Genomic DNA, 117,831 nt, shown 5'->3' with positions numbered 1-117,831 from the left:
AGTCCCAGGTCCCATACTCTCAAATACATTACTTAACATAAACAGTATATTCCACAAATTACAGCATGCAGAAAGGTACACTCTAAGATTCAGAATATCAGACGTTCTAAATTTACTTGTTATTTTGGCATCCAAAGTTGTGTCTTGCATATTCCAGATACTTAAAAGATATATGAACCTTAATTTGATTTTACTCTCGCGGGTCTTGGGGCCAGGATTGACACTTCGCTGGAATATAGCAGTTGTATTCCAAGCAGGACCATACAAAATTAGTCTCAGTTCTCATGAGAACTACAGAGACTAATGTTTGACATCCAGCTCACTTAAGGATGACTGCAAGGGACTTTCAGATTCACAGTGTGAATGTATACTTCCTTTCAAGAGTTTCTCTTGCTTTCTTTTCCAAGAAATGTTTTGTGGTTTCTGAAATCCATTTCTGACACCGATAATAACAGTGTTGAGAAACAAAGTACTACAGTTTAACAAAACAAAACAAAACCCATAACCATTGGTTTTTCGCTGTGTTTAACATGCGAGTCTCTCACTCATTTCTTAGAAGCTAAAGTAAATTGGTGTTAAATTATAGGTTTTCAAAAGTGTAAAGTTCTTTCAAATATTATTTAGTGTACTCTCAGAGAAAATTCTTGAATCTTCTTGAATTACTATGTTACTCTATTTGCACTAAAGGCTGAACTTCTGAGCAATGGCCTCTCAGAACAGAGCCGGCTATAAAGGGCTGGACAATCTTCAATAGACCCAGAACTAGAACCACCCATTGCTCCAGAGGTGGTAAGGGTGGGTGTCCGGGCACTAGACTCAAATCAGGGGCTGGGAGGAAATTCAGGCTGGTGGGCCGCAGCTGGACTCTAATAGTCATGGAAACCTGGAATAAGTACAGAAGGATCGTCTTATCTGGGAGATCTGTGATCGGGGGGGACACAGTGGTGGCATCCCCAGGAGGTGGTGTTTAGAGACACAAGCTGACAGGATAATAGGTGAGGATGCAGCTCAGTCTGTAATGAGTTTCTGGGGCAGGATCATAAACCTCATACCCTGGTCTGTAAAGCCCCTAAACCTGACCTTCCACCTGCAGCTCTGCCCTCGTGATGCACCACCTTCCTTCTCACTCTCAATGCTCTCGTCACTCTGGCTGTCTTTCTAACCGCAGAATACTAAGCTCCTTTACACCCAGAGCCTTTGTCATTCGCATTTCTGCTTAAATGTCCTCTCCTCATAGAGGCTTTCTCAGGACACTCTGTACCACATGATTGCATTTTAATTATCTGCGTAACCTGCAGACGTTCCCCCTCATCATCTATATCCTCTCCACTAGAACATCAGCTCAATGAAAGCAGGGCATCTCTTGGTCTTGTTCCTTGTTGTACCCAATAACACCAGGCACTTTTATAGGTACCTGGCATATTCTGGGTGCTTATTAAACCTTTAAATGAATGACTGAATGAACAAATGAACTAATTAATAAATTGGTTAACAAATGAATTACTCTAGTCAGGATAGTAACTAAAAATAAATGAAACCAAATCCTTGACAGAGGCGAGGAAGAAGAGGAAGGCTGTCGCCAGATGCAAACGTCTTAATAAACGAAGGGAATGAAAACAGATTGCAGGACTGAGGTGACGGAGGAGGTCATGCTAAACAGCTTGAGCCCTGATGGAGAATAAACTATTAGAAGTGATGGGAAAAGCCCAGGTGTGGATGTAGTAGTGGGGGAATGCCAGCCCTCCCTCTTGTTCTGAGAAATGTGGGAGAATAAATAAATCTCACTCAAGAGAATGGAAGGGTATGTTTGAGTTAGGTTACAATTAAGGGAGATTTGGATAAAGCCATCTGCACAAAGGTTGTGATATAGTGGAATTGGTTCAGGATGGTATGTGGAAAGCGTGGGAAAGGAGGCAACATCTCAGAGGAGTAGTGTGGCAGTGAAGAGAGGAGAAGGGTCACCCACAGGAAAAGGGAAGGAAGAGTTTTTGCATATGTGGGCTTACAGAGATGATAGTCATAGCAGAAGTGATTTGCCTCAAACATGCAACTTTGATGCAAGTTTACAGGAAGCCTGGCAGTACCTGGTCCAACTCCAGAGAAGAGGGCCCCAACTGTCCAGCATGACGGAAAGGACCTTGATCTGGGGACAGCTTCTGAACACTCACACAGAGAGAGTAGCTATTCATCCCAGTGCCAGGTGGTTCTGTGCCAGGAACTGGTGCTGGGAGGGAGCTCAGGAGGCAAGTTGAACTAAGAAAAGAGTAACATGTTCCTGCCCCGTCTCTAACAGTTCAGTAGGCTCTGTGGGCTACCTGTTCTTCCCAGATAAATAAGGCAAACCTAGGGGATGGGCTTGAGCAGCAACCAGTTCACTGCGACCTGCCCCGCCAGACTCTGTATCCAGACACCCTCCTTGAAGTGAAATGGACAGCTCAGGGCACACTGATCCTCTGAAGGTCGTGGAGGATCATTGAGTCACTGAATACAATCCTTGATCTAAAATAGAGCATTCATTTGGATTCTTAAATAATGTACAACACAGTTGTCTGTTGTCTCTTCCTGACGTTGCAAGGTGAGAGGTAATCCCTCACACTGAGCATTCACTAATAGGCACACCCTGTGTGTAAAAGTGCTTTACAGATGCTACGCAATTTACTTGTCTCAACAATCTTGAAAAGTGAGCACTGTATTCTGCTTTTACAAATGAGCATGATGAGTCTATTAAACACACACATACACACACACAATGCACCTGACTTCACAGCCCATGTCCTTTCAAGTACACCTCACCTCACTCTAGAGCTGCTCAGAGTAAGGCTCAGTTTCACAGAAGTGGTTTTAGCCTGTGTCAGAGAAATGCTGCTTTGAGAAAACTGAAAGTGGAGGAAATAATGTTAGTTAGATGTGGCTGCAGATCGAAATTTTTTGGTTCAACTAGTGTTTTTTGAGCAACCATGTACCGCTCTCCTCTGCTGATCAACTTGGTGGTCACTGAGTAAGGATTTGACACTTGTCCACATACTACCAGTGTTAGGACCCACCTGAGGGGGAAAAAAAGAGGCAGAAGTCAATACTGTCTATTCAGGCTAATGTCCTGCAGGAGACCAGGCGGAGGAGAGGACAGTGGTAGTTCTGTCCAGAAGGGGGACAGAAAGGAGACAGACATCATGGACATACTGGAATTTGAGCGGGGCTTTGCTGCGATTTAGTTTATGAAAGAGAAACTGGAAATTTGCCCTTGAATAATGTTTCCTTTAAATGATCAGTTTTGTTTGATTTCTTTGTTTTGTTTTGTTTCTTGCAATTGTTTGGTCTGACTGGGAGTGGGTTTAGGAGCCAGGGTGGCTGCCATCGAGGAAAAGCTGGTGTTTTTCCCAGTTTATCCAAGTAAAAAGTATTCATTTGGTGACTGCATAGGGTCATTAAGGGTAAGGAAAGTCCCCTTGTCAGGAGGAAACAAAACTCACAGTGGAACAGGGCCTATCTTCCCTCAGAGTTCCGGAATTGAGGGATAAAGGTCACCAGTACCTCCCTTTCTGGAAAGGCATGAGTACTAGGGAGGTCAATGGTGTGTGTGTTTGAGTCTGCCGCACCTGGTCTGGTTGAAATAAGAAAGCGAAAGCTCAGGAAACCCAGAGAAGACCCTTTCTTTTTTGGAAGGCTTGGCTTAGCAGAGCAGGGAAAACCCCAGACCCCAAACCCTCCCCCAAATCATTCGAGGAGCTGGGCAGCGAAGAGGCAGAAGCACACGGGCACATCCACGGCGCCCTGGGGTAGGAGACCAATGGAGAAGTTTAGGGCGGTGCTGGACCTGCACCTCAAGCACCGCAATACGCTGGGTTACGTCCTGGTGAGCTTGCTGACGGTGGGTGGGGAGCGCATCTTCTCCACCGCGGTGTTCCAGTGCCCGTGCAGCGACGCCTGGAACCTGCCCTACGGCCTGGTCTTCCTGCTGGTGCCCGCGCTGGCGCTCTTCCTCCTGGGCTACGTGCTGAGCGCGCGCACCTGGCGCCTGCTGACCGGCTGCTGCGCGCCGGGCGCGCGCACTGGCTGCGGCGCAGCGTTGCGGGGGGCCCTGGTGTGCGCGCAGCTCAGCGCTGTCGCTGCGGTCGCGCCGCTCACCTGGGTGGCCGTGGCGCTGCTCGGGGGCTCCTTCTACGAGTGCGCCGCCAGCGGGAGCGCCTTCGTGGCGCGGCGCCTGTGCTTCGGCCGCAGCCCCGGCTGCGCGGACCAGCTGCCGCTGGTGCCGTGCCATCAGGTCCAGGCTCCCGACGTGCAGGACCTGCAGAAGGAGCTCAAGGCCCAGTCGCAGGTCGGGCGCCCGCGCTGGAGGCGCTGGGGGGATCGGAGAGGGACGGGTTTCTACGGGGATGGACGGGGGAGGTAGAAATGCGTGCCCTTTCTCCAGACATACGACATCCGAAGACTAACTAGAATGGTTGTTGGCTTCTCGTGAGCCGATAGGCATTCCTTCCTTCTTTCCTCCCTCCCTCTCTCTTTCTTTCTTTCTTCTCTCCCTCCTTCCTTTCTTTCTTTCTTTCTTCTTCCTTTCCCCTAACTCCCTTCTTTCCTTCCTTTCTATCTCGGTGCTTTTTCTTTTCTTTTTTAAATTGAAGTACAGTTGATTTACAATATCGTGTTAGTTTCAGGTGTACAGCACAGAGATTCAGTTATATGTGTGTGTGTATCCTTCTTCAGAGTCTCTTCCCTTACAGGTTATTACAAAATATTGAGGATAACTAATTAACGGGAGAAAGGCACTTGGGCACTCATATAGTGTCAGGCATCCACTCTGTACCAGTCACTGTGCTGGGCCCTTTACTTCCTTTATTATTCTCTTCTGTCTTTACAGTGAATACACTGAGTCCAGGTCAAGTTGCTTGTCCAGTCAGAATTGTTACAGTAAAATGAGTCTGCCTGACTCTAAAGCCATCACCCCACACTACTTCTTGGAAATGAATGTTTGTTTCATTGGATTTTCTGAAATTCCACGTTTTGAGTTCCAGGGATTCGACATATAAACTCCTCCTTGGGCCCTTGACATGCCTTGGAAAATGACTGTCTTGTCAAGTGAGCACTTGTACTGAGGGGTTCGAGAGGTTACTGCCACTTCTTTCTCGTAAGGGATTAAGACCTAAAGCTGTTGCTTGTTCATCATCATAACTCTAAGTAGTTCACACTTTATCTGAGGATTTAAAAATTTCTAAAAAAAAATGTGACTAAATTGCTATTTTGTTGTGTTTTCTGAAGGTGTTGGGCTGGGTCCTGATAGCAGTTGTTATCATCGTCCTCCTGATTTTTACATCCATCACCCGATGCCTATCTCCAGTTAGCTTCCTGCAGCTGAAATTTTGGAAAATCTATTTGGAACAGGAGCAGCAGATCCTTAAAAGTCAAGCCACAGAACATGCAACCAAACTGGCAAAAGAAAATATCAAGTGTTTCTTTGAGTGTTCACATCCAAAGGAATACAACACTCCAAGCATAAAAGACTGGCAGCAAATTTCATCACTATATACTTTCAATCCAAAGGAACAGTACTACAGCATTTTGCACAAATATGTGAACAGAAAAGAGAAGAATCAAAGTATCAGATCTTCCAAAGAAGATGTGGTGGTTCCTGTTCTTGGCTTTGTAGATTCATCTGATATGAACAGCACTCCAGACTTATGACCTTATGAATAGGAAAAAAGTTCTTTTGAGTTATTGATTCATTAAAAAAAATAAACATTGGTATTGTTTATGACTTTTTTTTTGGTCTTCCAAATTATGGAAACATAGCGTATTAAATCAAATAAAAATTCAGAACTTTATCTCTTTATTATATTATAAGAAAAAAAGGAAGCAAAGGTAAATGGTTCACTCAAAGTGACAACCTGGAACTAAATCAGAATTTTTATATCCCTAGCCTAGGGTATTTTTCACTGAAAAATAATGCTGCTTTCAAATAAAAGAATTTAGTAGCAAAAACAGCAAAATAACAATTGAACTTCAGACCTTTCTTTTAGGGTATCTGATTTCAAATTCACTTTCATGCAGACAGCACATTGTTTGGTACTTTAAAATACTGGCATTTTATGGCTACTAAAACAAAATACAAAAACAAATCATCATGAAAAGGGAAGTAAATTTTTTTAAAAACAAAATTTGAAAAACTATGATAATTGCAGGCATAACCTGTATTTAGTTTGTAGGATCAGAAGGAAATTTTTAAAGCTGTTTGTTGTGGTAAATTTCAAATATACACAAAGGTAGAAAGGATAGTATTATGAACCCTCACATGGTCATTACACAGCTTCAATGGAGTGGGGAAGTCAGCTAAAGCCTACACCATACAAATAAATATAGAAATACAAATTGTGAGCTGGTTTAGATTGAGGAGGAGGGGATTGAGGAGGTCTATGAGAAACTGAAATCTGTAGAGTCAGAGAAGAGCATTTCAGTTTGCAGAACAGTATGTACAAAGGTGGAGGTAAGGAAGATCTTAGTACAGTCAGAAGCCTTAAAGGCGACTAGAGAAAATGTGCAAGGGACAGCTCGTGCAGCCCCTCGAAATCATGCAAAGGATTTTGGTTTTCATCCTATGAACATCTCAGGAAGATTGATCTGCTTTTCTTTTTATTTATTTATTATTATTTTTTTTTGTGGTACGCGGGCCTCTCACTGTTGTGTTGAGGTGGACTCTCAACCACTGCGCCACCAGGGAAGCCCTGATCTGCTTTTCTTGTGGGAAAAGGAATGGCAGGGGGAAGAGGGAGAGCCAGGGTGGAAATGGAGAGATTAATCAGGAGGCTACTGCAGGGGAAATAGGTGGGAGTGAACTTGAACCTGGTTGATGGTGATGAAGACAGAAAAAGAAGATAGATTCAAGGTAAACTTTGACAGCATTTGTTGATGGAAAGGATGCAAGGATGTTTTTGAGAGCAAAAATATCTATAGATAAAATTCTGTTGCTTGATAATGCCAGGACTTTCCAGGGGATCTTAGACTGTCATTCCTGTCCATCTCCCAAATTTATGGCTGTTCTGTGCGTTTAAAAAAATGACTTATGAAAACTTTGCAAAACAACTAAGCACAGATCATATTTAGCCCTTCTTCCTCTTTTGGCAGATCCTTGCTCCTGCTTCTATTTGCCCTTTGTTGCATAGGGGCCATTAAAAAGTACTGGTCAGTAGAGCTGAATATCCTGTTATTGAGAGTCATATATCGCAAGAAAGTTGGCAGAGAAACTGCATGATCAGTTCTTTTCTATTCCCTAATGAATAGTTTTGAAAATCATATCATGACTACTTTCATTTTTGCTTCCCTTATTTTAAAATTTCTTTAGTATATTCTTCTCTTCAACATTTTTTTTCTGGCCTACGATTTATACTTATGTATAATACTGTCTTCAATAGTCTCATGTTCCATTTTATTGACTTATGCTACACTTTCTCTTGCACGGTCTTTAATATTGTTGTGAAAGTATATATGCTTAAGATAAAAAATGATGATGGAGAAATGTGTGAAAGAAAAAGTGAAATCACCTCATTCCTTTGCAATATGTTCTTCCCAGAGGAAGCTGTATACTCCATGTCTAGATAAACATTATCTCATACTATAAATGTGGCTTTGCACATTTTTCATATAAAATATCATAGTTCCATGTATATATACATAACAATTTACCTCCTGAAAAATTACTGCATAGTATTCTACTGATTAGTAGGATATGATTCCTTTTTTGTTAAAAAAAAATACACACACATGCACACATATATATGCACACATTCATAGAGTATATAAAGATAGGCACAAAATTGTCAGATTTGGTCAATTCTGAGGAATAATAATGGGTCAGGGGATTCTTTTGAACCTCATGCACTTTTTTTTTTTTTTTTGTGGTACACGGGCCTCTCACTGTTGTGGCCTCTCCTGTTGCAGAGCACAGGCTCCGGATGCGCAGGCCCAGTGGCCATGGCTCACGGGTCCAGCCGCTCCGCGGCATGTGGGATCTTCCCGGACCGGGGCACGAACCCGTGTCCCCTGCATCGGCAGGCGGACTCTCAACCACTGCGCCACCAGGGAAGCCCAAACAATATGCACTTTTGATCTTTGGATTTTAAAATAATAAATATTAAGAGTATAATTAGAAACGATTAAAAAGAACCTTACTACTGGTGTAGGGCTTTACAGTCAATAAAGAGGTTTTGCATCTTTCACTTCATTTTATTTTCAGGAGTTTGTGGGATACCCATGAAACATATCACTCACACTTACAAGTAAGGAATCGAAGGTTAGAGAAGTCACATTGCTAGGCCAAGGTCACATGGTAGAACCGAAGCTAAGGGACTGCTCCTCTCTGGATCATGTAGTTCAAAGTGGCCACTTGGCTGTTTTTATTACTGGGTTAGATTTTTTTCCCCTTTTAAATCCATGTGCCCTTGTGAGCGGAAAAGATACAGATGTCCTTAGTGACCCCCAGGAATTTTCATGTCCTTCAGAAACTTGGCGACTACTGATAGCTAAGACCACTTTGAACAAACACAGTGAGATCAGGACACAGCACAGTTATTTCATGGTGGGAACACGGTCACCACTATTTCGCAGGATACATCACTCTTCTGACCCTGGCCCCAAACAGGCCATGTTGTGGGCTCAAGAAGCATTTTTATACTCAACGTATAGTCTTTATAATATCGCAATTAAGAGCTCAGTCACTGGAGACAAATGGGTGGTATATGAGCAATTGAAACTTATTTTTCACAGTTCTGGAGGCTGGGAAATCCAAGGTCAAGGCACCAGCACATTAAGTGTCTGGTGACAGCCCACTTCCTGGTTCACAGATGGTTATCTTCTCACTGTGTCCTACATGGTGGAAGGGGCACTAATCCCATTCATGAGGGCTCTGCTCTCATGACCTAATCACCTCCCAAAGGCCCAACCTCCAAACACCATCACATTGGGGATTAGATTTCAACATATGGATTTTGGAGGGACACATTCAGTCTACAGTACTGGGTTGTTGTTCTGGCTCAGCCTCTACTAAGGATATGAGCTTAATCATCTCTCCAAATCTTGGTTTCAGCAGTTGTAAAATGTAAAGTAATCATATTATTTACCCAGATGATTTTTGCTCACAACTGAGATAATGCCAGGAAAATGCTCAATAAACATAATATATTTTTATTATTGTAAGGCAGTAGGCTAACTGGATTGGAGAAAAAGAGAGAAATAAGATAACACTCTTAAGGAACTCTCAAGGAATTGATAGGCAAATAAATAAACAGTTAACCATTATAGGAAGGGGAATAGAATATACGATAATTAGAAACATAAGCAAGGTGTTTTGAGAAAAGAGAAAATAAATTCTGCCTAGGAATATTTGGAGGAATTTTCACAAAAGAGGAAATAGTTTAAGGCTTCCTAGTGAGTTGGATCCCACTCATCAGGGAGGGACTGAAAAGTCAGCCTACCAAAACTGTAATAAACTCCCAAGCTACCCAGAGCCTCCCAACGAAGGTCGCTTGAGTTACATTCCTGTTGAACATTGCTGCTCTAGAACATGGTAATCAGCGTTAAGTCTTAAAGAATTCTCCCTGCCCCACCCCGATGTGCCATTTCAGAGTTTCTCCACAATAGCTTCTTCCTCAGGAGAGTTCTTTCTTGAATTCAACTTCTTTTGTGGGCGTGGTGATTGTAGATTTCAATGTAATGTTTCATTCGGTGTGTGTAGAATTTTTTTAATTTATTTTTTAACAGTGGCAGCTTAAGAATCTATCTAATTCAAACCAATACTGCTATGGAGACTAACTTCTTCAGAACTCTTCCCAGTATGTTCACAGTGTCTGGTCACCTTTTCTCATATATTAAACAGTGATTGTCACAAGGAGCTCAATAACCACAAATTTTGACATTCATTGCGAATCAAGACAAACCAATTCAACATATGAATTTTGAAAAGTCACAGATATTCAGTCCATAGCATCGTCATTTAAAGCTTTTAAAACCTACCTGTCCTCTACTCCATCCCACCTGTCTACCCTTACTTTTTAATATTATCCAATATAAATATAATCTCTGAGTTAATCAGGCTTTTGATGTCCTACCACACCCATTAAACAGCATGAAAGGCTCAGTCTTACCTCTTCACTCAACTGGTTCTCTTTTCAGTCATTGTTCCAATGTCTTGACTGGGATTTGATTTTATCCTACTTACAAGCTAATAGTTAGCCTGTTACTGTAACATGGAGGCTGGCAGGAGAGATGAAATTTCTGGGCCAATGACCAAAATCTATATTAATCACAGCAGCACAGACAGCATGAGCATTGTGTTTGCACTCATTCCCCTTGCCCCCAAGTCCTAGGGGGAACAACACAGAAAGCTAAGATGGATACCTGCACACAGTGTGCGTTGTGTTGCTGGAGAGAACACTGAGCTTAGGGCACCACCATTTTATAGCAAGTAGTAATGAAGCCTGCTTTCTGTCTAAGAGAGACATTGTTTCTCTCAAGGCAGGTTGCTGCAAACACAACCCTGAGAAATGACCTGGTAAAAAACAGTCAGAGCCTTGCATTCCTAGCATACTAGTAAGACGTGCAAAAGCATGAGAGACCAAGGGAGGACTATCTCCCATCACACAATATCTTCCAACTTTCAAGCCCCATTTCCAATCATACTTCCCCCCAATGCATCCCCCAACTGCATCAGTCCACAGCAACTTCTTCCTTCTCTGAACTCATGACTTCACCTCTCAAACTCACTGTAGCACTTGATCAGATACCTGCTTGTATCATATTAAAATTTTGTGTTTTCTCTTCCCAGAATGATTTTATGACTTCTGAAGACTTAAAAAAAATTATCTTGTAAATGCCACAAAACAACAACAAAACTGATAAAAACAAGTGAGAAAGATTAAATATATTTATTATTTCATTAAGAAGAAAAAAGAGTTTAAGTATCACAAATACTTCTTGAAGTTTTAAGACACAGGGTACATGACCATGATAATATATCAGTAACCAGAGACTGTGTTTTGGTAAATACACTATCATTTCTAGACTTGAAAACCACTTGTTTGTCAATCACGTGATTATTTATGTTATTTGTTCATCTTTTGTGTATGGCACTCCATTTCTTAAAGGCAGTTTATAGCATAAGAAAAACAGTTATATAAATATATTTAATATTTTGCTTGCATATCATAGAGAAACAAAATTTAATAGCCAAAAGTTTTTTTTCATGGCGTATCCACTAGCAACTTGAGTTACTGATGTTCCACAGAATGCAGTTTGGGAACCAGTACCTCAGATAATCAGAGGCAGATGGAAAATCCACTGCTGTTTGGCTTGCTTCACGGTATTCTCAAATCACATAGTCTATTCAAAAATAGCAACTTGAATGAACTCAAGTCTGAGACATGGTCAAGCTGTGGGGCAACATTTCAATGGCCAAGCAAGTAAATGGATACATAGGGGATTCATTAAACTATAGTTTATTTCATGGAGACCAGATCATCATGTGTCTAGGCATCTTTAAAGATACTTAAAAGCACTTGGAAAGAGGGCAGTGCATAAAATAAAAACCAGATGTTTCTCCTCTTAAAAAATCAAAACAATCCTAACCCCTTGCTCAGCTCCCAGCTCTGCTCAAGAACTCTTGATGAGACAACTGCTTTTTATTCAATTCCTATGCAATCTAAGAAGACTAACTTTGAGTCCACATGCTTTAACTTTAAATCTGCTTGCCACTGTACATACCAACAAAATTCCACAACCCTTCCAGCCTCATAGGCACATTTACCCCAGCTAGAAGCTGCCTAACTCTCCCTGCAGATGTGTGCTGAATCTCTGTCTATAAAATAGGCATTTTATTTTCTAAAAATGTAAACGTTTACTGCACATCCTCTATATCCCCCCTCCAATTTGAGATTCAATAATTTATACTTGCTTAAGGAGTGCTTGATAAATGTGATCATTGGCAGTGAAAGGCTACCCAAAGAGGTACTTCTGGCTTAAATTGTTGGTTTGAAAGTATATATTCAGCCACAAGCAAACAAAATAAAAGGATTTCTTTCATGTCATAAAGCAACCAGAGAACAGGAGAGGAAAAGGCAACACTTTTTCTGGAAGTTGGAAAGCAGGTGGTAAGTGGTGACTGTACTACCAGGCCTGAGAAATCTGAATCCCAAGCCAGAACTGGAGAAAGATAAGAAGCAATATGATTTGTACCGTACAATCTGTACAAAAGGATCAGGATTCAGCAGCAGCAGCCACCTCTGGAAATGGGTCTGGCAGCAGAGTTATACGCAGGATTGGTTGAAAGCTTGTTTAAGAAGAACTGGTCCCTCAGATCTCTGCTGCCATTCCAAGCAGCTGGACAGCTGCTTCTCCCTACCTTAGCAAAAATGGGGGTTTTAATCTCTAGATAGAGTTTTTCAAAAAATTTCTGAACTGAGACAACAGGATAGTTGAAGACAGGGATACTATATTGAACAAAGTGAAATAAAAGTTAAAATATACATACTGAATTTTATTTTCTCCAACCTGGCTCCCAGAATGCTGGCATTCAGGCTCACATTCTTCAAGCAGTAGGTCAGGAGTCATATCTAGCACATTTGACTGCCCAAGAGAAGAGACCTCAACAAAATGACACATTTTGAGGGTCACATTTAAATTCCCCAACTTGCCATACTGCTCGGGGGTGGCAGGCAGCTGGGGCAACTAACATCACATCTGCCCTCTCCATGGTCTGAGTGGCAATCCTGACCTCCTGGGGTGCTTACAGTGCACCAGTTTAAGATGCAAAATTAACAACTGTTTTCTCTCTCCTTCTGCCTTGCCTTCCTTCTAAAGAAGAGCTGTTTGTCTCAATTATCATTCCTGCCCCTCTCTGAGCCCTGAGTTTTAGTGCCAGGGCTCTCACACAAATCTAGCTTCACATCCTGAGTGAAATATTTCACAAGAATGTAATTCTGGAATGATCTCACTGAAAAAGCACAGCCAGAAAAGGCCATAAGCATTCACACCCATTGCCCGTTCACACCCAAGGCCAAGGAGATCGCAGACCCCTTTCCCTTAAACAGAGAATGTGCTTGGGGCCCAAAGCAAAGCCCACCAGCTGCCCATGGATATTATCCTGCCCACTGCCAGACCCCCTGCTTGCAGACTGAAGCCTGGGTGCAGAACAGCCACCACCACAAAACATTCTGCACTGTACAAGGACAGACTCAGGAGAGAATCCAAGCAAACAGGCCCCCTTTGCAGATGCTCCCTATGTTTCACGGGAGATATCTGGCTCCAGGAAAGACTGGAAGAAACTATTGACACTCCCCTGTCACAGCCCCATAAGACAGAAGAATGTCAGAAGCCAAGCTGTTAAGGATCCTTCCCATAGCTGCCTGCTTTTCCCAACTCTCTAACTCAGTTGCTATCCAACTCTTGAGAGAGTCAGAAAGTAGGGTATTTAACTCTGAAACTAGATGTCAAAGCCAGGTCTAGATCAGTCCAGCAGGGCTGAGACCAAGTGAAACTGGAGAAGAAATAATGTACTTTGATGGACTTTCAAAAATCCTAGCTGAAAAATCACCAAGTTGGAATCTTTGGAAAAAAATTCCTTACTCCAATCTGTACCCCACTCCCAATGAATCCTCATAAAATGATCCAGAAGAGGAGAAAACAAATTAATGGTTTGCCGGGTCTATAAATCTAAAGCTATTCTAAAGTAAAATGTTTATTAAGATAAAAAATAATATAATAAGTCCCTCAATTTATTATTCTATGTTGAAGCCCATAATCTACAAGCTCCACTAAAGTTCATATTTTATCCAATATGGGTGGATAACCAAGGAGCTCCAGAGATTTGAAAAAAGTATGAGAGGCAGAAGCCAAAACAAATGGAAAAAGTTACTTGGAGGAAACAGACACTATGTACTCCTAAGAAAACTTTAAAAAGACGACCAATAATGATTTTAGAGATGTAACAGGAGACATGACATGTATGAAATGAGAATAGAATTGTATTTAAAAACATTTGAAGGACAAAAGAGTTCTTGAAAATTAACATGATAGCAGAAATTTAAAATGCAATAGGGCTTCCCTGGTGGCAAAGTGGTTGAGAGTCCGCCTGCCGATGCAGGGGACACGGGTTCATGCCCTGGTCCGGGAGGATCCCACATGCCACAGAGTGGCTGGGTCTGTGAGCCATGGCCGCTGAGCCAGCGTGTCCGGAGCCTGTGCTCCACAATGGGAGAGGCCACAACAGTGAGAGGCCCGTGTACCACACAAAAACAAAAAAATGCAATAGAAGGTTTGGAAAATAAACTTGAGGAAATCTCCCAGGATGTAAAATATTAATATAAAGAGATGGAAAAGAGAGAAAAGTTAAAAAAAAAAAGAGAGAGAGAACTAGTCTAGGAGATCTAACATCCTACTAATAAGAGCCTAGCAGAAAGCAGGGAAAATGGATAGAATAGGATAAGAAATCATCACAGAAATAATTCAATGTTTTCACCAAATGGAAGATGGATTTCTAGATTGAAGAGTTCATCAGGTGATCAGCACAGTAGAAGGACACAGAGCCACAGTGAGATGCATCATGGTGCAATTTTGGAACAATGGGGATAAGAAGATCCTAAAGTTTTCCAGAGAGAAATAATAGACCAAGAATCCAAAATCAAACGGCACTGAACTTCTGAAAAATATCTGGAAGCTAGATGATCATGTTTTCACAAACCTTATCCCCTATTCGCTCTTTATCATGAAACTACTAAGGTATGCACTCTTTCAGAAGAGGGAGGACACCGAGAAAGGAAAGTCATAGGATCAAGGAAACAAAGGATCCCATAGAAGATAGAGGAGAAGAGAATCTCTAAGAGGATAGTGAGAGAAGACAAGAATGACAGTAAAATTAACCCCTGATGATAAGATTAACCCTATCTGGGTTAGTCAAGGGTTAGAAAGGAAGAAAGTTAAACACAAAAAAATTATGCATTCTTAATATTTTACTGGAAAATCACTGTGACATCTTTCAAATAGCATGTGGTGTTTATAAAACATGGTCCACAGATTCTTTGAAACTCCTTCCTTCAAGAGATAGAGATGAATTCCCTTACTTGATTGTGAGCTGGACTTAGTGACCCATTTCTAATGAATGAGAAAAAAGTGGAAGTGATGATATCAAGTGTCTTTAGAACCTAGGTCATAAAAGATGTTGCAGCCTCCTTTCTCTCTCTCTCCTGGATTTCTCTCTCTGGTGGAATTCAGTTGCTGGGTTGTGAGGGTGATAGAGCAGCCTCAGGAGAAGCCAATGTTGTGAGAAATTGAAATTTCCTGTCAATAGCCATGTGAATGGCCTGTCTCGAAATCAAATCCTCCAGCTCTAGTCAAGTCTTCAGATGGCTACAGACTCTGCTGACATCCTGATGGCAGCCTTGAGAGAAACCCTGAACCAGAATGACCCAGCTAAGCTGCTCCTGAATTCTTGACCCCCAGAGACTGTGAGATAATTATTGTTGTTAGATCATTAATTATTTTAAAATTATGGGGTGGTTTGTTACACAGCAAAGGGTAACTAATTCACTGCCTTTTGAAGTAACTTATGTCTCTAAGGTCCATTCTCCCACCTGTTGTTTTATGACATTATATCTCATTTGCTCTTAGCTGAGAGTCACAGGTTGACACTCTTGTTGACCATGAGGCAATTTTTGGAGAGAGTTTTACACTGTACTCGTGTGTAAAATAACTGTGGTTTTGATGGGTTAAGGAACCTGGATTTGTAAATGCCCAACTACTGGCTGGTAATCACCACTTCTTCATTCCTGAATTGCAGCTCTCAGCATCATCAAAATCTTATTTTAAATTTTGAGTACGTTTTTTTCCCACTGCAGTAGGTAAGCAACAAGACAACATCAAAAGGCTTGAGAGAGACTATCTCTAAGAAGATAAATTGATAGAGAACTTAATGTATTTGAAAATATTAAGAGGAGATTTATGCACATGGGGGAAGAATTTAAGGATTACTGATAAGAATAGGGAAAGTTAAGAAAATGTAAAGACTCTTCTATTATTAACTCTAGGGAAAAGTTGTAGAGGAAAGGAAACCTACTCTTAGTGTGCTGCATGGTCCAGTGGTCAATAGTGTTTACACAGTCTTGGTAATGTAACCACTGAATATTGATCTAACCCCGATTACGCCCTAGTAGGAGGGATGGCAGTCAGGAAGTTTGCCTATGTGTGTGGTTAGGATGGAGACTGTGTGTGAGAAAGCCTTACATTTCTTGTGTGGAAATAAAAAAATAATATCTCAGACTGAAAAAATAAAGAGCTATGTAAGCATTTTATGCATAAAGGTGAAGTAAATGACAGAAGAATCAGTCACAAGAGTAGAGAGGAGATGCTGAGGTGAAGCAGGAAACGGTAAAAGGTAAAAGTGATGGAGGTCAGGGAGGAGAGGCAGGCAGATGATTCACACTCTCATCTGATGCTTTAGATTGTTTGCACAAATACATTTTTTTAAGTAAATTTTAAAAGAAAAGAGAAATAAGATAATTACTAAACTAATCACTAAAATGTATGGAAAGAGTCTGTAAATGTCACCAATGTTACCAACAGGTGCTTTATGTCTTTTGCAATGTCAAATCCTTTTCCAGGGGCCCCTCAGATATGGTCCTTACAGGTACAGAGAGGAATACTTGCTTGATATTAACTTTCACTTAAGATCTTCCAGTGTTTTCTGAACTGATGAAAAATAATCCTATGACTGGAGCCATAATAATCTGCTCTTTGAGAAGAACATCTTTGTGTTTTGAGATGAAACAAATTTCTAGTGACAACTTTAATCAGTTCTGGTGACTATTTTGTTGATTACTGATTTAAAGTATGAAAAACAATATTCCAGTTATTGAATAGATTTTCTTCATTTTAGCCTTTCCTTCTCTTTGCAATGTCACTCCAAAAACTTTTGAAACGGGAGACAGATTGATTTAATTAATATTTATTAAGCATTCATTACATGATCATAGTCTAGCAGGGGATGGGCAGCCCTGGAATCAAATAATTAAAATGTAATGGGACTTGTGCAAAGATTAATGTGTGTACATGTCAGAGAAATAGTAGAGAGATAATTTCTCTGAGAGTTGCCCCAGGTATTTATGGAAGCGGGCAAGATATAAATTGACTAAGGAGTTGGAGAGAGGTGATAAGGGAAGGTTTTAGAGAACACGAGACCAGTAGAGGTTTTCTGTGTAAGGGTTCTACTATCCAGGGGAAATATCTACCTTGAGAAAAGTGCCAACCATGGAGCCTGCATATATCAGAATTTGGGGAAGAAAGAGGAACTGGAGGAGAATGAAGGAGACTTAGGATTAATAGCCAGCTAAAATAGAGGAGAAGAATCAGGATAGAGAAATTTTAAGACAAATATTTTAACATAGAATTGTCCAGTTTCAAAGCTGGCACTCTGTCTTTGTTTGGGCTGCTATAACAAAATTCCATAGACTTGGTGGCTTAAACAACAAAACACATTTATCCCTCACAGTTCTGGAGGCTGGGAAGTTCAGTATCAAGGTGCCTGCAGATTCAGTTCCTGGTTTGCAGATGGCTGCCCTGTTGTATCCTCAGAAGGCCAGGAGAGAGGGATCTTATGTCTCTCTTCTTGTAAGAGAATTAATCCCATCATGAGGGCCTTACTCTCAAGACCTAATCTAACCTTAATTGCCTCCCAAAGTTCCTACCTCCAAATATTATCACATTGGGGTTAGGGCTTCAACATATGACATTTCGGGAGAGACAAACATTCAGTCCATAAAACACTCTTTCTGCTACATCACATTTTCTTAAAATTTGCCAGTGAAAGGATGAAGGAGGCATCAATTGTCTGTTAACTAAGCAGTGTCGAGAATGTTGTTTGTTTGTTTGTTTTTTTGCGGTACGCGGACCTGTCACTGCTGTGGCCCCTCCCGCTGCGGAGCACAGGCTCCTGACGCGCAGGCCCAGCGGCCATGGCCCACAGGCCCAGCCGCTCCGCGGCACGCGGGATCCTCCTGGACTGGAGCATGAACCCGCGTCCCCTGCATCGGCAGGCGGACTCTCAACCACTGCACCACCAGGGAAGCCCTCGAGAATGTTTTTTTTAGGATGGTGGAGACTTGAGCATACTTTTAGGCTTATGAGAAAGAGCCAAGTGAAAGGTGAAGGTGGATAAGTGACTAAGGTTCCTGAGGATGTAGTGGGAGCTAGAGCATGCCTGTGTCTCTATAAGCAAATCCATAGACTAGTAATTATTTAATTTGCTCTGGGGTCTTCCTCCTGACACCATTATCAACCTTTCAGGTCTCAGTAACTTTATTAATTTTTTTAAAAGCAGGATACTTTAGATAATCCCCAAGACCATGTTTGGTACTAAACTTTTATCTTTGTAGCTTTTTCTATAAAATCCACCATCCCAGAGCTGGAAAAAACTCTCTGAGTTATTGTATGGTCTATCTTCCTGCTGCCAAGCCAGATTTGCTGCAAATATTTTTATCTCTAAAAGGTAGCTACCAGGCATATCATCGTGTTCAAGTACATTTAACTTTCAGTTATAGAGTATCACAAATCTTTGCCCAGTCCGTGCATAGAAACTATTGGACCTGGAGAAGTTGAATTCTTGGCAAAGAATTGTCCCCAGAGCTGTGTAAACTCAAGCAACTAGTTTTGGCCTCCTTTTCCCCCCAGTTCATTCATTTTGATTTGACATCCTCATGAAGGACTCCACCCGGTGGCTGTTTAGAAAAGTTTAAAGAGGCAATTTCCCACCTCTCAAGGGGGTTGAAAAGCACATTGTTTAGACCTGGAGAGCTTCCAAACTGTCTGAAATGTCTTAGGTAGTCACAGGGCAGACACAGGTTATAGTTTTTAGGGACTGCTGACATTCAGGAGGGGGATTTGTTTCTTTCTGTTAGTTTTTTTTTTTTTTTTTTCCGGTATGTGGGCCTCTCACTGTTGTGGCCTCTCCTGTTGCGGAGCACAGGCTCCAGACGCGCAGGCCCAACGGCCATGGCTCCCGGGCCCAGCCGCTCCGTGGCACGCGGGATCCTCCCGGACCAGGTCACGAACCCGCGTCCCCTGCATCGACAGGCGGACTCTCAACCACTGCGCCACCAGGGAAGCCCCTTTCTGTTAGTTTTTAAGTGTCTCTGCAGCAGTAAAAATTATGTCCATGGACACTTTTTACTTTTCAGCTCCAGCTTTTGTGCTGCTTTTCCTGTATTTTTTTTTTTCAATAGTGGCATTTGTCAGCTTTTTGCAGGATTCTGTGTGAACCCTTGAAAAATCTTTCCCAAAGAGGAACAGTGCCATTTCTTTTACATCTTTGGGAAAATCGCCTTACAAGGCTTTCCAGTTATGTGGCTTTCTATGGCTTTCCTTAGTGGTCAGTTTTCTGTGTACACCATCAGCAGTTTCAGAATGCAGGAGTCCCTGGGGCAACTTTGTAACCACAAATCTAGTGCCCGCTGCAGGGAAGAGCTCCTTAAAAAAGCTGAATTTCCCAATCTCCTTCTGAGACACAGGGAATCCCGCTTTTGATCCAGGTGGAGTCTCAGGTCAGAGCGTGCAGTGAGGCTGTTATCCCCTTTGTGTTGGTGCGAGGGTGGAGAATGGTTCATTAGAGCACAGGGGAAGTAAAGGTGATCTGTATTTTCTCCCCAGGCATGTGTACAGTTATTCAAGCTGAAGGTTGGGGTATTTTCTACTTCCGGGTGTGCTTGCTGAGAGGATGGGTGGTGACCTGCCCCAAGAGGTGTCCTTATCCAGCCTCCACCCCCACTCCATCTCCACAAAGACCATGAACCTTGCTTCACAGTGAAGATTGAGGCCAGTGGTCACGAGCTCTAAGCTCTTCCCCTAACACCTCCAATCCCATTCCTATTTATGCCCATTCTCACCACCATCACTTTTTCTCAGGGGAAGGGGTGGTCTTTCTGCTGTTCAGAGTCAAACTTTTCTCTTATGATCTGGATCTTGTCCCCTTCTACCTTCTGACAACCTTGCCTTGTCAATCATTCTCTCTCTCTATTTTTCTATGCCTGCATTCTTAAAAAATAAAAATAAAAGAGCAAACAGCCCAACTTTATACCAGTATCCTACTTCTCTTTCCATTTACAGTCAAGTTCCAAGAATCATTTATACTAGTATCTCACCTGCCACTGACCCTTCAATCCACTGCAATGAGGCTGCTGTCTCCATCTTGCCCTGTTGATCTGAGGCAAAGACCTCCTCATCAAGTCCAATGTCCCTTTTCTGGACTAACTTTCTTGACTGTCCTGTGGCATCTAACACCTCTGACCACTCTACTCTCCTTGAAACTCTCTTGGCCTCAGTGTCACCAGTTTCTCCCATCTCCATCTTTGGCTAGAAGTCCAGCCTCCCTCGTGCTCTTCTTCTCTTGCTGCCTCTTGAGCGGTGGTATTTCTCAAGATTCTATCTTCGCTCCTTGTATTTTCGGAAGTCCACCCAGCCTCCCAAGCTAGACACTCGGGAGACATTGCCAACTCCCTGGACTTCCGGTCCCACGAATAATACACTTAAGGCAGGCAAATTTAAGCCCTTTGTAGTTTCATATCCAACTCCTTTTCTCTCCCCGTTACCAACTTAATGCCCACAGATTATTATGAAAATTAAGTGACATACCACATAATTAACGTGCCTAGCACCTGATAAAAATCTTAATTGAATCCCAAACCAAGAAAGCAGCATTTCCAAATGCTTCTATTGTTTGGCAAATACGGACCACTGGGAATTAGCACTTCCTCTTTTAAGTCATTAAAATCTATGTGATTCACAAGCTACAAGGAAATAGCAAGTCACTAAGTACAGTCTGCTGGCTTGAAAGATTCAGGCCACTTGGGAGGCTCCAGAAATCAAAAGGATTCCGAGTTGGAAATCCTCAAGTGACTCTGGATGTGACTTAAGTTTCCAGTAGAAATAGTTGAAGGAAGAACCTGAAATGTATGAGTTTTTTGTTTTTTTTAGGAGCTACCACTGATTGAAAATGTCTTTTTTCTATGAAATCTACTTTTTCTGGAACCTGTGCTCTGTGGATGCACACCATAATGCTCGTTCTATTCTCTCTGTCCTGTAACCTTTTCCTCTCTGTGAGGAAAAGAGCTATTGTCAATGCAAATTTTATTTCATTGAGCATTCAACCATGTGAAAAATGTAATAATAAGCAGTTTATTCTCTTTGGTACTCCAATATGTTGCAAATTATCTGACCTATCACATAGTTATCATGCAATGAACCTTGTTGCATTACTGTAACAGAAACCCAACTCTACTACTTAAGGAATATAGTAAATTTATTGCCTCATGTAACAGGCAGGTTTTTCTTCTCTTCAGTCCATTCAGCCTTATCCCCCTCCCTATGTCAGCAGCAATGACTGTGGTCTGGGGAATGCCGTGTCACGATTGGCTTAGATCTGACTGGCAAGATTTTAAACTGGGAAAGAGCCACTGTACCTAGGTAATAGCAATGAAGCTGGGTGTATGGATGACTTCCTCTGAAGTAGATGGGTTGCGTTGCCTAATAAAATGCTGGGCACCTGAACAGAAACATGTCATTCCATTGGGACAGGGAAACATACAGGCAGCCAACAATTGTCCATACATGAAGAATAATTAAAATAAAGGAACTGAAACGGAGAATAAAAAAGGAAGTAAAGGAGCTGCAGGGAGACTTCTTTGGAAGAAAGAGAAGTGTATGTAGTGGAAACAGAGCTCCTAGAAGAAAAAATGGAAGACAAAAGAAACTGAAGGAAGAAAAGCAAAGAAAGATTTAATTGGGAAAAACAGAGTCTGAGTTTAAGGGAGAACAAGGAATTATCCTAGGACATTTATTTCTTAATTGTTTTTAGTGAAGGATTTCCAATGGTTGATGCGTTTTGTTTGTCTTCTGTCAGTGAAACACTTGAAAAATAAAATTTTGCCAATGATTATTGTGGCTATGGCTTGTTTTCAATTTTAGGGTAACTATTACTGATTGAATAAGAACGGTTTCCTTTTCAGATCATTCGAGGTGTGCATTATACTGGCTGCATCCCTTTTCTGTCAGCTGATTATTTGCCATAGCCACTGTAGGTTGACCATTGGTCATGTCCAGTTAAAGTTCTGGAAGGTTTACCAGAATGAAGAAGTGCAGCAACTGGACAGATTTTTTTTTTAAGGAATAGGCAACCAAGCCATGTAAAGAAAACTTGGTTCATTTTTTAAAAAGGGAGTCTTTTGTTGTCCCAGGTTTCTAGGACTGGGAGGGTGCCCTCGTCAGGGACTCCTTCAGTGTTACTGAGAAGAAATGAATTAGCCTCCATAGCTGGTGGACGAAGCTGTGAACTCTCACCACCACCCAGAGTCTACAGTCCCAACTCCAGAGACTCTTAACAATGAATAACATTATATCTTTCAGCATTTTCTGTGCTACTCAACACTTAGCAGGTCTTGGTTAAAGGGACCTCTTTGGTTACAAAAGTTTTAATGTTATATTTGCACTTCAAGTGTCTGGTTTTCCAAATTTCTGCTTTGGTCCTTCATAAACAAGGAGAAGAGGGAATTTTCCACTTATTCATAATAGTCCATTCCAACTGCTAAAGAGATCCAGGCTTCCAATAACTAATGGATGAAACTGAGAGATTTGAGAAGACAATAATTAAATGTGCAGGCTGCTGAGGGAAGTATGTCTGATTCCTGGCATCTTTAAACAGTGAACAGGCAACCAAGGCAGGTCTCCTCAGAAAATAGCTCGAGGAACCATCTGGTGATGTCATTTGAATAGCACGAAACTATCCCCCTGTCCCAAACTTTTCTTCCCTTTGGCTGTGCCAAGATGACAGAAATCTCTGCATCGGTTAAGGTTTGGGGTTCAGAGTGAAGGCTTTTATGAAATAAAAATAGTATATAACTCTGTAGTTACACTGTGCAATTTCCACAAGTTCTTTGTGTAAAGACTCAACTTTACACAAAGGCAATGAAAATACACTTGGAGCCCAGGGGGTGGTGTGCAACCTTTCTTTACTATGAAGCATTTTTGTTTTTATGAATCCTCATTCAGTTTGTGAAGAGATAGAATTTCATGCATCTCTGATGTTCTCTTTCTCTTTACCTTTTATCTTTTCTATTCATCTCCTCTTTCCCTCTCCATGAACCTGGATCCTCCCCACTTATTCTTTGTGTCCAAGGTCAAGGAGATCCAATAGATCTTTGACTGGGAATTCTAGACCTGTGTACATATTACAGTAGCTGCAGCCACATATGGCTATTGCACACTTACAATGTGACTAGTGTGACCGAGGAAATGAATTTTTATTTTAGTTTAATTTTAATTAATTTAGATTTAAAAACTGAAGCTACTAAACAACACTAAACACAGTTTGATTGTTTTGGTAGGCCTGCATTTTACTGTAAACTTTGAAAACTTAGCATTGAATTGAGATGTGCTAAAAGTGTAAAATACACACTAGAGTTCAAAGATTTAGTATAAAAAAGAATGTAAAATGTCTATAATCATTTTTATGTTAGCTAAAAGTTGAAATACTATTTTGGATAATTAGTCTAAATAAAATATGTTGTTAAAATTTACGTTACCTGTTTCTTTTTACTTTTTTAATGTGGTTATTAGAAAATTTATATATGTGTCTCTCATAATTCTAATGAACAGCACTTTCTAGATTCTTGCATTCTTCAAGATGGAGCAATTCAAGATTGAATACAAACGAGCCATTCTCTTGGTTATATAGATCATCTTTCATAGCATAAATTCAATGCCAAGAGACTTGCCTCCCTCTCCAGGGTGAGGAAAACAAAAAAGTATGGAGAACAAACCCCATCTTGAAGCAATCACCAGTTCCAACACTCAGCACCACGGAGAGTATCAGATTAGCTGCCTTCGGGGGTGGGTAATAAAAGGACCGGGAGAAGCAAATTTTGATGGCTGGGTTGGGAAAGAAAGGAGATGAAGGTGTAGAAAAGTAGGAGAATATTCCAAGTCATGGAACATTTTCAAGACAGCTTGTTGAGGGCTAACTTCAGAGGGAGACCCTTAGACATGAATATCTTGGGTTTCTGGAGGGGTGAGTGTACTATAGAGGAGAAAGAGGAAACTGAGCAGAAGATGGAAACATCCCAAAATAAGTTTTGGGGTGGATTGTCGACAAACATCCTTGAAGGCATCCGTTTAAAATCCATGGCTTACGATATCACTTCTGATATCAGATAACATTCTTCTTCCAGATTCTACTCCTGGTCTTCTGTGGCTTTGGTTTGAAAGTCCTTCCATTGATGCTGCAGCTGCCCCAGTGACCTTATTTTGTCCTTAGTACCTACCTCAATGTCCTTTTGAAGAGATAGTTGAGTAGGTGGGAAACAAACAATTTCCCCATAGCCTTCTAAAGTCCAAAAATGTAGAATTTCAGTGGTGGTTGTTTATGTCATTTCAACTTACTGATATAATTTTAGATTTTTTTTTTTTTTGGCATACGTGGGCCTCTCACTGTTGCAGCCTCTCCCGTTGCAGAGCACAGGCTCTGGACGCGCAGGCTCAGCGGCCATGGCTTACGGGCCCACCCGCTCTGCAGCATGTGGGATCTTCCCGGACTGGGGCACGAACTTGTGTCCCCTGCATCGGCAGGTGGACTCTCAACCACTGCGCCAACAGGGAAGCCCAATTTTAGATATTTACTACATCCAATCCTCTCATTTTACAGATAAGTGAGAGAGAGACAGACAGAGACAGAGACAGAGACACAGACTGACAGAGAGACAGAGATGGAGAGAGGCTGAGAGATGATGTGCCTTGCCCAGGATTAGCCACTAGTCAGGATCAGCTGAAGCCACTAGAAACAGAACTGGGACTGTATCTTCAGGATCCTTGAGACCTAGTTGAGGTCTACCACTACCTTATTACTTACACCAGTTTTAACTGATGGTGCCACCCTAATTGGTACTTTTACTTATAATTTGAGTTCTCTGCAGAGCCTAGTAGATTCTGGACTGCTATATGCTTATGGTCTGGTAAAGATGATCATTTATTTAATCCAGTACATTTTGAATTTTAAAAATATTCTGGTCACAAACAAAATACACTTTGTACAATTTTTAGGAGATAAAAATGATACTAAAGTTTCTAACTGAATAAGCTTTGGGATAAGAAAGTATTCTCAAAGAACATTCTTTACCTTTCATTTTATTTCCTGGCCTGACCATCAGTAATATTTCCTGAGAAAAGGAAGGAATTTGGTTATTACCAGCTATCTAAAAATTAAATGAATTAAAATTAAATGCTATTTTAAAATATTTCAGAATTAGCATTCAAATAAATAGCTTGCCTTGATGATTACAAGTCAAGAGTAGCTTCAGGAGGCCGAAGCTATAAGCCAAGCCTATATACGAGAAAAGTCATATCTACAGCTTCTCAAAAATATGGAAAATTGTTACAAATGGTACTGTTCCTATAGAGAATGCAATATACAGTATCTAGAAACTGTCTTTATATAGTGACATTGGTATTGTATAATTTCATCCCATTTTTCCAGTAAGAAGGGATAAATACACCAACTGTGTAGGTCATATACTTTTTTTTCATTACCATAAGAAAATGAAAAAAAACAGACTCTCTTAGGATGGATCATGTAATATGTAGAATTCATGCTTACTATTTTACAAGGAGTTATTTGTATATGAAATCTTGCAGACTCGAGATTGAAAATGTGTGATTTACAAGCAAAGAAAAAAACAGCTTTAAATCTTAGTGCCCTGCATTTCAAATTTCTGGCTGATTTATAAGTCTTTTAAACCCCATGCTATTAAACAATGCAAAACTTCTGTGGCTCTATATGTGCAGCTAATATTAACTGCTCAGCCAGCCAGCCTGTGGCATTTTGCATGCTATTCTTCATTTTTTCCGTCTGTCTTTTTCCTCATCCAGCATTTTCAGAAATGTCATTCCTATTTCTGTCACACTGTCACCTTTTAGTCTGTTTTGCAAGAATGTAACATCAGCAGCTAAATGAACCTAGGAAAGACAAAAAGAAAAAACAAAGCAAAACAGGCCTGAGTCATTCAGGTTTAAAAAAAAACAACCTCTAATTTTTTCTGTCTTTATTTTCAGTTTGATTTACCCCATAAAGAGCTGACTTTCTTTACAAAATGATAAAAAAAGAGCTTTTTCTGTGGATGAAGGGCCCTTTACTGTGCGTCCTCCATTGATGATCTGGCTGTGGTCAGCTCTGTGTGTGAGTCTGCAAAGAGAGGGGTGGTCCAGGACAGGCTCAACCTGCTTGATTCTGGGGCAAGCCCAGGATGTGGGCCCCTTTTTGTTCACAGTGTGGGTCTAAACTAAGGCTCCATCTCAGGAAGAACACAAATTCCCAACTCAAAGATAGCCTTGACTCAATGTGCCTTGCCAAGCAGAACTTCCAAGGATAAATGGCTTCTTAAAATGATTTTTCTCCAATTGACTTGCTATAAATCACTCTGTCATTAGCTCAATAACATAATCACTTGTCCTAACAACATTTAGCAATTACTTATGGCTTTGAGAGCTGTGAAAAAACACCAACTAAATAAATTATAAGTATAAAATTAAAAATTGAAATTATAGACATGGATATTTGATACCCAGGCCTTCATTTCCACAATAAAGCATTTCTCATTTCCCAGACACTGAAGTAAGGGCTTGCTTCTCTATTCATTAAAATATACTCACATTGGGCTTCTCTGGTGGCGCTGTGGTTGAGAGTCCGCCTGCCGGTACAGGGAACACGGGTTCATGCCCCGGTCTGGGAGGATCCCACGTGCTGCGGAGCGGCTAGGCCCGTGAGCCGTGACCACTAAGCCTGCGCGTCCAGAGCCTGTGCCCCGCAATGGGAGAGGTCACAACAATGAGAGGCCCGTGTACTGCAAAAAAAAAAAAAAAGAAAGAAAGAAAAAGAAATATATATGTGTATATATATATATATATATACTCACAAAAGAGCAGCATATTGCTGACCTACCCTCAATAGAGTACCTGTTCAGCTATTTTAAGTCATTGGGATAGATAAGATATAAGCAAAATTACCTAGTAAAAAATACCTAGTAGTTAAATTATGACAAAGACAAAAACGATCTTATGGGGAAAAAATGAGAGTGAATTTAGCTTCTATATTTCAAAGTGCACTGTACATATGAACTACCATATGACCCAGCAATCCCACTATTGGGCATATACACTGAGAAAACCATAATTCAAAAAGAGTCATGTACCACAATGTTCATTGCAGCTCTATTTACAATAGCCAGGACATGGAGGCAACCTAAGTGTCCATCAAAAGACGAATGGATAAAAAAGATGTGACACATATATAAAATGGAATATTACTCAGCCATAAAAAGAAATGAAATTTGAGTTATTTGTAGTGAGGTGATGGACCTGGAGTCTGTCATACAGAGTGAAGTAAGTCAGAAAGAGAAAAACAAATACAGTATGCTAACATATATATATGGAATCTAAAAAAAAAAAAAAAAGGTTCCAAAGAACCTAGGGGCAGGACAGGAATAGAGACGCAGACGTAGAGAATGGACTTGAGGACGTGGGGAGGGGGAAGGGTAAGCTGGGACAAAGTGAGAGAGTGGCATGGACATATATACACTGCCAAAGGTAAAATAGATAGCTAGTGGGAAGCAGCCACATAGCACAGGGAGATCAGCTCAGTGCTTTGGGACCACCTAGAGGGGTGGGATAGGGAGGGTGGGAGGGAGATGCAAGAGGAGGGGATATGGGGATATATGTATATGTATAGCTGATTATACAGCAGCAACTAACACAACAATGTAAAGCAATTATACTCCAATAAAAATGTTTTTAAAAATACCTAGTAAAAGCAAATAATAAGTGAAAAAACCTGGGTCTAGTAGGCAGTTAATTAATATTTATTGAGTCTTATCTGACTCACTCCCCTCTCTCACTAAGAATTCCCTGGCCAACCAGCCTGCATTTGTTAAACCATAGACTTTGGTGTACCAACTTATCTGCTCCTGTAGCGTGCAAAAACCATGCTTTTGTGATTCTCACCATCCAATAGAAGGATGTACAACACACTTTGAAATATGGAAGCTAAATTCACTCTCATTTCTTCCCCATAAGATCTTTTTTGTCTTTGTCATACTTTAACTGAAAATCAGTTAAAATATCAAAAAGACTACATTGAAATTGTTTGGATATTTGGGACCATATGATGTCTGATACATATTTGTCATTCAGCACATATAATCAACTGCTACCCATGAAAGCTGGAGACTTCTTTATCCTATTTCAGACCTGATTTTTTTCCCCAATCTATGTGTGAATCACACTGAACTAGTTCAACTTCCTTGTCCCTTGAACAAAATATTATTTTTGTGCCTTTGGGCAAGGTCCTCCTTTTACCTGGAATATTATTTTCCTCTTACCCCAAGACCTTCACCTAACTGCTTTTGTCTTTCAGATGTCAGCTCAGAGATTCCGTAGGAAAGCTTCCCTGCCCACCTCCCACCCCACTCCACCCCACCCCATCCCAGGTCCTCCCGTGGCCCTAAGTCATTTGACTTCTCTACTGGACAGAAGATTCTTGAAGGGCAATAACTGTGTTTTGTTCATCTGTGTATGCTCCGTGCCTCTTCACAGATGCTGATCACTGTCTTGGTTAAATCAATGAATAATTCAGGTGTGGAAGCCAGCCTCCAAGATGGCCCACAATGACCCCGCCTCCTATCATTCAGGTAGTTCCCTCCAACGTTGTCCCAGAGTTGACAGCACCTGTTGTGATTAGAGCTACAAAGAGACCTATGTGACAAAGAACTTCATGAAGCCTCTAACCGACTGCGAGAAAGGCACTGAAGCCACGTGACTGAGCTTGGAAGTAGATTCCCAGCCTTAGTCAAGCCTTCAGAGACTGCAGCCCTGACCAACCGCTTGACTGCATGTGCATTAAGCTGTGAAAGGCTTTGAATCACAGCCACCTAGCAAAGCTGCTACCAGATTCCTGATCCTCAGAAACTGTGTGAGGTAATAAATATTTGTTGTTTTAAGAGGCTGCATTTGGGGGTAGTTACACTGCACTAGATAATGAATATACCTGGCAAAGTAGGGTCTGTGCCTTACCATTTCCAGGGCCCCTCTGATAATCCCACAGAGTAAACTGCAGTAGCACAGAGAAGATCGCCCAGCAGGGAGCTCTTCCACAAACTCCACCAGAGGATTCTTTTCTGGAATCAGCGAAAATTCATTTCTGCTTGAATTGTTACAGGTCACACTTGGTGTAGTTCCCAAGTACATCTTGAAGGCAACCTAGTAAACAGGAAAAAATTTACAAAACTTGGTCTAGAACAAAGAACTGTTAGTTAGGCACCCAAATACCCTTTTCCAGGCACAATGGTTAAGCTCGTGGCGTGTGTAGTCAGAAAGCTTGGGTTCACGCTCAGCTTTGAAATTTACTGACCCTCTGACTTGGACAACCCTTCAACCCTTTTATTTTCATGGAGTATCCTAAAGGACAAGTTTTCTATGGAAATAATATGGTTTATGAAACTTAGAGTTAAGGCATCATTTTTGAAAAAATCTTTTTCAAAAGTGAATATCCTTTAGGAGGGTAAGAAATTAAAATATTACCAATCATCAGCATACTAGCATAATGTTTGTCACATGTGCCTAGTAAAGGATAAGATCCTGAATTAGAAGGGACCCAAGACACACCTGCCACAACAGGAAGGCGACAGAGCAGAGGGCAGAGGGTGCCATGGGAAGATTAAACCCAAGGGTGTGTTTTGGGAAGTGGAGGGAGTCGTAACACCAAGGATGACAGGCCTCTGAGAAGGAACAAGGGTTAGTGGTGGGAGGCACATAAGTGAGTCATAACGCAGCTTCTCAAAAAAGTCTGCTGTTTTAAAGCTGAAAGAATTCTACAATGTAGAGATAGAGGAAGCCTTGGAGACTATTTCTTGCATACCTCCAGTTTCTCAAATGAGTAAACTGGGACTCAGAGAAGTAAAATGACGTGGCTAAGTTTACATTGTAACTTAGTTCCCTGGCTTCCAGTCCAAGGGACTTCCTTGTCACAAAATATACAGGCCTGGAATCTGAAGTTCATTAATGGAAATTTTCAGCTTGACTGTTGTCTTTCAAGTGCCTTAATTAATTTAATTTTAAAATTAAAAGCAGTGTAGGACAGATATGGGGACAATTTCCTTAAATTATTTATAATTAGAAGTACTAGAAGTTTCACCATTCATTCATTCATTCAATAGTACTCATTGAGTACTGTGCCTGTCTAGCACAGTGCCTGGCACACTGTGTAGTGGAGTGTGGAGTTCGATAACTATTTGAAAAACGAATTATTGAGTAAGCATCCATTCTGTGTTTGACATCATATTTATGCCCAGAATACAAAATGTAATAAGATGTAGTTCCTGTTTTATAAGAGCTCACAGTTAAAGAGGAGCTATAGATATTAAAAAAATAACTGCAATACTATAAGCTCTGCAAGAACAATGTTATATATTTGGTAGCAACCCTTGAAATATTCACAGAATAAGAAGCTTCTACCCTGTTTATGAATATTGAGTGAAAGTTTGCCAGGTGGACAAGGTCAGGTGTGTGTGTGTTGTGTGTGGGGGGGGGGGGATATTCCAGATAGAAGGAACATGTCAAGGGCATGAAATACCATGATGAGGTTCAGGGGAAGTTGGCATCTATCAATTTGTGGGCAACAGGGAGCCCCAAAGGTGTGAGTAGGCTAGGGAGGAACTGGTTTTCTGTTTTAGAGGGATCTCCTTTATGTCAGCATAGAGGATGGATTTAGGGTTGAGAATGGGGGTGGTCATGAGGTCAAAGGCAGAGATACCAATCAAGAGGTTACTATGAAAGTCTAGGAAAGAAATGATTAGGACCCTTCTCACTTTGTCTTTCATTCAAAACTCAAACTCTCCCTGAACTTTTCCATATAAGTTTCAAATAGCCCAACTCCTAAAATTTGGTTTAAGTCACTAGTCAGTTAAAGAGGATGTAAAATGAATCTTCCAGATCTTAAGTCAAAGTGCAAAAGTCTTAAGCAACAAAAGAAAAATACCATCATGAAACTCTAGGCTAGGAGGCTTGATTCAGTGGCTCTCAATCAATTGGCTGAAACCCTATTTCTGCTAATGTTGATTCCTCTGGTTGGAAAATTCCTAGACTATTACTATCTGCAGAGTCGCAATTTCCTTCTGATTCTCAATCCAAGCCACATGGAAATAACACAAAAATGGAGGCTGTTCACTTTGAATTTACTCTAATTCTCAGTGTTTTGGCTCTAGTTTCATGGCCTAATATCCACCAGTAGGAGGCATTAACTGAACACTGTTGGGAAATATTCATTCCTAGGGAATGACATTGTTTCCTTATCTGGCTGAATTCAGTCTGAGAAGGACTGTTGCTTCTAACGAAGAAAGAGCTCCACCCTCGGCCACTGCCACAGCTGCTCTGCCAATAAGTAAGAGCAAAGCGTTTTCCCTTTGTGTATCTCCATCATGGATGCTTTTCAGGGGATTTTAAGATTCATCCTCAACCGGAAAACTGTTATTGGCTACAGCTTTTTGGCTCTGCTGACTGTGGGAGGTGAGCGTCTCTTTTCACTCGTGGCTTTTAAGTGTCCCTGCAGCACTGAGAATGTGGTGTACGGATTGGTTTTCCTTTTTGCTCCTGCCTGGGTGTTACTGATCCTGGGATTCTTTCTGAACAACAGGTCATGGAGACTCTTCACAGGCTGCTGTGTGAATCCCAGGAAAATCTTCCCCAGGGGCCACAGCTGCCGCTTCTTCTATGTCCTCGGTCAGATCACTCTGAGTTCATTGGTGGCTCCAGTAATGTGGCTTTCTGTGGCTTTGCTCAATGGGACGTTTTATGAATGTGCCATGAGTGGGACCAAAAATTCCAGACTCCTGGGGCTGATTTGCAAGGGCAAGCCCAAAGAGTGCTGGGACGAACTTCACAAGGTACCTTGCGGCAAAATCAGCATGACCCATACAGACAACGAAGAACTGAAACTGTCCCTGCAAGCCCAGTCTCAGGTAAGAGAGGACAAACATGACTTTTTTCTTTTTTTCCCCAGAGTGAGCTTGAAGTATTCTCTCTGTACTCTGTTGAGCCAGGGCTGAGTCTGAATCCTCCTAAAACATTTTGAAACTAAATGGAAATTGGAACACGGGGCAGCATTAAGACAATCTGAGGAAAAGCTTTTCAGTGGTTGCTTGGCTAGACATATTGCTGATTGGATTGTTTTTTCCATTTCTGAAAAGAAATCTCCTCTGAGTTATACATATGTAAATACTTATGTATTTTAAGACAATCCCTCTGGGTTGATTTTGTAAATAATGCATGACACTAACTCACAATAGAGTGCTAATGGCAGAGTAATTAGAAGTTACTGGCTTCTATTAATTATTTTTAAACTGGTTTCTCAGAAAAACACACGTATCTATTAAAATACAGCTGAACGAAATGAGATAATACTTTCCAAAGCCGCACATAATACAATGAGTGTAGAGATTCCCTTGCATGATTTCTGGCAACTGCTACCTCTATGTATAAATATTGTCGAGATGGAGGAGAACTTCCTGTATAAAGTGGGGGTTGGCAGTCTCTAAATAGCCTTCAGTGAAACGGGACCATATTCTCCAGGGAGGTTTCGTCCTGTGCTCTGTGCTCTACAGCTAAAAAAGTTCTTACATTATTTTAGAAGCTCAAGATTTGGGGCACTGTTTTATTTAACAGCAGGAAATTGTAGCTTTACCTAATTGACACAAGGAAGTAGCTTGTCATCCTTCCAGGTACGTGAGCACAAATCCAGATGTGAGCCTGGCCCTGGCCTCAGGAAAAGACTGAATTCCTACTTGTGAGGAGTAGGAATGACATTCCCCAAATCAAAACAAGCAATAAGAGTAGATAAATAGATCCACAGTTTGTCAGGAATGCTATTTGTTCAAGAATAAATGTGCTGAAAATAGTGTAATTTTACTTTTTTTCAGCATAGACTTGCCTTTTCAACAACACATCAAGGCAAAATCTTTTTCTAAAATCATACTTTCCAAAACTGGTTGGCGATATAGTCATACTCTCTTCATAAACTGCTAAGCCTAAAAATGCTCCCCAAACAAAATCTTTTGTTTCATGCATAAAGCGCATCTTAGATAAAAACATGCCGGGCTCCCTTCTTTGGTTGAAGGAAGGTGTTAATTACAAATGTTACGATACAATGAGTGATGTATGATTTGTGTCCTCGGGCACCAGGCTCCATTCAGATAGATCCAAACACTTGTCACTGTGTGAACTTTTCTTCTCTAAACAGAGACATAAGGAAATCATGCACATCCTCCCATAGCTTAGCCTGGGCGCGCTGACCTGTTTACTTTTCAGAGGAATGAGAAGGGCCTGGGGCTGATTCCTAGGAGAGGCATAAGAGATGTGGACAAAGGGAGCTGTGTCACAGCAGGTGCTGACTACAGTGCTTCCCACAGGCAGGAGCGACAAAGAGTCCAGACCAACAGCTGGGTGTGCGGCTGGGGGTAAAAGGTGCCGCGTCCATGGGTGGAGCAGAGAAATGAATCCAGCTGGGTGGCTTGCTATTCCTCAGGAAGGTAGGGTAGAGCAGTGGCAAGAACTCCGTCTTGGAGTTCGCTCTCCTTGGGTTTGAATACTGATTCTACCACTTACCAGCTATGTGGCCCAGAGCTACTTGTTTGACCCCCTCAGGGTCCCAGTTTCCTCATAGTTTCCTCCTACCTGGGAGGGGTGCCAGAAGGTATAGTAGATGATGGACATAAATGGATATAAAGCTGCTGGCAAGGAGTAAGTGTTCTAAACTGACGAGAAAAACGCCAGGGTTTCAGGGAGAAGACTCGTGCAGAACGGGACACTCTTGAGGGCTGGGGTGGGAGCATCCACCATGTCTAGGTAGACCCTGGGTACCATGAATTTGGGAAGAACAGAGGGCTCAGTGCTCAGTGCTCAGCGCTCAGGTGAGAGCGAGTCGAAGGTAAGGTCATGCAATGGGGGGAGGGGGAGTCTGAAGCTGATCAAACAGTTGACGACACAGCAGCATTGGTTCAGATACTGAGGTGGGATGGCCTACTGGCCTACAGGAGAACCTGTGTGGAAAAAGAAAGGTAGAGGTTAAAGAAAAGAGGAAGATCCGAGGGAGCTAAGCACAAGTGACTAAAGTAAGTGCGAGGACTTTTCACACGATGGAAGCTGTGCTTCATTTGTTAAATCACATCAGAAAGATATCCTGTGTTCAGTAATGCTTTTACATAGACATGAATACATTTGAAAAGTAGCAGCACATGACAATGGCGGATACTTACTGAGTCACGTGTATGTCTACATCATCTCATTTTAATGCCCCAAATTACCCTCTGAGGTAGATAAGCCCCACTTTACAATTGAGAATCCTGAGGCATGGAGAATAGCCACAGAAAGGAGAAAGTTGAGATTTAAACCCAACTAGTGGCAACCCAGAATTAACATTCATGTGGGGTCTGGGACCCTGTACAATGACCTCCATAGTCTGGAGTTGGAGTTTGGGAAACACTTGTTTAAAGCATTGGAGCATATTTGTGGTTCTGTTACGGTCTGAATGGGTTCATTTGCAGATTGTTTCTGTGTTCAGATAGGCCCATCTGCTGAGAAATACTAAGGGCCATCTAACTAAAATGTCAAGAGAAACTTTGAAAGAGCTTTGTTAGCTGTCCACATATGAAATTAATTCCAATTGTGAAAAATATAATTAGAACAACAAAAAGTTTAGAAGATAAGTTGAGCTGCTTAGACTTCTGCTTTTAAAGTTCAGAAAAACCCCCCAGCAGAACCATTTCGTATTCAAAGAGGAATTTGTTTTTTCCAATTACCCAAATTCAGAACCAGCAAATCCTGAAGGTTTGCAATGACTCTATTTTTTTTTTCTTGGCTTTTATGCAGGCTTCCAATTCTTATAGCTTCAGTTTCCTTATTGTGTTACGTTTGTCTCACTTTATCCTGGATAATGAGTGATGATACTTCTGTCAGGGAGGGTCTGCTGTTCTCTGCAAACAATGTAACATGGGAAAAATCAGTCACGGGTCCTGAATATGCACGTATCAACGCCTGAAAGCACTCCGCTAAGGAACTGGTCATTTGCTCAAATGAGCGCATTTACTCATGCACAGAATTCTTCCCTCTAATAGCTAGTACTATTTGAGGGCTTGGTTTTCCCAGTTCTTGGATAATCTATATTTTTGCTCATTTCCATTTGCCTACCTTCTGGGTCTTTCTTTGCATACCAGCAATGGTGGGTAGGATGGAGAATAGAGGTTAGGTAAACCCCAACTTTATTTGACTGTAAAAAAAACCTGTCGTTAGTAATTAAGAGGAAGGATTTCAACCGAGGTCTGATATTAAATTAGCCATACACTTCCCAATAACACTACCCTGGCTCCCGGAGAAGTGGCTTTGCTTTGGAGGTCCTCAGTATTTCTTTCTTTCTAAGATTCTAGGCTGGTTCCTGATTTGTTCAGCAGCTTTCTTCTCTCTGCTCACTGCTTGTTATGCTCGCTGCCGATCAAAAGTTAGCTACCTTCAGCTGAGTTTTTGGAAGACGTATGCACAAACGGAGAAGGAGTACTTGGAAAATACGTTCCTGGACTATGCCAAAAAGCTGAGTGAGAGGAACCTGAAATGCTTCTTCGAAAACAAGAGGCCAGAGGTCTTCTCCATGCCTACCCTTGCGGCCTGGGAGTCTGCTTCAGAGCTGCATTCTTTCCACCCAAACCAGCAGCATTACAGCGCCCTCCACAGGGTGGTGGAAGATGGTCTGGAACTTCGCCCTGAGGATGATGAGACTACAATGGTGCTTGTGGATGCTTCTCAAAATGTGCAGCTCACCGACCATCACTGACTCGTGGTGTCTAGACATCTTCCTACTGCGTCAACAGCTACCCGAGCATCTCTGCGTTTTCTCACATTTAGCGTTTCTTTATAAGACAATAACGCAAAGGCAAGCAGCTTTGCAGCTCCCAGCTGCAGACAGTGTCATGTGCTCAAACTGATGCTGAGTGACCGGCCAAGGATGGTGACAGAGGTGCTGCCGCATTTGTCGGGGGTTGGGCTCAGGGGCTTCAAGTTCTAAGATTTTATGATTGACAGTGAGACTCATGCAAGAAGGTCTGCCACTCTGTGTAAATATGGTCATGGCATCCGGGGGTAGCAGTGGTGACTTGGGAGTGAGTGTGGTACTCTTAACAGACTTCTGTACAGTGGGATCTGCAGTGTAGTTGGTAGAAATCCTCACTCAGTAAATCTATCCTACTGCCTTTCAAGGATGTGTGAAATTCTATCATTTGAAATTCATTTCCTTGGAATCTGAAGACACCGGTTCTCAAAATAACACATTAAAAGAATATGATGCATAAAATTCAGAGCTTTTCACATGTCTCCACTATGCACTGAAAGTAGACCCCTACGGTCCGGGCTGTATTATGACTTTTGTGGGCTCTAGGTACTTTTGCCTTCATGAAACCATTTCTACATTAAAAAATACACATACACACAAGCACAAATATACATATATATATTTATGACTATTGATATAGACACATATTACTATTACACGTTAAAACTTTTTTTCAACCTTGAAGTTCATTTATTTCCTGTGACTTTATAAGAAACTAAAAACACTTTGGTGGGCACTTACAGAATGCAAATTTTGCATTCTATTATGTAATATATCCACATTAGTTTAACTATACAGATATATTAATTCCCTCTAAATCTCTGAGTGGGATTGATATTTAAGGGAGAGGCACCATGTTCTATGCTGTGGCTCACATCTTATACCACAGAGAGTCCTTGCCTCCTAGTTGGAGAATCCTGCGGATGAACTCCTTATTACTATGGAACATTATCCCAAATTGGGGAAAGGATCCTATAGGTATAAGACCTGAAACAACATATCCTTGGGAACTTGGAGGTGCAGAGTCAGGTTGTGTGTGTGTGTGTGTGTGTGTGTGTGTGTGTGTGTGTGTAGGTGGGAGAGTGGGAGGTGGGGGCTGTGATGTTGCAATATTTGAAATATTGTTTGGGTTTTAAACATGGTATGTGATAAATGTTTAACAACTGGCTCTCAAAAAAAAAAACAACAACAACCCTGATTTGAAGTGTTTGCCAATTTCTATGATGTAATTTCAAGTTACCAAGGTGATGTCACTGAAAGCAGAGTTAGGAAGAGATGCTAACAATGGGCTCTATGAGCCAGAACTTTCTAAGAAGTTTTTTATAGCTAGTATTTTTTTTTTTTTGCATTTACTTTGATTCTAGCCAGACCATCTCCCGTGCAACTTTGGTGCATCTGAGTTTCACTGTAATAAAACCTAACCATGGGAAATTAAACTTGACTCAGTGGCTCCAATTGAGAGATGGAGTCTCTTTCTCTTCTTGATTCTGACCTTAATGAACCAATAGAATGTAGCAGAAGTGAATCTAGATTGCAGAATTGTTGCAGCTTATGCCTTGGTCTCTGGCAATGCTCAGCCTGGTAAAAGCCAGCCACCATGTAAGAAGTCCAATTACCCTGAGAGCGCCAAGCTCAGAAGAAAGCCAAGCTAGCCAAATGGAGAGAGAGAGAGATTAAAAAGAGTTAGTTGGCTAACTCCAACACTTTGAGTCATTCTATTGATAGGTTAGGTAAAGTACCAGGAATCTGAGTGAAGAAGTCATTTTGGACATTCCAGCCTCAGCAGACAAGACATGGAGAAGAACCAGGGGACCCAACCGACAGCCAGAAAAAAGGTCCCAGGTCTATGGTCTGAGTGAAGTCATTCCAGCCATCAGACTTTCGAGCCACACCATCTGAGGCTGCAGACATTACAAAGGGGTCCCCACTATGTCCTGTCCAAATCCCTGATCCAGAAAATCATGAGCTTAAAAAAATATTTGTTGTTTTAAGCCATCAGATTTGGGGGCGCTATGAAGTAAGATAGCCTGAACACTAATATGTGAAAATCAGAATTTATTAAAAGAGAGAAATTAGAGGCAAATTGAATTTATACATAGATTTATACCAAAATTCTCCCTATGCATAGGTGTTTCCTTAATAATTTTTTCCTCTTGATTTCAGGAAGCAGTATATCCTCTATGGAATGATTTGATAGATGCTGAATAGGTACCTCTCCAAACTAGCTGCACCAAAGCCTGAAATTCATTTTTAATGATTTTGGTTTGAAAGGAACACACTGATGTGAGTTAATTCAGTTTAAAATAAATAACTGAGAGGAGAAACATACTATTATCATTAATACCTAGAAGAAAATGGCAGTAGAAGGCACAGGATAGGTTGGCCTTGAGTAAAAGCTAGAAACAGATTGGTCTTCTAGGCTTGCTCCTCAAAGTGTTGCCTTCAAACCACAGCATCAGTAAACGAGGGAGCTGTTAGAAATGCAGAACCAGACCCCATCCTAGACCTGTTGAATCAAGCCTGCTGTTAAACGAGATCTTAGGTGATTCCTACGCAACTTAAATTTTAGAAGTGCTGGAGTGGTGGTTCTCAAACTTCAACGCATGCCAAAATCATCTGGAGGGCTTGTTAACATGTAGATTGCTGAGCCCAAGTGTCTGATTTGGTAGGTTTGGGGGGAGAATTTGCATTTCTAACAAGTTATCAGGTGCTGCTGCTGCTGTTCTAGGGATCACATCTTGAGAACAACTGCTCTAAAGCAGGGGTCCCCAACTGCCGGTCCGTGCCTTGTTAGGAACCAGGCCGCATAGCAGGAGGTGAGCAGCGGGCAAGCGAGCGAAGCTTCACCTGCCGCTCCCCATCGCCCCCCATCACTCACATCACCGCCTGAACCATCCCTTCCAAACCCCGGTCTGTGGAAAAATTGTCTTCCACAAAACCGGTCCCTGGTGCCGAAAAGGTTGGAGACCACTGCTCTAAAGCACAAAGCAGGCCACACCAAGGAAGGAAGCCTAGAAGAACTTCAGAATCTTGGGCCCCACCCCAGACCTACTGAATTAGACTTTATGCTGTTATCAACCTGAGAACATGGGGTAACTTTCCATGTATTTTCTGTTTATTCAAGGTGACCTTTTATCCCTTAATGATATTTTAAAGTTTTCCTCACGTAAGTTTTGCAAGCACTGTGCATTTGTAGGTAACTTCTTTGCTGCTAGTCTAATGGTTTCTTTTTCCTGTGATATTTTCTAAGTGATGGTTATTTGAGTACATGAAAAAGCTATTACTTTATGCATATTAGTTTTATACCACTATACCTTACTGATTTTTAAATTATCTTATTCTTCGTAGAGCTTTTCAGAATTAGAAAATAAATATTTTGCAACCCCTAATGACATAATGGATCTGGACAACAAATAATGAATTCTGAACTACCAGGTGAAGGCGGGATGGGTGAGGAACATGCAACTTGAAGCCACTCCTCTGTCTTAGCATCCCTAAAAATGGGACAACCACACATTATGTGACTCCTTATGTTATGCAGTGCAAGAGTAAGTACACAGTACAACTTGTGAAATAGTGTTTCCTAAAATAACTAAATCTGACTCTAATCAAGATCTTACTCTTAGTTTATAGGAAATGTAGGCAAGAGAAAACAAGTTAATTAACACCATAAGGAAGCAACCAAGTAAATATAGAATATAGGACATGCTATCGGATGTATGACCCAGCTTTCCGTAGACCAATGGCATTAAAAAAAGGAGAATAAAAGACTTAAGAGATGTAATGACCAGAAACAACAGGTGGGCCTCATTTGTATCCTGTTTCAAACAACCACTGACATAGGATATCTTTGAGATATTTAGGGAAATATGAATGGGTATTAAATGGGTATTAGATAATTTCAAGGAATTGTTCATTTTGATGTGTATGATAATAGCACATTGGTTTATGCTTTACCAGTTTGAGATGCACATTGAAATATTTATATGTGAATTACCAGAATGTCTAGAGTTTTCTTTAAAATATTTCAGCACAAAAAAAAGGGTGGGCTGATAGTTGAAACAAGAAGGGCAAAATACTGACACTTATTGAAGCTGGATAGCAGGTACTTGGGACTTATTACATATTCTCTTTATATTTGTATAGGTTTGAAATTTTTCATAATAGTTGTATAATGAAATAAACAATGTGCTCACCTCAGTTCTTTTTGCTGAAGTTCTGTCAATCAACTCCTGCTTGCCTGGAGTTTACCCTCCAGTATTATTCTCAGAAAAAGTTCTCAGGAATCCTATTCCCTGAATTTTTACATATTCAAGTTATTGACCTATTCTATACTTGAAGGACAGTTTAGCTGGTTCACACTTTCTCTACTTGAGTATATTTTAAGTGTTACTCCACTGTCTTTTGTCATTGAATTCTGTTAAGGAAACATCTGATGCCATCTTAATTTATTACTCACATGATGTTTTTAACCTATATTCTCACAAAATTCTTTCTTTATCTTTAAAGTCCAAAAACAGTACCAAATATGCTTTCAGATAGGTCTTTTGGATCAATTTTCCCTGCTACAAGTTACACTCTTTCATTACAGAGAAATATTTTCTCTTGTTTCAAGAAAATGGAGTTGGCGAGTTTCCCATTATTCTCCTTGTTGCTCTATATGATTTTTAAGAAACCTTATGGTTTTAGATTCAGAACTAAGCCACTGCTATGTTCCTATTGGAATCTCATTAATTTAATAATAATTTTAAAAAGCTAAGTTATCTTGTGGTCTTGATTCTTGTTTAACCCATTCCTACCCTCTCCTTCTCCTTTGCCCGTTCATGCAACCAGCATAAAGTCAATACTTGCAGCCCCTCACCTATGAGATGAATAGCAAGGAGCAGTGGGTCCGCACATGTACCTTTTATATGGCAGCTGCAAGGATGAAGACTTTTCTCGTTTGTGTGGTTGCTGCCTTGATTGTTGTCCTGTATTCAAACAATCCCATCATTGCCCAAAGTTCCCAGGGGAACCTAGATTGCCCTGAGGAGCTGACACAAGGAAGGATCTGGCTCCAGTTCTAATCATTTATAGCAGTGGTTTCTGACTAAACCTAAATGAAGCCCCAAATGTGTACTGGGACATAATGAGACTTAAGGAGAGGTAGAAGGGGAAGCTGAGCTACTGAGGCTGGACTTGCATGGAGCGTAACTCCAGAAGGAGGCCTGGCGTTGCTTGTAGGCAAGGGAAGTGTCAGTGGCTTTGTACTTATACCTATTGGAGTAGGGTTTTGGTCAAGAGCATTAGGTTAGTTTAATCCCTTTTGGAGATTGGAAGATTCTTTTTTTTTTTAACTTAAAAAAAATTATATTTATTTATTTATTTTTGGCTGCATTGGGTCTTCATTGCTGCATGCAGGCTGTATCTAGTTGCAGTGAGCAGGGGGCTACCCTTCATTATGGTGCGTGGGCTTCTCATTGTGGTGGCTTCTCTTGTTGTGAGTCTAGGCACGCGGGCTTCAGTAGTTGTGGCTCACGGGCTCAGTAGTTGTGGCTCGTGGGGTCTAGAGCACAGGCTCAGTAGTTGTGGCTCATGGGCTTAGTTGCTCCATGACATGTGGGATCTTCCTGGACCAGGGCTCAAACCCGTGTGCCCTGCAATGGCAGGTGGATTCTTAACCACTGCGCCACCAGGGAGCTCAGAAGATTCTTATTACAAACATAAAATGTCATATTTGAGTCTGGAAGAAAACTGCTTTTAGGTTGCTTCAAATAATATTTTCAAAGTTCAGTAGTTTGTTAAAATTGAGTTATGCAGAAAGAATATTTGCCCAGCTGTAAGAGAGATCATATTCTAAATTTTGCTATTCCACCGAAGAGGAAAGGCAGAATTAAAATTTATTAACAAACTATTATGTGCTGGATACTTTACATAAGATTTATATTTAAAATTTCACAAGCATACTGGGAAGGATTATTGTTTCCATTTTTTACGAATAATGCTAAATTTCAAAAAGGTTAAGTTTAAGCCGCAGGTAAGAGATAGAGCTTAAATTTGGATCTGAATTAGTCTGATTCCTAACTTCCATCACACAAATGCTGCCTCATGTTGGTTTATTCTCAAGTGTTTATTTAATCTTTTGAAGCAAGTTTTTCACTTGTAATATTAGAGTGTTGGATTAATACATCAGAATTTCTTTCAATTCTGTCGTCCTAAATCTTAAGGCCAGTAGCACATGAATTCCAGTCAGTTGGCTTCTTGATATACTCCTGGGAATTGATGCCTATCTCCAAGTTTCTTGGCCTCTGTCTGGGTCCCTGGCCCCTTTCCCTTTCAGCACAGCTTTTCCACCTTGGGTTTCTAGATATTTGAGACAGTTATGCTCTAACTATACTTCTAGTTCTCTATATTGATAAGGTCAACTTCCCATTTTATTTCCTTAGGTAAAAATGACAATTGAGGGCTTCCCTGGTGGCGCAGTGGTTGAGAGTCTGCCTGCCAATGCAGGGGACACGAGTTCTTGCCCCGGTCCGGGAAGATCCCACATGCCACGGCGCGGCTAGGCCCGTGAGCCATGGCCGCTGAGCCTGCGCGTCCGGAGCCTGTGCTCCGCAATGGGAGAGGCCACAACAGTGAGAGGCCCACATACCGAAAAAAAAAAAAAAAAAAAAAGACAATTGATAAAGAAGGAATTTTCAGCAAGGGAAAGTTCATAAAAGATTTAGAATAGTCCCCAAACTTTAACTTTTAGAGCACAACTTTCTGTCTGTCTGTGTGAACAGCTCTCTCTTCACAGTTTCAAATTTCCTGACCCTACAGCTACACCAATGCCAGAGAAAAATCTTTAAACGTTTTAAATTGTAATGAAAACTGAGATTAAATTGGGAAAAATGAATTAATCAATTCACTTAATCACATTCTCTAGATCATTTCAAGGAATAGGATAAAGTAAGAAAAGTTATCAACTCAGGTGAATATTGAATAATTTTGCTTTAGAAAATACCTCAGAATATATGCATCCTTTGGCAGAATACATAACCTATAAAATGATTACTAGTTGCATTGTAACAACGTTTTATTCCTACATTTTAACATAAAAGGATGTGCTTCTGCAATAATAATAATTGCTGATGATATCAACAGATCAAGATGATTCTCCCAGGAGTTTTGTCGGTATTTGTGCCATGAGAGGAAACACAAGGGATAGTGCTTTTAAAACGCTTGCTCCCTTAAACAACTGGCTATGAGTGAGTTTCACTGACCCTATATGGGAAGTAAAGTGGTTAAAGAAATATGCAGACAAATATAGAGTTACAGACTAGTGTTTGATCAATATCCATCTTCTTTGGAGTGAAGGACCTGGGAGACAAAACTTCTCTCCCTACCTCCTCTGCGAGAGATAAGCTAGTTATCTCTAGTTATCTCTAGGTGGGCTTTGTTTTAATCGAGACTATCCTTGATTACATCTCTCTAATGTTTTCCACTTTTTTTCCAATGACATTTTATTTTATTTGAAACACTTAAAGGAGACAAAATGAGTGGTAACTCTGGAAGAATTTGGACTGAGGGACGGGAGGGTAGCAGTCATCACATGCCGCCTTGCCTCTGCAGTGATCACCCTAGAGGACCAAGGAACGCAGTTTGAAAACCCCTGCTCTAGGGCACTGGATGCCCATTAAGATCACCTGGGGAGCATTAAAAAAGTTCTGATCCCTGAGTCTTTTTCCCAGAGAGTGTGATTTAATTGGTCAAAATTAGGGCCTGGGCATCAGGATTTTGGGGGGGAAAGTTCCAGGAGATTCTATGGGGGAGTCAGGATTCATAACCATTACCCTGGAGCCTCACTGAGAGGTCAGGGTAAGTCTGGACAAAATCTTACTTCTGACACAAACTAAGAGTCACACCAAGCAGGGCTGACCAAGGGTGTGGCTGGCCTTCCATGTGTCTCTGAGTGTGGCTGGCCTTCCCCATGCGTTCCTGAACCTTTAGGCTCAGATAAAGGTTGCTTGAGCCTTGGGGGTTTTGTTTCCCAGAGTATTTCCTCAACTGTTTTCATCTCTCGGTAAGGAGTTTCATTGTAAATAGTTACATTAATGAAACGTTCCCCATGCGATTGCTATTTTCAATCCACACACTTAGATTTGTTTCATAAGTCAGTCTCTCATGAGTTTCTTCCAAATAAGTTAAGCAATAGGAATAAAAACAAGAATCTCCAATGGAAACTTAGGACAGCCTAGATTTTCATGGACTGAGATATCTGGAAGATTGAAAACTTCCTTCTGGAACATCTTTGGTAATAGTGTTAAGGAGACAAGATGCCTAGAGAAAGCCAGTTTGCTTGTAAGACTGGGTCATGAACAGGAGTGGAAGATGGACGTTCATGAGTAAGGGGAGATAACTTGCAGAATTTACTGAGAATTGAGCCTTAAGAGATACTTTTCTGGGACTAAAAGAAAAATAATGTTACACAAACGTAGTAACAATAAAAGTTTAAGCGTAATTTTCCTGCAGATGCCTTGCCTTCATATCGGGAATCTGCCTTAAGTAATTGATGCAGTTTTCTGGGTTAGACCTAATCAGTCTGCAGAACCCACAGATCTTGTGGTTATGCACACAAGCTTGTCCACAAATGAAAACTTTCTACGTTTTTCTTCTTTCTCCCCTCCCAGAAGTACAAAGGGGAACAGAGCAAGTGCGTGGGTGTTTATATAAGGCAGTTCTTGCTTACTCAGAGGGGAAAATTAAGCCTAAATGGTTATGTTTGTTTAAACAAGTTTCTCATTTTTAATAATTCCTCCGCCATATTTCTGGACCAAATGGTAAGAATTTTCAAAATATTTTGTGCGTTCCTTTTGCTGTTAATATTCACCATTCTTAAATACTGAGAATTTTATGACTATAAAGGGTTTTTCTATCCTTTTAATTTTTTCCACTCCCGTCTTCCTTGCTCAAAAATGTTACTAAGAAGGAAAATGGCCTGACATTCAGCTAACTGTGAGGCCTTCCTTCTCTGGAATGCTGTCTGGTGCCGTGCTGTGACTTCTATGGAATTCAATCCCTGTTTACCAAGGGTTTCCACTTATTTTAATATCATATGTTGGAAAAAGTAAAGTAATTCAATAGACCTCTACCACTAAATTGTGAGTTAGCTTTGAAAAATAGTAAGTAGTAGCAAAGAAAGATGTTCTATTTAGGCCTAATCTGATTAGCTTCCATTGCTTGGTGGAGGGAAGAAAGGAAGCAGTAATCCTAGGAAGGGGGTTGGGAATTAGGCACACACTGTGCCTTAACCCTGGGACCCACCTCTGCCTGCACTGTGCTAAGAACTGCCCTCTGACCTGGTCTCCAGTCCACCCTGTTGGTTGTGAATCTGACCCTCCAGGGCTGCCCAGACCCTTCTGATGAGTGACCGAGTCTGTCACTTGGCTTCTTCCCACCCTTCAGCTCCCTGCATGAGTCACAGGTAAGGAATGCCTGGCTCCCGAATGCAACGTAGACTCTGAGGACCTCAGTTTCCCACTTCAATCTTTTGGGTGGGGTTAGAGGCCCATACCATCATGGCTAAATACTCAATCTTCTATTTACAAATGATTCTAGTATAAAACAGTGGCAAGATACCTAAATATTTTAGGATTGGGGAATCTTTGTGACAGAGTCACAATGCTTGGCTGTGTGATGGAGGTGAAATTAGTGGTAGCCACGCTGCCCCTTCTCCCCCTTCCCACACTGCACTGTTGGGATTCCTGGCAGGTTATCTTTGAGTTGCCTGATGTGGATAGATTTGAGCTGAGTGGAAGTTGGCCTCCAGTAGTATGTGTGTGGGGAGCACATGTTCCAGAAGAAGGAAGGCTGGGCCAGGGCATGTCATCATCTGGTGGTGCTGACCACTAGGCAGAGGCAATGACACGCTCCCAGCCCTGATGCGGTAAAAGCAAGACACATCACGGCAAAATACAGTCCTCCGCATCAGTGAGAGATTTCAACAAAGGGCAAGCATTGCCCAGCAATAAAAATGTTCCAAGTCTCCCTCTATTTCATGCCATTCAGGCTGCATTTCTTCGTCTATGCCTTTGAGTAAGTTGTGTGTAAAAGGAAGGGGTATGTGTCTGTCTATGTGTGTCTGCGTGTTGGGTGGGAGGGTGGTGTGGGAATGGAGGCAACTTTAAAATTAAGATTTAAATTTTCATCCTGGTAAAGGAAAAAAAAAAAAAACGTTCAAAGCACTGAAAACAGCCTCTCCATTTTGTGCACAGAGTTATGATGTCAACACAATCCTGCGTGTTGTGCCTGGTACTGGGTGCATTCCATTTAGGCTTATACTCAGAATTGTGAAATATGGTAATTTTCAGGGAAAGTACTTCTTTTAAAAATGTACATTGTTTAGAAAATGAAAGGAGCCAAATATCGGGGGGGAAAAAAGGAGAGAAAGTAAAATACAGAAACATAAGGAACAAAACTGTTTGTTTTGTTTTTAAGAGAAAAACAATATCCTAAGATATGCTGATGTCTCTGACTTGAATGGCCTGGTTCAAGTTCACTTCACCTGGGCAGTTTTTCTATTCACATAAAAAAATCAGGTCATCTCTGGTAACATTCTCTGAAAAAACACAGACTGCCAAGAGAAAGGACTGCAAGAGATTTAGAAAAAGAGAAACAAAAGCAAAAGCCCCATAGGATTAGAGGACCAGAACTTTTATGATTGGTTCCTTTATAAGAAATTCAAAAGAAAAAACTAATACTATCTACTGTAGTACAAAATCATTTTTCTTAGGAGAACTTGGTTGTCTCCCTTCCACCAAAGCATCCCTCTGAGTTTACTGTTCTAAGAAATGTCTGCCCCACTCTTGCTAATGGTCTAAAATATTTACTTTCAACTAACAATGTAGTTTCACTTGGACTGCCTCATGGGGGAAGTTTTTTTTTTTTTGGCGAAAGGTTTGCTTACTTGATTATTATCTCCAAAATGCATAACAATGACAATTCCCTACTTCAATACGTTATAGTTAGCATGCTAAATGGAGCCTGCTACACTATTCTCTACAGGACTTCTAGCTTCTGGAACAAAGGAAAACAAACAACAGCATCAAGATGAACAGTAAGATGAAGAAAGTGAGCAGAGCATTCACAGGTGAAGTAAGACTCATAAATTACTGCTACTAATTTCCTAGACAGGAAGAACAAGGTCTTTGCCAGTTACTTTTCCCCATTTGGGGAAAACTCAGGATGTTTTTCATAACCAAATGCGCTTCCTGAGGGGTTCCCTACGATGGCCATGCTTTGTGTCTCATTACCCTATTGTTTTGGCCACAGATAATGGACAAGGATGGGCATTTGAGAACCCGGACTGTCAGTCCATAGTTTGGCTGTAGGCCTGAAAGTGGCTTAGCATGAAAACTCTACCCAGCAGAGGGCTAGTGATTGGCTGCACAGGCTAGAGACTCTTTTTGGGACTTTGAATGTGAGACACACAGAGAGAGTCACAGTTTGGATGATTGGGCAGAAGACAAAAAATGCCTGGGGAAAAGAGAGTAAGCAGAAACCAAGAGGCAGCAGAATCACGGAGATGGAGAGAAGATATAGAAGAATAGAATGATATTAATATGTAGCTGCAAGAGCATAATAACCAGAGAGTAGTTGAGTCACCAAAATGGCAGAAGACTGAAGTAGGGAACCATAAATGCCTGCTACTGAGATGACAAGACAGACTGAATTTCTGTTCTTCCATGAGGCTTAGCTGTCGTGTCCCAGAATATCCTCACAATAAACCCCTATGACCTGACAACCCAAATGCCAGCAACATAAAGAAGCCCACCTAACACAATTTGGCTGCATGATGAGTTTTAGGATACATTTCAAATATTTTCCACAATAAATGAGAATGATTTATTTAAATGATCATTTTTGTCTCTAGCATCTCCTGATAATAAAACTGACCATAAGTATGTTTGGAAAGCATGAGATATATTTTTGTGTAACTAAAGAGATGTTTTCTAGATCTTAGACCAGAGAAAGGTACAATTGTATTTTCTATTTGCGCTTGTAATAAACTGGAAGAGATATGAGCCCATTAAGTAAGTTAAGTGATATAAAATATCTAGTGATTTGATTACCTCTTTAATGTTTGCATTTTGTAATTACAATTGACATCAATGTAGCAAGAATGAATCTTGCCCCGAAACTTTCTACACTCATATAAATCATGGAAAAAATAAACGTTTCTATAAAATTATCAAGATGAGTTTACTGTCTATTATTTAATGACAGTTATTTTCCTGTCCAGGATCCTATTGTAATTCAAATTTTGTTATTGCTGTTTTGTTATTGTGAGCAACCAGAAATTTCTGGAGCATTGAATTTTCACCGTAGTAAATATTGCTTGAAATAAGGGGGCTTTTGCCAGTAGTGAGAGTTAGGGTAAGGGATAGGAAAGAGTCTTTAATTTGGAGATGAATGTTGCCCACTGCCCTCTTCTGGACAGAATAGGAGGAGCAACAGTGTGTAGATGTGTGAAAAAAAAAAATCTTCAAATATTTTGTAAATTCACTTCTATATTTAATGAATGTCTACAATGTACTGGTTTGCCATGGCATGGTGGTCCAAACCCCAAGAATGTCTGAAATTTCCCTTCCTTTGGAAAAGCTTACAGACGTGATGGGGAAATGAAATTTCCCAGAAATGAACTATAACTTCACTGGATAATCTAAGAAAGTATCAAGTCAAATTGTATGTCTATTAACATAACTCGAGAAAACTTCATATGATTTTCGTTCTTTGTAAAACATTTTTGCTCTAGTTGGATGGAGAATAGGAATATATACAAAAGAAGCTGGCCAGCAGCAAGTTCTTAGAAGATCAACAGGCACAAAATACAGTAAAACTGTGTGTCACATACTGATTAAAACATTAAACTAAAGGGCAGATTTATACAGCTCTATGTTCATAATAAAGATGCTCTCAGTAAAGTTGATCATGAGTTCCCTTACCTTTCCAAGGTTTCAATTTATACTATTCAAAGTAAAAGATCTCATTTTTGCTTTCCAGAATTTCTAACAAGCACAATATATGGAGTTCCAATTTTTCAACCTAAGGATCAGAATTTCAAGTTTTATAAGTCTGTTTCTATTTTTTATATATTTTATATCATATTTTTCTCTATTTAAAAATTTCATCTTATTGTGACACCACCAATGATGTGATGTTTTTACTGAAAAATCATACATTCCCCCTATACCCCTCACAACAACCATCATAATGACATTGACCTGACAGTAAAAAGCTTTCCCAGCTTTGATGAACAGAGTTTGCACCAGGCCAAGTATTTGTAAACACTATCTGTAACTAGAAGGCCCGGATGCCCTAAGGGGGGCTTTGGAAGCTACAATCAACACACTCATCTATTTATGATCTAGTCTGTGTCCAGAGTTTAGCTAGGGAAAGCAATACCTGAAAATCAGGAGAACTAAGGCTGGAAGAGGTCTCACCTGACAGATGCGGAAAACGAGGTCTGGACAGGCTAAATGACTTGCTCAGGGTCACACAGTGGGAATGTGGCGGAGCAGGATATGTACTCTTTTTTTTTTTTTTTTTTTCGTACGCTGGCCTCTCACTGTTGTGGCCTCTCCCGTTGCGGAGCACAGGCTCCGGACGCGCAGGCTCAGCGGCCATGGCTCACGTGCCTAGCTACTCCGCGGCATGTGGGATCTTCCTGGACTGGGGCACGAACCCATGTCCCCCGCATCGGCAGGCGGACTCTCAACCACTGCGCCACCAGGGAAGCCCTGTACTCATATTTAATCTCCATTACATTGGACTTGGTTAGACTACTGCTCTGAATCTGAGGAGGATCAGAGCTCTTCTTGTTTAACTCGTAACGGCAACATCATATTTCTTGTCAAACCTATCCTTTACGATGATCTTGATTTAAATGATCAAGTTTATCTCTGATTAGCTTCTCCTAATAATAAAACTTTTATCATAAATGTGTTTGGAAACCATGAAATATATTTTTGTGTATCTAAGGAGCTTTCTTTTAGACCTTAGACAGGAGAGAAGTACAACTTTATTTTCGGCTTGCTCTTATAATAAACACAGGGATTTATGCCTGTTAAGTTAAACCCTCTAATATTTCATTACTACAACTAAAATCAACTATGGTAACTCTACTGCAAATTCCACATTTTCATTTTTCTCAGAATGATGATCATAATAGGAGAAAATCTTCAAAGCTATATTTTATATATATATTTTTTATTGAAGTATAGTTGATTTCCAATGTTGTGTTAGTTTAAAGTGTACAGCAAAGTGATTCAGTTGTACATATATATATTCTATTCAAAGTTATATTTTAAAGAAACAATTAATTTTTGGAAAAAGCACTAGAATAAAGTCAGAAGAATTAAATTCTAAGCTGGCTTTTTTTTCTCTGAAAATTATACATTTTTAAAATTGAAGTATAGTTGACTTACAATACTGTATTTGTTTTAGGTGTATAACACAGTGATTTGATATTTTTATAGATTATACACCACACAAAGTTATTAAAAATATTGTCTATATTCCTTGTGCTGTACATTATATCCCTGTTACTTGTTTATTTTATAACTGGTAGTTTGTACCTCTTAATCCCCTTCAACTATTTCACCCCTCCTCCCATCCCTGCTCTGGCAACCACTAGTTTGTTCTCTGTATCTGTGAGTCTGTTTCTGTTTTGTTATGTCTGTTCATTTGTTTTGCTTTTTAGATTCCACATATAAGTAAAGTCATATAGTATTTGTCTTTCTCTGTCTGACTTATCTCACTTAGCGTAATACCCTCTAGGTCCATCCATGTTATTGCAAATGGCAAGATTTTGTTCTTTTTTTAAATGGCTGAGTAGTATTCCATTATATATATATATATATATATATATATATATATATATATATATATATATAATGGAATATATATTTATATATATATTCCATTATATATGTATATGTATTCCACATCTTCTTTATCCATCTATTAAGGGGCACTTAGATTGCTTCCATATCTTGACTATTGTAAACAATGCTGCAATGAACATAGGGGTGCATATATCTTTTCTTTAATTACTGTTTTTGTTTTCTTCAAGTAAATACCCAGGAGTGGAATTGCTGGATCTTATGATAGTTCTACTTTTAATTTTTTTTTAGGAATCTCCATACTGTTTTCCATAGTGGCTGTACCAATTTACATTCCTACAAAAAGTTAAACTGGCTTTTCTTACTATGTTCGTGGTGACATCACCTAAGTCTTAATTACAGCATCAGTAAAATGAGGCTAATGACAGATGTAAAATGAGGCTAATGGCAGATGCCCTTTTTACTTCACAAGGCTCTTGTAATGGAAAAACAGATAATAGGTGGGAATTACTTTGAGCTTTTCTGAAGAAACGCTCTGTATTATTCATGTTTTAAAATATCAGGACTTCTCTGGTGGCGCAGTGGTTAAGAATCTGCCTGCCAGTGCAGGGGACACGGGTTCGAGCCCTGGTCCAGGAAGATCCCACATGCCGCGGAGCAACTAAGCCTGTGAGCCACAACTACTGAGCCCGCGTGCCACAGCTACTGAAGCCCGCTTGCCTAGAGCCTGTGCTCCGCAACAAGAGAAGCCACTGCAACGAGAAGCCCGCGCACCGCAAGGAAGAGTAGCCCCTGCTCACCACAACTAGAGAAAGCCCGTGCACAGCTACGAAGACCCAACGCAGCCAAAAATTAAAAAAAAAAAAAATAATATTTATAAAAAAATAAAATATCATGTGCTGCTGTATATCATATGTTACAATGCTGCTGACAATTTTCATAAATAATGCCTTATTTAAATTTTGTAGTTGTATTTTGAGTCAATAACCACAAAAAGTACACTTGTATATGATAAAATCACATTTAAAGTGGGTATATTTTAATGTTGCAGGAAGTTGACATTAGAAGTAACCTATCTCCTTTTTATTTAAAATGTAAGGCTGACTACCCTCCTACACTGTTGGTGGGAATGTAAACTGGTGCAGCCACTATGGAGAATAGTATGGAGGTTCCTTAACAAACTAAAAATTGAGCTACCATATGATCCTGCAATCCCACTCCTGGGCATACATCTGGAGAAAAACATGGTCCGAAAAGATACATGCACCCCACTGTTTACTGCAACAAGACAATAGCCAAGACATGGAAGCAACCTAAATGTCTATAGACAGAGGAATGGATAAAGAAGATGTGGTATATATATACAATGGAATATTACTCAGCCATTAAAAAGAATGAAATAATGCCATTTGCAGCAACATGGATGAACCTAGAGATTAGCATACTGAGTGAAATAAGTCAGACAGAGAAAGAGAAGTATCGTATAATATGGCTTATATGCGGAATCTAAAAAAAGGAAGTGTTTTAATGGCCTGGAATGTGGTATATTTTGGTGAATGTTGCATGTAATTTTGAGAAAAATGTATATTCTGTTATTGAATAAAATTTTCTGTACATGTCAAAAATGATTTGGTCTCCAGCATGAGATTTCTTTTCACATCGCTAGATGGCGCAATTTAAGGTTAAAGCCTGTCATAAGAATTTGTCAGAAGCCTAGTGATAGAGTGACAATCTGCCCTGTAGAAAAGGCAAAATGAGGAAAACAAGAGAGAGGAGAATGTAATTAGTACCCTAAGTCACATAGTTGTCTCCTCTCAGAGACAAAGGAGTGTCGAGTAGGGCATAAAGTCAGGAGACCTGTTCCTATGTGCAGCCTTTCACTAATCAGCTCTGTAAGAATCACTTAACTCATATGGGTATAGATTTCTTCATCTAGTCAATTCCCTTCAAATGCATCCTCTTTCTCTCTTTCCTTCTCTGGAGTCAGGAAACAGTCATGAGTTCTGTGGAAGCCACGGTATGTAGGTATACAGTAGGTACTTGGGAAGAATGATGATGGTTTTCTGTACAAGTGCATGGTCTGAGAGGGCAGCCAAACGAAAGGCACACCATTAGGTTCTGTTCCTGATTCTTCTGTGCTCCACGGGCAGCATGTGACTATGTGGACTTCCTCTAACCTTGCCCCACTTCTCTATAACACCAGCTATAGAACATTTTACACTTGCCTAATGAGATAACGCTGCTGAAGGCCAAACCTTTTAACAAAAGCTACTAATTATAAGCAAAGCATCAGAGGGTGAGTATAAAGTCTGACCCTTCATTTGTGTTAAAAAGCTCTTGAATTGGGTGACATCATTCCCACATGTAAAAGAACACTTTGCTGGTGAAGTGAAATTGATCAAGAGGGAGGAAATCAGGTCTTTGAAGGAAAATGCAAAGGCCAAGAGACAGCCCCTTTGCACAAGAGAAGGGTGAGGGTGACAGAATATTCTCTTCATTAATAAGAAGGAATTTTGTATAGGAGTGGAAGTGGATCTTTTCCCAGTTCATTGAGGACAGGAGGGGCAGACAAGAATTTACATGACATCAGAAAGGTCAGAAAGACATAAAGTTTAGAGAAGAGATATTTGGAAAGTGGATGTTGTATACATTCTTAGTTTTATAACAAACAGACCTGTTTCTTTTAAGTTTTTTTTTTTATTGTGGTAAGAACACTTTAGCGTGAGACCTACCCTTTAACACATTTTTTAAGTGTACATTTTTGTTAATGTACATAGGTACAATGTTGTACAGCAGACCTCTGGAGCTCATTCTTTTTTTTGGCCACGAGGCATGTGTGATCTTAGTTCCCCAACCAGGGATTGAACCCGCCCCCTTACATTGGAAGGGCAGAGTCTTAACCACTGGACCGCCAGGGAAGTCCCCTAGAGCTCATTCATCTTGCTTGACTGAAACTTTGTGCCCTTTGATTAGTAACTCCCCATTTCTCCCTCCCCCCAGCTGCTAGCAACCATCATTCCACTCTTTGATTCAACAAATTTGCCTATTTTAGATACCTCATATAAGTGAAATCATGCCGTATTTGTCATTCTGTAACTGGCTTCAACCATGTTGTTGCATATTGCAGAATTTCCTTCTTTTTAAAGACTGGATAGTATGCTATCATTATGTATTGACCACATTTTCTTTATCCATTCATCTGTTGATCGAATTTTAGGTTGCTTCCACATCTTGAATAGTGCTGCAATGAATATAGGCATGCTAATATCTTTCAATTCTTTTGGATAAATATCTCCAAAGTATGCAAGCAGCTCATGCAGCTCAATATCAAAAAAACAAACAACCCAATACAAAAGTGGACAGAAGACCTAAACAGACATTTCTCCAAAGAAGATATACAGATTGCCAACAAACACATCAAAGGATGCTCAACATCACTAATAATTAGCAAAATGAAATCAAAACTACAATGAGGTATCACCTCACACCGCTCAGAATGGCCATCATCAAAACGTCTACAAACAATAAATGCTGGAGAGGGTGTGGAGAAAAGGGAACACTCTTGCACTGTTGGTGGGAATGTCAATTGATACAGCCACTATGGAGAACAGTATGGAGGTTCCTTAAAAAACTATGACCCAGCAATCCCACTACTGGGCATATACCCTGAGAAAACCATAATTCAAAAAGAGACATGTACCACAATGTTCATTGCAGCTATATTTACAATAGCCAGGTCATGGAAGCAACCTAAGTGTCCATCATCAGATGGATGGATAAAGAAGATGTGGCACATATATACAATGGAATATTACTCAGCCATAAAAAGAAACGAAATTGAGTTATTTGTAGTGAGGTGGATGGACCTAGAGTCTGTCATACAGAGTGAAGTAAGTCAGAAAGAGAAAAACAAATACCGTATGCTAACACATATATATGGAATCAAAAAAAAGTTGGTTATGAAGAAACTAGGGGGCAGGACAGTAGTAAAGACGCAGACTAGAGAATGGACTTGAGGACACGGGGAGGGGGAAGGGAAAGCTGGGACGAAGTGAGAGAGTCACATGGACATATATACACTACCAAATGTAAAATAGATAGCTAGTGGGAAGCAGCCGCATAGCACAGGGAGATCAGCTCGGTGCTTTATGACCACCTAGAGGGGTGGGATAGGGAGGGTGGGAGGGAGATGCAACAGGGAGGGGATATGGGGATATATGTATATGTATAGCTGATTCACTTTGTTATACAGCAGAAACTAACACACCATTGTAAAGCAATTATACTCCAGCAAAGATGTTAAAAAAAAAAGGCAAAAAAAAGAAAAAAAGTTGGGACAGAAGATTTTCAATAGGAGGAAATCAGAGGGCCTAGAATTTGTTACAGATAGAGGAAATGGTGGACTTCAATGTTAGAAGACAAATAATCAATAGAAATCATGTAATAACAATTTCCAGATGAAATTAGTGCATGTACTCTTTAGAAACAAGTTCAATACCCACTGAGAAGTTGATGAGTCTGCTCAGAGAAGATAGGGAATTTTATTTGTATTGCATACATATTATAAAACCTGTAGCTTGTTTTCAGGAATCACAATATAATTGGCCTCACTTTGGGAGAAATTCCACAAATAAAGAAATACTAATCGAATAAAAAAAAATGGAGATGAGGGAGTAGGCCATTTGGGCATGGGAGAAAGAGCATTCCAGAAGGAGGGAACAGCAAGTCCCTCCTTAGGAGGAGAACCTGCCTTGTGGGTTTGAGGAACAGCAAGGAGTCTAGTGTGGCTGAAGCACAGAATAAGTGGCAGAGTAATAGGAGATAAGGTTAGAGAGGTCCCAAGAGCTGCAGGTGATGGCCAGGGAGCCAGATTCTATAGAGTTTACGCTGTAAATACATGGGCCTCTAATCTGAGATGGGGAGGGGGCAGCTATGAGCAAAGGAGTAACATGACCTAATTTACATTGTAGCAGGATCAATCTGGCTGCTGTGTTGAGTCAGTCAGGGAGATCAGTTAGGCTAGAAGAAGTGATACTGAAATTCACTACCCTTCAAAGGAACTCACAGAATTAGAATTTCATATGGCTGTATTTGTGACTGGTGATGAGTTCTTGAGACACCTGACTAAATAAAAATTAGCCACATGAACTGTGCTTGAGGAAATTAACCTTTAAATAGGGAATTCTCAATTCTGCACCTCTGAGAGAGGCGAGATTGCCTAGAAAACTCATAAGGACAGAAAAGCAAAAATAAACGTCAAAACACACTTTAAAGACTGCTAATATTAGGAAGCAGCAACTGTGACTTTGCGTTCTTTGCAGAAAAAAACTTAAATACAAATGAGTAAGATGAATCTCTCAGGGACATTTTTCTTTAGCAATGAAGATGAACAGAGAAGAGGGAGAACAGAACTGCTTCAGAGGAATATATATATGTGTATGTATATATATTACTAATTACTAATAACACTGATATCCTATTTGAGAATTTGCAGTGTGTTTTCACATACATTATTTCATGTTATTCGAATGATCTTGTAAGTTTACATAACCTGTAAATGGCTAAGGCTGGGCTTCTCATTTTTGGCTCCAGATCCCATGATGGTTATTCCCACCAAATCATTTACATCCCTGCAGAGCTTGAAACACACTTATCCGATAACATCTGTAACTACAAATTAAAAATGAGACACTGAAAGCAAGCCAATCTGCCTCATAAAAATTCTCCATTTTCAGGAAGTTAAGGACTTCCCTGTGTTTGCTGAAGTGTCTCTGTGTCAAAATGAAATTAGAGATCAACGAAAAATGCTTAATGATGCCCATGTAGGTGTGACAAAGATTTGGAGGTATGTTCTCTTCCTTACATTAGCATTGGAAGTCTCTTAGAAAGTTCTCCCTAGTAGTAAAAAACTAAAGAACAACTCTTGAGCATTCTGAAATATGAAGGCTTTTTACAGTGGATAAACAACAGGTTTGAAAAGGACGTTTTAACAAAAACTCTGTTAATAAAAGAGTAAAGCAAATAAAGGGGCACTCCATTTACCTAAACTTGTAACCAGTATTAACCTTCTCTTTCTAATATAAACCTTAAATTGGTTGCTTTGCTGCACCTATTTTGATAAGTTGTGTTTTTATTATCAGTTAGGAAATTAAAAAAAAATTTTACTTGATGTTTTTCTTTGATCCATGGATTAAAGGTGCATCAGCTTCCTTGCCATACTCATTCTGTCTTCCTCACCTGTCACTGTGGTCAAAAGAACTTCATCTTTCCAGTTGTTCCAGCCAAAAATCACCCCTTACTTCTCCCTTTCGTACAACACATATCGAATCCTGACAGCTTCAAAGTATATCCAGAATTCGTTCAGTCCTATAGCTTTGGTGCAAGTCATCGCTATTTTTTGCCTAGGTTACTGCCATGGACTAATTGGTCTCCATGCTTTCAGACTTTGTCCCTCTAAAATTGTCACTCTTCCACCTAAACCCTCCAATGATCCCACATGATCTGGATTCCCACACCAGTTCACTGTGCACCAGCCACACTGGCTTCCAAAATATCAAGTGGGCTCTCACCTTAGGACCTCAGCACTGGCTGTTCCCTCTGCACAGAAGCTCCTTCTCCAATAACAAATCATTGATTTCTCTAAGCTGCGGATATCCAGAATAAGAAGCACCTTGTATTTGCAAAGTTACTTCCTGTATTTTATTTGATTCTTACCATCATCAGAAGAGTTTCCACATTTTTCCTGAAAGTTTAAAAGAATGTCCCAAATCAACCCTTAATACTGAAGACATGGAATCAGTACCAAAGTGTACCTGAATATGTTTGCTTTAACGTATCCTTCTGCTATAAGTAGGCAACAATTCCCAACAAAAGATCAAGACGCCTTCTGGTCCATGGGACCATCATTTTAACAAGAGAAAACTTTAGAGCCTTTATCGTTAGGGAACTTCCTATTTAAAAACTGTTTCCCCCACTACACAAGTGAAACCAGCTTTAATACAAAAAACAAAACAAAGGAAAACACAAATGAATGTGAAAAATCTTTTAATGTTTGAATATTTTCTTACATTTTTTCTGCATTAAAAACAACATAAGCATCTTCCTTTATTATAAACATAAATGGTACTTCAGCATTCATTTCATAAAAGTACCATGTTTATCCATTTTCTTAGCTTGTTGCCACATATGGCAACAAGGTTATATACTTGTTGCCATTATATCTCTTTGTAACTGCTGCGATGAACTTGAAGATAACAGATGTATATATATATACGTTAAGTACTATTATTTCCTCAGTTTCACTCTCCCAAATCAAAAATTCTGAATATTTTTCGGAGTATTTATACTTACTTTCACATTACTTATCAAAACTGTTACCCAAATTTACACACCCTTCATCAGTTCATAAATTGCTATCACAGAAATATTTAGATCTGCATCCTGCCGCGTTCATTTTACAAATTCAAAAGTGAAGCCTGGAATCCGAATCTAGAACCCAGATCTCAGGCCTTCCAGTTGACTTCTCCCCCGGATTCACTCTGGCTATTCTGCAGTTGGGCCGATCCTTCTGGACTCGCCCGATGCACTAACAGAGCTTCTGCATCTCTGCCCACTGGATCTTTTGTTTGTTGTTTTTTTTTTTTTTTTGCGGTACGCGGGTCTCCCACTGCTGTGGTCTCTCCCGTTGCGGAGCACAGGCTCCGGACGCGCAGGCTCAGCGGCCATGGCCCACGGGCCCAGCCGCTCCGCGGCATGTGGGATCCTCCCGGACCGGGACACGAACCCGCATGCCCTGCATCGGCAGGCAGACTCCCAACCACTGCGCCGCCAGGGAAGCCCTGCCCACTGGATCTTACACTCTCGTGGGATGCCAAGAACTTGGAGGTTCCAGGAACGTAGAAATCACCTGTGACCCGCCACTAGCCATCACCAGGACATGCCTTTGCCCAGTCTCCCGCTGCCACAGCGTCCTAACCCGGAAACCTGGTCCCGCCTCCGGTCCCGACTCCCCCAGAGTCCCGCCTCCAGCTACATAGTCACGCCCCCGCACGCCAGGCCGGCCTTAAGCCCAGACAAGTCGGGCAAGGATGCGCCGCTGAGAGTGGCTTCTCAGGCTCAGGCCCTGCAAAGCCCAGGAACCAATCCTTAGGTGTCCATGGCAAATGCCAGACCGGGTGTCTTCACTATCCCTGCAAATCCCGAGCGGGCGTGGGACAGGCGGCCCACCGGCCAGGCCCAACGAGTCGAACGCGGAACTAGGGAGCAGGCGGAGGCAGGCGCTGGGCTGTGGCTCAGCAGGCCTAGCCTGGCTTTGGGCCTCCGGCCTCTCAGCCGGGGACTCTGCGCCTGCGCCCGCCCGGCAGCTGCCTGCTCTCCCAGTGCGCCGCGGTCCCGGCTGCCGCGCGCCGCCTGGGTGTCTGGGCGATCCATGGGCTGCAGCGAGGGCCGCGATGACAGATTACGGCGAGGAGCAGCGCAACGAGCTGGAGGCTCTGGAGTCCATCTACCCTGACTCCTTCACAGGTGACTTACGCGGCCGCGGGCCCGCAGCTACTCGGGGTGGAGTGGGACCGGCCGCCACCGCCACGGCCCTCGGCATCCTGGGCCAGGATGGAGAAGGGAACGGAGAGGCCGTGTGGCCACCGCGCCCTCTTCTCTACTTCTCTTCAAGGGTTCAGGCATCTACGAGTAACTCTACGGCTGTTTTCTCTTCTTCGCTTGTTTCCTGAAATCTGAAAGTCCGGGCGAGGCTGGCGAGGTCCCTGGAGTCTCGGGCCTGGAATTCAGTCGGGGGCAAAACCAGAGAGTTCCATTGTGACTTAACAGCAGCCCGAGGTTTAGTGAAATACACGAATATAGATACTCCAAGTGGGAGTAGTCTTTCCAGTGCCGCACGAGTGTCAGTTTTCACATTTTCACCTCTATTCAGGTAGAAGCTGTTTTTCAGACGATGGCGTTTTAAAGTTTGTGGGATTCAGAATTCTCAGTTACCCAGAATCCGTTTTGAGAGTAGTGTTGTCCCAGAAGTTTGTCGTTTTTCTTTTCTCTTCTTTCTTTCTTTCGTTCTTCTTCTTTTTTTACATTCTCATATTCTGCAGAATGCCCCATGAATGAGGTGGCCCAAATTTCAGGTCCACTGTAAGATCACAGGTAATTAGACCAATAGTAGGATATCATCAGGCCTGGCTTCCTGTTACTAGAAGCAAGGTAGTGGAGGCTCAGGAGAGGTAAGTGCTTGCTCTGGGTTGGCCAGAAAGTTAGTGGCAGGACTGGTAATAAGAGTAAGGTCTGGGGCTTGGGATCCAGCTCCAGCTGGGATGAGGGGGAGCAGAAGATTACTTGGGAAGTTGGGCTAATGTGAAATATTAATGAGAAGTTCATTTGGTATATTTTAAAGGAAGAGAATTCTTCAGTATTAAGCCTTCAGATGATTCTGAAAATGCTGCAAGATAACCATATCAATATGGCTTCTCTCACTTTACACTCAGTTTTTGAGAGGTGATCTAATAAAGCGAACATGAGCGAGTATAGCCTAGGTTTGTGGGATTTACCTTCCCTATCCCTTCCTTTGAGTGTTGTCCATCACTGATTGTCAGAATTCAGAGTGTAAGGTAATGTTATTTTAACTCATAAACTCCCTTTTCATTGTTTAGCTTAGTTTTCTTAGCTCTACCCTTTGATCACTGCTTGCAATGGTAGCAAATTTTGTTCTGCTTTGCCAACAGGCAGATGTCTCTCAGCTATCCCTGTATAGCTCCAGTCCTGTTCATGTTCTCTGTCAACAGCAGTACAGCTGTGCTGTGAGGATGTTAAGGGGATGAGTGAAGAGGGGTTTGAGAGTGTCATTAACTGGGTGAGTGTGTATGGAGTCTGGCTCCCTTATCTATCCTTGCTTATATATCAATGTCTAAATAAAATAGAATATAGGGTCAGTTGTTGGATATATTCTTAATCATGACGTTTGGTCATTTCTAGTATATTGGAAACGTAACAGGCATGAACACAGTGTAGGCAGAGTTAAGAAAGCATAAGATGTGCTGTTGTTTTCATTTCTTTGGGCATAAGGTGTCACTCATTAAGTACTGTGCACATAAGCATTTATGACAGTGATACATTTTTAACCCTAGAATAATTGGATGGTTCTTTCAAATTGTACTAAGCTCTGATGTAGTTCAGTATGTGAAATTCTTGTCAGATGCAAAAGTGCTTGAGGATTCCGAGCCAGGGTAATGAAGGACAATATGTGAATCTTTGACGCATCAAGTATTCTGCAGTGCCAGCTGAGCCCACCTGTCTCTAATTCCTATCAGCAGTCCTACAATTGCATTAAATAAATTAAAATGAGATGTCTTGATTTATAGTTCTTTAGGAACTTTGATCAAGTTCTGTATGATGCCTCAAGGAAAAGGCAGAGGGCTTTGGAATCATATATTTCCATGTTTGGTCTTTTGAAATTTTGAGGATTTGCAAGGTTTACTGTTTTACAGCTTTCTTTCGTGTTGATGATTTCATACTTTAATATTTTCATACCAGGTTTCAGAAAGAGACCTTGTTTGTGTCAGTTTGCCAAGGAACACTAATTGGTAGTTTTCAAACGTCACTTTGAATCACATTGAATATTAGATTTGGTAAATACTTTTTTTTAAGTACATGGTAGAGTGCTGACAGAGAAGCCTTTGTTAAGTACATCATGACCCCCTTGTGGATGCTGAAGAGGCACAGTTCAGCCAGCCATAGTCCTAGGCACATAGACCTAACCTGACTTTAGAATTGTTGCTTGACTATTTGCAGAGAACTTTTGGCCTGATGTTGCATTTGTTGTGAAATATGACAGATCATAATACAGTTTCTTCTCTGTGCCTATTCTGTAGCTTGACTGCACATTGATCCAATTCTCCTAACAACTAGTCTCCCAAAATGTAAATGGACTTTCCTGATACCACATTCTCCTTCAGTGCTTCACTTGACAAGGTCCTGCTAAGGTAGTTGAATTTGGTTATTTCCATTTCTGTGTCAAAATCCTGGCTATCGGGTGTTTTGTTGGAACAAATTGGTTAGCTTTAGGCTAATCAAAAGTTAGGTTCCCTTAATTCTCTTTGATCTTACAGAGAGGGGTACGTAATCCTGTATTTGCTTATATTAGTACCTCTAAGTAACACCCATGAGCTTAACAGTTAAAATTGCATCTTAGAGATGGGGCAGAAGTCATCTTGTGAAAGCAGTTTTTCTAGGACAGTCACTTTGTAAGATCCAAAGAGACTTATTTTATCATGAGCTGATCTGGTTCTTTGTGAAAACCTTAGTGTCATTTGTGTGTCCTGTTAGTGTACCTTTCAGCTACTACCTCCGTTTTCTCTGCTCTTTACAAAATCCTAAATTCTGTCTAGTTTACCATCATCTGCCCCTATATCACCTAACACTTATGCTCCTCCGCTGGTTCCTTCCGCAATGCCCACCAACCTTATTCTTTTTCTGAAAAGTATTTTGATCCACTCACAGTGGTGGAAGTCTGGTCTCTAGTGAAAGTTAATCTTTCCTCAACTCGCCCCAACTCACAGTGTGTAATGCATTGGGATAGGATTATTGCTTCATGAGAACTCAGGAATAATTCATCTTTTCAAGTTCAATTCAGTAAGTTTCCCTATTTTAGTAACCTCCAAGCTTTGGAATATAATCCCTTTTCCATTTTTTTTTAATTAGATTAAGCTATGATACGAACCCCCAAATAACTGGTTTTAAAAAGGTAAAAGTTTATTGCTCTTGCACATAAATGATAGATGTGTAGCTCTGGTGCAAGAATTCTTCAGGGACCCAGGCTTCTTCTTAGTTCTTTGTCATTGCTAAGATGTAGTCTCATGCTCATGGTGAAGATGGCAGCATTCCTTTTCCAGGCAATAGGATAGATAAAGGAAGGAAGGGAAAAAAAGAAGAAGAAGAAGAAGTAAAAGACAGCAGTTTCTTAAGAAATTTCTTAAATATTTCTTAAATTTCCTTAAGGAAATTTCCTCAAAACTATAAAAGGGCTTATTTCTTTCTATCCCATTAGCTGGAACTCGGTCATTTGGTGAGACCTAACTGGAAGGGATGCTGGGAAAGATAGTCTTCATCCTGGGTGGGCAATACGCTCAGTTAAAAATGGTATAACTGGAAGAAGGGGAGAGTGGATATTAGCAGTGTTCTCCAATATTTTTTTTTGTTTGTTCCTGGTTCACAATTTTCTCTCTGTAATGGCAGTTTGGTGGAATGCGTATCAGCTCTTTGTCCTTGGACAAATCATATAACCTCTCCAAGCCTCAGTTTACATATCTATTTAATAAGGAATAATGTAAGTGTAAAAACTTTATAACTGTTAAACAAATATAAGATACTCTTTACTAGAAATTTACCATCTTAGTTGTGGATTCTTCTAATAACATGGCTTCATAACTCCCGTCTTTATCAACGAACAGTTTTTTTCCTCCAACTGCAGGGGCCATAGCCACAGCTTGGATGGGCCATCTTTAAAATTTTGGCCTCTGAAATTCCTCTTTCTGTCTATAAGCTTTGTAGCCCTACGGTTTTTCATTCCCATGCTTTTAGTGAACATGCCTCTCATCATGAATTCTCATGGTTTGTTAGTTTATCAGCTTCTTTCTTGTTCATCTTGCCTCCCTCTCCTGTCTAGCTCCCAAGGTCAGGCAGTTCAGGGATGTTCTTGCTAGCATTCCCATGTCCTCATTTACCACATGGGGTCCTCATTTACCATATATTTAGTATACTTATTGTTAGAAGCTCAATCTCTTGGGAAAAGACATCAGGTAAATAATTTACAACACAATGTGATGATTCTTTCATGGAGGTTCATATAGAATGCAGCCACAGCAAAGGGAGAGGGGACGGTCTGAGTTGTTTTGGAGAGCTGAGGGGTGATGAGTTATGTGAATGAGACTGGGGGATGGGGCATATGTGCAGAAGCATGACTCTGTGAGAGCCAAATGTGTTCAAAGGACAAGTAGCTGGGTATGGCTAGAAAGTAAAGTTGAGAGTCACGGAAAATGAGACTGACAAGTACACAGGGGCCAGATCACGAAGGGCCTTGTTAGGGATTTAGATATGATCTTACAGGCCAATGGTTCATTCCCCCGTTCCCCCTACCAACAGCTGCTCAGACACATACAGCAGCACATAGAGACTGCCATGTCAGAGCTGGATCTCTCGGTACTTAGGTGGATTCACAAATAAAATAGGCTTCTCTTGAGTTTGTTTTTACCTGTCATGGCTGCTACTTTTCTTTTAACCTTTGGCACTTTTTCCTCCTCTTACTTTTGTTCTGCAAATTTAGGATCCCTTACATAGCTGACATTGGCCCTTATTTTTCTCTCTGTATTCTCTCTGGCGATTTCATTTAGTCGAATGGCTTTAGCTGTCACCTCTGTGGATGATCCCAAATTAAATTCAGGCCCAACTCTCTTTAGCCCCATTTGCCCATTTCTAATTGCATACTTGATACCTCCAACTGAAATTCTGTGTTCTTCAAATACATCTGGTTTTTCTTTTCTATTTCTGGTTTTTGTTATTGGCACTGCCTACAAATTCAAGTTGTCACACATCACCATCTTAGATTTGTCCCTGTTCTCTGCTGTTCCCATTGCTCCCAGCCTAGTTCAGAACCTCATTAACTTTGCTGAAACGATTTCAGTAACTATCAAGTTTCATCCTGCATCTAGTCTTGTTTTTCCCCTTCCACTTTATGCACTGTTGCTAGATTTATCTTCTATGCTTAGAAATAGAATTCTGACCTTATTACTTCTGCTAAAGAAAGCTATCACTGTCCACACTAAACTTTCAGCTGTATATTTTCAACTTGTTTTATTCACCGCATGTACATTCTCTAGTGGAATAATTTCTAATTCCTTGCATAGTCCTTAAGCTTTCACACCATTATACCCTTTGCCGTGTTACTCTATTCTGCATTCCTTTTCTCCATCTCTATTTACCAGTATGCCTTTATTCACAGCCTAGCTCAAATGACTTCCCTGGAATTTCTCAGCTGGAAAAATTTTTTTTAAAGAGAATGAAACTCTATACAGTTTATATTCAGTCCTGCCAGTTACTGGCTATATAACTCTTTTATCTCAGTTTCCACATCTCTAAAATTGGGATGATACTATATTTAACTGATTCAAAGACATAGTTTTACATGTAAACATTTCTGAAATATGAATTTGTCTTATAATTGATTACATATCATAGTTTAATTGGTAGTTTCTTAGTGGTACATAAAGTAAGGTGCATCACATAATTGATGGCATCTTAAACTTGGTGAAATGTGGTAACAGTATAAAAGCAGGATTTTGGTGTGAGAAGTAAAGGATCTTTGTGTAAATGCATAGAACAGCACAGGTGCAAAGTAATGCTCAATAAATGTTAGCTGTTGTTACTGGTTATAGGTAACCCCTAAATTACAGCCTCATGGAGCCCTAGAAAATGATAATAAGTTGGAATGTCATTGAGTTGAACCCTTATTTATATAGTTGCAATGTTTATATTTCATGACATGTAAATGCTAAGGTTGGTCATGAAAAGAAATAGGAATGAAGTACATCAAACATATTTTACACACGTTTGTTAGAAAAAAGGTAGGGCCAATCATATTATAAAAGCTTTATTATAATTACCTTTTAGGGACTTTTTCTGCATAGGCTGGACTGCCTGAGGCCTATTAAAATATGAGTCCAGTGAGTCTCTTATCTTCCTGACAAACACCTTTGTACTAACCATAGATGTTCATCATTGCTTCAAGTACTTTCAAACTTCAATTAAAATGAGGGAATATGTCTTGATTTTTTTTTTTTTTTTAACATTTTGGCCGTGCCACTGGGCATGTGGGATCTTAGTTCCCCCACCAGGGATCGAACCTGTGCCCCCTGTGGTGGAAGCACCGGAGTCTTAACCACTGGACTGCCAGGGAAGTCCCCTGAAACTTTTATTGATAATTCATTTTATTGATAATTCATTTATTTATGAAGACTTCAGAAGTTCTCGAATAGGAAAAGCTGAGTAGTTTTTGTGGTGACTTCTTCAGAGATCCCCTTACTCTTTCATGTCCGAAAGAGGCTGCTGAGCTGCACAGGGGTCAGGGCTTCCCAGGCCTGAAGTGAAGCACAGACTTTTCTTTTGGACTCAGCAGCAATCAAGGGTGACTTGAATTTTCCTTGTTTAATCATCTAATGGTTCTGAATATTAGTTCAGCTCTTTCATTGAGCCAAACTTTATTGAGTTTCTAGATACTGCCAGGCACTGATGTAGGAGTTCTCAGAGTTTTTACAGTATTCTTGTAGGGGAATAGATCATAAACAGGTAAATAGTATCAGATAGACATCAGGCTTCAAAATAGCATATAAAACTTTCTTATTTATGTAAATGTTGATTGACATGTCTTGCTTAACAAATTATAAGTAATTTGATACTTGGATTCATGGATAATTTTGTAATTCCATGGAAGATGGTAGATTTTCAATAATTTCTGAAAGAATAAAGCTTGGTTCTAGAGATGATATAGAAGAATGAGAGAGCTAGAAGACACAAACTCTAACAAATTAATATTTACTGTTTGTCATGGAGATTCTGAATTATATTTCAGAATATATAAGTATAAAAATTAGTGATAATACTGAGTATTTATGAGGGTAGGTTCTGATGAGAAACATCAATTTTTTTTTTTTGCCGTTTCATTTGGAAATTTTTTAGAATGTAATTTTCCATGTATAGGTGGAAATTTTGAATTAAAAAGTAAATTACTTATTTTAATTGATTTGATAAAACTCAAAGAGGGTATCTATTATAGGTATTTTTTTCCCCAGATTAAAGAAAACCCTAGATTTAAATAGAAATTGATGGATGTTTTATCGTTTGAATTGTTCTATTCAGTCTGTATTTATGGAAATGGAAATACAGGCTAGGAATCAGTTTCCAGGACTGGATATTGATATTTTACTAATAAGGAAAAGCATGTGCCGTAGGAAGCATCTTAATAACTTAATCTCTGTGTATAATTTCTTGCAGTATTATCAGAAAATCCACCCAGCTTCACCATTACTGTGACATCTGAGGCTGGAGAAAATGATGAAAGTAAGTCTAATCAAAAATACTTTAGGTTTTTCTAAGCCCTTCTCTCGGGAATTTTATTCATTCTGCAGCCATTGTGTTGGGCATTGCATGTGTGGAGGTGCTAAGGTGCTGTTAAGAATTTAGTATGAATGTTACATATTTCTTGTCAGTATTTACTATGGAATAATGACTTCTAGAGAAACAGAGAGGAAGTCAAGGAGATGTATTCTGACAGTAAGCTTAATTCTTAAAAGTGAAACAGAAACATTAACAATACAGCAGATAAGAAAAGGGTAGGACATATTTGTCAAGAACACTTGGCATGCACACGTAATTTAGTGGTTGTGTGGTATTCCTTGGCATAGCAAGGACTTTTTCCTTTTCGGATATTTAGATTGTTTACTGGACATTTGCTGTTATAAATTGGGCTGGATAAATACCTCTCTGCATTTTTCCCCTCTCTCTTTAGAATGGATATTGTACTGTTATTTAAGTATGTGTATACATAAAACCAAATAAAAACCAATATTATACAAGTGTAGAACTAAGACAAATATACAAATTGAAATAAAGGAGCTATAAAACTAATAAATTAAAATTAATTTAAATTTGATACATGTTGGGGGAAGAGTGTCTTAAGTTCTTTTCTGCTTTTAGTCCAGTTCAGTTAATATTGTAATTTGATAAGAATGTTGTATAAGTTGGTGTTAACCCCAAGGATTTTTTTTTTTTCCTGTCAACTAAAATTCTGTCATGGGTATTCAGTAATACCGTTTTAGTGGTGTCATTTGATAACTCTAAATCTGTCTTGTAGAATTGAAAATGAGGTTAGTATTGATATTACTGAAATCTGAATTAAAAAGCTGTTGAATACAGTTATTTACATATATTTATATAGATAGATATTTATATATATTTATATATAATTATATAAACTTCTTTGTTAACGTCATACATAAAAATTAAAACAAAATATCAAGCCAGCACATTTTGAGGTGTTTTTTTTTCCATTCCCATGGAGAGAAATCTAGATTTCAATTAAAATCATCAATATCAGGAAGTTTTAATAATTAAAATGTGAGTTACAGGAAAGGCAAAATCTAGACAAAGGGTCATTTTGATGAGTAAGTTTTAACAGAAAATGTTTAGCCCTACTGCTTAGTTGGCGAAATTGAGAATTCATCATGCTAGGTAGCAGAGAGATACTTTGCACTAATGCGCCTGTAAGAATCTCACACCTATACCAGTGTCAGATCTGTGAATTGGCACAGGCCAAAAGACTGGGGGAGCATGTATGGATGAGTCAGGTTAAAAGTTTCTCAGATAGCCTCTCAAACTGTCCAGTTCACAGCTGTGTACTCTAGCAACCCCTTAGCAGTGCCCTGCTGGCATTGTGCAGATAGCAGTATGGACTCCTGCACTGGAGCTGGCTCTGGTAGAGGCCTGAAAATGAGCCTAAGGTAGTACTTTTTCTGTATGTCATATTCAGTGCATTTTGTTCATCTTAAGGAGAGTTTTAAAAAGAATGTGTTCTTCATCCTCTTTCTCTGATGTGCAACATGATAAAATACTCATAAGTAGTAGATGTGTTAGAAGTGATCTTTGGTATTCCTGTGATTTGTTTTCACTTATATTTGTGGTACATGTTGTTTATGTTAGTAGTAATTATCTATCTGGTCTCATGGTAACCTTGTTTCTCTTTGTAGGAAAATCTGTTATGCTACTTTTCATTGACACATTGTAAATTAATTAATGATTCAACAAAGATGTTGACCTCTCTGTACTTTACATTTTAAGGTGTTCATATCAATCTCTTATCTTGTGTCTTTAGCTGTCCAGACTACCCTCAAGTTTACATACAGTGAAAAATACCCAGATGAAGCTCCCCTTTATGAAATATTCTCTCAGTTAAATCTAGATGATAATGATGTCTCAGACATTTTAAAATTATTAGCATTACAGGTAAGGAAGTAACAAGTTTTGTAATGGCATTATTTTATTGGCCTTAAATATTATACAGTAATGTTAAGGGTCAGAAAATGCTATTAAATATGTATAACCAGTGTTTTGAACAAGCAAAATTCATGATGTGTGTGTGTGTATATATATTCACAAAGCATCTTTATTTTTGTTTCCCACTGTACCTTTAAAATTTGAGTAAGAGAAGTTCTTCCTATACCCTTGTTTAAAACTCAGTTAACCCTGTGACTTGTAGGCGATAAAAATGTGATTAGGGACTCTAAGTTATAAACACAGTTAAAATTTGGTTCTCAGAATGCCTAGTCCCATGTAAACTTAAAAATTCCAACTTAAAAAACATTAAAACTCCTAACCCCCCTGACCTGTTGCAGGCTAGTTGCCTATAATTTGGTAAGAGAAGTGGTGGAAAATGGATATCAGAAAGTTCTTACCTGGCTATTTCTGTGATGGGATGGGCTACTCACAGTCTGGGCATGGGGGATATTTAAAGCTCTCTCTTGCTTGGGTAGAGAGTTTTCATGGGATCTTCAGAGTAGGGAGTAGGGAGGGCAAGTAAAATCTTACTCCACCAGCTTAAAACAGAAGTCCTGATTTTGTTTGTTTTCTAAGAAGAACTGACATAAAACATGTCTCCATCATAAATGTGACTTGTATATTTCAAAGACTATAGATGCTCTAAATGCTGACATTTTAAAAATATCTGGAGCTATTAGAGAATGAAGAGGGAAGGGATATATCAAACATTAATTGATGCTGATCTGGGCCCTGTTCACTCTGTTACCCAGTGTGAAGTTATATTAATTCTCTATATTTGGTTTAACATTCTTCTTGTAAAAACATTGCAGAGAGCCTGGAACAATATACTGTATTCAGTCAGTCATATATTAATGTAAGTTATTTGATCTGAGTGATTTTGTTAATATGCATTTTATATTTCATTTATACTCAAACTCCTTTCTTTCAAAAAGAAAGTTTTGATTTCTTTCTGATACTTAACCTGAGATCAGAGATAGAGCACATATTTGTATTTTTTCCCCTAAAAGTAGTTATATTAATTTTTAGTTATCAAAATAATGAATTTATATTATAGAAAACTCAGAAAATACAGAAAATAATGAAGAAGAAAATAAAGATTACCCTTAATCTCACCAGTCAGGTATAAATGCCTAATAACATTTTGGTACGAATTCAGAAAACTTTTTCCTACAGTAGCTAGCACTATCAGTTCTCCAGTATGTTATCATTATTTTAGTTCTTTGAGGGTATCTTAAGAGCTCTGACAATGGACTGAATTTTGAGGGCAAAGTGATTTTCTAATATAATACAACAATAAAGAATGTAGGTACTTTTATGATTTATCTTTATGTATCCTTTTTTCTTTCTATTTGTAATGGTTTAAAACTAAAATCATGAAAACACGCTGGAGAACTGATGTTGCTAGCTACTGCAGAAAAACGTTTTCTGAATTCTACGTATATTTATGATTATTACATAGAATTTATTGAAATTTCTTTTTTTCTCTGTTTTAGGTTGAATATGGCAAATTACAAGACTTTTAAAATGTTATTTTTATATATATGCTTAATTCTTAAGTGATCCAAGAGTCCAAACTTATGGTGTAACTGAATTAGTGATCATGTTATAAATGTATGAAGTGTAGTGATTACGCTGAAACACCTTTTTTCCCCCCACTGGTTAGTTAGTTGTTTTTATTTTTCTGAGAATTGTGTTTCTCACTACAACCGTTTTTTCTTTTTTGGTTACATAGACAGAAGAAAACCTTGGTATGGTGATGATCTTTACTTTAGTGACAGCCGTGCAAGAAAAATTAAATGAAATAGTAGATCAAATAAAAACTAGACAAGAAGAAGAAAAAAAACAAAAAGAAAAAGAAGCAGAAGAAGCTGAAAAGGTATATTTAAAAGTCAGATTTTCTTTCATTATTCTTTAAATCTGTATTTTTTGGGGGGGTTTGCTTTTGGAAATTTCAGTAATTTGGGGGGAATCACAAAAAGAAGCACAAGTAAATTTTAATAAAGCTTTACTAAGTAAAATTTTAGAAGGTCCCTCATTTAGTTGATGCACATGGCACAATAATGATTAATAATCAGTTAGTTAAAGGTTATTAAAGCTTATGCAGGTAAAATCAAGAAATATAAACTATTTCACTTACGGTATAGAGTTTAGAATTATAAAGCCTCCACCAGAGTGATTTAAATATTTACTAAATGTAAAGAAAACCTTAGATTCTAAAATGAAGTAAAAAAGATAAGCAATGATGTTAGTGTTATGAATTGATGTGTATTTAAACATATTAATATTGACAGTAGCAACTTTCTTCTTAACAGTGAATAGCAATGGGGACACATTACGTATTATCTTTGCTTTTTTGTAATAAAAATTAAAAAAGGACTTTTCCAGAGTAAATTGCCAAAACCAATTAGAGTAGCCAGTGCAGGCAGAAATCAGACTAAATATTTTAAACTTGAAACCATTTTTCTCTTTTTCCTGTGAGTGGCTGTATTCATTTGTCTAGAAGATCATTAGGCTTTATTTTCTAACTGTTGTATCATTTATCTGGTGGTGTGTCTTTCTTCTTTTCTAAGCAATTATTCCATGGCACTCCTGTTACAATCGAGAATTTCTTAAGTTGGAAGGCCAAGTTTGATGCAGAACTCTTGGAAATTAAAAAGAAACGAATGAAAGAAGAAGAACAAGCAGGAAAAAATAAATTAAGTGGTATGACCCCTCATATCCTGTTCCTTTAAGCCCTCCTATATTATTTCTTACATAGCAAGAGGATCATTTGGACAGATTTCTATAAGAAAATAATATACTTAGGCATCTAGGACAAAAAGAGAAAGCATTCTCTCCATATGGTGATGTTTCTTCACACATAATTATAATTAATTTTTATGGCTTATCTTTCATCTAAATATTGGAGTGGATAGATGTTGAGATATAATTACCATGACTTTTAGGATCACAAGCCTTAGGACTGATAGAATCAAACCGTTTGTTTTTCTAGGACTCTGAGGCAGATTAGGTTTTCACTTCTTCCATTTTAATGCAAATACATTTCATATGCCTCTTAGCTACTCACTGAGTTCATAAATTGATTGAAATTCACAGAAAAAACAGGTTTTAAGACTTGTTTTTTTTATAACTTGTTTATATTATTCTACTGTTTAAAGCATTGTAGGGGAGATGGAGGAAAAGTATGCCATTCGAGTTAAATATGTTTATTTCTTTTAGGGAGACAGCTATTTGAAACAGATCATAATCTCGACACATCTGATATTCAGTTCTTGGAAGATGGTAAGATAATGTTAGAATTCCACATGTACATAATGTGCTGTTTTTATTAAACCATGAAAATCATAGTGGTAACTTAATGTAAATTTTTCCTCCCAAGGCTATAAAGAAACACATTTTGAAGAATAAATTCAAATGTTTGATCAATTTGTACATTAAACTACAGCAAAGTATTTTTTTGGTAACATCTTTATTGGAGTATAATTGCTTTACACTGGTGTGTAAATTTCTGCTTTATAACAAAGTGAATTAGCTATACATATACATATATCCCCATATCTCCTCCCTCTTAGGTCTCCCTCCCACCCTCCCTATCCCATCCCTCTAGGTGGTCACAAAGCCCCGAGCTGATCTCCCAGTGCTATGCAGCTGCTTCCCATTAGCTATTTCTTTTACATATGGTAGTATATATAACTCCATGACACTCTCTCACTTCATCCCAGCTTACCCTTCCCCCTCCCTGTGTCCTCAAGTCCATTCTCTACATCCCTGTCTTTATTCCTGTCATGCCCCTAGGTTCTTCATGACATTTATTTCCTTAAATTCCATATATATGTGTTAGCATATGGTATTTGTTTCTCTCTTTCTGACTTACTTCATTCTGTATGACAGACTCTAGGTCCATCCACCTCACTACAAATAACTCAATTTCGTTTCTTTTTATGGCTGAGTTATGTTCCACTGTATATATGTGCCATATCTTCTTTATCCATTCATCCGATGATGGGCACGTAGGTTGTTTCCATCTCCGGGCTATTGTAAATAGAGCTGCAATGAACATTTTGGTACATGACTCTTTTTGAATTATGGTTTTCTCAGGGTATATGCCCAGTAGTGGGATTGCTGGGTCATATGATAATTCTATTTGTAGTTTTTTAAGGAACCTCCTTACTGTTCTCCATAGTGGCTGTATCAATTTACATTCCCACCACCAGTGCAGGAGGGTTTCCTTTTCTCCACACCCTCTCCAGCATTTATTGTTTGTAGATTTTTTGATGATGGCCATTCTGACTGGTGTGAGATGATACCTCATTGTAGTTTTGATTGTGCATTTCTCTAATGATTAGCGGTGTTGAGCATACTTTCATGTGTTTGTTGGCAATCTGTATATCTTCTTTGGAGAAATGTCTATTTAGGTCTTCTGTCCAGTTTTGGATTGGGTTGTTTGTTTTTTTGATATTGAGCTGCATGTGCTGCTTGTAAATTTTGGAGATTAATCCTTTGTCAGTTGCTTCATTTGCAAATATTTCTCCCATTCTGAGGGTTGTCTTTTGGTCTCATTATGGTTTCCTTTGCTGTGCAAAAGATTTTAAGTTTCATTAGGTCCCATTTGTTTATTTTTGTTTTTATTTCCATTTCTCTAGGAGGAAGGTCAAAAAGGATCTTGCTGTGACTCATGTCATAGAGTGTTCTGCCTGTGTTTTCCTCTAAGAGTTTTATAGTGTCTGGCCTTACATTTAGGTCTTTAATCCATTTTGAGTTTATTTTTGTGTATGGTGTTAGGGAGTGTTCTAATTTCATTCTTTTACATGTAGCTGTCCAGTTTTCCCAACACCACTTATTGAAGAGGCTGTCTTTTCTCCATTTTACATTCTTGCCTCCTTTGTCAAAGGTAAGGTGACCATATGTGTGTGGGTTTATCTCTGGGCTTTCTGTGCTGTTCCATTGATCTATACTTCTGTTTTTGTGCCAGTACCATACTGTCTAGATTACTGTAGCTTTTTAGTATAGTCTGAAGTCTGGGAGCCTGATTCCTCCAGCTCCGATTTTCTTTCTCAAAATTGCTTTGGCTATTCGGGGTCTTTTGTGTTTCCATACAAATTGTGAAATTTTTTGTTCTAGTTCTGTGAAAAATGCCATTGGTAGTTTGATAGGGATTGCATTGAATCTGTAGATTTCTTTGGGTAGTATAGTTATTTTCACAGTGTTGATTTTTCCAATTCAAGAACATGGTATATCTCTCCATCTGTTTGTGTCATCTTTAATTTCTTACATCAGTGTCTTATAGTTTTCTGCATACAGGTCTTTTGTCTTCTTAGGTAGGTTTATCCCTAGGTATTTTATTCTTTTTGTTGCAATGGTAAATGGGAGTGTTTCCTTAATTTCTCTTTCAGATTTTTCATCATTAGTGTATAGGAATGCAAGAGATTTCTGTGCATTAATTCTGTATCCTGCTACTTTACCAAATTCATTGATTAGCTCTACTAGTTTTCTGGTAGCATCTTTAGGATTCACTACGTATAGTATCATGTCTTCTGCAAACAGTAACAGTTTTATTTCTTCTTTTCCGATTTGGATTCCTTTTATTGCTTCTCTGATTGCTGTGGCTAAAAATTCAAAAACTAGGTTAATAGAGGTGAGAATAGGCAACCCTCTCTTGTTCCTGATCTTAGGGGAAATGGTTTCAGTTTTTCATCACTGAGAACGATGTTGGCTATGGGTTTGTCATATATGGCCTTTATTATGTTGAGGTAAGTTCCCTCTATTCCTGCTTTCTGGACGGTCTTTATCATAAATGGGTGTTGAATTTTTTCGAAAGCTTTTTCTGCACCTATTGAAATGATCATATGGTTTTTCTTCTTCAGTTTGTTAATATGGTGTATTGCATGATTGATTTGCGTATATTGAAGAATCCTTGCATTCCTGGGATACACCCCACTTGATCATGGTGTATGATCCTTTTAATGTGCTGTTGGATTCTGTTTGCTGGTATTTTGCTGAGGATTTTTGCATCTATGTTCATCAGTGATATTGGCCTGTAGTTTTCTTTCTTTGTGACATCCTTGTCTGGTTTTGGTATCAAGGTGATGGTGGCCTCGTAGAATGACTTTCGCAGTGTTCCTCTCTCTGCTGTATTTTGGTAGAGTTTGAGAAGGATAGGTGTTAGCTTTTCTCTAAATGTTTGATAGAATTCGCCTGTGAAGCCATCTGGTCGTGGGCTTTTGTTTGTTGGAAGATTTTTAAACACAATTTCAATTTCAGTGCTTGTGATTGGTCTGTTTATATTTTCTATTTCTTCCTGGTTCAGTCTTGGAAGGTTGTGCTTTTCTAAGAATTTGTCCGTTTCTTCCAGGTGGTCCTTTTTTTTTTTTTTTTTTTTGGTATGTGGACCTCTCACTGTTGTGGCCTCTCCCATTGTGGAGCACAGGCTCCAGATGCGCAGGCTCAGTGGCCATGGCTCACAGGCCCAGCCGCTCCACAGCACGTGGGATCTTCCTGGACCGGGGCATGAACCCATGTCCCCTGCATCGGCAGGCAGACTCTCAACCACTGCGCCACCAGGGAAGCCCCAGGTTGTCCATTTTATTGGCATATAGTTGCTTGTAGTAATCTCTCATGATCCTTTGTATTTCTGCAGTGTCAGTTATTACTTCTCCTTTTTCATTTCTAATTCTATTGATTTGAGTCTTCTCCCTTTTTTTCTTGATATGTCTGGCTAATGGTTTATCAATTTTGTTTATCTTCTCAAAGAACCAGCTTTTAGTTTTATTGATCTTTGTTATCATTTCCTTCATTTCTTTTTTATTTATTTCTGATCTGATCTTTATGATTTCTTTCTTTCTGGTAACTTTGGGATTTTTTTGTTCTTTTTCTTATTGCTTTAGGTGTAAGGTTAGGTTGCTTATTTGAGATGTTTCTTGTTTCTTGAGGTAGGATTGTATTGCTATGAACTTCCTTCTTAGAACTGCTTTTGCTGCATCCCATAGGTTTTGCGTCATCGTGTTTTCATTGTCATTAGTTTCTAGGTATTTTTTGATTTCCTCTTTGATTTCTTCAGTGATCTCTTGGTTATTAAGTAGTGTGTTGTTTAGCCTCCATGTGTTTGTATTTCTTACAGATTTTTTCTGTAAGATATCTAGTCTCATAGCGTTGTGGTTGGAAAAGATACTTGATACGATTTCAATTTTCTTAAATTTACCAAGGCTTGATTTGTGACTCAATAAATGATCTATCCTGGAGAATGTTCTATGAGCACTTGAGAAGAAAGTGTATTCTGTTGTTTTTGGATGGAATGTCCTATAAATATCAATTAAGTCCATCTTGTTTAATGTATCATTTAAAGCTTGTGTTTCCTTATTTATTTTCATTTTGGATGATCTGTCCATTGGTGATAGTGGGGTGTTAAAGTCCCCTACTATTATGTTACTGTCAATTTCCCCTTTTATTATGGCTGTTAGCATTTGCCTTATATATTGAGGTGCTCCTATGTTGGGTGCATAAATATTTACAATTGTTATATCTTCTTCTTGGCTTGATCCCTTGAGCATTATGTAGTGTCCTTCTTTTTCTCTTCTAATAGTCTTTATTTTAAAGTCTATTATGTCTGATATGAGAATTGCTACTCCAGCTTTCTTTTGATTTCTATTTGCATGGAATATCTTTTTCCGTCCCCTCACTTTCAGTCTTTACGTGTCCCTAGGTCTGAAGTGGGTCTGTCGTAGACAGCATATATACGGGTCTTGTTTTTGTATCCATTCAGCCAATCTATGTCTTTTGGTTGGAGCATTTAATCCCTTTACATTTAGGGTAATTTTTGATATGTATGTTCCTATTCCCATTTTCTTAGTTGTTTTGGGTTTGTTATTGTAGGTCTTTTCCTTCTCTTGTGTTTCCTGCCTACAGAAGTTCCTTTAGCATTTGTTGTAAAGCTGGTTTGGTGGTGCTGAATTATCTTATTAGCTTTTGCTTGTTTGTAAAGGTTTTAATTTCTCCGTTGAATCTGAATGAGTTCCTTGCTGGGTAGATTAGTCTTGGTTGTAGGTTTTTCCCTTCATCACTTTAAATATGTCCTGCCACTCCCTTCTGGTTTGTAGAGTTTCTGCTGAAATATCAGCTGTTAACCTTATGGGGATTCCCTTGTATGTTATTTGTTGCTTTTCCCTTGCTGCTTTTAATATTTTTTCTTTGTATGTAATTTTTGATAGTTTGATTAATATGTATCTTGGCGTGTTTCTTCTTGGATTTATTCTGTATGGGACTCTCTGTGCTTCCTGGACTTGATTAACTATTTCCTTTCCCATATTAGGGAAGTTTTCAACTATCATCTCTTCAAATATTTTCTCCGTCCCTTTCCTTTTCTCTTCTTCTCAGACCCTTATAATTTGAATGTGGGTGTTTTTAATGTTGTCCCAGAGGTCTCTGAGAGTGTCTTCAGTTCTTTTCATTCTTTTTTCTTTATTCTGCTCTGTGGTAGTTATTTCCACTATTTTACTTTCCAGGTCACTTATCCATTCTTCTGCCTCAGTTATTCTGCTGTTGATTCCTTCTAGAGAATTTTTAATTTCATTTATTGTGTTGTTCATCATTGTTTATTTACTCTTCAGTTCTTCTGCATCCTTGTTGAATGTTTCTTGTATTTTCTCGATTCTATTTTCAAGATTTTGGATCATCTTTACTATCATTACTCTGAATTCTTTTTCAGGTAGACTGCCTATTTCCTCTTCCTTTGTTTGGTCTGGTGGGTTTTTACCTTGCTCCTTCATCTGCTGTGTGCTTCTCTGTCTTCTCAGTTTGCTTAACTTACTGTGTTTGTGATCTCCTTTTTGCAGGCTTCAGGTTCGTAGTTCCTTTTGTTTTTGGTGTCTGCCCCCAGTGGCTAAGGTTGTGTAGGCTTCCTGGGGGAGGGGACTAGAGGTTGTGTTCTGGTGGATGAGGCTGGATCTTGTCTTTCTGGTAGGCAGGACCTCCTCTGGTGGTGTGTTTTGGGGTGTCTGTGACCTTATGATTTTAGGCAGCCTCTCTGCTAATGGATGGGATTGTGTTCCTGTTTTGCTAGTTGTTTGGCATAGGGTGTCCAGCACTGTAGCTTGCTGGTCATTGAGTGGAGCTGGGTCTTAGCGTTGAGATGGTGATCTCTGGGATAGCTTTCACCGTTTGATATTACATGGAGCTGGGAGGACTCTGGTGGACCAATGTCCTGAACTCTGCTCTCCCACCTCAAAGTCACAGGCCTGACAGCCGGCTGGAGCACTGAGACCCTGTCAGCCAGAAAGAAAGAGAGAGAGAGAGAGAAGGAGAGAGAGAGAGAGAAAGAAAGAGCAACCAAGCCAAAAAAACAAATCCAGCAATGATAACAAGTGCTAAATTATACTAAAACCAAAATAAAACAAACAAAAAAAACAGACAGAACCCTAGGACAAATGGTAAAAGCAAAGCTATACAGACAAAATCACACACAGAAGCATACACACAAAAAGAGAAAAAGGAAAAAAATATATATATTGTTGCTCCGAAAGTCCACCGCCTCAATTTGGGATGATTCGTTGTGTGTTCAGGTATTCCACAGATGCAGGGTATATCAAGTTGATTGTGGAGATTTAATCCGCTGCTCCTGAGGCTGCTGGGAGAGATTTCCCTTTCTCTTTGTTCGCACAGCTCCTGGGGTTCAGCTCTGGATTTGGACCCTCTGCGTGTAGGTCGCCTGAGGGAGTCTGTTCTTTGCTCAGACAGGACGAGGTTAAAGTATCCGCTGATTCGGGGGCTCTGGCTCACTCAGGCTGGGGGGAGGGAGAGGTATGGAATGCAGGGCGAGCCTGTGGTGGCAGAGGCCAGCATGATGTTGCACCAGCCTGAGGTGCGCCGTGTGTTCTCCCAGGAAAGTTGTCCCTGGATCCCGGGACCCTGGCAGTGGCGGGCTGCACACGCTCCCAGGAGGGGAGGTGTGGATAGTGACCTGTGCTCACACACAGGCTTCTTGGTGGCGGCAGCAGCAGCCTTAAAGTCTCATGCCCGTCTCTGGGGTCCGCGCTGGTAGCCGTGGCTCGCGCCAGTCTCTGGAGCTCGTTTAGGCAGTGCTCTTAATCCCCTCTCCTTGCACCCCGAAATAATGGTCTCTTGCCTCTTAGGCAGTTCCAGACCTTTTCCCCGGACTCCCTCCCGGCTAGCTGTGGGGGAGTACCCCTTCAGGCTGTGTTCATGCAGCCAACCCCAGTCCTGTCCCTGGGATCGACCTCCGAAGCCCGAGCCTCAGCTCCCAGCCCTCGCCCGCCCCGGCGGGTGAGCAGACAAGCATCTCGGGCTGGTGAGTGCTGGTCGGCACCGATCCTCTGTGCGGGAATCTTTCTGCTTTGCCCTCCGCACCCCTGTTGCTGCGCTCTCCTCCGTGGCTCTGAAGCTGCTTCCCCCGCCTCTGCCACCCCCTACCCCCATCTCCACCTGTGAAGGGGCTTCCTAGTGTGTGGAAGCTTTTCCTCCTTCACAGCTCCCTCCCACTGGTGCAGGTCCCGTCCCTATCCTTTTGTCTCTGTTTATTCTTTTTCCTTTTGCCCTACCCAGGTACGTGGGGGGTTTCTTGCCTTTTGGGAGGTCTCAGGTCTTCTGCCAGCGTTCAGTAGGTGTTCTGTAGGAGTTGTTCCACGTGTAGATGTATTTCTGATGTATTTGTGGGGAGGAAGGTGATCTCCGCGTCTTACTCTTCCGCCATCTTGAAGGTCTCCCCCCAGCAATGTATTTTTTAAAGTTTTATGATAACTTAAGCAGTATCAAAGATAGCAATAGATAAACAATGTGGTCACGTTTGCCTCTAACAACTAGTAAACCAGGTCACTATGACTCAAGTGACCTGTTTCCTTCAAATTTCTAGTATCACAAGTCTATGGTCTATCATGGAGCTTTATAAAAACCTCAAGCGTAGAACTAACCAAAAGTCTTAGATTTTATATCACTCTCACCGTCTTTGGCACCTCTAGTCCCTTGTGCTTTCCTTTTCTTTTTTATCCTGACCTTTATGCTCTTGCTGCCTTTGTCCATCCATTGTCCATCCATCCACAAATATTTATTGCATCCCTGTAAGGCAGGCACTGTCCTGGCTGCTGAGGATACAGCAGAGAACAATTTAGACAGATTTCCCTGCCCTCATGGAGCTTGAGCCCTATGTGTATCTCTTAAACTGAGCTCCTTACTCAGTCACCCCTCCAGTAGCTCCCTGGGTTCTGTACTTCATTGTCCTTCTGTCATGCCCATTATGCCAGCTGGGGATCCTCTAGCATCTGGCCTTTCGACCTTGTTCCTGGACTACCTTCTGGAAAAGGTTAAGAAGGTTCAGAATCAGCTATCTGTTGAGGTGGCCCACTGCTAAATCATGCTTCTTAACCTGAGCTGGGCTCCTACTGACACTGAGCAATTTTTTTTAATTTTAATATCTTATTACATTCTTGTTCTAAGATTTTTAGTCTCAAAAAAAAAATTCCAAAACCAAAAACCGTGATACAGAAAACAAGGATATCTTCATCTATCCTCCTTCTCATTTTAGGAGCTTATTTTCCTTTCTATTTTGTTGATAAGTTTTAGATCCAGAAAGTTGAGTCTCATTCTCTCTTGAACTTTAAAAGTTTTACTGTCTTTACTCATTTTTGACTCTTTTCCTTGTCTAATGGATCAAGTGTCTCCTTATATCCAGTAACTTACCAAAAGCTCTGTTGATTCTGCCTCTGAAATGTCTTTTCAGCTCTTTCCTCCTAATTTGAAAGTTTTGTTATTTTTCAACTGGACTTTAGTAATAGCTTCATAAATTATTTCCCTGCCTCAGTCTCTTCCTCCTGGTGCCCTTTCCTACCTTGTAGTCACCACCTCTGAGGTGGTATTTCTAAAAGCCATGTGTAATGATGCCATTTCTCTCCGTACGGTCCTCTGCTGCTTAGAGGGAGAGGTTGACCTGCACAGTCATTCAGTTTGGCCTTCATCTGTGTTATCTCCAGATGTTTTTCCTCAAGAATCTTGTGTTCCACTTAGAAGTATTCAAGGTCTTAGCTCTTCTCTCTGCCTTTGCATAACCTACCTAGAATTGCTTCATCCTGGCCCCTTTTCTTCTGGTTGCGTTCAAATTTATCATGAAGATATTTCAGATGTCGTCTGCTCTGTGAGGGCTTTACTGCTTCTCCCAGGCTGAGTCAGTTATTCGTCGGCTTGGACTTGACAAATTGTATTTTATTACTGAACTGCTCTTAGGCATGAAGCAAGACTCCTTCTCATTAAGTTGAATGTCAGTGGACTAGAGTCTGAGAGGGAAAGAAGGTAAACAATGCTTGGTGATTTAAGAGTACTCTGATATCCTACTTTATTTACTACAGATAGACTGAAGAGTGAAGATGTTTCATACAAAGCCTGGGTGTTACTTCCTATAGAGCTTAGACATTTGGAATCTTAGAAAGGCATACCACTGGTTACAGGGGAAGTGGGTGAGAGTGAAGATCAAATTTGTCAATTAATTATAAGTATGGTTGAGCTTTAATGATGTATATATCTCCAGTATTGGAAGAGATAAACTCTTGGTACAGGTCTCCTGGTCAGTGATAATCAACTTTGTATCATCATTGTCTTCAACTTATAACATGCCAGATCATAAATAATTCATTCTAGATTGGCTTTTTTTGTAGCTGGATTTTTTAGACTATGAACTGGAACCATGAAGTTGCTCTTAAAATGTGTCTCTGCTGACCAATGCAGATCACTGTTGGTATGAGTAGTAGTTCAGGATTTCGTCACTTGCACCTCAGATGCACATTTAAGAAGTCTCTGTTTGGTACTGCCATTGGGTTGTATCTTTTATTTCTGAGCGTAAGACTGCAGGGGAAATCTTCTGTCTTTTGCAGCTGGAAACAACGTGGAGGTAGATGAGTCTTTGTTCCAGGAAATGGATGACTTGGAGCTGGAGGATGATGAGGATGACCCAGACTACAATCCTGCTGACCGGGAGAGTGACTTGACCGACTAATGGACTAGCCCGTCTCCAGAGAGGCTTGACTGCCATAGCATCTGTGGCTGTGCTAAGAGGGTGTTGATTTTCCTTTCTTTTTTCTAAGAAAAAATAATTTTCAGGAGAATATTCTTCTGATGGCTTTCATCATTGAACTTAATAAACTGATCTTAAAATTTCAGATATAAAATGTTCAATTCCTCTTATTGGTGGGAAGAAGGCCACATGTTTAAAATCATTTAGTGTTGGAGAGAAATTCTGCCTAAAACACCAAGACTGGAAGGTCAGCTGTTGCTGTACCCAGGTGTGGGTTTACATGCAAGGAATTGGAATAACTTGGAATTTCTGTGCTAGAGACTGGTGGCGTTTGAATTCTAAGGTTTGTCATTCATATAAAATATTAGAAGACTGAGGTGAACAGAGCATTAAACCTTCTGAATTCTAGCCTTCGGGCATAATAAATTTAAGTCTTAACAAAACCAGAAGCCCATATAATAGTCAGGAGTAAAATGGACTTTAGTCATATAGTAGTATCTGCATCAGAATCATGTTTGAGTTATTAAAAAGTGTGCACTCCTGGTCCCTTCTCAGTGGAGGTTAATAAACACTGAGCCTCATTCTGAGTTTTAAAACAGTGAAATCTCATACCTGTGACACAGGTGATTGTGATGCACACTCCTGATGAAGAACTACTGTCCTACAGTTGTCAAGTCTATAAATTGTGATTTTCCCCACTTTTCTAATTAACCAGTCTGAAGTGGTTTGAATTCTTGGGATTGTACACTGTCTGCAAGAGTACCACACATCCACATTCATGCACACATTAGACCTTTGTGATAATTTGGAATGATCGACTTGGGGGCTCCAGGCAGGAGAGCCAGGCTTCGTGCAAGTTATCCAGTCATTGCAGTTCTGGAGGATTGAATCTTAACTGCAATAGGAAATCACTTGTGCTATTGCAAATGGCTTCCTCAATTCAGAAATACTATGTACCCACAAACACAGCAATATCAATCCATGTTTATTTTTGAAGTCAGACCTTATGATTAAAATAAAGTTAAGACAGAACTATCATTGCGGAATTTAATGCTTTTCACCCACCTTGATCCTGACCAATAAAGAGGAATAGCAGTAATGTTCAGTATTTCTATGCAGAGAGAAGTCCAAAAGTTTGTTACGTGAGATTTTGCTTTTCCTAAGGAGAGATCCTTTCTGCAGCTGATCAGCAGTTGCATAAGAACCTGAAGGAGTGGTTCAGTTAAGAAAAGCAGTCGTGAGCAGTGTAGTATGAGGTCAATGAAGACTTGACCTTGAAGTATCAAGAATGATTACACTTGCCCCTCACATAATTTTTTAAAGTCTAAGTTTTACACATTTTCTACAGATATTGAATAACCACCTTTGTCATTTCAGAATGTAGGCAGACCCTAATGAAATGGAAATAAAGACAACCTGGTTAGTTCTAATGATAATCCCAAATATTTTCACCCGGAGTAAAAATTAACTTTACTGTTGGCTTTGTATTCTGGGAATTAACCAAAGACTCTGCTTCTCAAACTGGAGCACACTTAATTCCTGGATGTGTAACAGCATGACTGGTAGTATTTGAAGCAATAATTGGCCCGTCCTGAATTATCAGTTTTGCTCTTGGATTTGGGAAAATTTTTGTTTTGGTTTTTCTACTCGTGTTAACTTGTATACAGTATTATTAAGTTAAAAACATACACAGATATTTGTATTCATTGCTGTATCCCTGGAACAATGGCGCTGAGTAGGCACCTAATTGTAGGAATAGTATGCAAGATGCTTATGCATTTTAAAGATAAAATATAAGGGTTCAAAGAAATGTTCTATTTGCTGTCTGCAACTTTGAGTAATGCTTCTGGGTTCTGCTTTACATCACATTCTCCTGGCAGCAAGCATGCCTTAGGGAAAAAAAAGTAGATAAATACTAACCTAAGGTAACACATCTAAAAGGTTACAGGAACATTTCCTAGTTGAGGTAAAACCAAGAAAGATATCAGTAACATCTCTTATCAGTGAAAAGGATGAGATCATTGATTTTACTGTCCCAAACTCCCAAGATATATGTGCCAAGAAGTAAAGAGATGCATTCTTGGATTCCAGAAGAAAGGAAGTTGTGGGTTTTCAATATTTATGTGCTAGCTGGTTGTTAGGTGTTATGAAGGTGCAAACAGATAGTAAGTAAAAGACTGCAAGTAGCTCCTAGTGTTTGTCTTTCAGAGAACATACATGACAGGCAGCAATCGTAGGGATTGTATGATTATGGGTCAAAATGAGTCACACAGTTCAAGAACTGTAGGGAGTAATTTTAGAGAGACCATTGAGGTCTAACGTGACAGGGAAAGTTTTCCACAAACGACACATGGAGTGTGAATTTATGTAGATAGGTAAATGTGAATGACACTAGTTTGTTTGCTGCCTTAGGACCTGTGTCTGAGTAACAGAGATGACAGAATGTTGCCAAAAGTTGTACTGTGAAGTTTATAGGTTTCTTTTTCATGTCACCTTTCTTGGGCAAACTCATCAAAGGACTTGAAAGAAGGGGGGTGTGTTGGATTCCAAATGTACTAACTCCCCTCCATCAATAAAAGATGGGAAAATGCTGGGGAAGTTTCAAGAATATTGTAAAGGGTTTCAATATTTCAAATTTCAAAAATTTCACAGTGCTGTGCAAAGCCATAACAGCACCTGAGCTAAAAGGAGAAACCAATAATTATTTAAAATTTGGATAATTCATTTATCATGGATTTTTACATTGATTTTTATTTTTTAAATGCAGCATTAAAATATTATTTATCTTTGTTGAATTTTATGCATCTCCTTAAATTTTGCACCCAGGGTAAGTGCCTCACTCACCTGACCATCGTCCTTGCTGTTTCAAAGAGGTTCTCAGGATCCTATGGCCTCCATCCCAAAGAACATTAGGTAGAAAGACCAGGAAAAGAAACTACTTTTTCAGGTAAAGTGGGCTTCTCTGCATAAGTGAAAGTGCTCAGTGGACAAACAAAATGAAGCCATATTACTACCGGCCAAATAGTTAAGGTAAAGTAATTAAGGACATGAAATTACTGGAGTGTGGGCTGCTGCCACATGCCCAAGACATTAAAAAATAGGTCAGTGGCTTTACTCATACCAGTCCAAGCTTATTTAAATGTGATAGACGTCTTCATTATAATTTGGTATCATTAATAGATTTATTGTTGTGGAACTCTGTTTTGAAATTATGGATCTAGAGCATTCTCCACCTGTACATTTGAGAGAAAGTTAAAAGAATTTATTGATTTTAATTTGGATGTATCTTCTGATGTAAATTTTGCTTTTAAAATATCGGAGTGATCCATCTCTATTGATCTAAAGGCCCTTAAGACATTAGGATCTGTTACTAAAGGTATTTGTTTTAAAAGGTAAATATTGATGCTAATAAAGGTATGCATTTAATGTTTTCCATGCTATTATCAGCTGATATTATGGGATTCTATTTGAGAATAGAATAGAAATAGTCTCTGTGCATATGGTTTTTTTTTACATAGTGAGGCTGAGATTTCTCACCGACATTGGTGCTCAATTGATAATAAACCAAGCACACTTTGAGCCGGCCCCTGGGAACTTGAGCAGAAAAGGAAAAAAGTAAGGATTTAATACTTGATATTTCAGTTCACCACTGAAATTTAATGTGTTGCTTAATATGAAAATATCTGAGATGGTTCTGCTGGAAAGAGGTGTGAATTGGAATAATGGGCTTGTCTACTAACTGTGGGAGCTTGAAGAAAATTCACATAACCTCTGATCCTCAACTTTCTCATCTGTAAGGTGGGGGATTATAATAGTTCCTTAACATGAAAAAGGTGTTAAAAAAAGGAAACTTAAACATCAAAACTGGGCTGTTAACAGGGAACTTCTTCACAGGCCTTTGTCTACAAATCTCTCCCACCTTTCCCATTCCACCTGCCCTACACAATCAAATTATAATGAAGACGTCTACTGCTATGGACTGAAGATTTGAGTTCCCTGAAATTCAGATGTTGAAATTATAACCCCCATGGTGATGATGTTAGGAGGTAGTGCCTTTGGGAGTTGACGAATGGGATAATTGCCCTTGTAAAAAGAGGGCCTTGAAAGCTCCCTGCCCCTTCTGCCATGTGAAGTTACAGTGAGAAGACAGCCAAGGGAGCCAATTCTCACCAGACAAGAATATGCTGCTGTCATGACCTTGGACTTCCCAGCCTCCAGAACTGTGAGAAATAAATTTCTATTGTTTATAAGCCACCCAGTCTATGGTATTTTGTTAGAGCAGTCTGAGTAGACTCAGACAAATACTCCTCCATCTTCCTTCTGCCAGTATTTCATCAAAAAATCGAATTCTGGAAAAGAACAAAAGATACATTTGCAGCGGAGATAGCACCTCCTTTAGCTCCAGTTGTTGCCCTGCATTTTCATCTGTAGCAGCAAAAGTGCCTCAAGTGAGAACAGCTCTGACGGGTGTCCCAGCTCCTTAGCCCCGTGTTTGTGACCCACTGTGGATACTGTTAAACCGCATTGCAGTTCAACTTCTCCCTGTGCCCAGTCTTGCTTCCTTCACTCCCTCACAGGTGGTGTTCCTGAGAGCTCTTCCCAGTCTGCAGGCACGTCTCTGTTTCCTGGGGGAACCCAACCTAAAATGTCTTACAATAATTTTTACAATAAATGTCTTGCAGTAATAATTAAATTAAAGCAGCATGGTGACTCAATGGCAGAACAATGATAGATCAGAACATATGAGGGCAGAGTTTGGTGGGATGGACCTTGAGTCAGTGCCCTTGGCTGCCCATAGACCCTAAGTGGTGCTCGGGAGTGATTCTGGGTCAGGGTTAAAGTGTGGGAGCGTTTTTGGCTGTCACAATATATCAGGGTGGCTAGAAGCCAGAGATACTAGACATTTTCTGGTGGGAGGACGTTCTCACAACAAGAAAAACTATTCTGAATCTTGCACAAATTTCTCACCTTCCTCTGGACATTCATGGCTGTGAAAAACCTGTCTAACTACCTTAGAGTTGAACTAATTCCAGTTGTGTGTGAACTCAAAGTTTATTTTGCATAATTTTAAGAACTTCAGAATATTGTTACCATGCAAATTAAGAAAAGATTGTATTTTGTTTCCAGAAATTTATAAAAAAAAATTTCAGCATCAAAAAAATAACACTTCAGGGGGCTTCCCTCATGGCGCAGTGGTTGAGAATCCGCCTGCCAATGCAGGGGCACGGGTTCGAGCCCTGGCCCGGGAGGATCCCACATGCCGTGGAGCAGCTGGGCCCCTGCGCCACAACTACTGAGCTTGCGCTCCAGAGCTCGTGAGGCACAACTACTGAAGCCCAGCGCCTACAGCCCGTGCTCCACAACAAGAGAAGCCATTGCAGTGAGAAGCCCACGCACAGCAGCGAAGACCCAACGCAGCCAAAAAAAAAAAAAAAAAACATTGCAGGTAACAACTCCTCATATTCAACATGAATTACCAAGGCGATGTATATATTGCATTCATTAGAGTTGTTGCCTCTATGGTGATTCTGCTTGTAGGTGAAATGACTGGCCTACTCTATGACATCTTATACTGCAGGAATACTTGAGTATTTCATATGTAAATACACGTTATTTTTTATTTGTAACTTTCTTTGTATTTCTTTATAATCGGTATTATATTGATTTATTTTTCAAATTTCATATGTAGTTAGGTCATGTTGTTTATGGATTTTATGTTAGGAAAGTAAAGGAATTACAATGAAAAAATCACAGTAATATACTTTACACTCACTAGAATGTCTAAAATTTTTTAAAAAACGAACAATCTGGGGCTTCCCTGGTGGCACAGTGGTTGAGAGTCCGCCTGCCAATGCAGGGGACACGGGTTCGTGCCCCGGTCCGGGAAGATCCCACATGCCGCGGAGCGGCTGGGCCCGTGAGCCATGGCCGCTGAGCCTGAGCGTCAGGAGCCTGTGCTCCGCAACGGGAGAGGCCACAACAGTGAGAGGCCCGCATACCGCAAAAAAAAACAACAACAAAAAAACCCCCGAACAATCTGAATGTTGGTGCAGGTGTGCAGCAGCTGCAATTTGTTCACACTGATGCTGGGGTGAAAAATGGCACGAGCGCTTTAGAAAACTGGATGTTTCTTACAAAGTAAACAGTACATCTATTCTACAACCCAGTAATTTTATCGTTAGGTATTTGTACAAGAGATGTAAAATGTATGTCCAAAAAGTGTTGTACAAGAATATACATAGCAGCGTAATTCATAATTGTCCTAAAATATCTCTTGATAGGTAAATGAACAAATTGTGTTATATTTATGCAATATAATTCTACTCAGCAATAAAAAGGAACAAACTACTGGTACACATTCAAACATGGATGACTATCAACAATTTTCTGTTTAGCAAAAGATAATTGATGCGCTTTAGGTAAAGTTTTAGGACAGGGAAATCTAATCAATGTTGATTAAGAAAATCAAAACAATGGTTTCCTCTGAGTTATGGGAGATTAACTGGAAAAGATCACATGAGAACTTCCTGGGTTGAGGGAACTGTATATATTTTACAAAATTCATCAACTACGCACTTAACATTCATGAATTTTATAGGATGTAAATCACACCTCAATTTAAACAAAAAGTGTTATGAAAAAAAGAGGGAAAACCCCCAAAGATGTGGGGATGTGATAGGGCTGAGAACTATTTTTCTAGGACGTTAAGTTCCGCCAAGCTCTCTAAAGGATGAAGAAGTAATAATAGAATCGGACAAGAAGAAACCTGGGAGGGGGGATAAGAGGCTCCTGAGTAGGAGGAACTTGAGACCTCAGGCAAAGCAGGTCCACGGTCACCAGCAGCTGCCAGTTTCATGCAACACACACCTGTGCCAGAGGCCGCGGTGGAAGGAGAGACGTTTCCCTGGAGGTCTGCAAAGCTTGAGAAGACAGAGCATAGGCCAGTCTAGACGAGACTCCCCCCACCAGTATGCAGACCGTTTTGAGAAGGAGAAGTAGGAGGAAAGATAAGTTAGGAGGAGTGAAACAGCTTGACAGGGAGTTTAAAGTGTCTTAATTAAATTTACCTCAAGTCCATGTTCAACACTGGAGGAGACATATAATCTTAATCTATCGTTTTATTATTTATTTATTTTGTTAGTGGGAAGGAGGATTTGTGAATAAGATGAATTGGTATAGAAAATAGAAAATGTATACTTTTTCACACAGGGCTTAGTCATGGAGTATAAATCATTAATTTTGTTATAGGAGAATTAAATTGAGATCATATAATTAGAGCCTTGTCTTGAATTTGACTCAGTGCCAGGAGGCAGCTTCAAGGTAGCAAATAGCTTAGTTAATAAATAAGCACAGAGTATAATCTATTGAAAATCCCTGTGGGTATGAAAATCATGCAGGTCCTGCAGTTATGCTTCAAGAATGTTAGGTTCTAGCTATATCAGAAAGACGGTACTGCTTGTATTGTAGCAAGTGAGATGAGTTTCTTTAATTATTCATAATTTGTATGATGAAAAAATAAGCAAAGATAAGCACATGCCCAAGCATGGTTGTGAATGGGGAAGTCAGTTTTATTCTGTATTGCCACCTGATACAATACATTATTACCATTTCAGAAAAAACTCCTTGTTCATAATAGAGTCCTTTTTGTTAAGCACAGAGTGTATTCCTGAGACTGCCTGTTCACTCTGTAAATGATGTTAAATACCTCTTTTGATCTTGAAGAGGACTGTATCACCATCTATCAACCAAAATGAGTAAATTATCTTGAAAATGCTGGGTTTGCAAGTGTCATCTAGTGGTTAAGGAATCTATTGCGTTTTTAACCACCAGTATTTTTGGACAACAGTGGCTGGCTCCAGGGACAAAGAGGGCAAAACCCAAAACTTATCAAACAAAAAATAGGAGACCATCCCCGTCATGACCAATTATTCAAGTTTTGCATCCCCTCCACGCAATGTCTGCCTTCGTTTACTCTTCGGTATCTTCAACTAGTCGTGGGTTTTTAAGTCACTTGTCCAGAGAGTTTATAGATATTTGAAAGATAGGCTGAAAGGAGTTATGCCACCATCCCGGAACAAGAACTTGAGTGATAGGGTTTTTTGTTTTGTTTTGCGGTACGCGGGCCTCTCTCTGTTGTGGCCTCTCCCGTTGCGGAGCACAGGCTCCGGATGCGCAGGCTCAGTGGCCATGGCTCACGGGCCCAGCCGCTCCGCAGCATGTGGGATCTTCCCGGACCGGGACACGAACCCGTGTCCCCTGCATCGGCAGGCGGACTCTCAACCACTGCGCCACCAGGGAAGCCCCGAGTGATAGGGTTTTGATTCTAGAATCTTATGGAGCTTTGGATGACCATGTTGGGCTTTATCCTCTAGATTGGATTGCTCTCAGAGAAAATTCTGACTCCCAGATAAGATTCTCTCTCTTCTAGTATGAGTAAGGTTTTTATACAGAAAAATAGGCACCTGTAGTTGTTCCTTGGAATGTGGCCCGTCTTAGGTTCCCTGCCTAAAATTTCCTGCATCCCTGTTTTTCCCAGGAAACAATTGAACTGCATTTAAACCTTAAATCAACGCCCACTTAGAAAAAATTCAGAGAGAAGAGATTTCTTTTTTCCAAGTCTCAATCACACCCATTGACATAAAAGAAATAGAGAATGACATCAGCACCTTGGTGGCGTAAGATATTCCTTTACTCTTCTCCTTTGATTTATAGCTAATTGGACATCCATAACCAAACAAAAGTGACTCTGCACAGCACACCAGGACACCTGAGAAACATCCATTTTGTGCATCTGAAAGTGGGTGGGTTGGACCTCGAAGGAGACTGTGGAGCCGAGGGTGTCACGGCTGCTATAGAGGCAAAGGTGGCAGTGGTGGCCTCTCTACCCAAGGAGATGGAAAGGTGTTTAGTGAAAATCTGTCTGGCTCCCCCGGGTGCAGCTGGAGAGACCTGTTGCTCTCCAGCAGCACCTGTATCTGTGAAGAGACCTCAGTGACCTGGAGGAGGGAAAGGAAAGGGAAGAAGGCAGACAAAGAGAATAACGGATCACATTTCCTGCTGTCAACCCCATGATTTCAGCAAGAGGACAACCCACAGTCCCCTGGGACTCCCTACGGGCTCTAGACACAGCCAAAGCCCCAGTGCTATGCATATATCTCTCCCACGCTGCCACCACCTTCTTTTCATGCCGTATTTTTTAGGGTCACTCCCAACTTTAGTTGCAAGTCAGCTCCACTAAAAGAAACCAAAAATTTGTGCTAAGAGCCAGCTTCTGGAAAACAAAAGAAAGATTTCTAATTGTCGATCTGTTGAACTGTTGAATCAAGGTAAACAAAGCCTTCCCTAAATAAGAAAGGTGTTTGCCATTTCAAATGAGATGGTAAAGGTGCATTTTAACATTATCACACACTAGGAAATTGCCCAGTAATACGGCATCACAAGAAGAAAACAATTCTTCAGCAAAGCAATCGAAAGACACAGAATGCTGCAATCTAACTGATAAAGAATTCAGATGGCTGTTTTGAAGAAATTCAACGAGGTACAAGATAACTCAGAAAGGCAATTTAATGAACTTAAGAATAAAATTAACTCTATGGAAGCTGTTTCCCCAGCAGGATGCAAACTTTGATGTCTCCACTCATTAAAAGAAATTAAAAGTTGCAGTTTTGTATTTACATATGGGCCTGCATAGCAGCATAGCTTAGTGGTCAGTCAATAATAGGTCAGAGTCTGTGCTTAAATAATTTAAGCTAGTAAGTTTTCCACCTTTTCACCCTTATAAGACTGGAAATGAATTAGAAAGTTCACCAACCATAAGATTCAGTTTACTTGCCTTAATTTATTCACTTTAGTTGGAATCTCATAATTTTTCTCTTCTATTAACATACTTTGTCTTCTAGAAATGGCTTATTTTTTAACATTTAGAAATCGTGGAAAAAGGCAGTCTGAATAATTATAAGGTCAAGTGTCTGTCACATTAAACTCTTATTTTCTTAGCAGTAATGATTTCTTCGGTAAAAAGGGATTGAAGCCTTCCTTGGATTAAGTTTTTATTTAATGAAAGGTGACAATAGGAAAGATGAAACTATGAACTCCAAAGCTACTAAGAGTTGTTCTAAGTGAGAAATACAATGTGGCCTTGCCTGGTGCAGTGGCTACGGGACAGGAGTGAGGGGAAGTGTGTTAGGAAGAGCTTGAGTTATGTTCCAAACCAGATAGTGTGTAGTGGTTGGTGGAGTCTAACAGATAAGAAACTGGTCTATAACCCTATTGTCTATGTTACTGCGTCCTATATTTGTTTCTTAGCTCATCACCCTGTAAGAAAAAGTGAGGTACCAAACCCCACAGAGAACTAATGAATATTTGGCTTGGGTTGGAGAAGAGATTAAAGTGGGTTGTAGGAAGTTTTGTCCTGTTAGTGCTACCTCCTCACCCAGGTGCTGTCCATGTGCTTGTCCCACGAGGTATCATTGGACACTGGAAACATCACTTGACCATGGAGCAAAATGAAAGATTTGACAGAATTTTCCAAAGGAAGATGAAAGATTTTCCCTTGAAGTTCATCTAGGATATAAACGAGGAGTAGAATCAATGTGAAAGAATCATATAAAAAAATCTGCTAACCAGGGAGCATATTTTAATACACATATTAATTTGTGCTGTTCATACAAATGTTAATTATACAATTTTATTACAAAACAAAGTGACTAAACTGTGCTTAGATTAGTTGTCATGAGTTTGATGAACACATTGAAATTTTGAAAATTAAAATGATTTGAGAGATAGTTTGCATTTGTAACCTATATGATAAAGGGATAGACAAAAAGCATGCAACATGAGTTGTAAATGTATGGAGAGAGTTTTCTGTAGCGTGTATATTTTCTTTATATGCAATTAAATTTAGGATCAATCAAACATTAAAAATCCTTTTATTCTTTTATTTAAACCTTAAGTCTTTGGTTTAAAATCATTGTGAATGTCAAAATAGAGAAATCTCATGTAAACACAATGCATCTATTAATAATTTACCAGATCACAAAGTCTGAAGGGCAATCAAAGGTTCAAAAATGGAGTAATTATTTAATGGTTCAATTATTTAACTATTTGTTTGAAAATAGTTTCGGTTGTGTAACCGAAAGTGGGGTCTGGCTGCTCGCCGCTCAAAAGCCAATAAAGAGGCAAGGTTGGTGGAAAGGAAATTTCCGAGGCCTGCAACCGGGGTGGGGGGAATGTCTGTGCCAGGCCAACTGCCCCCCACTGACAGTCGGGGGCAAGACCTTTCTTTTATAGACGGCGCGAGGTGGCTACATGCAGAAACAGCACAGTCAGCTCTGACGTCATCTTGAAATCGGTCATCGGTGGTCTGACCAGTGTCATCTTGATTGTTTTAAGTACAGTTAATCTTCAGTTCCAAGGTCAGTTTGTTTCCATTTCTTTGAGGCCAATTCTCGGAACTGTGGCAGCCTGTGTCATGGCTACAGCCTGGTCATCATGTAGTTAACTTCTTCCACCTGGTAGGGGTTTCAGTCTCTATAAGACAGCTCAGAGGACATGGCTCAGAATATTATCTACAGCCCTTGAGGGAGAACTAAGGGGCCTTGACTTTGCTTAATGACTACATTATTATGTGGTCTCATTTGACTGTTTTCCTTTGTTTCTGCATTTTCTCACTTCTCCGATTAAACTTATCAGAGAAATAAGAAACTTAAAGTGTTTCCACAGACAAAAGGCAGATGGAGGACACGAGCAAGGACCTTAGGGTACTGCTCCGTTTCAGCTGTACCTGTAACTGTGCCCAAAGCATATTACTCACTAAACTAATTCCACCACGTGGAATTTAATTTTCACATTTCATATTTGAATATTTAAGATAAGTTATTTTGGTAACTAGAAAAATATAGGTGAATCTGTTTATAATTCCCAAATAGAGAAAAACTCGTGAAGCATAAAAGCAGTGGAAGAAACTTAAAAGAAAAAATTTAGGAAATTTACAATCATAAACAGTTCAAGCGCCACTGTCCTTAATAGTCAACAAATGGAAACAGCTCAATGTCCACGTACAGTTAAAAAAACAATTATGGCATTTCAAATAAGGAAACACAATTAGGATGCATGCATTACGACTACATGGAAAATATACATGAACCTCAGAAACGTAATATTCAGTGAGAAAAACCGGGCACTTGTTGAATGATTTGCTATGTAAGATTTAAAAAACAGCAAAGTTACTCTCTGGGTTAGAAGCAGAGTTGTTACCTCTGGACAGGTAAATGAAGGAATTCCTGGGGTGTTGGTAATATTCTTTTCTTGAGTCTTAGTGCTGGTTCCCTAGGTGTTGTTACTGAAAATTTTCATTGGGACGTGCATGTAGAATTTGTGAATTTTTCTGTATTTATGTCATAATTAATAAAAATTGTGAAATAATTCCTGAACATGCAAACATTTTGTGAGACCAGACAACCAAAATCTTGCCATTTATAGAAAATGCAAAACATTTAGTCATAATTAGCAAAAGTTTAAAAATGCAGAATGCTCAATGTTAGAAAGACTAGGATGAAAAAAAATTCTCATATATTTTTGTGGAAATGGAAATCATTTCCAATCTTCTTTATAGCAATATTGATACAGGATCAATAGTCTTAAAAATCGTTACGTCCTATTATCCTGTAATTTCATTTCTAGGAAGCTTCTCAACTCCTTTCAATTAACTCAGTCTTCTGTAATTTAAATTTTACATTCACTCCAGTTTTTTTAAACTAACATTTTTTTTCCACGTCCATACAATTGGATTATTTTTTTACAGTTAAAACATCTATTTACATATCTGTGGGAATATGAATCTGAGATTTTCTCTCATTTTAAAAATGATTTCCCTGGCATTTGGTCAAGCACATTGTTGCAAATAAGAATAATCTACTTCTGACCAGTTTATGCATAATATGATTATGATTGCTACGATTCAAGAAATCAGAAGAAATTGTCATACCTTCCTGAAGAACTAGAACCAAAGGGTATGAAGCCATTAGGGATTCACATATTTTTTCAATTTTTTTCTCTCTCTCTCTTGTCTTGGATTTTCGTGGTCTCTCATTTCTGTGTTCTTTATGTGAAGAAGACATTCTTTTTTGTGTCTCTGAAGACTAGCTGTGCTTCAGCATGATTGTAGTCAGACACTAAATCCAAATGAAATTAGTTCAAATAACAAACAGAGATAGGCTGGTGTTGTTGAATTCACATGAAAACTCCAGGGAGAGAAACTGAAGGGTATAGGTTAGGTCATCTAGCTTCTGTGAGCAGTCAACTTACAGTCAAGGGAAAATGGTCATGGAGTATAAGCACGGCACATAGAACCTTGTAGCATCCTTGAAAGGAGGAGATAGACATGAAAAAAAAATCTATTAAACTTGCTATAGCTTGAATTATCCCTAAAGGGCATGTTAATGTCTTAACCCCCATTACTTCAAAATGTAACATTTTTTTGGAAATAGGGTCATTGTACATATAATTAATTATATTCAGACACTGGAGTGGTGTGTGTCCTTAATCTAATAAAACTGGTGTCCTTATAAGAAGAAGAAAGATACGGAGTGAAATGGCCATGTGATGACAGAGGCTGAGTTTGGAGTGATGTAAGCCAAGGAATGGCAAAGATTTTCAGCAAACACCATAATCTAGAAGCTACAAGGAAGGATTCTCACCTACAGTCTTCAGAGGGAGTATGGCAGTGTTTAATTTGACTCAACATGGGAAGTGCTTCTTCATTTCCAACTGACAACCCTCTAGGGAATATTTTGGCAGACTGGTCAACCTATAATTATAAACCTATAAATAAGGAAAAAATAATTTAACACTGTGGTCACAATATTCTTTAGACTCTGGAGAAAACTTGTTGAGATGAAACTCTTTGGAAATTCCAAAACTGGCCCTTTTCCCATGTGCAGTTATAGAAAGTTGGCTTGATAAAATACTTTTTTCAGAACACTAACCCTGAGAGAACAAAAATATTCTTAGGAGAAAACTTGAAGTTAACTCTTATCATGTCCTTGAAGTAAAAACACAGCCCACTTTGCCTGGGACTTCAGCCTTGGGTTAATTAGTAGAACTTCAAGCCAAGGGAGGAAAAAAGGGAAGAAAAAGAAGCGTTTTAAAATCAAATGTGTAAGTTTGACTATTCTGACTGTTATTTGTAAACTGGTATGTTTAATTGCAATGGCTGATTCATGAACTATAAAAAGATGAAACAAAGAGATCTCTGTTTGTTTGGATGTATGTATGTCTCAGTATGTGTCTTTGTCTTTGGATAATATTGCTGAGGTTAATTTGAAAATGAGCTTTATTTAATTGGCTTAAAGAAAGGTAAGTGCTTACAAATGAAACAAATCTAAATTTACCTACTTTTATCTTCTTGCAAGAGGGAAACTAAAGATGTTTGTGTTTATTAGACACATGTCTTGTGCCACTTTGAGAAAAGAAATTGTGCTTTGGGAAAATGCATGTTTTTAGAGGTTATAGAATATATTCTTAAATTTGCAAATCAGAGAATGCCAATATGACAAACAATTCACAATTGCTTTCTTCTTAGTTCTCACTAGAGAACAAGGTTTTTTTTTTTTAAGGGTTAAAAATTATAACATGTAATTAAAACTACTAAAATGATATAGGAAACATTTCAATGTGTAATGCAAGTAGGAGATACATTGCCAGCGAGAGAAGATATAAAGACTGGAAATATTTTTGTTGAGGAAAATAATGATGCCAATAACAGTCCTACAGTTGGCTGTTTCTGGATGGAAAGAATAAGGGACAAATTAATATGAATCCAGAAAGTGATAAAAGTGTTGTGAAAAAGGCACTTTGAGAAAAGAATTTTGTACATCATTAAGACTGAGCTCCTCATTGTCAGACTTCTGCCATTCTGGTGACCTTATAACATGGAAACGGTCTACTCCTAAATCAGGAAATTTAAAATGAATAAACAATAGCTGTATATTTTTTAAAATCAGGGCTATGGGAAGTCCAAGATGGCCACTTGACTTTTCCTGGCTCCTGACAAACCTCATTTTCTATTCGGTGGGTTAAAGTTTTCCCTGGTTGCAGGGCTGATACCCTCACAATGAAAAGGAAAAGGTTAGAAAATGTGTTTCCCACTTGGAGTGTACTTTCTACAATCTCCAGTGATCAAGACATCCACTTCACTGGACAAATCATACAAGCCTTAACAAAAACTTCATGAACTTCTTGAAATTATCACTGTCACTATCATCCTCAATCATCAGCCAAGGTCAATGAAACTAATGGAAAAACTGGGCTCAAACAGAACAAAGATTAATTATATGGGATTAAATGAACTACTAAATATGACTAATTTTTATGACTTGTCTGACACACTACTGGCTTCTAATCTTTGTTTTTCAGATATAAAAAAGCACTTTTCCTCAAGCTACTCATGATTTACAACAATTTGGTAATTTACACTTGTGGTTAAAATTAAAATATTTTTCTTGCTGCCTGGTTCCTCCAGAAATTGGAGACTCTTGGGTCCAGAGCAACCTTATCAGGTGAATGGAAAAAACTGTCTCTTGGCATGTGCAGAAATCTAGATATTCTGGTGACCTGGAAAAGAGACAAATTTGACCAATATATGTATATCACAGGCAGAATCTGAAGGCAAGCCATTGGCATGGCTTTCCTGGCCTTGAAAGGCCTTTTAAAAGTTCAATCTGAGATTCCTAATGAAAAGTTCCAGTGCAGCCAGTTTAAAAGAGCCTATATGAGCAATTACATTTATATGAATAATCAGGCCATGTTTATTGAAACCAGACTTATTTTGAACAAATCAGCCTTAATTTAGCTGGATTTAGTAAAAATGAGGATAATCCAGAGAGAAAAATTGTGTTTCAATAATATACGTTTGTGGATATTGAAGTTTTGTATTTACTGAGGCTTTGCATTTATTATCTAAGTCCAAGATGTGTCCTTGTTGCTATGTTACATTATTATAAAGTTTAATTGAATTAGTAAAAGAATATTCTAAGCTTGTTTCTAAAGCAGATCACAGTAATCTATCTTTGGTTGAAGATCAGATGCCCTGTGACCTACATCTATCTAAGAGGCTACGCATACTGGAAAAGACATCATTTAAAGGACTGTCTCCAAACTAAATAAAAGGACTCTTATCAGGTACTCTTAACTAGCACATGTACAACAGAAGTGAAGGGAATTGACTCCTGAATTCGTATTTCCATTTAAGAAGGGCCTCTGCATTGGACTGTCTATAGAAAAGACTGCTGACCCCAAATGACACTCACAGCGGGATGAGAAGGAGACAATAGCAGTGGAAGACAGCTGACATAAAAATCTGGACCAGACCTGTAAGAACCATCCAACTAATTCAATTGCACTGTTACCAAGTGTTTGTCTTCCTATCAAAATGGAAATTTATTGTTTTACTTCTAACCATACTTTTGACCCCAATGTTCAGGATGAAAAGAAAATCCTCTAGTGGAGTTGTCACAGAGTATAACTATCCATGACATGTATCACTGCTTGTTTTAAGTGTGTTGCTAAAAGCACATGTACACTGCTTGTGTGGCAATTAAGTACAAGTGATAAAATGTATAGCCCACACAGCATTTCCCCATTAGCATACCTCTGAGCCAGTTCATGATATCTGATTCCCCCCCAATGTGGAGAACTAGGTAAACTAGTTTCTGGAGAGTTTTTTGTTTTTTTTTTATCATAAATGGGTGTTTTTGAATTTTGTCAGAAACTTTTTCTGCATCTATTGAGATGATCATATGGTTTTTATCCTTCAATCTGTTGATGTGGTTGGTGTATCACACAGATTGATTTGTGTTTTGTACGGATGCCAAAATTAAGTAAGCAGGACTACTGTGTACCTGAAGTTCTCTAGTATTCGACTCCTTTGCTTTTTCTGGAGTAAACAGATAATGTTAATGCCAACTAAATCTTACCCAATTTATTTTTCCAGATTGAGCTAGCTGTTTACACCCTGGAACACTACTCATTGGCCAAGACAAACTCTGCAGGGAATATTTCTTTCTCAACCACAAGTGGATCGCTATCATCCTTAAAGTGATATCAGAAGTGGATTTTGCTTCCTCAGTTTATCTGTAACAGTGAGTAGAAAAAGGGTAGATTTAGAGCCTTTTCAAGTCGCACCCTCTCTTCAGCATACAAATGTATTTATTTTTTTCTCCTCAATTTTCTGTTTTTCCTTCTCTTCTTTCAGACTTCAGTGAATGAATAAGAGGGAGACATTAGATGTCCTATCTCTTTATCCAAGCACTTTCTTCTATATTCATCAAGGAGATACAAACAATATATGATTTGCCAATACTGAGATCCTATATGAATCTACACTCTTTTTCTCTTGTTTCTGTAACAAAAAGCTCTCTAATTTTCTCTCTTCTGAGACAGTGCAAGAGAGACTAAGCTTACAAATAGCAAAAAAGAGTGATGCTCAGAAGGTTTCTGTGGAATGCCTGGCGCTCTTTCCTCTCTTCTCAGCATTCTGAGTTTCTGAAATTGGTGTTTTTTAGGGCATGTTTGGGGTGGCTTTGTGGGGCATCAGGAGGTATGTGACAGTGACTCACCCTGTCATCCTTGGTTTTCACTTCAAGTTTGATTGTTTGTAAAGGGATTAATTGTTTCTTGACATGCAATTTAGACAAAACCATATGTGCAGCTTTTTAACAAATTCATTTTCTTGGTGTTCACAGAAATTTTTAAAAGTGCATAATGAAAATATATGCTTATTCTAAATCTAACGTTATTAGAACTTCTGGGATCCCTCACCTATTTCACATTCAACATTTCTCAGGCATGGCTAATAAAGAAATGCTTGCCTGGTCCAATTGTAAACTTTTAAAAAATTATTTATTTATTTAGGCTGTGTTGGGTCTTCATTATTGTGTGGAGGCTTTCTCTAGTTGTGGTGAGTGGGGGCTACTCTTCGTTGTGGTGCGCGGGCTTCTCATTACGGTGGCTTCTTTTATTGTGGAGCATGGGCTCTAGGTGCGTGGGCTTCAGTAGTTGTGGCGCACAGGCTTAGCTACTCTGCAACATGTAGGATCTTCCCCAACCAGGGATTGAACCCGTGTCCCCAGCATTGGCAGGCGGATTCTTAACCACTGAGCCACCAGAGAAGTCCCTGGTCCAATTTTTGAACAGGTGTATCTTTAGACAGTTTGCTTCTGATTTTTGGCTTTCATTTTTAGATTTATTTCAGAATTCTGATAAAAAACTCCTTTTGGAAAATATGACGATTACCATAAAACATCTTGCAACTATATGAGGGAACATTTCCAAAGGAAATGCAATAAGTATTTCTCATGCAAAACATTTCCCACAATTCATTTCAAACAGTGTATCAGATCTCAAAGCCTCAGAAGCTTCTTTCACAGATAGCAGATTATTTATGTTCCAGAAAAAAAAAAAGAAATAAAAATCATATTAATTAAAGAATTTTCTATTTCTGGAACAATGAAGAAAATGTAAGAATAAAAATATAGGGCTTCCCTGGTGGCGCAGTGGTTGAGAGTCCACCTGCCGATGCAGGGGACACGGGTTCGTGCCCCGGTCTGGGAAGATCCCACATGCCACGGAGCGGCTGGGCCCATGAGCCATGGCCGCTGGGCCTGCGCGTCCAGAGCCTGTGCTCCGCAACAGGAGAGGCCACAACAGTGAGAGGCCTGTGTACCACAAAAAACAACAGCAACAAAAAAGAATAAAAATATAAAGTATTAAGAAAATATGATAAAGTGATTAAAAGCATGGACTCTGGCTAAATTGGCATCACTCTTGCAGCTGGGCCACCTTGAATAGTTTGCCGAACCTCTTGTGCCTTAATTTTCTCATCTGTATGTTTGGAATCATGATTATAACTCATTCATGGGGTTTTAGGAAAAGATGTTTAACCTCTTAGTGTCTTAGTTTCTTAATCCTTGAAGTAGTTGTAATAACAATACCTTTAGCAACTTTGGGTTGCTGTGAAGAGTAAATGATTTAATATAGAGAAGGTGGTTTGTATGCTAAATGAGTTGATACACATGGGACATTTTGCACATACTGAACACTCAGGAAGTGTTAGTCGTTATTATGAAATACTCAGAACTTTGAAATAATTGTATCTGTTTTTACTTGTAGGTGAATAATTATGGACAACACAGACACATATTTATTGAACTTTAAAGGCTGTTATTTTCAACGTTCTTTAGTTGATGTTGACCTTGTAGAACATTTAGATGATTTTGAAATTAGAGATGATGATGTGTTTATAATTACATATCCAAAATCTGGTAAGTTTGAGGAGTGGCCACCTGTTTTAGTCTTCACCATGGTTTGGTAATTCATGTGGACAAATGTGCCCTTTTCCAGACACTGACGGTAACCCATCTACATTTACAGAACTGTTTAGGATCACAAAAAGTTAAATAAATCTCAAATCTCTATGCATTTGTAATGCATATATTGTCATTTCTGATGGAATATATGAAGAAACCAAATATTGAACCAAGAGGAGGTACTTGGTAAATACTGACCTGTTGGCTTGGTCTGAGAATTGAAGAAAATATATTTAAAAACCGAGGAAGATTTTTGTTACCATCATATCTCAGTCAGAACTAATTCCTAATATTCTTTTCAATTACTCTAATTGTTTTTTATTTCCTTAGAATAATACAATAATTTTTTTTTTTTTTTTTTTTTCGGTACGCGGGCCTCTCACTGTTGTGGCCTCTCCCGTTGCGGAGCACAGGCTCCGGACGCGCAGGCTCAGCGGCCGTGGCTCACGGGCCCAGCCGCTCCGCGGCATGTGGGATCTTCCCGGACCGGGGCACGAACCCGTGTCCCCTGCATCGGCAGGCGGACTCTCAACCACTGCGCCACCAGGGAAGCCCCATAATACAATAATTTTAAACTAAAATTAATTGCTCTTAATCTTAAATTCCAAAAAAAAAAAAAGACAAAAACCCAACCTTATTTTTTTATATTGCACTTTTCAGAACATAGGATGATAGGATGACTGGCGCCACTGAAGCAATGTTGTACAGAGTATTTAATGTGGTTCAAAGATATACTGGAGTCTAAGGCAATAAAAAAAAGTGTTCCTGATTTTCATGAAAATGCTCCAGTCCCTCCCTTTTAATCTACTTTGAAAATCATGACCTTGTTTACTTTCCCCAAATTAGTAACACGTTGCTTTACCCCTGAATTCTTCCACTCTCAGAACTTATGAGCACATCTGATTGAGCTTTTTTTTTCCTGCATTTGATGTAAGTGGTATCTCAGTTTGCTTAGTTTTAGGTCAAGCACAGCTGTCCATAAAAGAGTCTTTTCTTTCCCATTAATCCTAGTCTAGTGTTTGGGACACAACACACCAGTCCCCAGTGCAGCTTGCTGGATTCTTGCTCATCTTGGAGGGGAGATTAGTGAGTCTCCCCAGGATTCACTATAAATTGCATCAAATCTATCACGTAGGTACATCAGTTGCATAGTGACATTGTGAGACTTTTGGCATCTCACATCCTTTTAGAACATTGATGATATATTCATGGACAAAAATGCAAAAATCCTAAACCCAATATAAGCAAAACACATTTAGCAATGTTAAATCATAAATACACTATGACAAAAGTGGGTTTCTTTCAAGAGTCAAGATTGGTTTAAAAAATTATTAATGTAGTTCACCCACATTACTGAAGTATAAGAGAAAGCCTGAATTATCATCTCAATAAAGCATTCAAAAAATTCAGCAGTCATTCATAATGAAAACCATTAGCAAACTAAGGAGAAAAGGGAACTTCTTCAACTTGATAGAGTTTACCAAAATTTCCACAATATCGTGTGCAACAGTGATACAAATAAATATTACATTTAAAATCAGGAACAAGAAAAGAATGCCTGCTGTCACTACTGTTATTCAATATTGTGTGGGAAGACTTATGCTACACAATAAGTAAACAAAAAAAGTAAAAGAGGACTTGAGTTCTTAACTTTTTTTTTTTTTTTTGCGGTACGCGGGCCTCTCACTGTTGTGGCCTCTCCCGTGGCGGAGCACAGGCTCCGGACGCGCAGGCTCAGCGGCCATGGCTCACAGGCCCAGCCGCTCCGCAGCACGTGGGATCCTCCCGGACAGGGGCACGAACCTGTGTCCCTTGCATCGGCAGGCAGACTCTCAACCACTGCACCACCAGGGAAGCCCTTAACTTGTCTTCTAAAAGATAACACTCTAAGAAAGGAGACTAAGGAAAGAGAAACAAAGGTAGCCAGAGAAAATTGTGGAAACAGACTTTACTTGAAGTACAGGAAAGAGAGGAGCTGAAAGATTAATCTGAATCACTGCTATCATGGAGTCAGAACCATCACAGCTCTTCAGAGTGAAAAAGAAACTGAGTCCTTGATTTTATCTTCATTAATTTTAATGTAAATGCAGACAAACAAAAAATTGGGCAAATTATTGACATCCTTAGAGTGATTAAAAGAAATAAAAGTTCCAAATCATTTTAAGAAGGACAGCCTTACTGTTGACATTTATAATTAAAAATTAACTCAGAGTTGAAAACAAGATTATTTGTTTTCACAGGTACAATCTGGACTCAGCAGATATTAAGCTTGATTTATTTTGAAGGACATCGTAACAGAAGTGAACTGGTGAACACATGTGATAGAGTCCCCTTCCTGGAATACAGTGCACAAAAAGTGGACCATGTCAACAGACCATCCCCTCGTCTCTTCACTTCCCACCTCCCGTATTATTTAGCACCGAAAGGTCTCAAGAACCGAAAAGCTAAAGTAAGTCACAGAAATAGCTTATAGACATTTTTCACAGACAAAATTACTTTATTCAGATATTGTTTTCCAGCCCCATTCATCCACATCTTTTCAAATGTGATTACTATAGTCTTTATAATCTTGTTTTACATAATAAAAATATATACAAAATTATAGGTATATATATAAATTGGGTCACCATACATCATTGTTTGCAGTATAATTATGTAACATATAGTAAAAATAATTTTATATCAGCATATATAGTTCTATTTTTTAATGGTTTAGTAGGATTTTGCTGTATGACTACACAATATTGAATGTGTATTGATGGACAGGTAGGTGGCAGCCAATGAACATATCATATAGCAATAAACATTCTCATAGATCTTTGCACTTTTTTGTCCTGGTGAAATGATTTCCTAAAAGTAGAATTTTCAGGTTAAAGTGTCCAAAAGTTTTGTGTTGGTACTTATTATCTATTTGCCTTCTATAATGTATCAATTCACACTTCTCAAACAGCAAGAATGATTTTTTCCTCACACACTCACCAGAGATTGTGTGTTAGGTAAAACAATCTCATTCTTAAGTAACTGCAACCTTTTTGTTTTTAATAATTTTGAGCATCTTTTTATATATTTTGAGATCTTGAAATATCTATTATATTCTTTGCCCATTTTTCTCTAGCTTGTCTTTTATTTACTGTTTTGCAGAAGTCTTTATATGGGGGAAATATTTTCCCAATTAACAATTTACCTTTACAAATTGTTGAATGATTCTAATATTATAGAATCAACTATCAATCTTTCTTTCATAGTTTCTGGATCTTGTGTCTTGCCAAGAAAACATTTCCTCACCAAAAAAAGAAAATATATGCAAATACACTTCAGATTTTTTCTAATTAACTTTATGTATTTATTTTTTTACATTTCACTGTAAATTATATCTGGCAATACATGTGATCTGAAATATGACTATTGCATGATATTTGCTAGGGGGTTGGCCAGTTGACCATCTATGAGTTGTTAAGTATTTAGTCTTTCCAACTAATTTGAAGTCTGCACTTTGATATACTACATTTCCATAGTTCCTCCCTCTGACCCTGCATTCTTCATACCAAAATTGGTATGATCTGTTTAATATGTGATAGTTCTTCATATTATAACTGAGAAGGCAAATTGCCATCAACTTTATTTTTAATATGTTTATTCCCTCAATAATATTTAGATATTGATTAGAGTTGATCAATTATATAGATTAATTCTAGGACAATCATTAGCATTGCAGTACTCCAACATTTCATCCTGCATTATTCTGATGCTCTATTTATCAGGTCTACTTTCAAACCCACCTCATGTGCTATGTTTTTCTCTGCATGCTTTTTACACATTTTTTTTTCTGAAGTTGCAGTTTTTTATTCCTATTTTATGGATATTATGAACAGGTAATTTTTTCACAATTGTTTTTTCTGTTTAATTATAAAGTAAATGGCACTGATTTTGGTACACTATTATATTTGGCTTCCTTAATTTCTCTTATTAGTTTTATTAATTTTCCCTATATTCTCTGGAATATATTTCTTCTTAAAATAATGATACATTTTATATTCCTTTACTTTCCAATATTTGCACTTCTATTTCCTTAGTTAAAATCTGCAGAAAAAAACAGAATAATGGAGGTGATGATGAATGTTGTTCTCTTGTCTTTGTAGCATTTTTAATATCTCTTCTTGGTTTTGTTTTGTTTTGCAATTGATTTTTGAGGCACATGATGCTGAGAAATAATTTTTTCCTGTTCTTAGTTTAATTGGAATTTTACTTTTTTTTTCTTTTTGCTGTTCAGAAAAGGTCTACTTACATAAAATGTCTTTTTTGACAAATCTGACAGTACCACGTCTCCCCTCCTCCCCAAACCTCCCTTCAATTTATAGTGAAATGAAATTCATTAATAATTTACTAATACTCTATTTCTGGAATAAATCCTACTTGTTTATAGTTTAGTACTTGTTTTAACATACTGCAAGAAGAGTTTTGTTTTCTTTTACTCAGAAATTTTTATCTGTAATTATTTAAAAATATACTTTAGGGCTTCCCTGGTGGCGCAGTGGTTGAGAGTCCGCCTGCCAATGCAGGGGACACGGGTTCGTGCCCCGGTCCGGGAAGATCCCACATGCCGCGGAGCGGCTGGGCCCGTGAGCCATGGCCACTGAGCCTGCCTGTGCTCTGCAACAGGAGAGGCCACAACAGTGAGAGGCCCGCATACCGCAAAAAAAAAAAAAATAAAAAAATAAAAAAATATATATATATACTTTAATTTTTTGCGATTGCTCTATCTTTATTTTAGTATTGCTTTTATTCTAGTCTTGTAAATAAGTTTAGAAGCTTTTGGTATTTTTGCTAAGTTATCAAGTAGTTATAAATGTAAATCAACAGAATTTTTTGAAGTTTTAATTAAAGCCCATTATAAGTATATCTGACCCTGTTACCTTCATAATTCCACAACATTTTTCCTTTTTCTTATGCTTTTTTCGAAATTAGTTGTCTTTCCCTAAAGCAGTATTATGATTTTCCTAGATAAAATAAATTATTATGCATTCATATGATGTAATACTATGTAGATATTAAAATATCTGTTAAGATGACCAAGAATTGTTAAAATTGTTTCACTCTTCCCCCTGCAGATTGTTTACATCTATAGAAACCCCAAGGATGTTTTGACTTCATATTTTCATTTTTCAAATTGGTTAGTTACATTTGAACCTTCCGATAACATAGAACATTTCATGAAAAGGTTTCTAGATGGAAAAGGTAACTATTAATTCATTTCTCAGGCAACATTTTATGAGGCAATGTTGCTGTTTAGTCAACAATTCTCAAACCCATGGAAAAAAGTTTGGGGAGATGGAGAAGGGTAATCATAGAAGGAGGAATTGCACATAAGCGGTCACTATTGTCTGTCAACTTAATCTGTCACCCAAAGGTTTTTCTGTCCTCAGCAGGACCACTCTGGGGATTGTCAAGGTTGCAAAGATATATTTTGACCAAATGAAAAGAGATCTACAAATGGCCTAGCAATTCAAACTGGCTAGATCCAAAGTTAGATCCAGGTGTTTCAATATAGCTAATGTTTAGGTTGGGTGAAGTTTTTGTGCTCTGTCATGGCCCTTGGGTAGGCTTTATATGGCAGCTATGAAATGTTCATTCCAGCACTGAGGAGGATTAATTGATGCAAGAGGCTTGTGGAATGTGCAATCAGGGCTCTCACTCATTTCAAAAATTATATTCAGGTTAGCTAAATATTGGGTTGGCCAAAAAGTTCCTTCGGGTTTTTCTGTAACATGGGGAAACCCGAAGGAACTTTTTGGCCAGCCCAATATAAATAGATAGCTAAACTTGCTCTGAACAGATCTTAAAACAGGCAACAAGAGGGGAAATAAAGACTTATGTTTTCAGGTGGATGAAGTAGGAAAAGGAAGGGGCTTACCTTAAAGAAATCTTCAAAATGAATTCTTTGAGATTGTTTTTTCTGAATTCCCTATTCCTTACATACACAGAGTACCTTGCAAAGGCAGGTTTCTGTGAAAACCATTTACTTGTTTGCTCAAACACCATTTTAAAAAGGTAGCATAGATCTAGTCCAGTGGTGGGTGCTTGATTTGTCTTGATGATCCAGAACAGAAAAGAAAAACTGTAGTTTGCTGTTCAATAAGTGCAACATTTTTACCTTCTTATGTATTAATTTTCCACAGTGATGGGAAGCCTTTGGTTTGATCACATCAGAGGCTGGTATGAACACAGACATGACTTCAATATTTTGTTCATGATGTATGAGGAGATGAAGAAGGTAGGAAGAGTGTTTTGTTTTTAAAATTATTCCTTTGAGACCTTTTCTTATCTTGGTTAATGAACTGCATTCTCCTAGTTATCTTTGTATCACTGTATACACTATAACTGAAACTATGATTATGCATAAAATTGAGAGTGGGAAGGGAGAAAGGTAGAAAAAGAGGAGGAAGAAAGAAAGGGGGAAAGAGGAGAGAGAAAAAAAAGAACTAGAATCTGTAATTGAGAGACATTAAGACAAATAGTTTGGGTACGGAGAGAAAGCCTACCCAGGTAACAAAAGATACTATCAGAAACGTAGCAAGGGAAGTACCCCTTTGTTGTACCCCTTTGAATTCTTGTGGGTTTATACCCCCAAGTAGAATTGTTGGATGATATTGTAATTATATACTTATTTTTTTGAGGAACCACCATACTATTCATACTATTTTCCATACGGACTGCACCATTTTATTCCTACTAGTAGTACACGAGGTATTTCTAATTACTCCACATCTTCATCAACACTTATTTTATTTATTTAAATAATAGCCATTCTAGTCCTTGTGAGGTATCTCATTGTGGTTTTTGTTTTATTTTTCCTTAGTGATTAATAATGTTGAGTATCTTTTCATGTGCTTATACATTTTTTATATATTATCCTTGGAGAAATATATTTAAGCCTAATTCATTTTGAGTTAATTTTTGTCAATGGTATAAATAGCATACCATAGTTATTCTTTTGCGTGTAAACATTCAGTTTTCTCAAAACTATTTATTGAAAAAGCTGTCCTTTCTCCATTGAATGATCTTGGTACCCTTCTCAAAATTCATTTGATCTTATATGTAGGGGTTTCTTTCTGGGCTGTACATTCTGTTCCATTGACCTATCTGTCTGACTTTATGTCAGCACCACACTGTTTTGATAAATGTGGTTTTCTGGTAAGTTTTGAACTCAAGAGTCTGATGCCTCCAACTTTCCTCTCTGTTTTCATGATTGCTTTAGACTTTCAGGGTCCCTTGAGATTCCACATAAATTGTAGAAGAAAATGTCACTGGGATATTGATAAAGACTGCATTGAATCTGTGGATCACTTTGGGTAGTATTGATATCTTGACATTATTAAGTCTTCCAATTCATCAACATTGGATGTTGGTCCAGTTATTTGTGTCTTCTTTAATTTCTTTTGCAGTGGCTTGCAGTTCTGACTACACAAATCTTTCACTCTTGGTTAAGTTTATTCCTAAGTATTTTTTTCTTTTTGCTGAACTTGTAAATGGAATTTAAAAAAAATTTCCATTTGGATTTTTCTTTGTTATTATATAGAAAAGTGACTGACTTTTGCCTGTTGGTTTTGTACTGTGCAACATTTTAAAATTTGTATATTAGTCCTAACAGTTTGTTTTGCAGAATCTTAGGGTCTTCTGTGTATAAAATCATATTGTCTGTGAAGAGAAATAATTTTACTTCTTTTTTAGTTTGGATGCTGTTTATTTCTTTTTCTTACCTAATTTCTCTGGCTTGGACTTCCAGTACTATGTTGAAAAAAAGTGTCTTGTTCTTGATCTTTGCAAAGTATCTTCCAGTCTGTCACTACTGAGTACAATTTTAGTAGTAGGTAATTCATATATGACCTTTTAGGTGGAGGTAGTTTCCTTCTATTCTTCCTTCATTCAGTGTTTTGTCACAAAAAGGTGAAGGATATTGTCAAATGCTTTTTCTTTATCAGTTGAGATAATCATGCCGTTTCTTTATCTTTTTTCTGTAAATGTGGCATTACGTTATTATCATATGTTTAAACTTGCTTGCATGACAGGAGTAAATCCCACTTGATCATGGTATATAATTCTCTTAATGTGTTGTTGGTTTATTTTGCTAGTAATTTGTTGAGGATTTTTGCATTTTTATCTTTCATGATATTGGTCTTTAATTTTCTTTTCCCATAGTGTTTTTCTGGCTTTGGTATCAGGATAATACTCCTTATTGAATGAGTTTGAAAGTATTCCCTTTTTTTCAATTTTTTGGAAGAGTTTGATGAGTATTGGTGTTAATTCTTTAAATGCTTTGTAGCAGTCACCAAAGAAGCCATCCAAACCTGGGCTTTTCTTTCTTGTGCCCATGGTATTTAATTACTTGCTTGACTCTACTCCTCATGATACTGTGGATTCTTAATGAACCCAGATAGCATGTTATTATTCTCTTAACCTTCTCCAGCATCTTGCACAGTTTTTAAAACTTATTAGGTATCCTAATAGTGTTGGTTATTTGAATGAATTGAGGTGAGTTCTCCTTATAAAATCAAACAGTAGGATGCTCTAACAGAGCTGACAACCAGAGCACTCATTTTCAAAGAACAAATAAGGTAGGAATATATTCTTGTCAAACTTTAGACTTAGAATAACCCCAAGCACTTTCAGTTTTCCAATATGTGATAAAGATGTTGGTCTGTAACTCATGTATTCCTTATAGGCTTAATAGACTCTTATACACACAATTTTTTCAGGATCTCAGAAGTTCTGTGCTTAAAATCAGCAGTTTTCTTGAAAAAGAACTGAGTGAAGAGGATTTGGATGTTGTTGTGAACCAGGCTACATTTCAGAACATGAAACTTGATCCACAAGCGAATTACGATTATATTCTAGAAGCTGAAAACTGGACAAGAACAAAAGAAGGAGATTTCCTGCGCAAAGGTGATGCTCAGTGGTTAAGAGGAGCAAAATGTTGAACGTTTTCTTGACTCCTTGGCCCCTAGATTAATTAAGGAGTGCTTCCAACATTTCTTTCCGAGCACTGCCATCTGGGCCCTAGAGAGGACCAAAGATTCTAACTGAAATAGCCTCTAAAAGTATCCCTGGAAACAGAACCATTCTGACTTATAAATATTAGATTCTTTCCTTCTAGTACAAGTGACCCTACTCTTGAAAATTGGTTAACAAGTCTTATCTGGAGGCAAAGGATATATGTGACCAGAATAGCTGCAAGTCTTTGTTTTATTTTTCCTAGAACATCCTAGAAGTAAAGTTAACATGTATTTTGTTTTGAGAGACGGGGTTTGAACTATTGTAATTTCCTCATGTGTTAGATTTCCTTCATTGTCAAAAGTAGACTGATACCTCATTAACCTAATCTGCTATTCAATTATTCAACAATGTGTGATACATTTTTATTGTGCTCCTATAACATGCCAGGAGTTGTTAAGAAAGAAAATATTTTCCTTCTGATACTCCTTAAGCTCAAAAATTTTTTAATTTAATCTTTTAAGGTACACCATTCTAAAACATAATGGGTACTTCTCTAATTTATTCATATTTTATTCCCTAAAATTTTCATAAGTTAGCATTATGTGATGGGCATTGATTGATCTTAATTATCTAAAGATCTTATTGAAATTGATGTAGATATTGATATTTTAAAAAGTTATTGTTTCTTCTTTTGTCCCATGTATTATCAGCTTTCACTTCTCGTTGCTCAATCAGATTACATATAAAGCATTTTTCAAGCCCATAAAAGCTTGCTTACTATTCCACATTCCAACAATAACCTTTACATAAGAAAATCTGATACCTTAAAAATGCCAAATTATTAATCTTCATTGTAAAATTGTCTGAATAATGATGGTTTCAAACTTGTGTCATATAAAACTGCAGCAATGGCAGCTCTGGCCAACCTCTGTGACTTTGATTTCATTACTTGAAAACATTTGGGTCCAATTTTTTTAATGAAGTAGTACTTATCTTGAAGTGTTGGTTAAGAATTATATTCATGATAGATGTAGTTTGACAAGTGTGGTGCCTGGCACTTACTGAAATATTTTTAAATATTTTAATCTCTTCATGTATTTTGGCTTTATTTTTCCTTCTAAGGAAAGGCTATAATTTAATGCAGTGGCTGGTGGAAGTCTAATACATAAGGTAGTGGACGATAACTCTATTTTCTGTGTTACTGCATCCTAAGATTTTTTCTTAGCTCATCCCTGTATAAGAAAAAAGTACGGTATCAAGCCCCATGGGGAACTAACAGATAGACATTTAGCTCGCCTTGGAGAACAGATTAGAGTGGGTTGCAGGAAACTTTTATCCTGATAGTGCTATCTCCTCACCAAGTGCTGTCCATGTGCTTATCCCACTAGGTACCATCGGAGACTGGAAACATCACTTGACTGTGGAGCAAAATGAAAGATTTGACAGAATATTCCAAATGAAGATGAAAGATTTTCCCTTGAAGTTCATCTGGGATATAAATGAGGAGTAGAATCAGTGTAAAACAATCACATAAAAAATCTACTAGCCAGAAAGCATATTTTAAATATACATACTAATTTGTGCTGCTCACATAAACGTTAATTATACGACTTTATTAATAAGCAAAATGAGTAAGCTGTACTTACATTAGTTGCCATGAGTTTGATGGACATTTTGAACATTTTAAATTAAAATGATTTGAGTAATATTCGGCATTGGTAGCCAATATGACAAAAGGAAAAATAGCATGCACAATGAATTCTGCATGTCTTTTGATTTGAGATTGAGATTTCTCAAATGATTGAGATTTCTGTTGAGTGTATTTTTTTCATTATCTATAATTACATTTAGAATTAATCAACATTAAAAGTCCTTTATTTCTTCTAATTAAACATTAATTCTTTGGTTTAAAATCAGTATGAGTGTTGAAATAAAGAAAACACATGTAAACACATGCATCTGTGAATAATTTATGAGATCACAAAATCTGCACTAAAGGGCTTCCCTGGTGGCGCAGTGGTTGAGAATCTGCCTGCCAATGCAGGGGACGCGGGTTCGAGCCCTGGTCTGGGAAGATCCCACATGCCGCGGAGCAACTGGGCCCATGAGACACAATTGCTGAGCCTGCACGTCTGGAGCCTGTGCTCCGCAACAACAGAGGCCGCGATAGTGAGAGGCCTGCGCACCGTGATGAAGAGTGGCCCCCGCTTGCCACAACTAGAGAAAGCCCACGCACAGAAACGAAGATCCAACACAGCCATAAATAAATAAATTAATTAATTAAAAAAAAGAAAATCTGCACTAAAGATTGAAGTTTCAAAGGTGGATTACTTCATGTAATGGTGCAATTATTTAACTATTTGGATTAAAAATAGATGTATTCATAACATATCACTCAATAAACTAATTCAAAGTGTATTTAATAGTTAAATATTTAAGACAAAATCATTTTGAAGAGCTAGAAAAATATAGCTGAATGAGTTTTTAATTCCCAAATGGAAAAAAACTTGTGAAGCATAAATACATTGGAAGAGGAAACACCTATTGAAAAAATACTGGGTACCCGTCGCCTGAAGCTCCTGGAGAATTTTGTGTTCCACGGTCTCCGAAGAAAAACTGGGCGGGTATTCATCCGCTAATTGCCAAGTTTTCGAGGTAGTGGAAAACAAGGGTTGGGACATGGAGAGCCACTTGCAGGAGATCCGGGAGCGGCAGAAGTTACCGCGACAGCTTCTCACGCAGCAGTTGGGAGCTGAAAGTGCTGCCAGTATTGATGTTGTGTTAAATAGCAAAGACGAGCAGAGAGAAATTGCTGAAACAAGAGAAACTTGCAGGGCTTCCTATGATACTTCTGCTCCAAATGCAAAACGTTAAGTATCAGGATGAAGGAGAGACAGATGAAGACAAAATGGAAGAATATAAGGATGAATTAGAAATGCAACAGGAGGGGCTTCCCAGGTGGTGCGGTGGTTGAGAGTTCCCCTGCCGATGCAGGGGACACAGGTTCGTACCCCGGTCCGGGAAGATCCCACATACTGCGGAGCGGCTAGGCCTGCGAGCCATGGCCGCTGAGCCTGCGCGTCCGGAGCCTGTGCCCCGCAACAGGAGAGGCCACAACAGCGAGAGGCCCGCGTACCGCAAAAAAAAAAAAAAAAAGAAGAAGAAATGCAACAGGAGGAAGAGATTTTGCCATATGAAGAAGAGACTTACAAAGATTCTAGTACTTTTCTTAAGGGAACACAGAGTTTAAATCCCCATAATGATTATTGCCAACATTTTATAGACACTGGACATAGAGCTCAAAATTTCATCAGAGATGTAGGTTTGGCTGACAGATTTGAAGAATACCCTAAACTGAGGGAGCTCATCAGGCTGAAGGATGTTAACAGATAAATCTAACACTCCTCCTATGTACTTACAAGCAGATATAGAAGCCTTTGACATCAGAGAACTAACACCCAAATTCGATGTGATTCTTCTTGAACCCCCTTTAGAAGAATATTACAGAGAGACTGGCATCACTGCTAATGAAAAATGCTGGACTTGGGGTGACATTATGAAGTTAGAAATTGATGAGATTGCAGCACCTCGATCATTTATTTTTCTCTGGTGTGGTTCTGGGGAAGGATTGGACCTTGGAAGAGTGTGTTTATGCAAGTAAACATACAGATGTGAAGATATTTGTTGGATTAAAACCAATAAAAACAATCCTGGGAAGACCAAGACTTTAGATCCAAAGGCCGTCTTCCAGAGAACAAAGGAACACTGCCTTATGGGGATCAAAGGAACTGTTGAGCGTAGCACAGATGGGACTTCATTCATGCTATTGTTGACATTGACTTGATTATCACAGAAGAACCTGAAATTGGCAATATAGAAAAGCCCGTAGAAATTTTTCATATAATTGAACTTTTTTGTCTTGGTAGAAGACGCCTTCATTTATTTGGAAGAGATAGTACAATTCCACCAGGCTGGCTTGCAGCTGGACCAACTCTTACAAATAGCAACTACGTATGCAGAAACATAGGCATCCTACTTCAGTGCCCCAAATTCTTACTTGACTGGATGTACAGAAGAAATTGAGAGACTTAGACCAAAATAACCTCCTCCCAAATCTAAATCTGATCGGGGAGGTGGAGCTCCCAGAGGAGGAGGAAGAGGTGGAACTAAAGCACTTTGCTTTAGTTTCTCCAAGCTGCAGGAGTATTTTAGCCAACCTCTGTTGCAGCTGTCACTGTCTGGTTTTGTCCAGAATAAATGAGTCATCCTGTCTTTTGTCATGTGCATGTAACCGAACAGAATGGAACAACACAAATACCCTCACTTTCAGAGACTGAATTTATAGATTTCAACTAATTACAAAGGCTTTTGCTTTTTAGAAATAAAGTGAGCAGTGAAAAAGACCCAATCTGGATTATCATACTAGTGCTGACAGTAGTTGATAATGGACATCCTGCCACTGCTGTCACAGCAAGTGGGAAGCTGTTTGACAGCCTTGATGGAATGGAGTTGGGACAGCTGGTAAACTTCTCTTAGGCTTTTTTTTTTTTTTGGTACGTGGGCCTCTCACTGTTGCGGCCTCTCCCGTTGCAGAGCACAGGCTCCGGACGCGCAGGCTCAGGGGCCATGGCTCACGGGCCCAGCCGCTCCGCGGTATGTGGGATCTTCCTGGACCGGGGCACGAACCCGCAGACTCTCAACCACTGCGCCACCAGGGAAGCCCTCTCTTAGGCTTTTAATATTTTCTTGTTGAAACAATAAAAAGAGACTTCTTTTTTCTTCCTTTTTGAAAAATCTTAAATAACTCATATAATTTGACCACAGAAGAAATTGAGACACTTGGAACAAAATCACCTCCTCCCAAATCTAAATCTGATTGGGGGGGGGGGTGGAGCTCCCAGGGTTGGGCAGGGAAGAGGTAGAACCTAGTAGGCAGACTTTACAAAGAGAAAAAAAAAATACTCATTATAATCTCAGTTGCGCAGCTACTGATGACTGTTAATCATACTTCCTAAAAAGTGAACAAGGACAAATATCCAAGTGCTAGAACTTTGGTATGGACTTGATCTTGGATTGACTTTCAAAACAGTTTCATATTCCTTAACAAAATAAAAGAATTGGAGGCATCAGAGACATCTGGTTATCAGGTACTTGGTTTAAACATTTTGGGGAATAAAGTACTTGGTGATGAGGAAATGACATGCATCTTTAAACTTGTTATGGAGAAAATAATGTAAAACCAATTACAGAAGACCCTCAACTTAAGAAGTGAGCTTGGAAAATGGAACTACAGTTGCCTTTTAAGGGACTGGTTTTCCAGATCAGTTAGTTGTGTGAGACTTTATGTTGTCATTTCTCTTTCTATACTGTAACCCATGTTTTAAATGAATTTGCTGAATGAAATAATGCCATTATTGTTCTTGATAAATATATTTTTTATTTTGCATATGATTTTTCTAATGAAACTTTAAACCTTTTAAAAAAATTGGAAGAGACTGAAAAGAAAAAATTTAGTAAATTCACAATCATTGATACTTGAAGGCACCATCGTCCATAATAGCCAACAAATGGAAAGAATCCAATGTTCGTGACAGTAAAATGAATAAGTAAATTGTGACATTTCATAAAAGGAGAAACAGTAAGAATGCGTGAATTACAGTACTTGAAAACATTCATGAATCTCAGAAACATACTACTCAGTGGAAAAAACCAGACACTGATTTCATGCTTCATTATATAAGATTAAAAAATAAGTAAAATTAATTTATGGGTTTAGAAGGAGAGTTGGTTTTCTTTGGGAGATGGTATAATTGGCCAGGCAAATGAGAGCGTTCCTAGGGTGTTGGTAATATTCTGCTTCTTGATCTTAGTGCTGGCTGCATAGGTGTAGACACTGTGACTATACATCGCACTGTGCATGTATAATTTGTGAAGTTTTCTGTATTTTTTCATATATTAATAAAATTTGTGAAATAATTCACAGGCATGAAAATTTTCTGGACTACTAGATGAACAAAACCCTTGCAGTTTGAAGAAAAGATAAAACATTGGGATTCATAACTGGCAAAAGTTTAAAACCCTAGGAATGCTCAATGTTAGACTAAGGCAAAATGAATGTTGTCTCATATAAATTGTGACAAAACTAGTTCAAGTGTTCTTTATAGCAATTTTGAAACAGGATCAAAAGTCTTAAGAATGGTCACATTCTATAATCCTGTAATTTCTTTTCTAGGAAACTTCCAAACTCCTATCTGTTAAGTCAATTTTCTGCAGTTTAAATTTCACTTTCACTACATTTCTTTTTTTCAACTAACTACTTTTCCATGTGCATGCAATTAGCTTATTTTTATTGCACAGGTAAAACATCTATTTACATCTTTGTGAAGAACATTAAATCTGAGATTTTCTCTCATTTTTGAAACTCTTTCTCCTTGCATCTCGGTCAAGCTACTTCTAAGCAGCTTATTCAAAATAGGGTAGTTCGTTAAAATGATTCACAGAACAACAGAATAAGAATTTTCTTGAACTTCTTGAAGATCTAGAACCAAGAAGTATGAAGCTCTCAGGGATTCATATCTTTCTGACATTTTTCCTCTCTCTCTCTAGTCTTAGAACTTCATGGTCTCTCATCTCTGTTCTGCATGTGAAGGACACATTCTTCTCTCTGTTTCTGAAGACTGGCTTTGCTTCAGCATGGTGGCAGTCATACACTATGTCCAAAAGTAGCAGAGAAGAACAAACTTGACTCCACATTGGAAGTATTCTTTTACCTCTAAACTTTGTGCTCTGTTGCCCGTGCTTAGTCATGCTGGCTCTGCACCTTTGTCTAAAAGAATGTTGCCTATAGCCTGAGTATACATAATAGCCCTTTCTCAAGGCTCTGCATCCCAGGATGTGACATTTAAACACAAAACACTTTTCATTCATATAGAGATAAAAAGATGCAGAACAGAAAATAACATTTGTCTTGTTGAAGGTTTATAGGAACATGTGACCAGACATATATGGACAGCTGCAAGATCAAAGGATTATCACATCCTCTCTGGGGTCGGGTGAGCACCAAGAAGTCTGCAATAACCAGCTGCCCTTCCTCCCCTTTTAGTATAAAAGAAGCCTGAATTCTAACTTGGGTAAGATGGTTCTTTGGGACACTAACTAGTATGCCAACTTCTCAGTCTGCTGGCTTTCTGAATAAAGTTGCTATTCCTTGTCCCAACACCTCCTCTCCATTTATTGGCTTGTTATGTTGAGCGGTATGAGCTTGGACTCTGCAACACAAATTTTCTCAGTTCAAACAACAAAAAAAGATAGCAGTTGTTGAATTCAAATTCAGGAAGAGAAACTGAATGGCGTAGGTTAGGTCACTAGGCTTCCCTGAGCAGTCAACCTGTGGTCCAAGCAAAATAGCCATGGAGTACGAACACAGCATATAGAAAGCTGTGACGTCCTAGAGAGGATGAGATGGACAGGGGAAAAAATCTATTATACTTATTATGGCTGAATTATCCTCAA

At 39.2% G+C, this 117,831-nt stretch overlaps 5 protein-coding genes and 1 pseudogene across 9 annotated transcripts; 5 read left to right on the top strand and 1 right to left on the bottom strand.

The window, feature by feature from the left end:
- The first annotated feature begins 3,563 nt into the window (after positions 1 to 3,563).
- Positions 3,564 to 5,792, top strand: LOC132437303 (calcium homeostasis modulator protein 6). Of its 2 annotated transcripts, none has more exons than XM_060030566.1 (2): positions 3,564 to 3,853; positions 5,254 to 5,792. In XM_060030566.1, the coding sequence occupies exons 1-2, from the start codon at positions 3,569 to 3,571 to the stop codon at positions 5,674 to 5,676; spliced, it is 708 nt and encodes a 235-aa protein (XP_059886549.1). In that variant the 5' UTR covers positions 3,564 to 3,568; the 3' UTR covers positions 5,677 to 5,792. The 2 variants fall into 2 exon arrangements, with proteins under 2 accessions (XP_059886549.1, XP_059886548.1); XM_060030565.1 differs by having other exon boundaries at positions 3,564 to 4,315.
- Positions 5,793 to 25,902: 20,110 nt separating this feature from the next.
- Positions 25,903 to 29,304, bottom strand: TRAPPC3L (trafficking protein particle complex subunit 3L). The gene is made up of 2 exons (XM_060030564.2): positions 29,131 to 29,304; positions 25,903 to 26,022 (listed from the first exon to the last, which is right to left on the bottom strand). Exons 1-2 carry the CDS (start codon positions 29,302 to 29,304, stop codon positions 25,903 to 25,905), a joined length of 294 nt encoding a protein of 97 aa, XP_059886547.1.
- A 2,179-nt stretch (positions 29,305 to 31,483) lies between these two features.
- Positions 31,484 to 36,331, top strand: CALHM5 (calcium homeostasis modulator family member 5). The gene is made up of 2 exons (XM_060030563.1): positions 31,484 to 32,072; positions 35,525 to 36,331. The coding sequence occupies exons 1-2, from the start codon at positions 31,533 to 31,535 to the stop codon at positions 35,930 to 35,932; spliced, it is 948 nt and encodes a 315-aa protein (XP_059886546.1). The 5' UTR covers positions 31,484 to 31,532; the 3' UTR covers positions 35,933 to 36,331.
- Positions 36,332 to 58,997: 22,666 nt separating this feature from the next.
- Positions 58,998 to 83,779, top strand: RWDD1 (RWD domain containing 1). Of its 4 annotated transcripts, XM_060030052.1 has the most exons (8): positions 59,242 to 59,373; positions 60,576 to 60,703; positions 61,722 to 61,832; positions 66,895 to 66,960; positions 70,688 to 70,831; positions 71,526 to 71,658; positions 72,175 to 72,237; positions 81,825 to 83,779. In XM_060030052.1, exons 4-8 carry the CDS (start codon positions 66,952 to 66,954, stop codon positions 81,944 to 81,946), a joined length of 471 nt encoding a protein of 156 aa, XP_059886035.1. In that variant the 5' UTR covers positions 59,242 to 59,373; positions 60,576 to 60,703; positions 61,722 to 61,832; positions 66,895 to 66,951; the 3' UTR covers positions 81,947 to 83,779. The 4 variants fall into 4 exon arrangements, with proteins under 4 accessions (XP_059886034.2, XP_059886035.1, XP_059886037.1 ...); XM_060030051.2 differs by lacking the exons at positions 60,576 to 60,703; positions 61,722 to 61,832 and adding an exon at positions 68,771 to 68,901 and having other exon boundaries at positions 58,998 to 59,373; XM_060030054.1 differs by lacking the exon at positions 60,576 to 60,703.
- Positions 83,780 to 93,248: 9,469 nt separating this feature from the next.
- On the top strand, positions 93,249 to 112,275 carry LOC132436972 (amine sulfotransferase-like). Its single transcript, XM_060030055.1, has 10 exons — positions 93,249 to 93,378; positions 97,379 to 97,521; positions 98,047 to 98,334; positions 98,955 to 99,102; positions 101,132 to 101,283; positions 103,569 to 103,777; positions 106,437 to 106,563; positions 107,505 to 107,599; positions 110,082 to 110,268; positions 111,708 to 112,275. Exons 5-10 carry the CDS (start codon positions 101,142 to 101,144, stop codon positions 111,827 to 111,829), a joined length of 882 nt encoding a protein of 293 aa, XP_059886038.1. The 5' UTR covers positions 93,249 to 93,378; positions 97,379 to 97,521; positions 98,047 to 98,334; positions 98,955 to 99,102; positions 101,132 to 101,141; the 3' UTR covers positions 111,830 to 112,275.
- A 126-nt stretch (positions 112,276 to 112,401) lies between these two features.
- LOC132436970 (N6-adenosine-methyltransferase non-catalytic subunit pseudogene) lies at positions 112,402 to 116,295 on the top strand (annotated as a pseudogene).
- The last annotated feature ends 1,536 nt before the right edge of the window (positions 116,296 to 117,831 follow it).

Source organism: Delphinus delphis, chromosome 14 (genome assembly GCF_949987515.2).
Source record: "Delphinus delphis chromosome 14, mDelDel1.2, whole genome shotgun sequence".
In the NCBI taxonomy this organism is placed as follows: domain Eukaryota; kingdom Metazoa; phylum Chordata; class Mammalia; order Artiodactyla; family Delphinidae; genus Delphinus; species Delphinus delphis.
Note: the sequence above shows the minus strand (reverse complement) of the source record. Positions and strands in the feature narration are given on the sequence as shown.

Coding starts and splice junctions, on each gene's coding strand:
- LOC132437303 (XM_060030565.1), top strand. CDS start 3,569: ATGGTGTGTGTGTTTGAGTCTGCCGCACCTGGTCTGGTTGAAATAAGA. Junction 4,316..5,253: donor AGCTCAAGGCCCAGTCGCAG/GTCGGGCGCCCG, acceptor TGTTTTCTGAAG/GTGTTGGGCTGGGTCCTGAT.
- TRAPPC3L (XM_060030564.2), bottom strand. CDS start 29,304: ATGTACTTGGGAACTACACCAAGTGTGACCTGTAACAATTCAAGCAGA. Junction 26,023..29,130: donor TCAGAGGGGCCCTGGAAATG/GTAAGGCACAGA, acceptor TGTCTTTCCTAG/GTTCATTTAGCTGCTGATGT.
- CALHM5 (XM_060030563.1), top strand. CDS start 31,533: ATGGATGCTTTTCAGGGGATTTTAAGATTCATCCTCAACCGGAAAACT. Junction 32,073..35,524: donor CCCTGCAAGCCCAGTCTCAG/GTAAGAGAGGAC, acceptor TTTCTTTCTAAG/ATTCTAGGCTGGTTCCTGAT.
- RWDD1 (XM_060030051.2), top strand. CDS start 59,013: ATGCCAGACCGGGTGTCTTCACTATCCCTGCAAATCCCGAGCGGGCGT. Junction 70,832..71,525: donor AAGCAGAAGAAGCTGAAAAG/GTATATTTAAAA, acceptor TTCTTTTCTAAG/CAATTATTCCATGGCACTCC. Junction 71,659..72,174: donor AGGAAAAAATAAATTAAGTG/GTATGACCCCTC, acceptor TATTTCTTTTAG/GGAGACAGCTATTTGAAACA.
- LOC132436972 (XM_060030055.1), top strand. CDS start 101,142: ATGGACAACACAGACACATATTTATTGAACTTTAAAGGCTGTTATTTT. Junction 106,564..107,504: donor AAGGTTTCTAGATGGAAAAG/GTAACTATTAAT, acceptor AATTTTCCACAG/TGATGGGAAGCCTTTGGTTT. Junction 110,269..111,707: donor AGGAGATTTCCTGCGCAAAG/GTGATGCTCAGT, acceptor TTATCCCACTAG/GTACCATCGGAGACTGGAAA.